The 121896-nt window shown below is 46.6% G+C and overlaps 1 protein-coding gene across 4 annotated transcripts; it reads right to left on the bottom strand.

Moving 5' to 3' along the window:
• Positions 1-1206: 1206 nt before the first annotated feature.
• On the bottom strand, positions 1207-92857 carry PAK5 (p21 (RAC1) activated kinase 5). 4 transcript variants are annotated; one of them, XM_065682340.1, is made up of 10 exons: positions 92754-92839; positions 49663-49739; positions 41346-41560; positions 20035-20832; positions 13880-14371; positions 12048-12181; positions 9343-9469; positions 6386-6511; positions 3911-4045; positions 1207-3330 (listed from the first exon to the last, which is right to left on the bottom strand). In XM_065682340.1, exons 3-10 carry the CDS (start codon positions 41547-41549, stop codon positions 3175-3177), a joined length of 2172 nt encoding a protein of 723 aa, XP_065538412.1. In that variant the 5' UTR covers positions 41550-41560; positions 49663-49739; positions 92754-92839; the 3' UTR covers positions 1207-3174. The 4 variants fall into 4 exon arrangements, with proteins under 4 accessions (XP_065538412.1, XP_065538415.1, XP_065538413.1 ...); XM_065682343.1 differs by lacking the exon at positions 49663-49739 and having other exon boundaries at positions 92754-92857; XM_065682341.1 differs by lacking the exons at positions 49663-49739; positions 92754-92839 and adding an exon at positions 69896-69988.
• Between the last annotated feature and the right edge of the window lie 29039 nt (positions 92858-121896).

The raw sequence follows: 121896 nt of genomic DNA, 5'->3' as shown, positions 1-121896 counted from the left end.
GAGCACATTGCTGGCTCATGGTCATCCTCCTATCCACCAGGACCCCCAGGTCCCTTTCCCCTTCACTACTTTCCAGCAGGTCAACCCCCAACCTGTACTGGTACATGGGGTTGTTCTTCCCCAGATGCAAGACTCTACACTTGCCCTTGTTAAATTTCATCAAGTTTCTCCCCGCCCAACTCTCCAGCCTGTCCAGGTCTCGCTGAATGAAGACAGGCTGAGGAAGTTGGGGCTGTTCAGCCTGGGGAAGAGAAGGCTGCGTGGGGACCTCATAGCAGCCTTCCAGTACCTGAAGGGGGCCTATAGGGATGCTGGGGAGGGACTCTTCGTCAGGGACTGTAGTGACAGGACAAGGGGTAACGGGTTAAAACTTAAACAGGGGAACTTTAGATTAGATATAAGGAGGAAGTTCTGTACTGTAAAGGTGGTGAGGCACTGGAATGGGTTGCCCAAGGAAGCTGTGAATGCTCCATCCCTGGCAGTGTTCAAGGCCAGGCTGGACAGAGCCTTGGGTGGCATGGTTTAGTGTGAGGTGTCCCTGCCCATGGCAGGGGGTTGGAACTGGATCATCTTAAGGTCCCTTCCAGCCCAAACCATTCCTTAATTCCATATGCAGTGAATGTGCCATCAGTTACTGACACTGAGATTTCTCTATTTAAGGTCTTATTCCTGCCTTCTTAATTTGGAATATTTTATCTGGATGGCATCATTTCACTCTCAAACATCTTCAGGTATACACACAAACAACAAGTACAAACCAACCCGTATTCTTGCACCCATACAGCTCCTGACTCCTGACCATCAGCCTTCCATGGCTGGCAGATGGGCACAGGTTCTGTTTCGGATCCAGTGGCTTTCCCAACCCCAAGCCCTAACGGTTCTGGAGCTCAGCCCCTGTGACCAACACTGAGGCTGGATTTTCCCAGCAACTCCCCACCCAGGAGTGAGGACGAGCACCAAGGGAGCAGGAGTGAACCTTTCAATGCAGACATGACCACTGCCACTTCAACATCCCTGAGGCAGCTCTATAAATCACTACATAGATACTTACATATATGTGTGTGTGTGTGTGTGTGTATCCCACATACAGACACAAACCCTCTGGGTTTCTTCTTACTTACGTGGTCCAGTACTGTGTGACTGAGTCAAATCGAGCGGCCAGCAGCAAGGCACGGGAGGGAAAAAACCCACACTGCAAACGAAGGCTTTATTCATTAATTTATTGAACTTGCGTGTGCATTTGTCTCACCAGTCACTGGTGTTCACAAAAACCCCTTTGAAATCGACAAAACTCCCAGTAAACTCCAGGGACACCGCTTAAAGTACCTCATGGTAAGAAAGTTGCAGAAAATTCTTCACTTGCACAGCCTAAAATGTGCTGAATATTGAAGAACCCCCCCCCCCACCAACCCCGCTGTATTCAAAGATGGTTAAAAAAGCTGACCTCAGTGGCTCTGCTTGAGCACGGCACTGCCCTGCCTGGTGCAGCCTCTTTTCCTGAGTTGTCAAGACTACGAAACAGAAGCACCCGGAGCGTGGTGGGCGCTGCTTTGTGGTGGGTGCCGGGCGCTGGGCAGCAGGAGCCAATTGTGGTTTCTTTAGTGTCTTCTTCCAATGTGCAAACAGGGCTAAGAAGAGGAAGCAGCGAGGAGTAAGACACAGATGTAAGAACATCGGTTCCGTTTCCAGCTCAGATTCATCCCCTCTTTTTAGTCTCAATCATTTCTCTCCCTTCAAATACTCTTTACCTTTTCAAGGGCAGTACTAAAGGAGCTTCTTTACTATTGGCAACTCTTTTGTCTTTAAGAACCAGCTCCTGCTGGGTTCGGCTGTTTGTTCGGTTATACTTTACTGCAATAAATAACAATTAATTTATTCCCTATGAAATTCCGTAACAGAAGAAACTAGCTTGTGTTCCCACAAAACTGGCTTCGTGGTTCTTAATGATACCGCAAAATGAGGTCAGTAAGGAGGAAAAAAACCCAAGACCCTTGCGAAACATGGCTTTCGTGTTATACGGAATTAAAAAGAACGAATCGTTAATAAATAAAACTCATTTCTCGTTGAAATAATTATGAAGCACTTCTAGAAATGTTAAAGGCAAAGCTATTCAGGCCTAACAGTTAACATGCAAAGTCATCCAACGAAGAACACAAACTGTACCGCAGTAGTCAACTGTTGCATCAACATTCAAAAAGGTCTAGACAGCAGCACGACTTCTATATGGCAAACGTCACGCATCACAAGGGGCTGTCGGGGCTCTGGAGGGATGGAGGGCGGGCTCCGGCCATCCCTTCCCCACTTCCAGAGCGGGACAGAAGCAATGGAGATGATGTGGTACCAAACCTGGTGGTGTGTAATGAAGGGACCGCCGCAGCGCCAGGACATCGCCCTGGAGCAAAGGTCCATCGGCTCCGTGGGCTCCCACCATGGAAAACAGGGAGGGAGACCCCAACGATGGCTGATGTGCAGGAGCAGCGCTGGCAGTGCCCAAAGCCACCCAACCAGTGCTCCCACAGGCATCAGTGAGCACCGGCTCCTCGACGGTGGGATGAGCGCTCACCTCACCCCAATGGAGACTCTGCAAAACCTTCCAACTACCTAAAGGTGGGGTTTGGGATTTCTTTGTTCCTGTTTTCAAAAGGGTTATAAAAGTAGGAAACTTCTCAAATCCTTGCTAAGTTACACTTATTACTTCAACTAACACAAGGGTACGTGACAAAGTACTGCAAGTTATCAAAACGCTCTGTACAGAAAGTTACAAATTCATTGCAAAATACATTGCGCTGCCATGACCGAGAGAAAAAGTGCTTTTTGTTTGTGTCAGAAAAGAGTTCTTCCCAAACAGAAGTGCCGTAGCCTGCAATGACACCCAGGTGTTCCGCTCTGGTTGTGCTATCCCCCACCAATCACCCTCCCAACCTCGTTTGGTGCCTTCTGCCTTCATGGATGGCCGCGAAGACAACAGCGCTGGGGAGCGACACGCGGCGGAGCGTGGCCACCCCGGTCCCTCGCAGCCCCAGGGAGCAGCTCCTGGGGTTTTACACCACGGTGGTTCTGTGGGGCAGGTTTTCCTCCACAAGGTTTCGCTGGTCCCTGCCTGCAGTTCCTGCCGGCTGGAATTCCTGCGCGGCCGATATCCAGACACCGAGCTCCTCCCGGAAAGTCGCCGCTTCAGCGATGCCGGTGCTGCCTCATGAGGGGCACGATGCAGGAAGGGGGCCCGGCCAGTTTGAGGAAGGGGTGTCTCAACAGTTCCTGGGCTGTGGCTCTTTGCGAGGGCTCCCGCACCAGCATCGAGTCCAAGAAGCCCCGGAGGACCGAGGAGACCTGCAACACCGCACTGGAGTTAGGGTGGGCAAAGACACCCGTGTCCGTGTCCAGCCTAAGCTGGGTCTTGTGGGAAGACAAGGGACACCCTGAATTGCCTATGGCAACAGACGGACCGAGCTGAAGGGCCGTGAGTCTTCTGTGTGCTGTTAATGTAGTATTTGGGCGTCAGTGAGGTGCAGAACAGCACACACTGCACAGCTTTGCACGAGGAAAGCACTAACACTCACTGAAGGGCTCAGGTCTGACTTCAGCAGCACATCCAAAATGGGAGGTACCCACAGGCTCTGGCACTGGGCATGGATGTACCAACCCATCTGCAGCAGGGCTGATGTCCTGACTTTCAGGCAGGGTGGGAAGTGCTGGGAGCACAAGGCTCTGCCCAGCTCCCTTCACTGTCCCTCACTGTCAAAGCAAAGCCAGGGCTGGGCACAGAAGGCCACGGTTTGTTGATGGCTTTTGCCTCGCACCTTCCCCATGAGTCCTATGTAGGACCCACTGCTCACAGTGGTACCTTACAGATGCAATGGGCATGCACTGTGTAGTTTCACTAAACCTCGTCGCCTACGGGAAGTCTGACCTTGTGCATGTCCTTCACCCGCGGAGGTAAGTTATCCCGGATCCGGCGCATGGCCTGCAGCGGCGGCTCGTTGAAGTAGGGGGGTTCACCATCTATCATCTCTATCACCATGATGCCCAGGGACCAGATATCCACCTGCAACACACCATCCATCCCTGAACACCACTGCTAGTGCAGAGAGGGGGCTACAGGCTCTGCACTTTGGGGTCATGCCACCCTCTGAGCTGGCTCGTACTGTCCTGCCTGCTGTGTCCAGTCTAAGCCAGCAGCCTGGTGAGCCATCACCATAAATCTTGCCTTTTTAAACCAGCTGACACCAGTTTCTCTCTTCTGAGCAGTAAATGAATCGAAGAAATAAGTTAGAAACCTGAATACGGAGTTGGTTCACGTGATGCCCACTGGAAGCACTGCTAAGGTATGCAGTGAGAGGCTGGCTGCAACCTGCTGCTCTGCATCCCAGCTGCACTGCTTTGCACCCACTGAGTAGGTACCCCAGGGTGGCTCTGCAGTGCTGCAGAAAGGTGCAGCCACTGGGTGAGCAGAGAATGGTTCAGCTGCTGTGAAATCAGTGCCCCTGTGTCCCCCGCATCCTGAAGACAACAGGATTTGAGATCCCAACAGAAGCACAAGTACTTCATACACCCAGGCCTGGTTCCAGGCAGCACAGGTAACTCCTTATGAAATCCCTTTGGAAAGGGATTCAGCTCTAGCTTAAAAAACCCCACACCTTTTCCTTTGTTTTCATCCTGCTCCAGAATCCTAATCCTCTGATGACTGCAATTCCTGCCATTTGCCAGCCCAAACAGTTCATGCAGCTTTTGCTCTTCTGCCAACACTATCCCCTTCACCTTAAATACTTTTATTATGTGCCTTTCCCTTCTGGTGGGGAATGCTATCACAGCCGTAAATTCAGCCACTTCCTAATCCCTTCAGTGTTATTAATGGGCTAATAATAGTTATTATCCCTGAGATGTCTCCTACAACACCACATGTCCTGGGTAAGCAGCAGTGCAGTGTCTCCTGTGTTAGGCCTTGGCTCACTTCCCCCTGTGTGTGTGTGTATGTATGTATGTATGTGTGTATATGTATATGTGTTGTGTATATGTATGTGTATATATGTATGTGTGTATATGTATATGTATATGTGTTGTGTATATGTATGTGTATATATGTATGTGTGTATATGTATATGTGTTGTGTATATGTATGTGTATATATGTATGTGTGTATATGTATATGTGTTGTGTATGTGTATATATGTATGTGTGTATATGTATGTGTACATGTGTGTATGTACGTGTATATGTGTGCGTATATGTATGTGTATATATGTGTGTATACGTACATGTATATGTGTGTATGTATGTACGTGTGCATATGTATGTGTGTATATGTATGTGTGTATATGTGTGTGTATATATGTGTGTGTGTATATGTGTGTGTATGTATGTACGTGTGCATATGTATGTGTGTATATGTATGTGTGTATATGTGTGTGTGTGTGTGTGCGCGTGTGCCTGTGTGTACATCTATGTCTGTATGTGCCTGGCAGGTTTGCTCTCTGCAGCTGCTACTACAGGCACTACGGAGCAGATGACTCCCCTCATCATGCAGAGGAGGCAAACGCAGCCGTGCCTCTGGCTGGGAGCCGTGAGTCACTGTCACGGCTGAGCACAGGATTGGGGATTGCTCTTCCCAGGCTGGCAGTGCACGAGTGCCGTGACTCAGAGCTTCCTAACGGATGGGGTACAGCACTGCAGTGCTGCCGGCTCCCTCCTTGCTGCTCTCACCTGCAGGGCTCCAATACTCTTGCCTTTGTCAGACCATTTGGCAGTGCTTAAAATAGCTCCCACAGATCAGCTTTTCCTCCCTTCTGTCTCTCAACTAATGAGAGCAATGACTGCAAGGAATGAGCCGAGGTAATGCCGCAACAGAGGGTGGCGATCCAACCCACCAGGCTGGATCCTGTCTTTGGGATCCTACAGGAAGCCTGTGCCTTTGCTAGCACGTCTTTGGAGGAAGGGGCTCTCAAGGCTGCAGCTGGGTGGAAGCAGAGAGGATCTCTGCCTGCAGGTCTGTGATGTGATCTGACTGTGTGGTACAGGCATGTGATTTGCCTATTGGTTTGGCACATGCAGGTGTAGACACCTGTAATTGCTCCAGCTTAATACTAAAGATCATCAAAGGGCCTTTGATGATGTGAAAATGATGCCAGTTTCCTTTAATACAGCACCCCAAGCTGAGATCTGTAAAGGCATTAAGTTGTTTGGTGCACTAAATGGAGTTGTTATTGAACAACCTGGTCTTGGAGAAATACTTTAAAACAAGGCTGATGTAGCACTTGGGGGCAAACGTAACTGCTGCTGTTGAGCACAGCTGTGTAAATGCACCTGAACTGCTCTGGCAGGCTCAGTGGGGTTGGCCAAGGCACCATAGGGAGGGAAAACAACTGCTCTGGGACCGTGCTGTGCTCACCTCAGTGCCGTAGGGCAGGCGGGATATCACCTCCGGCGCCATCCAGTACGGTGTCCCGACCAGTGACTTCCTCCTGGGGACCTCCTTTGACACTTGGGCACAGAACCCGAAGTCAGACAATTTTATCTGGGAAGTAAAGGAGAAAAAGCCCCTTGTGAATAACAAGGCAAATCCTCTGAGAGACATCTCCAGCTGCAGCTGCAGGGACAGGCATGGAGCTGCCATGTTCCCCTGGAACAGGAGAGCAGCGTGGCTCTGGAAGTGTGGCTGGAGATGGCAACAGAGTCCAGGAACATGCAGCTCATTCAAATGAAGGCCAGGGAAAAATGTAAGAGAGAGCAGCTTGTTGCTAAGATCGCCTGCCATAGCTCATTGCCTCTCCACCAGCAGATGTGGAGGTGATAAATGGCTTATAATGTTTGAAAAACAGAAGGAAAGCAAAAAATCCTGAAGTCACGGTGTTTCATAATGAATCTAGTATTGCAGTTATATATATGTAATTTGTGTAGTTTAGGTATGTATACTATATGCAATAATACACATATTTGAAGCAATACACCCCACTCCTATTATTTGCATCAAGTGCATGATCTATGACTAGGCCAGAAACCAGACTGAACAAGTGGTGTTCACCCCATTTTCCACAGACAGCAGGATCCACCACTCGCAGAAAGCAATGCCCCTGCCAACGTGTTTTCAGGACCAGGACCTCACACTGTGCGCTATCACTAAAGAAACTGTCTTCTGTAGGGAGCAAGGGAGCTAATTTGGGGAGGGAGGGCAGGGAAGTACAAGACTCTTCCGAAATGGTTGTTGGAGATAAAGGCACCTGCTCCCTTTGCTTGGGAACGTGGGAATTAAAGGCGGTTCTGTCCTTGAGTAGCTGTGGCAGTGACCTGAAATAGCAATAACGGGATACAGGAGCACTCCGGAGAGCAGCTCCTGCTGCATCATGTGCCTGCTCACGCTTCTATGCCAGCTTTTTTTTGCCTTACAACAAAAAGTATGGAAAATGCTCACCTCCCCCTCCCTGTCGCTGCACAACACCAAGGTGAAACCTCCTCCAGCCCCAGCCCAAACAAGCTGAGTGCCGGTGGCATCACCCCCTTCCAGAAACAGCTGGTTCCTGAAGGCTGAAGTATTGTGGGTTTTCACCCCAAGTATTTATTTGGAGGCCTAGAAGCTTTCATAAGGGTTTTTGTGGCCATGAGCCTAACCCCCAGCACCCTCAGCTATCCAACAGTGACCCTAAGCCATGTGTCTGATCATGTAATTGATGCCTGGGGATATGCTGTGAACCCAAACAGCCCCAGGACAAGTGGGAAGTTGCATAAATCCCTGTGTTGTGTGGACCAGCATTACATTATCACCACTGATTTGTTTTCTTTTAGATTCAGTGCAGACACTGCTTTTCATAAAGCAATGGGTATTATTTTGAACAGAACTGTGTTAAAATGATCGTTGGTATTTCTAAGACAAAGCCAATAATAGCCAAGCTCTCCGTGCTAAATGTATTTCTCAGTTTACAGGATGAAGAATGGCAAAAATGATGCATATTTTGGAAGCAGAGCCTAATCTGCTTTTGTAGGAGCACAAGAGGGTTTGCACATCTATTGCTCATTCGAGTACACAGAAGAAGAGGATTTTCTAAGAAAAGGTAATTGCACCACAGAGCCATGAAGAAATCTGCAATGCAGATAATCAGGACTGGAGTAATGAGGGTAATGAGGCACTTTATGCAGATCCTGAGAGCAGATCAGATGCTAATTCAGCAACACGGATTGAAACCGCAACTGAACAACTCCTACACACGTGGAGTTTTCTTCCCCCAGAAGGATTAGCAGGAAGAAAATCCCTCTCCCTTGGTGAAGTGGGAATCGAGTTACATAGACAAGGCTTTGATAGGGACTGTGACCAGGCCTGGAAGCCAAGAGCTTTACCTGCTGAAAGAGAAGGTCCAGCTTTGGTTCCAGACTGACTGTGAGCTCTTGGGCTCAGCTGAACCCACTAAGCCTTGCTTCACACAGGTGTGTAGGCCCAGTGGAGCAACCCTGACAGCCTGGCTTATGAGACTCACTGACCATGAGCGCACTTGCTTGTACTCAAATTATCCCACTGGGGCCACAAGGGGAGATGAAAAGCGGTGCCTGACTCCAGCAGAAATTAGGGTCTTCTATTTAAGAGTCATTTGACTCCCTCCACCTGAGCCTTTCGGTGGCCCATGTTTTAGGTGCCTTGGGTTTTACGTTTGTATACACCCAGCAACACCGCTGCTCAAACCCTCCTTTCTCTTTGTAAGGAAATAGTAATTTCCTTGGGACCACGCACTGCTGAAGCACTGAATCTTTTTTGTGTGCAAGCTTTATTGTGCTTACTGAGTAGGTCACAGGCAGCATTTTCTCTCCCTCTCTGCCCACTCATTAACAGCACAAAACAAAACCGATTCACTGACAGCAGCATCCCATCCAAGGAAACAGAAGTATGGGACAGGTATTACGAAGCATCTTGTAAGTATGGTATATGGTAAAAGCTAATCTCACCATCAGGGGAGTGTTTCAGCAGTAATGCAGCCTATTTTCTATTCATATAGATTGATGTTAGCCTCCTAACTAGCTTGGGAAAGCAGAGCAAATGTACAGAAGCTTGCTAACTAAAGGATAACTAAATGTAGTAAACAGAAAACGCTTTAGAGAGGAATCAGAGGAGGAGTGGTGCAGCATAAAAGATCTCCTGTCACCCAACCATCACCCATTTGGCATAGTTTCTTCTGCCACTGCCTTTTGATGGCTCTGATCCCCCACAGGCACCAGTGTGGATGTCCATCACCAGCCAGGCTGGTTTGGCTCTTTAACAAGTTACTTGCAGGTTGTATCCCTTGGTTTCACGGACCTGGCTGAACGTGCACAGCTGTTTCATGCCAGCCCCAAGAGACAGCAGGGGAAACTTTGGGCACTCACCCTCCCATCGCTTGTGAGGAGGATGGAGTCGCTTTTGATGTCGCGGTGGATGACGCCTTGGTTGTGCAGGTAGGACAGGGCTCTCAGGACAGACAGGCAGACCGTGGCTATCTGTTCCTCGTTCATCCTGGAATGGCAAGGTGGAAAAAGGAGCTGAGTGTTAAGGAAGACAGTGGGATGGTGGAGCTGGCAGGAACAGGCATAATGGCCCCTTCACAGCCAGCCAGGAGATCTTTTAGGCAATGGCTCTGCGGGGTGATCCTTTGGTCCTGTTTCTGTCCAGAAAAGGGAAATGAGAGGTTAGGAACAGCTCTGCAGCAAGGTGTGGGTAAGTCTCCTTGCAGCACTAGAAAAGCACAGAATATTGCATGCTGCAGCCTGTTGCAATGAGCCTGCTTCCTCTGGGAAATAATGGAATGCTTTATTTACAGTAAACTCACTGCTTGCCAAAGAGGGCAAATCACTGCTAGGATGGGGACAGGCATGGAGTAAATATGAGAAAAAACACTCTTAATTGTGCAGGCAAAACATCAAGCCTGGGGTGTAGCTCTTTGAGAGCACTTCTTTGCTTTTATGCCTTCTATAAAAGCATTCGGGGTATTTCAGCAGAAGAATAAACAGCAAGAGTCCTCATTTCTGTGCATGGGTGCAAAACCCCATCCTGGAAGAAGCCGTGTGCCACAGCACGATGGTGATGGCTGGGATGGGTTGTGCACCCCAGTACCACTGCCCCATCTCTGGATCATAGAATCATAGAATCAATGAGGTTGGAAAAGACCTTTAAGATCATCAAGTCCAACTGCTCCCCAGCACTGCCAAGGCCACCACATGGCACTGAGGGCCTCATCTACACGGTGTGTAAACACTTGCAAGGACGGTGACTCCAGCACTGCCCTGGGCAGCCTGTCCCAATGCCTGAGCACCGTCTGGGGAAGGAATTGTTCCTCAGCTCCATCTAAACCTCCCCTTGGAACAGCTGGATGTCTCCAGCAGAAAAACACCCATGGAGGAGAGTGTGTGCCGTTTGCAGTATTTCAGCAAAATCTTTGAGGGAAGGTCATGCAATGTGAAAAAAAAACCCAGAAGATTAAGGAAAGAGTGTATTTGAGTTAAAAAAGAGATGACAGCTCTTAAGAAGTGGTGTCCTGGGAACATCTGTTTGCGGTTAAACTCCTGTCACAAGTATCTAAGATAGAGCTCTGAATGTTTCAGGGAGCAGGAGTTAACAAATGACTTGCAATACTGTGATTTATTTCAGCACATCAGCTAAGGCAACACTAAAAAACAAACTTCCATGTTACAGCTCCGCTTTTGCTAGGATCTAAAGGTATCATTAAGCTATGAGAGAAGGCAGGTTTTCTAATGTACTATTCCTTGCTTTTCTCTCTCCCCACAATACTCTCCCACTGGTTTGGTATGGAAATCTTTTTTTATTCAAGAGGAAGAAATGAATCAAAGAATTCCTCTTTCCCATCTCATTTTATCCTACGTAGCAGGAAAAGATGAGTGAAGAGAAGATGTAAAGTAGGCTGTAGAATCTAATGTTTCCACTCAGAAGAGGAAGGACGGTTCCTGACAGTACAGCTTTTGTGCTGGCAAATCGCCTTCTTTAAAGGTATGCTATTAACTGAAATATGGGAATAAGCGCTACCATAAGCATAAATATTCAGACAGAAAAATACTTTTCCCATTATGTTTTAGGTTTGGTTTGCTGTTAACATTTCTGACGGTGTGGTTACATGGTACGGTGAGACATCACCCTTAGAAGTGACGTAGTTGTGACAGCAAAACCAACAATACAGATCTCCAAACAGGGTCAGGAAGACTTTTTTCACCATTTTAGGAAGCAATAATGGATGTGAGTTGTGTTTCTGCTAAATTACCTCCTGAAGAGCGAGCAAATCCCCATCTACCAGCAAGCCCTGTCAGATATTTTTCCTTTCTATTTAATAAATGCTGGTACTGACAGGAATTCATCTGCACTGGCTGATTTATGCTGGTAAAGTGAGCATAACACAGGATGTGTATAATATATATGTAAGAAGAAGGCTGCTCTAAGAAGGCAGCGGCTGTGTGAAGACTTCATAGCAGCCTTCCAGTATCTGAAGGGGGCCTACAAGGATGCTGAAGAGAGACTCTTCATCAGCGACTGTAGTGACAGGACAAGGGGTGATGGGTTCAGACTTAAACAGGGGAGACTTAGGTTGGATATAAGGCAGAAGTTCTTCCCTGTGAGGGTGCTGAGGCACTGGCACAGGGTGCCCAGGGAAGCTGTGGCTGCCCCATCCCTGGCAGTGCTCAAGGCCAGGTTGGACACAGGGGCTTGAACCAACCTGCTCTAGTGGAAGGAGGTGTGTTGGAACTAGATGCTCTTAAGGTCCTTTCCAACTCAAACCATTCTATGATTCCAAACACACACACATGCACATAGAGCTATATGCATATTTGCATATGTGTATTTATGTACATCTATTTTTCAAGCATGGGTATTGTATGAACTTTTATGTTTGTCTATATGCATTGTGTATGTATATACAAAAATAATATATACATGTATGAAACCACATATATAGAGCCAGGAGGTACCCAGCGTCCCTCACCAGGAGGTGAGCCTGGGGGGCACAGTCTGGAGGCATCCATGAAGGAAACCACAGGATCTCTCTCCTGCCTGGCTCCTGCTGTGGGCTTTACCCTACCCAACCCACCTCGTGTGAGTCACTATGTCTGTCAAAGCGCCGCCCTCCAGAAACTCCATGACAACCCACAGCTCATCGCCAACAAGGTAACTGTTGTACATGTCAACCACGTTCTCATGATGGTAATCTCTCATGATTACAACCTGTGAGGAAGAAAGAGAAGCTATGTGAGTCGCTACAAGCATGATCTGACACTTGTTCTGACCTTCTTTTTCACTGTGCTTTCCTCTTTGTGCTTAGTAAAGGTGCTGCTATGAACCACATCCTCCCTAATCCTTGTGCCAACGCGTAAACAAAATCAATATATTTACATAAAACTAACAGCCACCATGAATGCATTAGGAAGAAGAATCTTTAGTTGCTGCAGTGTGAGCACTAGGTAACTGGGTTGCTTTTTTCAGACTGTAGGGGCAGGACTGTTGATTTCGTTGGTTTTTATTGCCAGTTGCTTTCAGTACAACAGATATGTTTTACCTGATCAATTGTTCAACCCATCAAAGTCATCTTCATCATGAATCAAACAGTACATGGCACAGAGTATTAACAGAATGCTGGTAATACATCCATAAGATGCTCAAATCCCACATCTTAAAGGGACTGAACAAAATTAAGAGCCACAGTAATGGCAGCCCAACCAAGACGGTGACCATGACCGTGTTGTACTGAGGGGTGTCAGAAAGGTGATCAGCAGAGAAAACACCAGCCAGGGAAGGCTTCATTACAGGCAGAGGAATTTCAGATGACATGAGTGACTGGAGCGTGTCAGGGAAGCAGCCTGGTCCTGCACAGCATGTAGGACCTGCTTCAAGATGTTACCGTTCAAGAGATGCTTGGTTAGAGCTACCTCAAGGCAATCCAGAGCAGTCTTCCAGCAGATGCAAAGCCAAGCAAAAATACCCAGAACAGTCATGGACTGTGTGAAGAACAGCCTGAAGTTTGTTAAAAACCAGTATTTTTATTAGAAATTGCTAAATTTTTAAGGGTTTTAAAGAAAATTCTGTCCTGTGCTGAGGGAAAGAAGATTCTCTTATAGTTGAAATACAGGAAATACAGGAAACAAATGACAGAATCAAAAGGTCAGTTCTTACAAGAAGTTTCCCTGGGGCCCTGCAGTGGTTTTGGTTTTGATCAGCATATTCACAAGTGGTCTCAAAGAGGGGGCAGAGAGCACACACCATTAGCTTCTTTAAGGGAGTAAGCAGTGAAAAAAATAGAAGTTCTTTGAGTTGCAGAAGGACCTCTCAGCACCAAAAAACTGGATGAAAAAATGGCCACTGAAAACCAGTGTTTTAAGTTTAAAATTACATATATGGGGAAAACAATCTTCCATAAGCAGCTGCTGGCTGCAGCCACCCAGGAAAGGAGATGTGGGAATTAACACAGATGGTTCCATGAAAAAGGGGCTGTCAGCTCTTTGCTTAGGAACCATCAAGAAAGCAAAGGGACTACAAATGGTTGGGAGAGGAAGGAAACAAAAAGCATGCCTATGCCAGAATGCAGTGCACAGGCTTCTTGAATAGCCTGGTTAGTTCGGATCTTCCATCTTGGAAGACTGTATCAGCAAAAGATGAGGAAAGGGCAGCACCTGATAAGCTGTGTGGACCAGCTGACAGATTCCTTAGCGGTCTCCTGTGACCTCCCACTGCATTATGGTTTAAAGCCAGGAGGAGATGCAGCTCATTTAAAACTGATCTGGTTCTACAGTATTTACACAGCGCAGATGTGAGGCTCACCACCTCTGTTAGAAAGGTACTAATGTGGCTGTGGCTCTTGAGGTTGCCGTTTGGCCCACATCTCCTGTTGAACCTACAAAACCTACCCCAGCACCCAGAACAACGCACCTCATTGAAGAGCAGCTCCCTCCTCTGCTGTTTCCTGAGATCCATCTTCTTCACTGCAACCTGCTTCCCCGTGTGCTTCTCGGTGGCGATGCAGACGATGCCTGTGGAGCCTTCCCCGATCTTGATGAAGCTGTCCAGGTACTCCCGGGGGTCTCCGGGGCTGACCACGAGCTGCAGCGCAGCTCTGAACTGTTCATGGGACACCCTGGAGGGCTGCTGGTCTGAGGAGGATCCCCAGCTGGGTGGAGGATAAGCACTTGATGTGATACTTGGGGAGCTGGGGTAGGAGGCGGTGGAAATATAGGGAGAGCTGGGCTGGAGAGGCGGCTGGTGATAGTGGGATGCTTTGTGGTAGACCAGAGGGTACTGGTAGCTGCTGCTTGAATAGCTGACTTTGCTCTGACTTTGAGGTAGCTTTACTGGGACCCTGGGGTAGGTGTCTGATCCAGAGAGCGTTGGGCTAACGACAAGCTGTGCTCGATCATAATCCACCTGCAATGCAAAAGCAGACAAGTGAACATGGGTGAAACACACATCTGCTTGCTGTCCATCTCAGCTCACTTTTGGCATTTCCGGAGGTCCTCAGTGGTGTTGGCACATGTACCTGTTCTCAGCATGACACTGCTGCCCTGTATCTGAAAAGAGACTTTTAGGCCATTGGGCTGCTGTGTTTCCATCAGCACTAAAACGAGGCCAGGAAAAACCTCAAGATCTTTGGTGCATCTCAGTTCCATTCTTCTGCCCAGGTTCCTCTTTGTAGATATAATAATCTTTGTTTAATGAAAGAGTAAGCTCCAAAAAGTGTATTTGCTCCATATCTGCAGTGCCCTGCAGGCTCCCTGGGCCACTTCATCCAGGGATTCAACCCCTTCACAACCAGCAGCCTTCTGCCAAATTCCAGTCTTACAGAATCCTAGAATGGGTTGGGTTGGAAGGGACCTTAATATCATCCAATTCCAACCCCCTGCCATGGGCAGGGATGCTTCACCCTAGGACCATCTTGCCCAAGGGTCTGTCCAACCTGTCCATGAACACTGCCAGGGATGGGGCAGCCACAGCTTCCCTGGGCACCCTGTGCCAGTGCCTCAGCACCCTCACAGGGAAGAACTTCTGCCTAATGTCTAATCTAAATCTACCCTTTTGTTATGCCCAGAACCTGTATGACATGGGGCAGTCTTGTATGAACACGTACCTTCCTTGCAGTCTCCAAACAGCACCCAACAGAAGCAAGCATTAAAGGGACAGGGAGATCAATTTATGTCCTTCCTTTCAAATACCAATTCCTGCATTTTGAGTCTCAGCCCTGATCCTTTCTTTGTGCTTTTCTCCAGCAATTCAGGGATGACCCAACCTCTTCTTTCAGAGGCACTGGTACCCTGAAACCCTCCCGTCATCTCCTGCCTTGCCCAGCTACTGGCTGCTGCCTGAGTGACTGCATTCATGAGTATGACGAGGAGCCTAATTCAATTTACCATTCCTTAAATCACTTTCCACAGTGACACGCTACTTAACTGCAGAGTCACAAAACCCACTAATTTTCAGCCGAAATCAGAGACAATCGCAGAGGAAATTATCCCAATGGGAGGCCTTTTTCATTTGTAGGTTCCTTTCTTCCTTTTTATTTTCCAAGCTTTTCTAAGCCTCTTAGACCAAAAGAAAAATGAATACTTCACATTGACAGATGTATCAGTGTGCTTCTCTCCAAATTAAAAAATAAGAGAATAAAACAGGATGTAAGACCAAAAACCCCATCCAAAACCAAAACACATTTCTTTTCCCCCTGGAAAAGAGCATCTCCCCATTTATAATACAACACATGTGACTCCTGCCGACGAGTGGAGCATCTCAGGGCAGGGGGTGGTTTGACACAGGCTCATGATGTAGCACAATTACAAATAATTATGGCAACGAGTTCATTTAATCAATCAATTTCGGTGGTGGAGCACAGGGGTGGACAGAGCAGCAAACTCTACTCAGCTCACGGTTGCTACTATTGCTGCTGGCCGCCGGCCAGGAGTCCCTGATCCATGTTAGTTAAATGCACATTAATCTGAATTTGGCAGTGTAATCAAGGACCCAAGTGAACTGTGAAATTGAATTCTGCGGTGGAACATCGTTTGACCATTTTGTGCTAAGACTGCAGAAAAAAAGAGAACAAAAATCTGCCGCAGCATCAATTTATCACTGTAGGCTGCTGCACAGCGAGGAGGAGTTTCGAGCTGGAGTCGCCCCCGAGCACAGTATTATTCCTGCCTCATGCATGAGCCAGGCATGCCTGTCTCTTCATTCCACGTGAGGTTTAGCAGGGAAAAGGGAATGCCTCTCCAGAGGGGCTGCTCAGAGATTTCCCTTGGAGACGGGAAGCTGGAGCCTGCTTCCGTCTGAGACTCGCACACTGACAGCTACCAGCTATATGGAGCATCCAGCGAGCACGTACCAGTGTTGTACAGCCACTTCCTAGGATGCTGGCTTTGTTTAAGGAAAACATCCATGATTACAGCCATAATTCCACTTAGTCAGGCAGGGGTAGCCATAAAATAGAAGAGGGCCAGAGACATCATGAATTTCATGAAGGACATTACATCTGCCAAGCTAATTAACATGGAAAAGCGCTCAGATGGTTTGGTGGAGAGAGGAGAACTCAATCTAGCCCTGTCCTATATATCTGTGCACGTAGGGACACATAAATTATTGCTCTGGCTGTAAACACACCATTTTCCTTTAACTACTGAGATGGGGAAAGCCTTGTCCAGAAATTCAAGCTGGATTAATCCACACTAATGAATTATTTGAGTTTTTATCCACGCTTTATATTTCGGAGCCTAAGACATTGGCAAAAATGGATTCTGCAGTGAAATTTTAAAGTGGAAATTCAGGGGTTTGGTGTGCTTGCTAAGAATTGTTGGGGTTGGCATTGCTGTGCGATGTAAGCCCATTCGCATCCTTAACCCCCTGAAGTCCTACAAACAAATCAGGAGCTGTAATGAGTAAACCTCTCCTCTGAGGCTGTGTCCTGGCGCAGTGCTTCACATCACGGCAAAATCGAACACGCTTTATCCCACTGTTAATTCTATTTCTGCTACCGAATGCAGTTACCTACTGAAAGGGAATTCTTTAAATACTACAAAGGAAAGAAGAAACCAGCCCTGTGCTCATTCAAGATCAGAGCAAAGGAGCAGCTGAAGCTCTGACACGACATCCATCACGATGCTGTGGGTGCAAGGCAATACCTTGCTGCTGCTGGCTGCTGCATTGGCAGCCGGGTCTTTTTGTTGTTAAAAGGTGGATGTAACATCACATTTAAACTCATTTTGGTTTCCACTGCGATGACAGCGATGCCTGCTTTGTTCTGCATGTGGAGGAAACACAACTTATTGTTCTCAAGAGGTACCTTCTCCTCAAGGTAGCCTTACATCCACGCGTGTGTCCCCATGCACTCTGCAGTGGGACTGCGGCAGAAACGGCAGCCACAGCCCTGCAGACACAGATAATACCCCCCGAGGAGAGTGCAAGCCCCTTGGTGACATGGGCTCACCCTTCAGTAAACATAAAATGGATTTCCGTTTGATGAGGTTTCACTTTGCCCAATTAAAATACGTTGAAGGGATGGTCTGTAAATCACACGGAGGTTGCAAACAGAATGGCTACTCTCTGTTTCACTAGTGGAAATCTCCAAGACTCTCTGTTCCACGCATTCATGGAAATCTATTAGCATGTGAATGAGAAAACAGGGAAAACAGGAGAGGGTTTCTGATAGTAAGGGCCTGGCTCTGCCTTCACCAGGCTGGAACTGCCCTCCTGGCTCAAAGTGTCTGCAGAACACACAGAGTACCAGCTATGTTACAGCAGCACAAGGTAGTGAAGGAGAGACCAGTAATCACAGCCCCTTAGAGGAGGGATAGAACAGTGTCAAGGAATGCTGTTACTGAAAAATGTCAGGCAAAGGAGCTTTGAATTAATAGGAGTCCGTGCAAAAAGTTAAGAGGGCTGCCTGTGATAAAGAGGAAGGTAACAAGAAACATGAGGTACAAAGTGTCCAAAAATAAGCAGATCTGGTGGGATGAGGTTGATAAGGTGTGATGATGTTGAGTTCTCTCTCCGTCATGAGGGTAACACAGCAGATGCTGTGACCCCGTGCAAGCATTACTGAAGTTAGCCTGCAGGAATAGGAGTGCAGGTGGGTAACATGGGGTGGGATTGGAGGGAACCAAATCTGAGGCTCCAGCTTCCTGCCCTTCCATGGTACCACTGCACAGCAGTGGCCAAGCCCAGTACAGTGAAAGTCTTCTGATGTAAAGCCTCTGAAATCACCGACAATGAAACAGAGCATACATCTGATTTATCTGACATCTCTCACCTGCTAATACCACTGAAGTCTGCTCTTCACAGCTGCCAGCCAAACCGAACACCTTTGTTGAACGCGTTCTGAAGCCATGCACTTGTGCCCGCAGACTTTTTCACGGCTTACTCTTTTCCCCCTTTTAATTATACTTTAGAGCCAATCTCACCTGTAAAATATCTGATCTGAGACCTGATTCTCATTTAGCAAGCCCATTTGGTGAACCATTATCTTACTAATGCCTCCTTGTAAAGAAAATCCTTCAGCAATCATCCAAGACAAGAAACTGCTATTCACTTCCAGGAGCTGTGGATGGGTTTGGGAATTGAAACTGCTGCATTTAACAGCGAATCATCAAGTTTCAGTACACCAAGGCTGTGGGAGTATTTTTGATGCTCTCAGGAGAGGAGCAGCTCACAGTGAATCTTGCATGGAGGTATCTTCTTGTTTTTTATGGAAGTTGTTAGTGCCTTTTAATGGGATATTTTTCTAAGTGTCTGGAGTGCTTTGAGTCCTGTAAAATACACCTCTGTCTTCTGCCCTGCTGAATGCTGTAAAACTGGCAGGAGCAGGCACAAGAGAGTCCATGAATTACTGGATTTGTCCTCGTTCCTAAACTCTGACAAAATGATTGCTCTCAATGACGGAAATGGCAGATAGCCCATCCCAGGCTTTTTGCACAACTTCCAGAATCCATATTTAATGCCACACTCTGGCACACAATTAACTATACACATGCATCTTTCCCACCACTCCCTGAGCTCAGGAAAGGCACAAAGACACCCGGTAGTTTTCCTACTCCCCCCATGATTTACCCTCGACCTCCAAAGCCTAGCTCTGTTCTTTAATGTGATGTGCAATAAAAATGCATCGCTCTCCCTTTACCACAGGGCACTGATGATAACTGCACCCCAGGACCACGAAAGCAGCCAAAGCCTGACCAAGGCATATGGCTATAGTGGATTTGCAGAGACCTGGGACGTCTTCTGGGTCTGCAGCTGGACAGGACCACATTCTAATTGCACAGAGCCAATAAGAAAATGTACCTCTCACATCATCATCAAACAGCAAAGTGGATCTCATACCTAACAAGCTACCTCCTTTAGCCCCTTTGTAAGTCACAGCAACCCAACACTGTTTCAGCCCCGCAAAAATGAGCTATGATCTTGGTGCCCGTTGCTAGGGGAACTCAGTGATGTTCAATGCAATCTACACTGAAGAAAAACATCTCTTGCAGAGTATTAGATGTTTAAGCAGGTCATCATTGTAGCTATGCGACTAGATGTGTAAGAAAAGCGTTATTCTCTGAACAAATGGCTACAGCAAACTGTTGCAAGTAGGGCAGGGCAGCTTGTGTGGGTAATATGTGACTTAGAAAAGGCAGAGCAGGCCACAGATTTGTGCAGAGGAGCTGCTTGTAGGTATCATAGTTGAAATGTTTTTATGCACCTTAACCGTTTTTTTTTTAACTACATCTAAATGTCTTGAGTGAGAGAAGCTCCTTTGGTTTCATTTCACTGCTTAAAAACAAAGCAGAGAGGGGTAAACCCCTACTGTCATTAGCAGCAAAGGGTTAATAAACCATGTAATATAAATATAGCATAAAGACAATGTAAGCATTAAAACACAGAGGTTTTGGCCTTGCACAGTCACAACTGAAACATGAAAGTATCTGATATACAAACCAGACCAGCTTCTCAGCTCCCGATGAGATCTGCACAGGCGTCTGAACTCCTAATGCTATAAAAACTGCCAAAGTTGGGATTATTGGGAATCCTAAGTAGAACCTAAGTAGAAGCTGGGGATGTCACGTTACCTTGGGGATGCCTGCTGCAGTTTCGGACAAGCGGGGGTAGGTGTAGGAGCTGTAGGAATGTCCTTGCTGGTGTGCTTTAAAGGCGCTTGCTCCATAGGGCATGGCCGGCTCCTGCAGACCAGAGCCCGATCTGGACCTCTGCCTCATCGTTGGCTGAGGGCTCGCTGGATCCACATAGGATGACTTTGGTCTCTTGTCGTAGTCATCCTTGCCCAGGCCATGTCCCCAGTCGCTGTCACTGTACTCCAGCCTCTCCTTGGGGCACTCGCTCTGCACTGACGCTCGGGATGGGGTGTAAGGAAAGGGATCTCTATAGTCCAGGGAGGATCCGCTGGGGATCCGCTGATACTCCAGCTTTAGGCCACCATATTCCAGTGGTTTGGGCTTTGTCTCCAGGTGTGCATGGTAATCTGGGAGGAACCTAGAGAGGTCTGACTGCAGGGGTGTCACTTCTGAGTAATAGACATCCCGGGAAGTCACCTTCATCATGTGCCCGTTCTGCTTGGCGGCATAGCTCCCTTTGTAGTACCTGTCTAGCTCTTCCCCGTAAACAGTCTTGTCTCGATACCTTTCCACGACATAGTCTGTTGTAGTGTCTGACTCACTGGAGTACTGGGAATATGTGATATAACCATTTTCCTCCTGGTGCCTTGGCACATGGTTTGCGTTTCCTTGGTGGTGGGTGGGAGGACTTTCCTTCCGCAGGGAATTGGATCGTGTCACTGAGATATTGTCAAACTCTTCCAGCAGGCCGTTGATTGAAGTATCCTTTCGAGGCTTATTCCCTCGAACAATAGTCTGGGAATAAAAAATTGCTTTGATTAAATACTGATTTTCCATTAATATCTGACCAAGACAACCATCAAAAAGAAAGTCGGAGATTCCCCCCCAAATAACCATAGGGATGTGTTATGATCCTCAGTCCCATACCTTAGAATAATCCATTGCTAGAAAAGAGTATTTCAGTAAATACTTACAGCAGGACACGTAGAAAGGAAAAAACAGAGAGGGTTTAAATTCAGTGTACATCATAAGCTGAGATTTGGCATGCAACCCCAAGACACTCTAAAAAAAGCCCAGTTTAAGAGGTGGGTGTTCAGCAGCCAACAGCAGAGACGTTTAAAAACACTACTTCTTTATATTTGTTATCATTCAGTTGTCTACATCAAGCCAAACTGGTGGGCTGAATCTGTCAGGGTATGGATAAGCTAAAAGAAAATCATTCAGTGGTCACTTCTACATGTTATCTTTACAAACTGTTGGAATGAAAAGCAGCATGCAGGCAAGTAGGCACTGGGTTTGGTAGATTTTCACAAAAGAATATGTTCATGTAGCAGAATGACCACTGGGGATTGCTTCTTAGGTAACTTGGCATAAGACACTTGGGAAAGAGGGGAAAATACCTAACTACATCTCCTTCTTACAGTATACAGCTTCCAGCAAACCTCTGTGCACAACCATGGCGTTGGGATATCCCCATTACAGATGTAACACGTGGTTGCATCCATTTTTCAGCAGTTGACTGCCACTGAGCACATTTATAAACACCTCTGAAGAATAAGATGTACAGATTATGTACAGATTAAGGGCCAGTCATCAATCAGCGCAGCTCTACTGAAAACACATTTTCTGTAACATCTGTAACATCTACTGATTCACTTCAGCTAAATATCTACAGCTGTATCTTGATGAGTTTTTAAACAAAGTCACTGTGGTCAGCCCAAGGAGATGTCATTGAATCATAGACTGGTTTGAGTTAGAAAGGACCTTAAGATCACCTAGGTCAACCCCCCTGCCATGGGCAGGGATGCCTCACACTAGACCACGTTGCCTCTGTAAGCTGCAGCCTCCCTATGTTCCTTGCCAGCTGTGGTATATTAGATGCCAACCATGGTCTATCAGATGCTGACTGTGGCCTATCACACACCAACCATGGCATATTGAATGCTGTCTGTGGTGTCCAGCCTGGCCACTGGCCCTTCACTGTAACACTAACAAAGGAGTTGTTCTGCCCTCCTCTGCTGCTCAACTCTTGATTGAAAGCAGGGCTCAAGCATTGTCAAAATATGCATTTCATCACTAAGAAAACCAGTTTTTCACAAAATCAACACTAATTTACTTCCCTGTTATTTAACAAAAAGCAGCTGACAAAAACCAGGCTATAAGCAAAGCAGTCCTGACCTCACACTGATCCCTGCTCTGATTTATGTCCTTAATTGCTTGCCTAGTTTGCTATTTTGAAGCTACTGATACTGAAACAATTGGACAGCAAAAATAAGGGACAGCAAATAGATCACTCCTTTCGCCTCTGAAGCCATTCAGCGAGACAAGAGGAATTGGTTTCATTCGGCTGTAGCCTCCTTGGCAGCATGACTGCACGATCATTCATATTTAATTATCACATAAGAAACCAGCAACGTTTGACAATGAAATGCTTATAATTGAAAACAAGACTGAAATACCCAACTGCCACCCCACTTCCCCTGAGCAAATGCATGCAAAGGAGTAAAACACCAATTTAATACTCTCTGTGGGACTGGCCTTCACAAAGGAGAGGTTTCATGCAACAGCCTCCGTTGTGCCTGCACAAAAGGACTTCAGAGCCAGAGGGAGCCCATGGGAGCAGAGCAGCCCCTCTGGATACAGGAAAGAGTTTTCCCTCTGCTCCTCCAAGCAGATGCTCTCTGGAAGGAGGATTTTCAGGTATTAGAAGAATGGAGTTGAGGGTTTATGTGTCAGGGAATTCACTGATGACAAACCCCTGCAGTTTAAGGCCACTGATGACAAACCCCTGCAGTTTAAGGATTTTCTGCAGTCAGGTGCGTGCTTGGGATTAGGATGATTTAAAAAACCTATTAATAGTAAAATGCTGTTGTAAGAAACACTGATTTTCCAAAAAAAGCATTTGCCACCAAAGCCCCAGTCTGATGATGCAGCCTTGGTTAGTGCTGGGACCTCAGTGCTGTCTCACCCCCACCGGTGAAGTTAAGGGGATTAAGAACTAAAATCCTTCCCTTTTCTCCCAGCACTTTGAGGATGACCACTGACTTGCAAGACTGCCATTTCCATTTGCTTCAGACTCCTCTCTAAGAGTAAAATCATCAGTAAAACCTGATGTTAGCACCAAGGCCAGGAGGTTCAAAGGTGGAAGGAACGAATTGTCGATGCTGCGGTCTCAGTCTGGGAATGCAGACTTCGGTGACTGCACCACCAGGCTATGTGCTGCACTGGCGAGCAGAAGGAAAACCTCCTGGGACTGAAATACAACAGCAGGAATTGCAGAAGATGGGAAACTGTAGCTCCAACTTAAGCAAACAAAAACCTTAAGGGAAAATGCAACAGAAATAGGCTACATCACAAGTGACATAAACACAGTTACTCTGGTAGTTTGTTTCATAGGAGCCAGAGTAAGGTTTGCGATTTTAAAGGCTTTATAAAATGAAAAGAATAATGTCTTTTGGTATAAGGAGGGAATTCTATTTTTAGATATATATATACTCTATCTATTTATATAGATTTTTTTATTGATTTTTTGATGACTGACCAAATGCTTAAACTTAAGGAATTTTCATAGTTGCTGCAGGTGAAACAGCTAAAAGCAAAGCATTATTCACAAAGGCTGATGGGTTAAGCTTAATGAGGTTTTTGTTTCTGACTACTGAGACCAAGTAATGGAAACCTGCACCACACCCCAGCACACATGAACAACATGGTCCTACTGCTCCACCAGCTTTCACTGGGTTCACCACAGAGAGATGGGATTTGCCACAGTCGATACCCCATGTTTATTAAAGGATGTTTCTCAGTGCGTTGTGCAGTTTAGGAGGGATCAATGTTAGAACAGATGAAGGGGTGCAGGGAATTTTATGCTGCCATTACCATCATACATTAAAATCAACAGGGCACAATCTCTGTGCTTTAAAGAGCAGTACTCTGAAGCTGTAGCTCTCATTTCCATTGCTCTCCGGACACGTAAGGCGTTTGCTCTGGAGCCCGGTGACAGTAGACATCCTTCATGGCGTTTCTGCAGTGGTCTGTCCTCCGGTGATAAGCTATAATGGATCTGTCTGTAAGAAATGCTGTCTTGCCTTGTTTCCAAAAGGAGATGAAAAACAGCTTCTGCACTCAAATGCTGTATTAACCTTGACAATAATGAAGTGGGTAATTAACTGTTTTGCCCTAATATGACCTTGCATTTATTGTCTTTAGAACTACTATACTTCACACACTCGTTAAGAATATATCATCCTTTGTCCTCTTCGAGCTGTGCTTTCAGAAGTCAATGAGGATTTTAAATCTCAATGATGTGCACGGTGAAAAAAAAGGTTTTTATAGGAAATATCACCCTTATAAAGAGCCAATCTAAACTGATTTTGTTTCTAGCTCACTTCTTCCCTCATCTGCAGTATACATAAACTTAAAAGCATAGCCTATGCATACCCGAAAATAAATTTTTTCTCAAGAAAAGGTGGATAAAGCATAGCAGGTGAAAGTAATCTAAGTGTAAGTGATGGATGTGTCAGTAATTTATCTTCTTATGTTGCAAGACATTCAGAGTATTCGAAGCTGAGCTCATAACACCGCATTTTACTCCTCAGCGTAAGCAAATGTGAACAGAACTACCTTGGGGAGAAAAACTGATCCTTGTCATCATGTCAGAAGGAAAACTCCAGCTTCCCCTGTAAGTAACAGAGTCTTACAGCTGCTGCCAAGGGTGTAGGAGGTGTCAGGGGTCCACATTTGATCTGTTCTCACCTGACTAAGAGGCTGTGAGATCTCAGACCAAGCACAGTCCTTAGAGGACCTCAAAGTAGCTGGAGACCCTCAAAACCCCTGCAGATGGCCACACGTGCAGCAAAACCCTGCCTTTTCCAGCAGCCAAGGGCCAGCTTGAGGGCTGACACAAGGACCAGGCTGAAAGGGAAAGATGGAGATGAGAGATAAAGACCTGCCCATGGTCTCAAATGGATGACTTAGATGAAGGAGAAAAAGCACTGGCACCTGAAAGCCCATCAACTGGGAAGCTCAGCTGTGATGCAGGATGGCTGTTTCCAAGTATGCCCACTGTTTCATCTAAGGCTTTTCTTCACTGAATATTCACTTGAGGACAAGTTCTAACCTCTGAGCTGCCCTTCCAAATGATGGCGTCAGAGACATCCTTGTGATCCTACTGTGCTCCAGTGAATACTTCATTGCACACAAATGCGTGCAATTACTGAGAAAGGACTAACAAACATTTCTGTATCTCCATCCCCTCTTTCCTCCACCTGATGATGGCATCATAGCACGTTGTACTTCCCATGCTCATGGTAGACACACACAACCAGTGCTTCATTGCCATCTGTAGATGAGCTTGTGCATCAACCTTGGACATTAAGTAAAAGACCATGTTTAAAAGAAAATGCATGAGTCCTGTCTATATTTTTGGGACAAAAGGGTCTTGGAGACAGAATTAAGGATTGGGTCTGTGCTGAAGTCACATCCCTCTCCTTGAACACTGCCAGGGGTGGGGCAGCCACAGCTTCTCTGGGCACCCTGTGCCAGCACCTCAGCACCCTCACAGGGAAGAGCTTCTTCCTTACGTCTAACCTGCATTTCCGCTGTTTGAACCCATCACCCCTTGTCCTATCACTACAGTCCCTGATGAAGAGTCCCTCTCCAGCATCCTTTTAGGCTCCCTTCAGATACTGGAAGCTGCTATGAGGTCTCCACGCAGCCTTCTCTTCTCCAGGCTGAACAGCCCCAACTTTCTCAGACCATAATGATAATTCTGTAAATAATATAAAACATTAATCTAAGTGGGAAGTTCAGGGAGCTTGGGTCATCCAGCACTACCCTGGAAACATGCCTTCTGCAAGAGGAACTCATCAGATATGTGGTGAGAAAGGGTGCTGGATGGAAAGAGATGTCATTTATCACCCTGCACTCTCCAGAAGTGTCCTATGGGATCTGCTCCAGTTTTGATCCGGCTACAAAACGGCTATTACTCCGAGTTAGTCACAAGGAATATACAACAGACAGGAAAGTATGTCAGAACATTTCTTCCTGAAGCCTGTAATTTAGAGCTCGGTTTACACCTGGAAGTCTCAGAGTTTACGTAATTTCTGTTAGGAATTCCTTCCCAATGCTATACAGTCTCATTCTGCCATAGAAATAAAAATAATAAAACCATTAATTGTTTCTGGCATTGCACAGTTTCTTCCCCAGGAAAGGAGCTCTGCAAATCCCACCAGTGTTGGACACCTCAGCTGAGTGAGGAGTTGTGGGTCTCTGCTCCCTGGACCAAACATGCACTTTAACCATAGAGTCACCCAGCAAAACCAGGAACATGAAACCGTGTCACCTGCCCCCTTACCTTAAGTGTTTGAGCACATGAGCCATGATCCTATCTCATGAATTTCTCTAATCCCTCTCTAGGAGATGCAGAAATTCCTGTCTGGGACAGCTCTTAGAACCGTTCCCACTCACAGGAGAAAAGAAATACAAATGAAACCACCCAAAGTAAAACCCAGCCAAGTCCACCCCTGAGATCTGTCTACACGGGAGGACAGAAGCAACCAGACATGAGCCCAGGGGTGCTGCAGGATGTGCCACGACTGGGATGTGCTCATCACCAGAGCTGACTCAAACATCACTGGATACGAAAAACCAGGCTTTGCTCTGTCCACCCACTACCCTTTGACAAGTTTTTCACCTCCTGACAGATGCTAACAGCAGCAGAGCATAAGGTTTCTGTTTAGTGTTATGACAGAAGAGGCGACTGATACTCACACCAACACCTCACCACAGGTAACAAACACTGTGCTTTCCAAGGGGAGAAGGTCACTGCAGGTACCATCAGTTCAGAAATACCTCCCTCAGAGAGACTGTTTCACCTTTTCTGCATGAAGTCCCCCAACCATTTAGCTTTCCTTAGCATCAGACTAGAGATGCTGAGCCTGTGGAGCATAATGCTGGGCTATCTGATGGCTCTGTTATTCCAGGACTGTGCCCTTGTCTCTTTACTAAATTCAATAGAGTAAAAGAATAAATCATTCTCACAACTTCTCCTTTGGAGAAAGGATGGGTCCCAGAGGCTCCCTCCTATTAATCCTCCACCTGTACAAAAGTATCTCCCTCTTGCTTCTGCAAGTGGTACCTGACAAAGTGATGCAGCTGCCTCGGGTTGACTGTTTTCATGGGGCTTGTCCATAGGGGCTGGACTAACCAGGTCAGATGAGCTGCTGTTGTCAGGTTCCTGCTGATGCCAGCTAGCTACACTGAGACCTCTGAAATATGCCTGTCTACACTGCAGCCACATTTCTGAGTGCACTGCTGCACAGCAAAGTCACTGAAGAGCAGAGAGCTCAGCTTAGTAACCTGCAGCTTTCATCTAATGTACATCCAACACTGTCACGTTCATTAGCCCAGTCCTGCCAACAGCATAGGATGGGAATGAAGCTGGGAGAACATTGGCATGGCCACATGGTAACTATAGAAAGATGCAGCTGATGATCATAGAATGGTTTGGGTTGGAAAGGACCTTAAAGCTCACCCAGTTCCAAACCCCTGCCACAGGTAGGTACACCTTCCACTACACCAGGTTGCTCCAAGCCCTGTCAAACTTGGCCTTGAACACTGACAGGGATGGGGCAGCCACAGCTTCTCTGGGCACCCTGTTCCATGATAATGAGGATCTACATTGATGATGTAGAAATGAAAAACATATATTACTCTGTGGATCAAAATACAGGTTCAGCTAAAGGTTTACGAGAGGTGTAATATGCTTAACAGCAACACAGTGCCAGCTGTTTAAAGTTCTTCAAAAGCCAAATAATGGAAAACTATAAAAAAAGGCTAACTAAAACAGCACTGTGTAATTTGTCACCCTTGCAGCGGTTTTAAGTTAGTTGCCATACCAACAAGAGCAACATTTCATTATAATCACATTCACCAGCAATTCTTTTGTCATTTTAAAATGCAGTAACTTTAACAAAACATTTAATTTAAAAATTCCACTGAAATACCCATATTCTTGTAACTTCTCCTTCCTGTCTTCTTAAATACACGAACACGGTTGTTAGGTGTCATCTGAAATGCTATTAGAGAATATGAAATGTCAAAAATAATCATTCCGGGTCTGCTTAAAATGGGAGGTATGTGCAGTTTTGTGTGCAATATGTGTACACAGATCTCTCAGACACACAACAATGAGAGTGAAATGTGACACAAGTTTTAGTTTGAGTTAGCAAGTCAGTGTACGTACTATTGATGAGTTATACAAGCGCTTCACAGGGAGAGGAATGGAGAAGTCTCAAACCCACGGAATTCCTATTTCATAGGACTTAGGACACCTCAAATTCTCTTTTCTCTCAAGAGGGAATGAAAAAGCAGAATGTCCCACAAGATGAAATTCCTCAAAAACATTAACTGCAGGAATCTTAACTGCACTCTTAATGCTGCTGTGTTTTCTTAAGGCTGACGGCAATCGTTTCAGCATAACGATGCAGAAAGTAGACCTGCTAAGCCAAAAAGCTGTATCAAATCACACCAAAGATGGTATTTTTTTGGCCACATTCTGGATAAAATCTGTCCATCAATGTCAAACTTTCTTATTTTGTCAAATTCACATTTTGTGGCAGGAAAATAAGATCACTGCCTTGGAAAGCCTGTGGCCAGCCCTATTGATGAACACCAGCAGGACCAGGTATCTTATTCTCATTTCATCTGCCAGTGTCTCTGTGTTAGAGGGATTTTCTTTGTATTTTCCAAGGGAGCTAAGAAACACAACTCTGATTTTTAGTTCTGTAACATCAAGACAGGAGCCGATTGGAAACTCGTGACATGTCACAGCTCCAGGACCAATGTTTGCTGCAGGCAGGGCTGTGTGTCACTTGAACAGGTTTATTGTCCAAATAAAACTGACAGAATTAAGGGCAGTTAATGTAAAGCAATGAAGATCTAGTGTCTCTAACTGGTACCTCAGAAATCTGGGCTTGGGAAGTGGTTTATGCCTAGATTACTGCGCTACAGGCAAGATGTGGGAAAGTACTACATACAGCTCTTCATCCTCAGCCATGATGCAGATGCAGGGAACAGGAGATGAAGCAAGGGGTGGTGGCCATCCTGGTGCCTCTTGCAGTTCTGGCATCACCCCTTTCTAAGTGAAATACATTGCAAAAATGCACCTTAAACCAGGTGTGAACTGACTGCTCCCATCGCCTTGAACTCGCTCACATCAGCAGAGGAACAGCAGGGTGGTGAGATAACAGGGGACCCAAAGGAGCTTGAGACAAACCTAAGCGGTTGTAGAGTGTCCTGAAGTCCAAGACAATCGTCATCAACCTTAATCTTGTATCAGCCAGTTGTCCCTCAGCTAATCTTTGCAGCCTAAACTGCTATTTTCTCAGGTTTTTATGTGGGCGAGTGTGAGGAAAACAAAACCCACTTTTCTCTACAAAAGCCCAAGAAACTGCAAGAATTAAACAAACACTCAACCACCTCCTCCCCAAATACTTCAGCTCTGATAACCCACCTCTACAGTTCATGTGGGTCTCCCACACGGTGCTGAAGTTGAGGAGCCAGCCGACACTGCTTCTATGGCAGTCAGTATTATATACCTACATGTGATTAGCACCGGGAACTGGTGGCACTCAACATTGTGTGAGTCTTTCCAGGGCTGATATGCATTAAGAAGTCTTTATACTTGCAAATTTTATTCTAGGGGCCAGCAAGGTGTTGGTATGGGATTTTCACAGGGAGAGGAGCCCCAAAGTAGTGTGGGTGGTATAAAAGAGTGCCCCATCATTTCAGTCTTGCACACCATGCTCACCACCAAGCTCACTATCATTTACTGTAATGACCACAGCAGCACAAGGGTACTGTCACTGTGGAGAATGCAGTCTGCTCTCAACCAACACCACCAATTCAGGACAGTAATCCCTGAAGTCGCACCACAGCATAAATCGTCTTTGTAGCTCAGATGACATTTCCCCTAATGAGGTTTCCCCTGTGCCCCCAACATGCCCATTAACAAATGCAAGGTTGATGGAACATTAACTCAATTAATGATCCCAGTGCTTTTCCCTCAGTGAAAGATCTCTGGCTGAGGTTTGACCGAGCTTTCTGAAATACCTAAGTAAATTCCAATGTGATAAAATCTTACGCTAGGGAAGTAACTGCCTTCATCTGACAGCTCTGGCAGTGGGGCACCTGCTTAGGAGGGCAGGGGCTCTTGGGTCACTTCACTGTGGTCACAGTCATCTCCCTGCTTTTAATTAAAATGAGGATTTTGACAGTGTGATAATTTGAAGGAACCATTTAAACTGTATTAGCTTTTGCAGTGATTTACCACAGTGGAAAAGGCTTCCTATACAGCAGATGCTTAAAGATAAAGTCAACATTCCTGTTCCACTGTACAGAGGCCAGCTCCAGGATCCCCTCGTGCTCTGCCAGCCGTGGTGCTGGGTTGTGAATTACCTTCCCACTTCATAAATCATCAGGCGGAGGCAGCGAGCGGAAGGAGATGTTGATGAGTGCCTCAGTTCCAAACGCTGTGCTCTGCAGATCGATGGGGCTCATCCCTCACGAGCCCAGCCAAGTACCGCTCAGGTCAGACAGTCACTGAAATCACAGCCCTGTGTCTGGGATTAGCACACCAGGAAGGGTGGGATGATGTGCTGGCCATGCTGGCAGAATAGGAACCATCGAGGTACAGCAGCAGAAATCACCCTGCAGCCAGTGCCCTGCCAAAAATGCCTTAGAGCCATGGTCTTAAAAACAGTGAGGAAGTTTCAAGGTACTTCATCACTAAAACTGCGTGCCACACGTACATGCAAGGTGTGCTTTTTAACCTGACTTTAATCTGAGTATTATGGTCTCCTTCATCTTCTCCTGAAAGCTCATTCTTTGTATTAGCAAAATAAAAACACTACATAATTTCATATGCATCGTGAATTGCAGTATTCTTTCTTTCAAGGAAGTATATTAGTTTTCCTTTTCAAGGACAGCTATTAAATGGGAAGCGTGGCAACAGGAATGCCCTAAGTGGTACTAACTCCCACTGAGCAATTCTCACCTGCAAACATGGACATTGAGCAAAGAGTGCTCCTGAGCAGAAATCTAACCATTAGGTCAAATTTACAAGGCAGGTGACAGCCAAGACATGAGACGCTTACTGAGCTGATGGTTTAATTACTCACTCTTCAAACAAGAAGTGCAAATCAAACACCTCGATGGGGACAAACCAGAAGACTTCAGAGGGTGCTCTCTCCGCAGCAGAGCTCAGGGGAGAGACGCTCAGCACAGCACCACAATACCTCATTTAGGAGAACCATTGGAGGGTAATCTCGATTTGATTCGATTTGCTGGGCTGTGCCATCACCAAGTGCACTCTGTCCCCAGCGGCAGATTGGGCCTGACATGCTTAATAAATTAATCTGCCTGACAAAGTGCTGCTCCCTCCCCTTCCTCCAGCCCCCCAGACAGCACGGGAAGTCGTGAGGAAGAAGGGCCATCCTGATAACAGAGAAATGGGGCTGCTCCCCCTGACCCAGGGTGTGGGATGGGAGTCAGACCCAATTTCCTGCCCCACAGTGTTTTCCCAGGGTGCTGCATATAAGCCAGTGTGTTTAACCACTTTTTTATGCCTATATATATCCCAATGCTCCTGGAAAATACTACTTCATATGGAAGCTCAAGTCTTAGCAGTGAGGATCTTCTCTTGCACTGTGCTTGATGGGAATTACTAAATGCAAACCAGGACACAGATAGCAACTACTGCTTTGTTCTACAGAAATGTAAAATTCAGTAGCGTTCACAATCCCTTGCTTTTCTTTTAACTGTGTGATCCTGGTAACTAACTAAAGCTTGCTGGATCTGATCCTGGCAATTAAAAAGCAGAAATGCTCATCCTAAATACTTCTATTAACTTTTCTCTCTCCAAAGACCTGTATCTTCTTTTTCCTGGCCCACGCAGTTCATCCCCCAGACAACAGAAAAGGCATTTAAAAGTCTCTGCAGGCAAGGCAGTGTTGTTCCCCATAATACACTTGTCTCGTGTAATTGGATCCTGCGTGAAGGGGAAGACAAGAAAGGGTGAGCAGCAAAGCACTTTCAAATCCTAGAGAGCCACCAAAGCCCAGATCTAATCATGTCAGAGCAGGAGACAGAAGAAATACATTTACTCCTGGAGCTTTGGCTCCACAGGTAAGTGAGCTGCTCGGCAACGCTATTTCCCCTGATCCTACTACTCTTTTGAGCTAAACTCTGCTGGGATTGAATAAATTTGGTTGTTTGGTTGTAGTATGGAATGTAACTTAACGGGACTATAACCAGAATGGTTTCTGTTTTAGACTACAACTGACCACAACAAGTTCATTAGTAGACAAATATATCCCCTCCACAGACCTGTTCTGGAGTGGGCTAAAATCTCCGCCTTGAGCAAATGCCATTGGGATGCCCAAGCAGATTTCTCATTGCTTCTGCTGTCTGGGTCTGCTTTTGACACGCAGAGACATGAACTTCCAGAGCTTTCTTGCTGCCACCTAGTGTTACCCATCGACAGAGTGAGCAGAGAGATTCCTAACATCAACACAACTTGGTGCATCCGAGGGACTTCAGCAGCACTAGCGGAGGTTCAGAAGCCAGCCCAAGGGGTAAGAAACCTCCCATGCTCCATGGGTGTTTCACTGCAGCAGCATCACTTTGTTGTTTATTTAACCATTCATTTTCCATGCTGTGCTCAGGGGACAGACACCAGAAGGATCCTGCTGCTTCCGCAGCCACCCTGAAGCATCACCTCCACCTGCTTTGGTCCTTCATGTGTCCAAACACTACTTCTTGCCCCAGACAGCTTCTGGGTCAGTGTGGGGAAAGTTCTGGAGGCAAAAAGCTTGGCTAAACAAAGGAAAAGGAAACAACAGCCAAGTTAGCAGCAATGGGGCCAGAGCCACCTCACCTCCAGGCAGGAAGCTGGGAGCGCGGCTCATTTCTCAAGGCAGCCAAGCCAGTGAGAGGAGTTACTGGAACACCCTCCTATAGCTTTGTCTTCAGGGACCAACTTCCAAGTTAAAAAAGAACCTCATTATGAGTGTCCTTGCTCAGGATCTAATTCCTGGCTCATTTCAGGTTATAGAGTGCTACCTGGAGAGTATTCCCAGTCTGGTATTCCCAGAAGAGACCAGATTCAATTTCTGCAATGCTGATATTGAGTTTGCCCCTTTTATGTATAGACCTACAGGTTAAAGTGGTTTTTGAGCAGGCTTGTCTACCTCAGCAGATGTAGACTGTGAACTCTAAATTTACTGTTAATCTTTACTTGGAGTACTGCAAAGTTCTGTGCACCCACATAAGCCTTCATTAATTCTTGCACTTGCAAGATTCCTCCAACACTAATATTACTTAAAATCCCAATGTGCTCATGCAAACAGTGTTTAAAAACATTCTTTTCTAATCATATTGGAGAAAACTACTTTTACCCACTGAAATCTGTAATCTATGTTATTGTCTGCTATTGCTGCAGGCCCAGGCAAAGAAAGTCCTTTCTCATGTGAGCAGACAAATTCAAATCAATGCCAACTGTTACATGAACCCAGATAATGAAGGAATTCTGAACAACACCCTTAGATCTGCACTGTGCAGACAGCAAACTGACACTGCTCCAGGGATGAGCACAATGAGCTTAGGTGGACCGTAGGTACAAGCCTACCTCCAAGTGTCTGCAGGAGGAGGGTATCAGTAGCACAAACTCCTTCGAGGATGTCAACGACCTTTTAAAAGAGGGACATGATCAGCAAGTAACAGATTATCACCCCAACAAGGCAGTGGGGCAAAATGATGCACTTAAAGCCTTAGTTCAGTGCTGAACTTGTCTACACAGTCCAACATGGACCAGAGCATTGTTCTGTACCCAGAACTATCTGTCCTAGCAAGAAAGCCACATTTCTGCAGGCATTACCGCTGGGTCATCTGAGCACATTTAAAGGACAGAAATAAAATGGAATGTGAAAAACATCTTTTTTTGCCACTTACAGTATTTATTTGGTGTGCCAGGTGAGGTTTTTTACTGGCAACTTCAGTGTTTCCCTAGGATGGCCAGGTCCTGCTTGAATGCTGTGTCTACAGTTCAGCTGCAGACAGACCCTCCAAACAAGTATCCTGGTCAGAAACATTATGTGAACAGTTGATTTTCTCGTTCATTAGTTGAACTGAAAAACTGAGGATTATTCTGTGTTTTGAGTCAAGCTGAAATGGTAAGATCTTGTTTTTTTCTTCTCCAAAGGAGGATCTAGAAAAACAATTTCAAGTCAGGCTGGATCAAGTGCTTCAGTACTGTGAAACACAAAGGTATGAAAATGAAAGAGCTGCTGCTAGAAAGCTGATCAGGAACTTTGCTGTTCAGAAAGCCTGGAACTCAAAACTGTAAAGAAGAACTGAGAATGCATCAGTTAAAAGTGCTATGGGAAGAGGCGCTTCCTTAGAATAGAACAGAGTAGAATATTTCAGTTACGAGGCACCTACAGTGATCATTCAGACCAACTGCCTGAGCAATTCAGGGCTGACCAAGTTGAAGCATTTTATTAAGGGCATGGTTCAAATGCTTCTTAAACACACAGGCTTGGCTTCATTTTATGATGGCAATGTGACCCTGTAGTAAAGAACTCCATACACCACTTAATGTACTTTTGACGGAGATGAAGGTTTATTAATGTCGCTGCATGTACGTGACATGGGTAAGGAGGGTGCAAGGAAAGGATAAACTACTATTAGTGGAGCAATATCACTCCTGCCCCTTAACTTCTGTCCTCTGGCCCAGGGTCCATTGGTAGCACCTGCCATGGTGGTACCAAAAGAGAAGCTGCTGTAGAAGGGCTGCTTCCTGGGGCAGTGTTTTAATAGCAAAACCTGATACAAACAATTTCTCATCCCCAAAATGCATCTCTTCTAACTGACACTCCTTACAGTGAAACTGCATTTCCCATAAAACTAACTACTAATCTGAAAAATGTCTTCCTATTCTCTTATTCAGGCATTCTCTCTCTTGTTAAACTTGACAGGCAGCACCAATATTCTTCTGAAGGACTTCCTTAAAAACCTATAATTTTCTGTAATCAGTAAGAAATAACACCAAAAGTTCCCTCTGCACAATCTAGTACGCATGAGAACATCTTAACCTAGTGATATAAGTGATACAAAACTTCTAAGCTGTCTACTTCTGCCATTTATTTATACTGTGGCTGATTTTCTTACTTGTACAGTGATAGATGTCCTGCAAGATTATACAACATTGGCAGCTTGGCTCTTCTCACACAGTGAGTCACAGTAAGATGCATTCATGGACACTAGGTGGCATATTTGTATTGTATCTGTACAAGGGGGTACGGATATTAACTGAAGTAGTATTGCCACGTAAAAACCTAGTAAAACAAACAGCTCTCAAAAGTGAAGCATTATCGCTTTGGAAAAAAACCTACTTAAATAAGTTCTGGTAGCTTCTTGTGGCTCCATGTAGCAACAAATGCGTTCCTGTTTAGTGATCAAAATTAACTGGAAGTGGGGCTGCCTTACAGAATAGAATCACAGAACCACAGAATGGTTTGGGTTGGAAAAAACCTTAAGATGACTCAGCTCCAACCCCCTGCCATGGGCAGGGATGCCTCACTCTAGGACCATGTTGCCCAAGGCTCTGTCCAACCTGGCCATGAACACTTGGCCAGAAATGGAGCATTTACCACTTCTTTGGGCAGCCTGTTCCAGTGCCTCACCACCCTCACAGTAGAGAACTGCAAATATCCACAAATCTGACCATAATCACTCGCAGAGAAGATAATCACAGAAGAACTTAGGCTGGAAGGGACCTCTGGAGTCATCCAGTCCAACCTCCTGTTCAGAGCAGGGCTAGTCAAAGTCCAGTCAGGCTGCTAAGGGCACTGTTCAAGTTTTGCCCCCTCTCTACAACTACCTGAAAGGAGGATGGAGCCAGGGGGTGGCCAGTCTCTTCTCCCAAGGAACAAGGGATAGCACAAGAGGAAATGGCCTCAAGTTGCACCATGGGAGGTTTAGATGGATATTAGGAACAATTCCATCCCCAAAGGGTGCTCAGGCATTGGAACAGGCTGCCCAGGGCAGTGCTGGAGTCACCGTTCCTGCAAGTGTTCACGCACTGTGTTGACGAGGTCCTCAGTGCCATGGGTTAGTGGTGGCCTTGGCAGGGCTGGGGAATGGTTGGACTTGATCTTGAAGGCCTTATCCAACGTGGCTGATTCTATGATTCTATGAAAGCCTGAGATCCCTCCATTCCTACTGCTCAACCCTGCTCGCTGGCAAAACATCTTCCTTCCACCCAGGATTTCCTATGCTACAATGTGTTGTCTCTTGCTCTGTTTGTAGGCAGCCCCTCCACCTTCTCCCTGCTGAGCAAGCACCAGGCCCAATGTACGACTGCAAAGTGTGTAATTAGGAAACGTGAGATCTTAAGCATGAATTTTCATGATGTGGTTACAAGGAAGGCCCACGAGATGTCAGCAGTCTTCCAGGTACTGTCCCAGAAAGAGCAATGCTGTGGGATGGGAGCCAACCTTCATCAAGCAACAGCTTCAGACAGTCCCACCTACAGAATGGGACTGTACCATGAGAAGAATCAGTACCATGGAGGACAGAGTACCATGGAGGAATCAGTAAAAAGAAGAAGCTATCAAGAAGAAGAGGCAATAATTTGGGAGGGTGAGGAAGAGAGTTCAGGACAACCACCACTTGTCCATCTACACCAAGCAGCAGGCAAAGCCTTTGAGCAGCTCTTTATCTCTCAACCCTCCTTTCCCTGGTTAGGCATCTCCCCTGTGCAATTCCGCATGGGATGAGAGAGATGGGGGTTATCTAATGACAGCTGGACATCTCTGACTGCTCAATCCCAGACAAGGGATCTTCATCTCCTCTCTTTGAGGTCTCTGGCCACTTGTCACCACTGTACACGGCTCTGTGCAGACACTCAGTGTCCCCCATCTGAATAATAACCCCAGCATGGTGTATTTACAGAAGAAAACGGCATTTCTTCCTCCAGTAACTTGGCAGGAGTGAGGACACTCGGCTGCTCACTGCACTGGGAACATGAGAAGGGATTTTAACACATCTTCAGTGCAGTCCTACTCTCACTGGCAGCAGCAGATATTTAAGCATCTTAGCGGAGCATCTTTACAAAACCAATGCTAAGCTCTTTTGGCAAAAATCCCCAAAGTAAGGGTTCTGGTGTTTGCTTTCCTAACATTCTGAGCAGAGTGGAGAAACCATGAAGTTTTGCTGCCTGAGGACCAAGCATTTGATTAGTTATTGATTCTGAAGCTTTCAAAAAATCAAAGGGTGGCAACAAACTGAAGCCCCTGCATAGTGTCACAGTGATGACAGGCCAAGCATATTGTGTGCTGAGGGCAAACATACAAACCGTGAGTTCCGGGTACATGGGACAACTACAGCATATTAAAAGCAAGAGGACTGAAAGACCTGCTATCAGAAGTATAGGAAGGCACAGTTCACATTTTCCCCATAGTTATTTCAGTGAAAAATCAGCCTTTTTTCAAGCCTCCCTGCCTCCATAGCCCAAACCTATGAAGATCACTGCTGCTTTCCATTTCTCATGAAGTTTTCTGCTGTGTTTTACTGACTCGGGTTAGAATCTGAAATACACAATAGCCTGCTGGTATCTGGGTCATCCACACTGAGCAGGGGAATCCCATTATTGTCTCTGCTAGTATTTGAAATGAATGGATTTGTCCAGTCAGCTCAGGCTTGGATTCAAATGCTGGTATTACCATGACAAGCCACCACCTACCACATGCAAAAGCACTACAAGCCTTTCATCCCAGTGAATGCAGAGGCACAGCAATGACTTCCCCCAGGATATCAGGGAAGCCAGGGCACTGCCTCTTCATCGTAACTGCTGCTGCCTTCAAATACAGATGGAGCAGTGAGAATACTTATCATTTATTGGTTTTACCCAAAGGGATTCACTATGTACCATCAGCTCCTATCTGCTTTGCAGACTGAGAGACAGACAAACACCACTTACCACGAAAGATACAAAACCTATAGAAGAGAAGTCTTTCCCTTCCCCTGCTTCAGCTCTGGGTGAAGCCCAAAACAAGCAAATACCAGTTCTACCTCAAAACCAAGATTCGTGCTCTCAAAGTAAACCTCTATGATCCGTGCTATTCCTCAGTCACGGAGGAGCATCTATTAGCAGGAACACTGCTGCCTCACACCATACAGGTAGTCAATACTGAAGTAATTGAATAGAGGATAATTCAGGAGTGCAGAACAGGGGAGTTACAGAGCTGCTGTATGACTTGAAACCACAGCACGAACTAACTCTGGCCAAATGCCTCAGCCTGCCTTAATACTGTGACTCAGGATGCGATTACAAATCTTCTTCTGCTTCACCTCAGTGCATTCACAAGTGGGTTAATTAAACCATCAACTGCTGGGTGGAAAAGAGAAAAGCTGAAAACACACATAAAGAATTCCATCTAAATCGAACGATTGTGCTGAACTAGTTTTGCGACATTAGGTGTTTTAGTTTTGAAGGGGCTGCAACTGAGTTTCTCTCCATAAGCTATATCAAAACAAGGCATGTCAATTCTTATTAAATATACAGGAAAATGGTATCCTGCAATGGAGTTAAAAGCAAGTTCTCAGATGACATTCAATGCCTCTCAGTTGCTATTAAAACTAACCTGTCTTTTCTCACACTATTATGGAGGCGCATTTCAATAGGCTATAATTGAGACTCTGATAGGGAAAGTAACTGGAGGGTGAAAGCACATTTTCTTGAATCCCTCAGTCTTAACTCCATTTCCTTGCCTAACTATACCTTTGGAGCAGTGGCATGCAATTAACTGCAATTTGGGTGATCTGCTTCCAAATTCCCACCTTCCATCTATGCAGAACATCCTCCTTTTTGGTGCCTCTGCAGATGGGCTCATCTGTGCTCAGCCACATGGCCACTGCTGAGATGGGTACCAGGTTGCAGGATTCCTGTCCCCAGTACACGCATCCTGGGAAGATGTCATAGGATGCATGGCTGCATCAAGGACCACCATGGCTGAAGGCCACACTGGAAGAATAAGCTCAGTGTGCGAGATGCATTCTGGCTCCTGGCCCCAGCCCTGGCACACGATGTATTAGTTCAGAAGAGCATCCCTGGAATACGCACATATATAGACCCCTAATAAACAGACGTATGTAAACCTCTGATATACAGACAGAAAAGCAAGAATTGACAATTTCTTGGAAACAACTGACAGTGGTTTTCTCCACTTCAAAATGTGTCAATCACTCATTTAGGGCTTGATCCTTCATACCCTGCAGTGTGTAGTGCTTAAATGGGACTCTACATGTGATTTTGTAGAATCATAGAATCATAGAATAGTTAGGGTTGGAAAGGACCTCAAGATCGTCTAGTTCCAACCCCCCTGCCATGGGCAGGGACACCTCACACTAAACCATCCCACACAAGGCTTCATCCAACCTGGCCTTGAACACTGCCAGGGATGGAGCACTCACAACCTCCCTGGGCAACCCATTCCAGTGCCTCACCACCCTAACAGGAAAGAATTTCCTCCTTATATCCAATCTAAACTTCCCTTGTTTAAGTTTGAACCCGTTACCCCTTGTGCTGTCACTACAGTCCCTGACGAAGAGTCCCTCCTCAGCATCCCTATAGGCCCCCTTCAGGTACTGGAAGGCTGCTATGAGGTCTCCACGTAGCCTTCTCTTCCCCAGGCTGAACAGCCCCAACTTCCTCAGCCTGTCTTCATACGGGAGGTGCTCCAGTCCCCTGATCATCCTCATGGCCTCCTCTGGACTTGTTCCAACAGTTCCATGTCCTTTTTATGTTGAGGACACCAGAACTGCACACAATACTCCAGGGGAGGTCTCACGAGAGCAGAGTAGAGGGGCAGGATCACCTCCTTCGACCTGCTGGTCACGTTCCTTTTGATGCAGCCCAGGATACGGTTGGCTTTCTGGGCTGCGAGCGCACACTGAAGCCGGCTCATGTTCATTTTCTCATCGACCAGCACCCCCAAGTCCTTCTCTGCAGGGCCGCTCTGAATCTCTTCTTTGCCCAACCTGTAGCTGTGCCTGGGATTGCTCCGACCCAGAGTCATATTGCCTATATGGTGCTGAGAAAGTTTTAAAACCTTTTGAAACGTATTGATTTGTGTCTCTAGAGCTGCAGAAAAGACATCCAGGGATATTTCTGGTGCTAAGAAGGGCTGTGGAACTAAGTCACTCTCCTCCCCTAGCAGGAAAAGGTATGCCTACTTTCTTTTCCTCATTACTGTGGGCCTCTGTTATAGAGTAAGATATTTTATTATAGCGAAAAATCAAGACTTTGGTTTTATCCCTTTGTCCTGCAGCAACACCCAGCAGTCCTGATCAGGAAGTGACGTGTCCTTCAGGAGAGGCAGTAAACGTAAATTTAGCAAAGAGCACTACCAAACGTAAGTACAGGGTCTGCATTCTCAGGATTATGTGATTTTCCCTTGCTGCAGAAAAACCCACATGAAAATGAAATCCTAGATTTCTTTTGAAGCTCCATGACGGTGAAATGTAGACTACCACCATCATACAGGTGTGATTTAGTGCGATGTTAAGATGTGCAATCCCAGAAACACTGCTAAATTGGGACAAATCTGTCTACTGGAATCCTGAGCCTCTAAGGATGGGGATCCCAGAGCAACGCTGGTGCCCTCTCCAGTGCTGCTCTGTCCTTCAAGCCCAGTTCTCTTTCCCAGCTGTCCAGCCTGAACCTCCCAAGCCACAACCCAGGGCTGTTTCCACTCCTTTTACCGCCTGGTGAGAAGCTCAGCACCATCACTGCTCCAGGCAGCAGCGGGTGGCAACGAGATCCCTCCCTGAGCTCCTTGCCCGGCTGAATGAGCAATTTCATTTCTTCGGTGTACTTTTCCCTCTCTCCCTTGCTCCAAAACTGCCTTTGCCTAAAGCACCATTCCTAAATTAATTATCAAGGAGCTTTATGCTGTATCGTTTTGGGCCTCCACTAGGGCTTGTGGCTTTTCCTTCTGCAGCCCAGCAGCATGAAGCCCTGCAAGACCCGTGACTCACAGTCTTCTGGGACATTCATTCAAGTTCTATATATATATAACTCCTTTTCCTTGCAGCTCTACTATTAAATATTTGGATTTACAGCTCTTGCTGTACTTGCACACTCCCCAGCCGTGCCTGTCTCCCAGGACAGTCGCTACTTGTGTTGCTTCATTAAGGTTACATACAATTAAAGGGAGGTTAGGAAGTCCAAAAGTGACTTTGCACAATACCTTCATAGGAGCGAGCTGGATAGGAGTGATGCATGAGGGATCCACCATAGGCTTTGGCCTGTTGGCCGTGTCTGCCAGCAAGCTGTGCCACTGCTGAGGTAGTCCCGTGAACTTCTGCTCCCGGTGGTCGAAGCCAGTGTGAACCCGGTGCTCGAAGTTGGAGGGCCCGGAAATTTCCAGCCTTTTCTTCTTCTTCCCGAACATGGTGGAAAGATCTGGAGAAGTCACAGGGAAAGAGGAAAGGAAAATACATCTTTATGCTGTGTTGCAACCTGAAGCCACTCTCAGCTGCATAGAAAATTTTAGTAGATGTCATTAGGCAAATACCTGCATGAACTTTACACATACTGGCTTTGAGATCTATGCAAAGAAAGCACATACCTGACCTCCTCTCACAGGATCTGAGATTTTGAGATATTAATCCATTCTCTAAACATGCTCAAAATACCTTATGGAGTAAGGAAATTACTCTATTACAAGGAGAGAAAGCCTCAGGTCCTGCTTTCTACTCCTCTCTGCGCTATCTGCTCATGCTCGGAGTTGTGTTCTGTGAAAGCCCACAGCAATACTAGCAGCAATGCATGGCTTTCCTTAGAGGCCAGCACATGGTGTAAATGGTGAGTGTACTCTGACATGCCACACGAGCAAATGCACACCCAGCTTTCCATCTTAAATCTATACACCAGGTCCTGGAGAAAGGGCAACTCATACAGATGAAAGCCTGTCCCCGCTATGCTCGTATCTAGATCTCACCCAGCAGCAGTGAAAGGGGGATTATTCCTGTGCTATTTCAGAGATGCAGACAGACAGAGAGCTCAGATCTCATTCCAACCTGGTCAAATGGCCTTTATCTTCATTCATAAAGGGTCCTGCTTAAAAACAATACCATGTATCAGCTGCTATCATCATCACATTTACATGGCGTGACTTCTTCTTAGGGAGAGAAATGATTTGCTGTGAGAGCCTCATGCCTGAAGAGCCTGGGTTCATGCCTGAGTGGGTAGAGCTCACTGGGTCCCCACCAGCAGAATCAGGTAGGATTCATCACAGCAACAGCCTTAATCCTTGCAAGGTCCAGAAGGAAGGGTCAGCTCCTTTGGTCTTTGTGCAGGTAATGTGGAGGAGTCCCTCCAAAGCTGTACAAGCAAGGATTCCGAGGCTGTTGGAGGAAATGGGAGCAGCTTGTGCACTATTGGAGAGAGCTGGGTTGAACTGGCTGCCTGGTAAAGCTAATCATTACAGCACTTGCTCTACAGAAAGTAAGTGTTGTGGTCAGCTCTTTAGCTGTTATTTCCTGGCAAGAGTGGCTTTGTTTGCCTTCCTCCAGTCTGCTTTACCCCCTCCCAAGGAAGGCAGCAGGAGGGTTTGCAGGACACACAGGGAGCACAGGCTGATAGGCAAGGCAAGGGAGGTTTCAGAGGCAAACTGAAAAGGGATAAAGGTATTTGCTCACTCTGTTGGCACAGGACATAGCACTCACAATCTGAATTAATCCTTGGGTTTGGTGGTCCTGACCTTAACAAGTGAAGCCTAATGATTATATGAAGCCTAATGATTATATGAAGCCTAATGATTATATGAAGCCTAATGATTATATTAAAGCAAATTCAGAACTGACTTTCTGAAGGACTCCAGAAACCTGCTGCGTAACACAGAGAAATTCCTGGTGCCAGGGAACCACACAGAGGTCCTGTTGCTTTGCAAGAGAATACCATCCTGTCCTGGAAAAGTCCTCTGCCTGCTGCCTGCTGTCTCAGGACAGTTCTCCACCTTGATCTTGTGGCCATTTCGAGCAGGACTTCACAAGCCCTTGAGCAGCATCTGTCTGAAACAGCAGCTGAATGAAGAGGCAGCAGCTCTGTAAAACCTCTTGCATCACAGCAGAGACCCAGCTGTAAAAGTGCTGCCCTGACTTTATGATTCTGGAGGCGGAGAGGAGAAGCTCATGAGAGAAAATACAGTTGTGCTGCTGCTGCAGAAGGTGGGATGATAACTCAGGTGTTTATTCCACCCTCATTCCTTTTTACTGGTTTATTTAAAGATCAAGTCCATTATTTGAGAATTAACTGCTGGCTGTTTGAAAGTCCCCTTGTGCATACCATCTTTACATGGAGCAGACTTGCTCCCATTGGCCTTTCTTCTCGGGTCTCATCTTCTACACTTCCCTCTGCTTTATCCCCTTCTCCGAACTCCCTCCGAATTTCCTGCCCTTTTGACAGTCTCTATCTCTGTTAACTTGCGTATCTTCCTCACCTTCCCCTCCTGAAACCTCTTAGCATCACCTGGGTATTGCGGCCCTTTTTCCACTTCCAGCATCATGATCTTTTTATTTGCCTTGCTGGTGGCATGTCGGATACCCTGAGCCCAACCCAAAGCCACCGCAATTGGTCTCTGTCCAAAGACTATTTATTTTGAAGCTCAAACAGAAGCAGCCAGCAGTTCACTCAGTTCAGTCAGTACTTTGCTGAATTCACTGCTTACCCGTGGGGCTCCACAAATCACAGCCGGCTGCAGATCAGTGGCACTGGATTGATTTCATTCACCCTCTGGGATGTGAATCTATGAGAACTATCGGAGTCACATTTTAAACCATCAGCTCCAGACATGTACTTCTTCATCTGATCGATGCCAGTACTCACAGCGTTTCCCACTGGACTTGCATCCTAATGCAGGTGTTGGATGCTTGAAGTCCTCCAGAGCCCCAGACAACATCAGGTAAGTAAAAGCACATCAGTTGGCACACTGTGTATTGCCTTTTAAAAACATACAACAGTTCACTCAGTAAGATAGTACTCCTGTTTCTAAACTGCTTTGATGCATTGTACCCTCTTGTTCCAATACCAAATGTGAAATTTGGCCCAGCAGGATCTTCACTTTCAGGAGAACACTTCAGTCTAAAACCTGATGCCAAGGCCACATTTTTGCACTGGGATGGTGTCTGAGGTATGGGCAGTGGGACCTGCCCACCTCTGACTGCAGCTCATGCTTAGATCAGCTTAAATTGACCATGAAGCTGTAGCAGGAGAGACAGGGATACCGGCACCTCGCTCAGTCAGGGGGGCAAGTGCACACATGCTATGCATCTCAGTGGCTGGAGAGCATCTCCTGTGGGGCTGTGCCTATGGAAGGTGACCAGAAAACCTGGCAATAGCAGTGCCAGGCCCACAGGAGCAGAGCAGGAGCCCTCCTGGGCTGTGCTGTCTCTCCATCAGCTCTGCAAACAGCTGCTTGGTCCTACCAAAAGGAGCAGAGCCTTGACCAGCTCTGAAGGGTACCAGTATTAAATGATGAGCATTGTAGCCTTGCAACATCAGCCAGCGAGGTCTCTCCATTCCACTGCAAAGCAAAGCTGACCTCTCTTTACCGTGGTCCCTCTAAATAACCTCAATACACACAGCAATGACAAGGAAATTTCATTTTCTTTTTCCAAAGAATGGGAATGATGCTCCTTGTTTTCCTTAGCTGTGTGAGGATGTGGGTTTGGGGCAGCCAAGCCTGTGAAACCTCTTGCTCCTGGCTTGTAAGAACCCTGATTCAGTCCCCACTAGCATGCTTAGTCCTCAGGCCTCAAGAAAGAAGGAATTATTTCATTTTGCCATAGCTTTATTGCTGCAATACAAAAAATACAGCATTTACTCATTTAACCAGGTGTGGAAGCAGAAAACATCCTGGGCAAGCGAATAAACAAGAAGTTCTCTAAGGCTTATCAGTTACTTTCAGGAATAAGAGGTACCCAAGTGCTTTGACGAAAAATGATGAACCTTTCCAGGATGCCAGATAACGTGTGCAGCAGAAGTGTTACGAGATTACTATCAAGAGCACAAAATGTTATGAACTTAACGTTCAGGCACCTATCCGTTCACTCTCTGTCACAAACCAGCAATCCTCTCACAGTTGTTAAGAAACCCTAATTTCATAATGGGATTAGTTAGGAAAACACCCTACAGACAACAGGGCAACTGCCTGTATTGAGCAGAGGGAAACGGAAGCTCTGCAGTTGCCATGTGCCATCCTTACCCCATCCTCCCCACACCAGAGTACTCATCCTTAACTAATTCCTCCTGACAGCCTCCAATGTACTGCTGGTTGTGCCACACCTCTCAGCAAATGCCATCCCTCCGTCCAGCACCTCCTGTGCTCACCCCCACAGAAAGAGAGGAAATTAGAGGTATTCTACTCATGGCATGTTGCTATTTTTGTGGGGATGAGCTCAACCAGGATGTCTGTCCTGTGCAAGTGCTTTGCCAGTGAATGCTCTGGCCCACTTCAACACCACATATGTGGTACAAGGTGACAGTCAACACAAGGAGGCTGGGAGAGCCTGTTCTAACTACAGCGACTGTTGATGCCAGTGGGCTTGAGCTAACTTCAAGAGGAATCAAAACCAGGACTCATCATTACAAGGCTTCAATGGAGTTTTTCTATAGAAAGACTTTACCAACTCTTACACCGAAATGATGCAGCACAATCCTTCTGTTTGTAAACAGGGGTTTGAAGGGGGAAGACTTTCAGTTACAGCAAAGAGTTTAATAAATGCAACAGCATGAGACCAAAGCAAGTCTGTTGTTGAGTGGGAGAGCCAGGAGATAAGTCTGTTTTCAGCTCAGGGCTGTGATGTTGAGGGGCTCCTCCGACCCACAGTTCAACCGTGGCACAAGGGACTTGCTTTACCAAAGCCATTAGGGAGGAAAAATATGGAAGTTTACTGGAAGAAAATCCAATACTGGTGGGGAAAATCAGACTGTCTCACCACCTCTCCTGCTGCTCTTAGCTGCGCAACCCACAGCAGTGCTGGTCCCAGCTGCGCCGTTGGGGAACATGAAAGGAGTAGGGATAGCAGGAGAAATGTGTGAGCCATGCTCTGCAGATACAGCTACCCAAAACCTTTTTATAATGGTGATATTGGTGCTATTCCAGCTTCTGCCCAAGAAAGCAGCACTGCCAGCTCTGCTGGTGCCTGCTGAACAGTTCTAACACAGCTCCATCCAGCTGCTGCAGGAACCAGGCAATGCTGAAAGGGTGCTCTCAGGAGCAATCACTGCATTTTGCATTTAATGCTGTTTACTGTAGTGCCTAACAAACCGAATTACATGCTAATCAGCACATCTTGCCTGTTAGATCTATCCCAGACTTGGCTTCCTTTCATTTCTCTCCTTCCTACGCACAGAGCCATGGACTCCCACACTGGTCCAAATTTCATGCATGACTTTCAATGACAGATCAGGTCCCTACATGCAGAGATAATTCCCTGTGTCCAAGACGTTGCCTGTGCAAGGTGTGGGGCACGGACCAGCAAAGTAAATCCACTCTGCCAGCTACTGCATTACCATCATGCTGCCTCCCAGCCACAAACGAAGGTATCTTTCCAGCAAAAAGTATCCTACAGCCCTATCCTGGAGCAAGAGGGTGGCACCTGGAATAAAAGGAAAAAAGGATGTCTTCAATCCTAAGATTAATTGTATTCTGTATCTTTTATCATATCCTAAATAAGAGCAATCCAGTCAAGCCAGCAAATAGAAGAGAAGTCTATTCAACTCTGCCTTAGTGCCAGACTATGCTCCCAATGAGAAAGTCAGAGCCACTTTTTTCTTCCCCTCCCAGTAGCTATTTTAGGTTAAGGGGAATTTAGATTTCCAACCAGGAAAGTTGGAAAGGCTTATTTTGGCTGCAATCTTGAAACCTGCCAAAGTCCCAAATGCATCCACTCAGCACTGACAACACCACCACTTCAACTTGCCATCTCAGATGAACCCACAGACTAACACCGAGCAAAGCATGGTGATATCTAGCCATACACAAAACCATACAATTACGATATAAAGTTTGTAACTAGAATAACAGTGAGATGGGTGTTTTTAACTGAAAACCAACCTTTTACTGATTGTTTCGCATAGCTACGTAAGCCCTACATTTTTTAATTACAGAATTCCAGCAGCCATATGCTGTGTCTCAAGGAGATCATCTGCGTCCAGCAGCCGCATAATCCTGGGAAGCCTGCAAGTATTTCTTATGTACACCTTGCTGCTGCTCGAGCACGTAGCTGGGCTATGGATACTCCCTAGGGAGAACTCGGGAGTTCACTGTCTGCCTCAGCCCAGCAACATGTTTGCTTTTGAAACAACCAGCAATTAGTTCATTTTCAATTAGGAGGCGCACAGTGTGTTAAGTCCACCAGCCTGTATTTTTTCTGCAGGGATTCCCTGTGGTTTCTCTGCTGAGCAAACCAGCAGCAGAGCCCTTTTCCCGCGGGGATGGCATGCTATTAGCATCTAAAAACTGCCTTCATGCGCACTGAGTATCATCTGCAAACCCCCAATCCCACCACCCAGCCAAAACAACCGCTTACAGCCGGGAGTGCCAATAAAATCCTTCATTTTTAAGAACTTTAAAGAAAACTCAGAGTGCAGAATGGGAGATGGGTGCAGGGTGCTTTCCTTTGATAATTTTTACTTACTAATAACAGGTTTTTTAAGCACAAGGACCTCAATTACTCCCCTCCAGAGCCAGCAAAGCACAGCAATACATCATTAGCTTCACCAGCTTCTGTTCCCGTGCTCTGATTAATTGTAACCTTTCCTGATATTTGATCGTAAATGAAAGAGTATGAATTGAGAAGCACAAATTGAATTAACGTGTCGAGCCAGCCTGCGCAGCCAGTGCTCCAGATAAATGGGAGCTGGGCTGATATTCCATCTCGAGGAGAAAGCAAACGTCTGGTAGGGACTGACAGCAGCATAAATTGCAAAGAAACAGGGTGTGAGACGTAAAAATGACGCTGGTTCTTCTTCAGCTCACACTGGTGTAAGTCCCTGCTAGTGAGCCAAATGGAGGGAGACCAACATATATCTGTGTATCTCCATAGCTGTAAAAAGGAGGAAAATGCTTATTTATCTATTTATGGGATAGCAACAATAATAGTTTAGTTTTGTATTTCCTTTTTGTTCACTTTAAGGATGGTTCTAAGCTTCTCAGTGGGGACCATTTGCTGCCGGCTGCAATCAGAGCATGAGTTTCCTTTGCAAAGACAAAACCCCCCATGTCTTGATTGCAGGCACACATTTTTAAAAGAACTTACCTCTATTTTTCTATTTTTAACTGAAAATACAGAGAACACTACTCTGTTTTCCAGGAAATGAATCAAGAAGCAACACCTGGAAAAGCAGAGCGGACTAAATGAAAAGCCATTTCCATAAAGTTAATGGAAAGGCTCTTAAAAACCTCACTGGTTTCAGGTGAGAAACTTTGACACGCCAAAGTGATTCTGGAACAGAGGAGATATCCTATTTGACTTCCCAGATAAGATACTCCTAAATACTTCCCTAATTCCCAGAGGATCTTTCTGGATGTACAGGATGGAGATGAATGGAACTAGGGGCAGCTGCCTACAGAGCACACTCAAACCACAAGTAGGTGGGTCCTGTGGTCATGCCTTGTATTCATTAATTCATTTACTGGTCTTATATAGAGAGACATCTCATTATTACTTCAGATACAAGGTAGTTTCAGACCTTGTAGAAGGATACTGTTTCATCATGTGAATGGACAAACACCTCGTGCAAGGGGAATACCAGGCTGATTCATCTAACTGGAGACCCCATTTCCCATGATCCCTACTTAGCCCTCTGCCTTTACCCATTGCGACTGGAGCATTTCAACTTGGCAAACCCTTAGATAACGTTCTGGCATACCTTACTAATGAATCAAGATGATGACTTTAAACATTGACTCTCTAGCAGCAACAAAAAGGATCTACAAATCCGGAATGAACTAAGTCAGCCCACACAGCCCAAATATTGAGAGTCTTCTACCACCCTGCTAAGCTCTTCCAGACATAAATAGCGTCACTGATGATGAACTAATCCCCTGTGGCCAAACAGTTTTTCCAGACAAATTCTGTACCATTTTTAATTCAAAGAAAGTACAGAAATACCATTTTCAATGCATGCCCACATGAGTTTTAGGAATAAAAAAGCTTGATGGTCAACAGGATTCAACTCATCCCCACGGATTTTCTAGGTGCCTTCTATTTTTGAGACGGGATAGACTTGTAAGTCATTTAAACACTACAAAAATACACGCTTTAATCATGGAAAAATACATACCGATGGATTGGACAACACCTGACACATACAAAAGTGCCATCATTCCCAAAGTCCCTCATTTACCCAAAAGCATTCTGCTCATTTCAACCTTAGGTCAGATCAGCCCATTTTTCAGCGTTCCTGTGTCACTGCACAGTCTAATAAAAATACAGTTAAACAATTACAAGCTGTCCAGGACTTGTCATTGTCCGTGTTTCTTTTCAATCCCACAGTACCTTGTTTATGGTTGAAAATGCCTTCATTCGTCACAGCACAGCAGGGTGTCTCTTGATAGCTGGCCCGTGAGACATATCTAATAGAAATGCACAGTGGAACAAAAGACAGGGAAAAAATAATAGCAAAAGGCAATGCATGCTTCCAGAGAAATAGTAAAAGCTGGTACCGAGTGGCCAAACTAGGACTGATGTACTCCAGGGAACAATACTCATTCTTCCTATTGAAAGCTACTCTTGTACGAGGACTCATTTCCACACACTGACTGACATGTGCTTTCCTAATTTAGAAGTCTTGTGATTCCCAGTGGATTTTAATGCTCAGTAATTTTCAGCTGAGTAGCTTAAATGCATGCATTGTAGTCAGTCACTCTCTATTATTTTACACACAAGCACATATATATAGCAATGTACAGACAGAGGAATCAGTCTGCAACAGCTCTGGGCAGATGAAAGAGGAAAAAAAGCCAACCCAAACCCCACCAGCCCCTGGAGGTAACACAAACAATTTCTATCCTTAGCGACTGAAAGGATTCCAGATTTGCAGAAGCAAACAGTCCTCTGGGATAATTAAAGGCATTAACTCTGCAGGAAATGCTGGACGCCTACAGGGAGGGGGTATTAAATAAGTCACCCATTAAATGAGACACCGCAAATCTGAAGCTTCAAAGCAGTTATAGTATTCTTCTGAATTGATGTTATTATTATTTTAAAACAGAGTTCAATGTTATAAAGGATGCAGATACCCTGTATCTATGCTTTGAGTTAGAAAAAAATAAGCAATGAAAGGAAATACTATCAAGAATGAAAGTGATGATGTATCGGTAGAGAAGACAGGAAAGCCTGCAGGAAATACCAAACCCAGCATTATGACACAATATTCCTTAATTCTGAGTATTATTCCTATAGGTTGGGGTGGCTGTAGGATAAGGAGTGCAAGGATATGAAATCCCACACCTATCAAGAGAAAGGACTGAGCAAAGCGCTTGAAAAGCACCAGGTTATATACACCTTGTTGCATTTTGGGCTGCGTCCTCAGTGCTCTGCTGGCAAACCCTAAGAAAGTTGGATTGGCACCAACTTCTAGCACAGCGAAGAGGACATGAAATGTCTTGTTTCAGTTTGGCATGTAAAGCTTTAGTTTTAACCCTCTGAAATGGAGTTTCCTCCCCAGTGCTTGATGGTAGTCGTAAAGACAGCATTACAAACATACCAAAGACCAAAGTGTCTTAGGCTTTTCAGACTAATCACAAGACCACACTGTTCATCACAAGTGCCCTGCATTTACTACTGATGTATCATTATAATTTGTAGAAAAAACAGCTTTTACTTTAAAAAAAAAAAGGATGCAAAATGCTTTCTAGGTCTCAGAACCAGTTTCTCCTGTGTTGGTTGCATCCATGAACACACCAAAATGGCATCGAGGAGGTGCCTGCCCCAGCACAGGTTGTTTTACAGCATCCAGTGAGTGCCACGAGCAGGCAGTGATGAGCAGGAACAGAACCAGATGGGGACATGTGCCTGTGACAGCATCACGTGCTGCTGAGACACATGAATGAGGAGGGGGCTTTAGAGCCAACCTCCGGCCATAAATCCTCACTGCTATGGTTGCATTCTAGATACTGATTTTTTTCTTCTACAATAATATTAACTAGGTTTATTTTACTTCTAAACTAGCACGGGCTGCACTGGCTCTCAGGAATTGCTCTATTACCATAACATTTGTAATAAAGATTGCTTTCCAGCGAATGATCAACAGAAACAAATGCTTCTTAATGCATTATGAATGGCAAGCCTCTGATCAGAATATTCTTTAGGATGAAACACATCTTCTGACCTGTGCTTACCAAAAATGGAACCAAATCTGATTATTTGATATGTCAAAAAAACTTTAAAATACAAACATGCCCATAGATTAATGTATCCACAGCAAATGCCTGGAAGATGAACATCCCGCCTGTTGTTATCACTGTGGGTTTCTTACCTTAGTATCAGGTTTTGCTCTCTATCACTAACATGTAACTGGAGGGAAAACATTTCCATAGTCTGCAATAAACCACAAATGCATAGATTCTACTTGAAATTTTTACTTACATATTTCCTGGTCTTTTCCCTCACTCTGCATTGCACTGGAAAGCTGGTTTGAAAGTCAATTCTTATCCTATTGAGTTGCTGTCATGTCATTCTCTGTTTCCATATTAAAAATGAGAACTGATCCCTTGAAGGGGTTGCTGGAGCTTACTATTTATTACTGCCTTCAAAAAGTTTACCGTAAGCTCTTTATACAGAACATTGAATGTGTATAAAGTGATGTCTGCCCCATCCTCCTCCCTTTGGATCATCCCTAATGACCAATAATTCCTCAACACAGACTTTTTCAGAGCTGAGCGACCTTGCCATGCAGACTGCATTTTGCCACCTCCAAACACCAGTTTGGAAGAGATGGGTTTCACCTGATCTCTACTTAGATAAGATATAAGGTATCTTATATAAAAGTTATAGGTGAAAAATGGAGGCCCTTTATGCTGCATATGTGAAACTCATGAAAGACTTGAAAGCAGCCACAGAATAGCAAACCAAAACTGTAATATAATATAAACTGAATGAAAAAACCCACACAGTTTAATGTCTGTGCAATCAGTGCAAATCCAGAAGGATGAATGTTACTGTGATTTTTATATTGTTTTCCATCTTTTTAATGACAAAAATAGAGACAGGTTTTGACTGCAGGAAGGTTTTGAGCAACAAGAGGAATTACTGCATCTTGGATGGCCACCACCGCCACCTCCCAAGAATTGCTGCTGCAATAGAAAGAGGCTCCAATTCCTTCCTTTGGATGCACAAATGTGAGTTGCTGCACTGTGCAGGGCTCATTCACATGCTGTTTTGTCTCTCCAGGATGAGGTGGTTCATCTGAAATGGCCCAAAAGGACAAGGGAAGGAGATTGCCAAGTGACCAAGTGACCAGCTAAGATGACTCCCAGAACTACTGGTCTGGAAACACCAAGAGAAGCTGCCCCATGACCCTGTCTATGAGCTGGTTCAGTTTCCAAACTCTTAGACAATTATGCCAATATATATGTCTTCTCTCACAATTATGCCAATATATATGTCTTCTCCTACACAAACAACACGGCACCATCCCTCTCCAGTCCACAGCCCAGACCAACTGATTCTGCAAGCAGCTCTGAAGGAGGCTGTTTCATCAAGGAAACACCATCGTAACAGGGAGTCTGTGATAGAAGACAAGATCCTCTCCATGTATGTTATGAGAAACCTTATTTACTGCAGAGGGGGAGATGCTGAGCCTACGCAGAGGTGAAGAACTTGGCTCCCATCCTGGTTAGTGAAATGGTGCCAGGGGCCCAGCAGGCTGTGAGTCCTCTGTTTATGTCCCAGGAAAACACACATTTAGCATATTTGCATCTGGGATGAAAGGATTTGCAGGTCCGTCTTGGAGCCTCTGCAGCAAAAATGCACCATCAGTTAGAAGATCGTAACTACAAAGAACATCTCTGCTGACTCTGGTTGCATCCACCACTGTTTCCAGAGGCAGAGAGATTCGTTTCTCTTTGATTACCCACTTTGTTCCAGAATGAGTCCAGCAAAGCTGCTGGATACAACTGGGAAATCAAAGATGAGCTGGGAAAGTGACTGCAAAAAAATGCATTAAGGAAACACATGTGGGTAATGCCACGTGGTGGGAGCCGGAGTTAGCACTTAGGATTGCAAAGCTTGCTGGCTGAGATAAGAATTAAGTGAGCAGAAGGAGTTCAGATCCTAATGGAAACAGTTTCTAACCAGAACAAAGTTATTGTTTCTGGTCAAATGAAATACCTTGTCCTGCAAAATCTTTTACTTTCACCATTTTCCTTTTGTTCTTAAATATGGAATCACATAAACCTCAAAAGCTATTTAAGATAAAAGTCCCCCAAATGGTAACTTAGGTTTTTCCTCAAATTTTCGGGCATACCATTCAACAAATTCACTGATATTTTTTATGCTCTGGCTGGGCATCAGAGATCACTTGCTGAGTGCTCCATGGGCCAATAGAAAGGTTTTAGAAAGATGTTTTTAAGGCAGCCAGTATACTCAAATTACGGGAGACATCACAAACAAATGACAGGAGCATCTTCACAACACATCCCTGTAAGTTAGTCTCTGCACTCCACACATGCTACTGCCTCAGCCTGTGGCTGCACCCTGGGCACCCACCCGTGTGTGTAATCGCGTGCAGTGCCCAGTCTTGAGTTCAGCAGTCCTGACAACCCTGGCTTTCCACATGATTTCCAGCTTCTTCTGGATAAAGGCAGGAAGATAACTTGAACGGCTCTTAAAATGATTATGCAAAGCACAGTGGGCTGTATAATACCTTTTCCAATACACCTCCCTTTTAGTACTCTGACAGTAATCAACCGTGTTATTAGAACTATTCTCTCTTCTTATTACATATAGGCTGATGTTTTAAATGGAAATAACATCATCTTGCCCCCCTGTGTTTCTTACTTGTGGCGTGTCCTTGAAAGTACCCAACGCTCAGGACGCCAAAAGCTGAAGGCTCAGCTCGCCCACATGGAGATGTGATATGAATAAATCAGTGCCAAGTCCATGTGAGTTGCTTCTCTCCGCTAGCGGGGGCTCAGGCTGGAAAAGCTGTATCTGCAGAGGAGCTGCCATGCAGCCCTTAACTACCCTTGGTGCCGTTTAGCAACGCCAGTTCATTCAGTATATCCTGATTCAATTGTTTAAGTGACAAATATGCATTTGGGTTTTACAGAGAAATGAAAAACATATATAGTTACCAGGGTGTGGACTGTTTTTTTAACAGAGTTTGACTTACTGGAAAGGAGTTTCAAAACTTACAGGAAACTCTAAAATGCAGACTTCAGACTTCATCCTAAGGGCCACTATCAGATCTGTTAGGGCTAATCTTGCTCCTCTGTACATGATGAGAGCAAAGCTGTGTACCCACTGCAGCATGTTTGGTACCTCACTAAAAGTCATCTTCAAATGCCATTTATCTTTTGCCTGGTGCACAGCTGTATCATCACAGTCTTGGGCTTTCTGGAGCATCATCTGGGTCCCCATTCAACTGTTGTCAGCTTCAGTGGGAGGTCTCTGACCCTAGAAATAGCCACTTTCTTCTCTATTTCCCTCTGCTGATAACAGGATGAGAAAAATAACCGTACATGGTGGTACATGGTGACAGAGGGGGAGCATGGTTGACATTCATTTGAGAAAGCTTATCTTCTATTCCCTATTCTTTCTAACACAGGCTACAGGAGATGATGTTTCCTTCCCTCCCTTTTGCTGCCACTATCTCTAATGGAAACCAAAGCTCAGTAACTTACACTGTGCCCCTTCATCAATGTTTTCTGTCCTAACGCTGGACATGAGCTGCCCTGCATGCTATCTTCTCTGAATCCAGCAAAGTTTATGTTCATCAGGAAAGGAAAGGCAGAAATTTCCAACCTGGAAAATCTCCAAGCCAACATTTATAAATAAAGTCTAATTTCATTACCAATATATGTCTTTTTTGGTCCCACTGGGATGAAGCAATCCCGCTATTTAACATGCAACTACTCGCCTATCACATTTTTAATAGGCACTTTTCTAACCCAGAGGAAAAGGCAAAGCAGAAGAGCAATAATGTGAATGTGAGCATCTGAAATGCTCCACTGAACTCTGCTCCAGGAAACAGAAGAGAAGACTTTTCTCTTCTTTCCCCGCTGCTGACAGCTTTCCAGTGCCGCTGGCATCCATCACATGTGCAGAGGCAAATGCTTCCACACTTGGTAATAATCAGAGCAAGGGAATTATGGATCGGGGGGAGGAGGAACTATGTTTTTTCTCTCTCTTGGCTACAGGCATACTTAAATCTGAAGAGTGCACAAAAGGGACTCAGTAGTAGCTTCCTCCATTTCCACTTCCCAAGCAGAGCCAGGACTCCCTGCAGTTCTTCCATGCCACCCGTTTCTCCTGGGCTCTCAGTTTTGCCGTGCTCCTGCTCTCTGTGCCAAGCCAAAGGACCATCTCCACCAGCTCCTATCTGTCCTTCCCTGCACCAGTCCTCTGTTACCTTTTTATGCACAATAATCTTCCAAACTTCCATCTCAAACCCAAATTCATCACCAACCATTCCTCCATCCCTACCCTTACTGTCACCTCGGGTTATTGAGAGCAAAGTTACTTCACTCTCTCTTTTCAGCTCTTGCTGTTTACTGCAAAATAACATGAGACCGAAGAACTGCCTTTGGCAGAACAGCCTCTCACCATGGCAGATAAAAAGGGTTTTCCTTAAAATCACCATTCACTGAAATTAATAAACACACAACAAGGCAAAACAGAAGCAAACTTGGGCACTGCAAGGACCAGATAGGAAATACATCCAAATTACGGTTACAAGGACACAGAGTAAAAGCAAAAACAAATGTAAAAGACACAACCAGACACCTAAAACCAGGACAGAACATTGATAAATGATTAAGAAAGCAGGTTTCAGGAGCGGTGTTACACATTCTGTATCACTACAAAATCAGCTTTTGAAAGTCTAAGACTTCAATAAATCAGAGTAGGTTGTTTCACAGATGACATACCACCAGTCAGTTAAATTGCAGGAATAGAAGTGGGGGTTTAATTCAAGCTTCTCCAGAGAAGAGATTTGTTTGAAAGAGGTCAATCAAGCCTTCCACTCACACTAATCTCTTCTGTTTATCTAAAAAAGTCTGGAATGAGAGAAAGATGACGCTAGGCCAGCAAAGCAAAATTCTCCTATGGATGCACCAGAGCAGAAACCCGCAGGTCAGCTTGCTTTCAGCTGGGAGAGGCACAGGCAGAAACTGCAATCAGTCTGCAATTCATATGGATGAATCACGTGGAGATGATTCAGACCCAATTATTCCCCAAATTATCCCAAAGAAACACTCTCCTCTGAGGAAGGTAGCAGTGCTTTTGGTAGAAGTTAATACTTTAACTTACAAGTCCCATTTGGAAGGAGTCCCTGTGGTCAGGGCAGAATTGTATGGACCCTCAAAGAACCTATTTCAATTTTCCTCCAGGAGTCAGCAGCTGCCCATCTCTGCCCTCACAGCCCCTTTTCCCTTTTTCCTAATGGCACCATCACCATTTACATTTATTGCCCTCAAGCTTTTGAGTCACCAGTGGTCATTTAGGTCAATATATTTGTTTCTTCTGCTCTTCTGAATGTTGATGGGTTTCAATGTTTTCCTCTCTCTTTTGTCCCACTGTAACTCATCTCTGAGCTTCCTATAGCAAAGGAGCAAATGCCAGGCAAACCACATACAGTGCTGCCCATCTGCTTCCCACTGACACCTTCCTCCTCGCCCCGTGTTGCATCCGCTCGGCGGTGTATGTGATATTCGTGGCAAGGTTTTCTGTCTGTTAAAGGCTTATCCTGCTGAATCAGAGAACAGGGAGCGCAGCATTATCCATTGCCAGAGCCATCCCTGTAGTTTTCTTAAGTGCCTACTGGCACCAAGGTCTTTTCCCCAACACAAAACACTAGAAGAAGATGCAGAAAGTTTTCAGCATGCTCATAGGGAAGGTGGGGAGCCACCACCACACTGTGACTAGCCCCAGCCAGCAAAAGCATCACTTCACATGTATTTTCCATGACACTGATTGCATTAAAGGATGCTCCCAGCATGTAAGAGAAAGCCCTTGTGCCTGTACCAAGCACACAAGGACAATCCCTATAGGGAAACCATGCATGTGGCAACAGGTTGACAGGGAAAAGAGGGGTCTGGAATAGGAAATGCAGGAGTGATGAGGGCATGAATGTTGAAATCCCATTGGGTTTCTCTGGGAAGATGGGATCAGCACAGAGGTATCAATGTGAGTGGCTGGTAGAGAGGGAGGCTGCGCTGGAGGGGGCAGATGCAACAGGAAATAGAGTAAGGGAGGAGAAGTGAGGTGAGAAGGAGCTGAGTCAATCGGGTGGCTTTGACTTGATCCAGAATGGAAGGGGAAAGCCAGTTGAGTGGCTTGTACAGGATAGGGAGGAAGACTGGACCAGCCATGCTTTACACAGGATACAGTGATGATAGCACCATCAGCTTGGTGTTACATGGCTGCAAGTCCCCTCTGCTGGGTCTGCCTTATGTACTTCTCCCAGCACCCTGATCACTCAGCACTCAGTTAATCAGAGACAGATCCAGCCTCGACAGCTCCATTCTACCAATAGGAGGGCTTCCTAAATCCACAAAACTCCTTTGGGCTTGGCTCTTTGCAAGCAGGACTTTCAGAGACCAGTAACACCCCATCTCCATCCATGGCCCGAGGAACATCAGAAATCGCTCAGCACACGTGAGTAACCCTTTGCTCTCTGCAAAAACATGCTTGCTACTGGCTTTTAGATTATTAACTCACATAGGAGCAGCTAAAGGGGACTTGTTTCTGCACAGATTTATCAGTACCAGTGCGTTTCTGCAGGGTTTGGGGAAGAACTTCCACCCGTTTGGAGTACATGCGGTTTGTCCCATGCTCTGCCTTTCTTTAAAAGGAACAATCTGCTTGCACAGCTGCCTCCATGGAAACAGCAACTCTGTGGTGCTGGCGAAGCTCCAGGCTCACTGGGCTCAGATCAAACATGGAACTCTGTGTTTCTTGATTCTGAACACTGAAACCTCAGGCTGGGACCCCAGAGCCCAGCCAGGTCTCCTCTGGTTTGCTGGGCACCACCAGGGAAGCTTCACTGAGTCAGATCCCACATCTGGCCACATCCGTGCAAGCCAACTGCTGAGGAATGAGCCGAGCGAGGCCTCAGGGATGCTTGAGGAAGTGAAGGGACCAGACAAAGCTTTTAACTTGCGCACTTGGTTAACTCTGGCTGTGTTAATGCAGTTCCCGGGCTACCAGAGCAGGAAATGGAGATGACGGTAAGTGTTCAGTTTCCCTCCTGTAATGAGCTCTGAGACCAAGCATCCAGTAAATATAAATGAAATTTTTAAAACTCCCTGCAATTTTCACTTTGAAAAGCTTGTTTCCACTTGTGCTCTGCTGCCTCTGCCCCCCTGTACCCTGCTGCATCCCTCAGCAAGGTCACAGCGGTAAGGCACTGGGACAGGCTGCCTGGGAAGTGGTAGAGTCACCACCTCTGGAAGCGTTCAAAACCCATGTAGATGAGTGCTGGGGTAATGGCTGGACTTGATGATCTAAAGGTCTTTTCCAACCGAGTTGGTTCTATGATTCTAAGGGTGGTAGCAAACTGCAGCAACACCTACTCCATTCCTGGGCCCAGCTTCCAAATGAGGATGAATTACTCCTTTGAGCCTCTGAATCCCATAATCTGCAGCTTTCAAGGAGGATGCACAGCAGCTGCACAACCAGAGCACAGGTAGAGACGGGGGATTTGCCCTCTGGCTTGGGAAAATTGCTCCAAGTGTAATAAACCACATAGATCTTCTATCATCATTTGTTCAGCTCCATAAATCCCAGAGCATAAATCAGGCTGCTGGGGAGAGCAGCTGTGTAGGAATCTCTGCAGGAGGAGGAGGAGTGCTGTGACCTCCTACAGCATCACGGTGCCAGTCCCAGTGCTCCTCTGGTTACACATGGATTTACTGCCATAGATAGCAAAGGAGCTGCTTGGTTGTAGTACTATAAATACCAGCAGAATGGGGCTTGGTGAATGCTTGTGGTTGAATATTACGGAAATGCAAAATTCAACAATCCCTAATTGTCCTTCAGTCAACAGCACCTGGTTAAATTACTGTTATTATGGCAAAGATGCTGAAATTGCTAACATAAACACAACCAGGGACTGCAGATGCTGTAGCCTTCCCCACCAGCAAGCGTTCTGCTGGCTGCTAAATATTTTCCCTTTCAATACAGGAACACCACCTACAGCAGCAGATACCCAGCAATCAGAGGCTGCTCTGGCATCTCCAGGGTGCCTTCAAGCAAGGACAGAGCTGGTGAAGGAGGAGAAACACAACGCAAAGGCCCTGGGGAGCTCATGAAGGAAAGGCTGAGCAGGGACCCACCTCAGGGCTGAGCTGAATAGGTCTCATCCCATGATACTGAGACTCATGGGACCCACATGTGCTGGGGCTCATGACATCTTCTGAGGGCAATCACTCGATCCAGCTGGGAAGGGAAAGCATCCTGCTCCTAATGATTAAAACAGGTATGGAAAAGATGTTGAGACCAACAGAAACATCAGCCATGTGTCACATGAAAACTGAAAGAACTACTTTTAATGGACATGGCCTATTTGTCAATAAATACTGTTTTGGAGGATCTGAAGTTACTTATGGACTTGGGCTGAATTCAGTGCACTGATTCATCTCTCGTCTTCGCCAGAAATGCAGGGATTGCTCATGAAACAGCTGCTAAGGAAGAAAACCAGACAACACTGCTCCTATGCCAAAAGGCTATGCAGCTACACAGCTCAGCTGGGGTGGGAGAAGCTGGTCCAGAGCTCTTCAAGTTTTTATTCAAAGCAGGGATTTAACAGAGGATCTTCAGAAGGAGTTTCCTTATCATCATCTATAAACTCTCTGGTACTGGTGACTCTGAGTGTCTCCTCAAAACACTGAGACTGGGCCCTGGGTCAGCCACCCGCCAGCAGTACAGCTCAGGTTTTCCTTTCCTTCTCTGCCAAGGAAGCTTCCATCCTTCCCAGATTTGCTGCTCACAATCTCAAACTCAGGAACAGTGAAGCAAACTTCGCAGCTCCCAAAGCCAACAGGAAGACTAAGTACCTCTGGCAGGATCAAACCCAACAGGTCTTATGCCATTCACCAATATGAGGCTCAAGACCCACCCGCCAGCACCAGCCACTGCTGTGCTGGGTACCAGGAGCCCTCTGCACACCACAGGATGAGGCCCCATTGATTACACCTTAGCATCCTGCCTTAGGGAGCTGCACAGATGACTCAATCCCTCAACAGCAACAGTACATTCAGTGAGCAATGGTATTTCCACACAAAGGTTAAAAAACGGGAACGCTTGTTAAAAACACCACCAGTGCAGACAGGGAAGAGATCTTGAGCTGACATGAGGCTTTGCACATCACTGAAGCTCAAGTAACTGCAAAATCCGGCCCAGAAAACCTCTTACTTGGTTATGTGCTTGCAAAATACAATTCTGAACTAGACAGCACCAACATCCCCACCTCTGCCAAGGGATTACATTGATTTAACTCTTCGGAGGGGCTCTGGCTGAACGTGATGTCAAAGAGCCAAACTGATCCCTGTTACTATAACGACTGCAGGTACCAGGTGAGAGCTGCATCTGCTGCACATACAATGCAGGGAGGGCTTGCTGACTACATGGAAAGGGCAGATCAGAGAAAAACCTAGTGGGACAAGCCCCATTTGACCACATGGCGATTTGTCTACGTTATGCCTGGAGGCTGGGTTTGATTTCAAACCTTTGAGTCCACCTCTCCTTATGTGAGTGCTTCCCTGAGAAACCACAAGCTTCAGGTCTGAAGCTGAGGAGGGTTTAAGCCTTCATCCTACACACACTTTATTCCTGCTGTTTGGTCCTACAAGGGTTAATGAGACTCTTCCTGCGCTCAAAGCAAAACAAGTATCAAAGCTCACAGGACCTAAGTCTGATTTTCTCCTCTGAGGCACGAAGTAGCTTCATTTGCCACTGGTTTTCTCAGGGAGGTAATCACCTTCTCGGAGCTGCTCTTTGCTGTAGGTTCTATTTAGAATCTTCTCAAAATGCCACTGCTGGAGCCACTTTAAAAAGCACCAATAAAATGAATATTAAAAATAACTCAGTACATAATCCATGGCCTCCAGAAACTATTTCTTATTCGACTGGCAAACCAACTGGTCATACATTTTACATCGCTTCCTCATTATCTTATAAGCGATGGGCTACTTTAAGAACAACGTATGTATGCTGCAAGTCAGACAAAGCATAGCTCTCTAGCAGACACCCCAAGGCTAACATAAATCCAGTGTGATCACCTAGCCATGGGATGCATTCATTTGTGAATCTGCTGTAAATCTCCAATTCCCCTCCTATGTGAGGTAGGGATCAGGGTGAGTCAGAACAGGGGAGGATCTCTGTAGCATCTATCCAGGTACAAAATGCTCTACTTAATCTTTGTATTTGTTTCCTTGGGATACATGAGCCTGAGAATATGTGGCAGCAGTGTCTGAAAAGCAGTGAATTTCCTGCAAGTATTAGAGAAGACACCTGGGAAACACTCAGAATAAGCTCAAGAACTGGTACCAGAAACAGAACTGAGAAAGCTCGAGCTGTACATAGCTATGGGTAAACCTGCTTCAGAGCATCCCAGAAATCCAGTCAGCTGGTGCCTAGCTTTTTCTCTGGATAAGCTGTATTTTGCAGCACTGCAGGTGGGAGGATGCCTGATCCTGCTGGCTGGGAATGGAAGAGGTGCAAAAAACCCCACCAGCGTAACAGAAAGCTTTCCCAGACCAGGTCTAGGGGCTGCAGGTCTATGTGGCTCTATTTTCTGGATCTGGACCTACTTTCCTCTTTGAACAAACACCAAATGGCTCCAAATGCCCAAGCCCTGTAGCTTTATTCACTGATTAATTCTTTCATCAAGGTAGATTAATTGCTGCACGTTCTGCACAATAAAGATGGATCATTCACTTAAAGTAATTAAATCAAAGTAGTAAAGAATTGAAGTATCTCATAAGAACTGTCTACAATACGCCACATAGGAAGGCACATAAACAGAAAATAGATGAAAATCTAAGTATCATAACTGCTCAACCCTTCCCAAATCAATCTAGGACAACATTATATTTTATACTTAATTAAATATATCTTAAGGTCCTTTCCAACCCTAGCTGTTTTATAACTGTTTTTTTTTATAACTGATTCTATATCTGGGTTGGTATTTATTAACAGTCAGCTCTGAGGCCCCTGGTTAAAATAAGACGGGCTGTAAGTTTAAATTAGGCAGCCCATACTACCTCATTTGTGATTTATACCACACTTGTGGAACAGGTCTCACACACTTGGTGTGAGATGAGCTATAAGCAGACTTATATCTCTTGGATGAGAGATAAGCAGACTCTTCGATTCATAACCAGGAAGGCTGTTCTTAAAAAGAAGAGGAAAATCCCTAAGAAATAAAGTCCTATTTACAAGCTTTCATTATGGCAAAGAACTGCCTAGTATTTAAGATGGGGAATATCGCCACCACATCAAACTCGACCATCAGGCTTTAATCACGTTCACCTCAAGAAACCAACAAGATCTACCTCTCTCCTTCAGTATTAACTGATGCTCCTATTGTAGGTTATACTGGAAAGGGAATATTGTAATTCTTTCTCAAGAGATTCAAAGAATGGAGACCCAGAGTGGTTTAATTAACATTAAATAATCAAGGTCAACTGCATATAATTAAATTTAACCACCTATCAGAGTTAATAGGCCACAAGTAATAAACCACAAGAGATGAATGAGAAAGCCAGTCCAAAGGTCCCAGAGTCAGTAATATGGTTATTAAAGTACTGACATCTGGCATATGTGCTGGTAGGAAAACAGGGTACTTGAAGACCCACGTCCACCCAAGCAAAAGGCTACCAGGTAAACAGCAGGAAAATGAAGGCTGCAGAAACTTAAGCTTCAAAGACAGAAAACCAGCTAACTTTGGAGATTTGTAATTGGTTTCATGAAGGCTGAGGAGTAAAGGTCGAAAATGAGATTCATGCAGCAAGGAAGAAAATGCTTTGGAAGCCAAGGATACAAGATGATGTGGCAATAACTAAAGGCAAAAAAAAGAGATGATACAGACTTTGCTGGAGAACCTTTCCTGCAGTCTTCCTCCTAAATGACATTTGGACGAGTCATGCAACACATCCCTGATGAATACTGCAATGAGAGCTTGGTCAAAATGTATCCGAGAAGCACATGGAAGGAACTCAGCTTTAAGATCCCAGAAGATACAAAGAGGCTAAAAATAAGAGGAGATTAAGAAGAACAGAGGCACTTGAGAGTTTTGCTCGCTGCCTTTTTGCTGATGTTACATGCCATTTCTTTTAGGGTGTTTTAATTATTCCTGAGGAAAGCAGTGATTCAAATGGCCAGAAAATACTGTTTACAGCGGGCTCAGAGCCATGTCCTAGAAATTAGGAACAAGAAGTTACAGCCCTGCTTACTAAAGGTTAATTGGCATTCTTTTCCTGTGCTAACTTCACAATCACACACTGGTATCAGACAATCTTTGTCATGACAAACACTGATTTGAAACAGAAACAGAGCTTATTCTCATCAAAACCACAAGACACGACTTTAAGATTAAAAGTTAAAGAAAAGAAAAAAGCTATTACAGATTAGTGGATAACCACTTTCAATTCCACCTTCCAGCCCCAAATGCAATCATTTTTTGAGTAGAAATGGATTAGCATCCTCAGCAGCCCACAGCACAAAAATACAAACAACTGTGCGTGCCTCAAACCTCTGTGCAGGAGGGCTGGATGTGGCCCCAGGACTGAATCAAAGCAGCTGCAGTGGGGGGTACCTCCCCATACCTGCAGACAGAGCCATCAGCACAGCATTCCCAATTCCCCTCTTGCTGTCACAGATGTAATCCCGCACCCATCTGGTCCCATCTCTCCCCATGGGCAACAGCAGCTTTCCACCAGCTCTGCAGGCATTGACTGACAGATGCATAGCGGGGGGGGGGGGGGGAAATGAGCCTCTTTGTATGATTATCTTTTGCTCCCCGAGAAGGATTTAGTTCATTGAGGTTGTTGCTGAGAGACTTCAGTACATGCAGGCTTTCTGCTTGTGAGGTACAACCCAGTGGGTGTGCACTTCATAGAATCATGGAATGGCTTCAGTTGGAAAGGACATTAAGATCATCTATTTCTAACTCCTCTGCCATGGGCAGGGACACCTTCCACTAGACCAGGTTGCTCCAAGCCCCGTCCAACCTAGCCTTGAACATTGCCAGGGATGGAGCATTTATCACTTCTGCCTGGGCAACCCGTGCCAGTGCCTCAGCACCCTCACAGTAAAGAACTTCTTCCTTATATCCAATCTAAACTTCCCCTGTTTAAGTTTGAACTCGTTACCCCTTGTCCTGTCACTACAGTCCCTGACAAAGAGTCCCTCCCCAGCATCCCTATAGGCCCCCTTCTGATACTGGAAGGCTGCTATGAGGTCTCCACGCAGCCTTCTCTTCTCTAGGCTGAACAGCCCCAACTTCCTCAGCCTGTCTTCATACAGGAGGTGCTCCAGTCCCTGATCATCTTCATGGCCTCCTCTGTACTTGCTCCAACAGCTCCATGTCCTTCTTATTTTGGGGACACCAGAACTGCCCAGAGCACTGCAAACAGGGTTTGTTTTACTCAGGTCAGGTGAGACCACAGGGAATCATTCCTATGCCCACAGGAAAAAGGTGCAAAGCCTGATCGAGCTGATGGGTTTGGGGGGCACAGTAAGGTCTAGTTCAGCTGTCAGGGTACCCTGAACTCACCTGGACTGCCCCCCAGCATGAGACCCCACTGGATTTTTCTCTTAGCACTGTATTTTCAAGCTTGAGATTAAACACACTCAATCTCAGTCTGCCATCAGAATGGCTCAAAATACACAGCGCTACGTAACATGTGCCTATGTATAGAGATATATACACAGATATACATATATATAGACACAACACAGCTATACATATATATAGACACACATATATATACACAGATAAATATAGACACAGATATATACACACACAGATATATATAGACACAGATATATATATATACACGCACACATGTCCATATAAATGCACACACATGCATGTGTACACACACGTGCATGACCAGACGCAGCTTTCATCAGTTTCCCTGTCCCCGAACCTGTGGATTTGGCTTCACTCTACATCTTCTCAGGCATCAGAAGTGCAGGAAAATCATGGTGAAAATCCAAACCCTGAGATCCCCATCGCTTTGTCTCAAGACATGAAGCTTTGGAAAACCTCAACGCTTCCAATGCAAAATCTGAACTCAGGTTTTCCTCTGTTTGTCCCAAATGTTGCCATGTTTGGTAACACTGAAGAAAACCTGTTTATTGGATACAGCCCAACTGCCTCTTGCATGGCCAAGCCCCTACTCTGCTCTCGTGAGACCTCACCTGGAGCATTGTGTGCAGTTCTGGTGTCCTCAACATAAAAAGGACATGGAACTGCTGGAACAAGTCCAGAGGAGGCCACGAGGATGATCAGGGGACTGGAGCACCTCCCGTATGAAGACAGGCTGAGGAAGTTGGGGCTGTTCAGCCTGGAGAAGAGAAGGCTGCGTGGAGACCTCAGAGCAGCCTTCCAGTACCTGAAGGGGGCCTATAGGGATGCTGGGGGTGGTCTCTTCATTAGGGACTATAGTGACAGGACAAGGGGTAACGGGTTAAAACTTAAACAGGGGAAGTTTAGATTGGATATAAGGAGGAAATTCTTTCCTGTTAGGGTGGTGAGGCACTAGAATGGGTTGCCCAGGGAGGTTGTGAGTGCTCCATCCCTGGCAGCGTTCAAGGCCAGGTTGGATGAAGCCTTGTGTGGGATGGTTTAGTGTGAGGTGTCCCTGCCCATGGCAGGGGGGTTGGAACTGGATGATCTTAAGGTCCTTTCCAACCCTAACTATTCTATGATTCTATTCCATGATTCTATGGGAGCAGCAATGGGGCAGCCCTGTGAGCCCCAGTGCTGCCGAGGCTCCTCTGCCGCAGGACACACAGTGGTGCTCAGCAAAAACACAATTCCCGTGTCTGGGTGCCTGTGAGCCTCTCCCATGGACTTCATGCTTGAATGAGCTGACACAGAAGCACTTTCCTTCAGTGTCACCACTCTATCTCGCTCCAACCCCTCCTGTGGCCCTACTACCATCAACACCTTCAGCTGGTAAATGTGGCTGATCTGGGCCCACAGGGTCAAAAGTTCTCGATGGAGGGATGAAGATATAAACAGCATGAGCACATAATCCTCCTTAGGAAGCTGGGCTAAAAGGAGATTTGACTTTCTAACGTGCCATGATACAGTGCATTAAGATGGTTTCAAGCACGGGCACAGGGTGGTAAGGGGATCACTGGCTCTGTTTCGGCAGCAATGAATGAACTCTACTACGTATCTCGCCACCCCCATAGTGAAGAATTCCTTCCTAATATATAATTTAAATCTCCCCTCTGTCAGGTTAAAGCCATTCCCCTCTGTCCCATCACTACAGGCCCTTGTAAAATGTCCCTCTGCAGATTTCCTGTAGGACCCTTTAGGCACTGGAAGCTGCTCTAAGGTCTCCCTTTAGCCTTCTCCAGGATGAACAAGTCCAACTCTCTCAGCCTGCTGCACCCCTGCAGCATTGTAGGGATAGTGATTTAGTGGCACCAGAACACAGAATACTATAGACAAGCTCCGGCAAACCAGTACCCTGGTGTGCACTGCTTACTGCAGTCCATGTGGACATGGGCAGCAAAGTCTTTCCATCAGGCTCAGTATCAGGTGCACTGTGAGGGGTCACTCCCTCTCCAACAGGGCTGGGTCTTCTCAGATTCAGCAGAGGGCTGTGATAAGGCTCTCTACCATCAGCATGGTGGGAAGGAAATGGGAGCAATGGAATTAAATGAAGGTAAATGGAGGATCTTTCTGGGCAGGAAGGCTGCTCCTGCTGCAACCAATGCTGCAGTCTGGGTGATGTGTCCCAGAGGTAGTGGTGGGTGTTGCTCGAAGCCTTCAATGAATTCCCAGCCACTTTGAACAGGTAATAAACCTCAGATTCCCACTGGGAGGATGGCGAATGCTCGACTATGCTTGGAAATGCCAACACCCAGTCCGCACCTCTACTCAATATAAGCCACAATAACCATCCACACCAGCCCTGGGATGCAGCAGCATTGGCATCCCATCTCCATCCCTTCCTTTAAGTTGTCTGTAAAACCAAGTTTGCACTCCCTGGTGCTATTTTGATGCCATGTTACAACTCCTTCCCACTGGTTTATTCACATAATTACAGCCACCCCAAGATCATGTTAATGCTTCAAGTACCATGTTTAAATAGAGAGATAACAAACTTGCACGGAAACCGGGTGCCGAGCGTTGTCTGAACAATTCTCTGCAATTACAATGTCCCAATCCCTGCTGTAATTACTGCAGTGCAGTCAAAACCAATTAATAAGAATGGTGTTAAAAGGTCTAATTTGTCTAAATAGGACAGTCTATTAGTGAACAAATTATATATTGCCACGAGGAAACAAGACAACACAACCCCGAGTAATAGAGAAAGTTGATATAAGAGCATTTACTGAAGACTTCAGTTGTTACTGGGTTCAGCCCCAAGTATTGGCTCCCGCATGGAGAGCTGGAGCTTAGGTAAAAACAGCATCTTCATAAGTTTCCAGTTTTGAGGAAAGCTGGACACAGGACAAGTCCCTTTTCCTTGTAGGTGGCTTCTTAAAATGGGAATAATGCTTCCCACACCTCCCATTAAGGAAAGCATAAGATCATCCCAATGGAATTGACACATTATTAGCCAAGTTAGTGAAGCCATAATTATTATAGCCCTCCTGGGCTGACAGTTACCAGTTTATGTGCCTGCAGGGAGATAAATATGGCATTTACACGTACATATAATAATTTTATTTCTCTATTAAATATTTATTTCCAAAGGGTTTCCCAGCAGGCACAGGATTACAGAATCCCTGTGCAGCCCAGTGCCTGCTTGCTGCTGGCCTGGGTGCTCCTGGTTGTTGCAATGGCTGCTGTTGCCTGTCCATGACCTCTCAGGACCAGTGACAGATCACAGAATGGTTTGGGTTGGAAGGGACCTTAATATCACCCAGTTCCAACCCCCTGCCACAGGCAGGGACCCCTTCCACTAGAGCAGCTTGCTCCAAGCCCCTGTGTCCAACCTGGCCTTGAACACTGCCAGGGATGGGGCAGCCACAGCTTCTCTGGGCACCCTGTGCCAGTGCTTCAGCACCCTCACAGGGAAGAGCTTCTGCCTAAGAGCTCATCTCAGTCTCCCCTCTGTCAGGTTAAGGCCATTCCCCCTTGTTCTGTCCCTACAGGCCCTTGTCCAAAACCCCTCTTCCAGATTTCTTGTCAGCCCCTTTAGGTACTGGAGTCTATTATAAGGTCTCCCTGGAGCTCCCTCTTCTCCAAGGCTGAACCAGCCCAGCTCTCCCAGCCAGTCTTCACAGGAGTGGTGCTCCAAGGACTAATGCCTAAAGGACTATTGCCACTAACTCTAATGACTACATTCATGCCTTTATGGGGAACCCAGGGTACGGCACCACATCCACACCAATGGGGAACACCTTTAATTCCTGGAATGCCAGTGGATGCCACCAGATATCCTCTGGTGAGATGTCATCACCCTCAAATTGCTCTGATCCTTTTGTCTTCTTCAGAGGAACAAATACGACCTTCCAGTATCTCACCCAATTAATGTGGCCTAAACAAACATATTGGGAATTACACACAACTTCCAGAACAAACACCAATTTGGAGAACACTGCTAAGCCAAACAGAGGGGCATTAATATCATCAAAACAAGCTCTCCAAAGCACAGGAGTCCACAGAACCCTCGCCCCAGCCTTCTGCAGCAGCTGGTTTTGCAGGGATAAACACGGATTCGTGGGCAGTTCCATCTGCTGGGCCACCTGAAATGGCAACGCTGGAAAAAACCCAACCATGAACACTCCCCAGATCTATGTTTTACTCCAGGAATGACACATTCATCCTCCCAGCTGGCTCCTAAGTCATTCAGCCTCCCAGATCTATGTGCAATGGTACTTAAAAATACTTCTCACCATTAGCTGGAGGGGAAGAGAGGATGAAGATGGCAAGTGAGAAAGAGCATCTGCTCTCAGACTAGTGAAGAGCTCAAAGTTTACCGCAAAGGGCTGTAAGGAAACCTAAGCAGGTTATACAGCAGAAAATCCTGACAGCCTGAGAACAGTGTGTTATGCAGGAGTTCTCCTTCTGTGAAGCCAGGTACAGGGCACAAGTGCTCAAGTCTCTGGTTAGGAAGTGGCTTTGGATCAATTCAAGCAACATTTGTTACTTGGTTTTGTATCAGTGACTGACAAAGCCCCTGACTACACCTGTACTTTCATGGGACCCCTGGAACTAAAGCACCCCATAACCTTTACGTACGATATGCTTTGATGTATGAATGCACAACAAGCCTCTTTTTCCCCATCTAACAGAAGGAAAAACAACCACAAATGAGATTCTGAAGAAGTGTTGTTTCTGGGATGTAGTGAAATTAAAACAAACAAAACCAACCTCAAAACCTCACATATGTTTTTGGGCTCCCTGGAAACGTCCCTTTTGCTTTCAATGGCTTTGGGGCAAGGCACAGTCTGTGCAAACTGGCTAAAATCAGGTTTCCAGCACTGCTGTGGTGGATGCTGCCGAGCTCTGTCTTTGGGCTGCAAAGCACAAACACAGACACATGTAACTCTCCAGATGTTAAGATAAAGCAAATTACCTATTTGCAGCTACTGCTAAAACCTCTGAAGATGCACTGAAAACATCACTCATCAGATCCTGAACAGCCCAGGTCCTTGCATCTTCTATAGCTGCTGCCCTTTCCCAATGGAAGTATAAGCTCACCCTTAACGGAATTGACAATTGAAAAGTAAAGAGATTTAAAACAACAAATGGTTCCCCAGCCTTCCCTGCAGCAAGGCTGGAGACATTTAATTGATCTTTAGCTTAGCTGCCAAACCAGAAAACAAGGAAGCATTGGGAATACCTGCTTTATGAAGAGAGCAACTCATCTTTCTCCAGCAACAGCTCTGCACTAACTGTTTTCTTCTTTTAACCACTGAAAAAGCAATGAGAAGAGAAAACTACTGGGACCACAGTACAGAACAAAACACCTCTGTGACAATACTCAGGGGACCTGAGCACAACCTCCCCATGTTACAGGGGATATACCACTTAAGCCATGCCCATGTCAAATGGGAATGCAATGCACACAAACCAGGAGGCAATGTAACCCCTCGCCTCCTACATTGCAGCTGACGAGCTGGATCCTGGAACGGCTTTGGGGTTAACCTTGGAAGATAATGTTGAAACGCTGGAAAGGATACGGGAGACAGCCGTAAAAATCACTAGATGGGAGAAAAACATCTTATAATGAGAAATGTGGAGCTTGATCTGTTCAGGTTGTCTAAAGCAGACTGAGAGGCAACTTGATTATAGCATAAAACCCCCTTCACAAAGGAAAACACAGTGCAAAAGAAGGGCTTTGTATCTCTGCAATAAGGAATAAAAGGAATCACTGGCTGGAAGCTGAAGGCAAGAAAGAGCCAACAAGGAAAGTATTTTTATCCTATGAATCATTAATCTCTCCAACAGGCTATCAAATAGAGCAGCAAACATGTTAATTTCTTGGAGATGCCACGTGAAGGTTGGACAAGTTCCTGCACAGGAAAAGAGTGGTCAGACACAGCGTGCCCTGTGCTGAGATGAGCAGGTGGAAACACAGCAGCTCCCAAAATGCTGGAGCAAGGACAAAGATGACTCAACAGTCCCTTCTGGATTGACCTTCTGAGGCTTCGTGATGAAGCCAGCTCAGCATCTCACGCTGACAGGGAGCAGCACGGTACGCACTGTAACATGCTCAGCCATATGAAAATGGAATAAATCTTCCTTTCGAAAGTCAGTTTCTAAGAAATTTGGCAATATGGGCAGCATCATTATGTTCTGATTCTGGGGCTTTCAACATAGTTGAAATTGTAACAGGTATGTAATAAGGAACCGTAATAAGTATCCTGGGCTGCATCAAGAGAAGTGTGACCAGCAGGTTGAAGGAGGTGAGCCTGTCCCTCTACTCTGCTCTTGTGAGACCTCACCTGGAGCATTGTGTGCAGTTCTGGTGTCCTCAACATAGACAGGCCATGGAACTGCTGGAACAAGTCCAGAGAAGGCCACGAGGATGATCAGGGGACTGGAGCACCTCCCGTATGAAGACAGGCTGAGGAAGTTGGGGCTGTTCAGCCTGGAGAGGAGAAGGCTGCGTGGAGACCTCAGAGCAGACTTCCAGTACCTGAAGGGGGCCTATAGGGATGCTGGGGAGGGACTCTTCATTAGTGACTGCAGTGATAGGAGAAGGGGTGATGGGTTCAAACTGAAACAGGGGAAGTTCAGGTTAGATATAAGGAAGAAGTTCTCTACTGCGAGGGTGCTGAGGCGCTGGCACAGGGTGCCCAGAGAAGCTGTGGTTGCCCCATCCCTGGCAGTGTTCAAGGCCAGGTTGAACACAGGGGCTTGGAGCAACCTGCTCTAGTGGAAGGTGTCCCTGCCCATGGCAGGGGGTTGGAACTGGATGATCTTAAGGTCCTTTCCAACCCAAACCATTCTGTGATACTGTATCCTCTTAAATTGCCTTAACACAGGGCTGACCACCACTGGAGAGGCCCAGGGCACTGCTTTCAGTGTCACCAGACTCCCAACAGCCTTCCAAGTACCTTTGGACAGACACAAGACAGACCCAAGTTCACCCTCACAAACCTCTTTGCTGCTGCTGGGAACCAGCTTGTGCATCGTTGGCTCAGTTGGGCTTGTCTCAAGGCACTATTATGGGCAGCTGATTGCAGCAATTTCCCTTGTTTGTTTTACCACTTGCAAAGTAATTACTGAGGGACATTAAAACACACCAGGTAAAACGCATCCATGCTACCTTTCCTCTCCTCTATGTACCAGCTGATGTTTTCCCACACGGCATCAAAAAGAGCATCTCTCATGCTACTTATTAATGTTTAAACATGTTTATTTTGAGCGATAGCAGCCCTCTTTGATGCTGGGTAATGATCCAGGTAAAATAAAGATAGCTAAAAAAGGAAAACAAGACTGTTTGGCTGCTCTTCTGTCAAGCCGTTCTCAGAAATCCAACAATTAAGTAGGAACATATCCATGCTGGAAAAGCTCAGTGAAGCAGGAAACATAAGTTACGAGTTAAGAAACCCTTGGAGCTACATCCTGTCCTTGACACGGGTACACGTGTTGCTTGGTCATTTGGCCAGCAGGTTTGCCACCAACACAGGCTGAGGCTGAACACTAATGTGTGAGCTTTTCATAGGGCTGCACCTTGCACTCAATATAAGCAGTGCAGCACCAGGATCAGTGTTTAGAGATTCATTTTAAGAGCTCATTTGGCAAAATACTTGCTCATTATCACTAACTAACTGGTGATTAAATTATCATATACTTTAATCTCAGACACTAGACAGCTTCCTCTGCCTGCTCGCCGAATTAAAGGGAGAGATTTCCCCATGCTGGGCAGCAGCTTTATGAGGACCAAGAAATCCCATCACCCTTCTGGTAAGCTCTCACAGTGCACTGAAATGCATTGCTATCTTTCCCCTGTAAATCTCCACTTTAAAAGGTAGGTGGCTATCGGGTAACAGTAAAAACAGTTTATCCAGTGTAGCTTATCCAAATTTCATGACAGAGACACAGAGCACTTTGTGGAGGTGGTTTAAAGCTATGGATGTTTGCGCTGAACCCCTGCAATGTTTGCAATGATTCAAAATGATTTAATGACACATCTGCTTTGGGTTTGTCTTTTTCCAAGCAGCAGGGCGCTGGAGAAGTGAGTATATCAGCTTCCTCTTCTACTGCAAGCATCACTTCACCATTTCTATGCCAAGGAGACGCTCTACCCTAGAGAGACAGGGATGGATGGATGGATGGATGACGCACTCCAACCCACTCTACACTCAGCACAATGAGTTTAGCGGAACTCTAGCAATGCAAACACCACAGACTGCTGGTGACAACCAGTAAGGAGGCATAAAAGTAATATATTAAGGTGGGGATTTCCAGAAAGCCCAACAGGAACCAGATCAACCTGACCTGAATTCCATTAGGAGCTCAAAGTCCCAGCCTAAAGATCCTGCTGTTTCTGCCAGCACCGCATCAGTTCCCTTAGTTCTGCGAAGCAGAGGCCTGATCCCTCTCCCAGCAAAGACAGGGATTCCAGCAGTGAGGCAATGGTTTAGGAACAGGATCACAGGAAAATGTTGTCCACAGCTACTAACTTCAGTAGCAGGTGACACAAGAAGTCTTTGTGGAGCACCTTGTCTTCTGCCCTGGCTATAAAGGGAACCCACATCCTAGTACAGCTCCTCTGACATATGCTTTAGCTCAGTGCCCAAAGTAAGCAGCTAGTCCCACACTACTGCAGTGGTCTGTGCTTTGCCTAAGGCTTGCCTAAACCCCACTAAAGCCCTCAAACAAGGCTTGAAATACTGATGCTGCAATGCATAGGATTAACACTGGTCCTTCTGCAGAGGGGTGAATGTCATTCGCAGAACTGTGCTAATTCCTGATTTGAATTTAGATGATGTTTTTAACTAAGAAGCAAGCTCGGAACATCCACTGGGAATCTGTGACTTGGATAAACCTTAATAAGTCACTGAATATGAGTTACTATTGGAAAAGAGCTCAGACTGCAGCGCATGTATAAAAATAATAGTAATTAAAAAAGGAAGATCACTTCTAGAGAATAGAGAATAATGGCTTCAGACTGCATATTATGGGCACAGCTGATGTATTCAGAATGGTATGACAGCATTAATGAGCCTGAGATCAGCAAGCTCCATCTCCAAAATACACTCTCAGGAAGACAGAGCAGAGGAATAGGAAAGGAGGAAGCTCTGCCCAGGGCTTTCCTCAAATAGGTATCTTTCCCAAAGGAAAGCAGCAAGAACTGGGAGAAGGAAGTCTCTGGGGCAGATCGGATCAGGACAGCAGGGGCAAGGAGACAGCAAAATCCTGCCGCTATTCCAGCCAAACTCCCTCAGTACTGATTTTTGGTGTCTCATGCTATCAGAAATCGGTCAAATGGGTGGCAACAAAGCTCAGGAAACTCCAGCCTCCACAGCATTTTGGCATACCTGATTTACCAGCATCTTCAGATTAACCCCTACTGCAGGATGATTTTCCAGCCCCAAATAAGTGGTAGCTGCAGCGGTAACTCCGACAAATATGTACCCATGAAGAGCAGCTAACAGGAGCATCCTGCCACAGCTCCTGGCTGCCCATCAACACCACCCAGGGTTCACCAGCAGCACCTTCAGTGCCATGAGCCTCTTTCACAGGTCCTGATTTGTTTCGGCTTATTCTTTTAAATGCAGACACTACTAGATACTTACACAGAAGGAGAAAACCCCAAACCAGCTGATTCCACACCATCTTACATTGGTGTATCGACTCCAAAATAACATGAAACCTTCACTTTTCCCTCCACAAGTAACTCTTAGACAACGAATCTTCAACAGATCTCCCCAAACCAGTGGTGGGTTACAGTAAAAGACAGTCCTACATTTATCTCAAAGGTGGTGGTGGTGCTAAAATCTCCCATGAGTGGCAAGGAAGTTTGCCATCTTAAACTGGATTAGCACCCAGCCCACATCTCTGCATCGCTCAAAGCATGAAAAAGGCTTTCCAGAGAGAAAGCAGCAGCTGCACAGAAGAATTAGATTTAAAGTACATTTACTTTCAAAGTGGGCAAAAAACGTCTCTTAACTGCTCATCGCTCATATTGTGGACTTCAGTGAAATGGATGTTCCTTCCCTTTTAAAAGTCATGCAATTTAATGGGATGCTTCCCAGCAGGCTGCATCTGTTTTAAATGTTTGCATTCAAAATGTGGAACCACTCCCTCCTCCCCCCTTGATTTCAGCTGGAATTATGAATACTCCATTTGCCTCAACATATCCTGAGCAGATGAGCCTCTGAATACCACAACCTTAATCTAGGACAATCTCCTGCATCCTTTGGGATACATGGCATTTGGGCAATGCCATGGAGGGACTTTGTAGCTGCGGTCCATGCAGGTATCAGCAGTATAAAGGGGAAGAGGACTCTGCAGGCAGAATTTAGGGCTGCTGTACAATTTGGGCTGTTTCCTATGTTTCTGGCTGAAGCACCCCAGTAAAATCCTCTGAAGCACTCAAAGCATGGATGAACAAACAGCTCTGGAAGCCATGGGGACTTGAGCAGACTCTTGGAGCAGGTCAAGCCTTGCTGAGGAAGGTCAGCATCCCCTAAGCAAACTGGTGCCAAGCTTCTGGCTTGGAAAACTGAAACAATTACAGGGAATTGTTAAGAGCAGGAATGAAAAGCACATCTCAGGGTAACACCTCTTCCAGGAGTGGATGCCATAGAATCATAGAGCGGTTAGGGCTGGAAAAGGACCTTAAGATCGTAAAATTCCCTAGAAATCAAAGAAGGTCAGAACTTGGTAATATCTGCAAAAGAAGAGACAAACAGTGCTTAGCAAATCCCACTGCAGAGGGGTATGTACATAAAAGCAGTAAAGCAGCCAAGGGTTGAATAGATGCTTATTTTTAGACAAATGGTAGACCACCCAAAACCCAAGTGATGATCAGGAATGTCTGCAAGCAGCTTATTGCTACAAGCTATGGATAGAGAGGTACTGCACAACATTTTAGGGAAAAGATTAACAATACAGTGCAGATTACACAGGAATGACAGAGCAGGGACAGTGCTGAATGTCCAAGAAAGCACAAAGCTCCAGAAGAATGTGAGCTAATGGTATAAGCACATCCCCAGTCAGCTGCAATGCCATGCCCAGTACCCAGCAGCATGGCAGAGATGTGTCTGTCAGTAGGGCTGTGATCTGAACCTCTGGCTCTTCTGCTCTTCCTTCCCAGGCAACAAGAATGGAACCATAGACTGGGTTGTGTTGGAAGGGACCTTAAAGCTCATCCAGTTCCAACCCCCTGCCATGGGCAGGGGCACCTTCCACTAGAGCAGGTTGCTCCAAGCCCCTGTGTCCAACCTGGCCTTGAACACTGCCAGGGATGGGGCAGCCACAGCTTCTCTGGGCACCCTGTGCCAGCGCCTCAGCACCCTCACAGGGAAGCAGAAAATCCCAGTGACTTCAGCGTTGACCGAGCACTCACAGTGATGGCTGGTGGCTGTAGAGACTGAACCTCCTGACATCAGAAGCGACTGCTTCTCAGTCAAAAATACTTCTAAAATGTCAAGTTCAATTCAACACTGGGAAACACAAAGCAAGTCACAGGGCAGGGGCAGCGACCTTCACTTTGCAGGCACAGCAACAGCCTCTCAACTTTAAGATCAGGAAAGAGACCTTCAAAGCTTTACAAATAATCCCCTATAGACATCAGCCTAATGTTCTGCAATAATTAAAATGAAAATATCAAGTTAAGAGCTGCTACGTGGCAGAGGGAAGGAATAAAACCAGCAAATAACCTGACGGATCAGTATGTGTTGAGGCACTGACTCTGTGGAGGGTCAGGCTCTGGCTGCGTCTGCCTGGGGCTTTGTTGCAGCTTGTTCAGCTGTACCAGCAATTCTTCTACTGACCAGGGGCTTACCCTTGTACATAACCATAATACTGAGCTGTAACAGGCAGGTATTCTGTGGAGCATGAAACATTGATGATCCCAGCACCATCAGGTGGTGCAGAGGAAGAGCAGCACAGTATGAAATAGCTAGGGACTGCCAAGCAAGGGCACAGGATGCCATGCAGATGGGTGCAGGCATGGGAAGATTGAAGAGGGGGCACAGGATACTATTGGACCCACCACAGGCAGTGTTGCATGAGCCCCATAAATATTTCACCAACAGCCAAAAAATGCAGATCTCAATAAAATGAGTTTTATGGGTAGCAGAAAGAATAAGGAACAAGGATTTGATGTGTTTGAGACACTCTGCATACAGTAAATATGGATAAAACATGAGGATGCAGACTAAGAAAGATGCATGTAAAAGCATGCAGAAAAACATAAATACATTTATTATCCCAAGTGGATCCTAGAGACCAGAGGAAGAAACCACCAACCTCCACTTCCTGCTTCTCCCAGCAAGGAAGAACAAATGCCACCATCAGCATCATGCTCCTCCTGGAAGCAGCGTGGGCCACTGAGGACTTGCTGCCTTTTTGTCATTGCTGCTTTTGAAATGAAGAGCAGTCAGGGCTAGAAGCAGAAATGCTCTACTGGAGAAGAGGCATTCTGAATGTACACAAGGGTTGGTAAGGCTAAAGGGGGATAAAAAACCTCTACAAGACAGCAATTTCCACCTGCAAAAACGGTCTGTTTGGTCGAATTAGAATTGAACTTCTGCTGGTTCTGGGTAGGCTTTGATGCACCATACAAGAAGGCAGACGTGCCTGCAGGGGAGCCAAGGAAGAGGAGAACCAAAAACTTAACCCTGTGGCACCCTACTTTTTTCCCCAGGGGCAGCAGAAGGGTGAGCAGAGAAAGGCACAGATGGCGTTTAGTAACATTTAACTTACTATTGGGACTACTTCTGTAGCTGGATTTCTTATTTTCCTTTTCTTTTCCTGTAATAAGTAGAGTTGGACTCACAATAACCGCTTCCTTACAGGGTTAAGATTTCAATTACACTAACAATACATTCTTGGCTTTGCAAATAAGATACACTTCCTATTGCTCATAACAAGATTTCAAGTGCAACGCTGCACTGATTACAGCAACTGGCAAGCTTAAAATGAACATTTAAACCCTGAGAATCGGGTTTGGTGTTAGGGTTTGGGGGTTTGATCATATGTTTTTAAAGTTCCTGTATTTTGGCAGATCCCCTCCTTCTGGACCAGGACACATCAAACACCTCCATGCCAAGAAACAAGGACACCTTCAAGTGGACACCCCACTCTGGCAACAAAGCCCACTGACATTTAGGTCCCCCCAGAACCTCAGACTTGATGAACTCAAGGATGATGGTCAGAGTAGCAGAACAGCAGTAAGTCTGAAGTTGCCCTTATTCTCCTGAGCAGGACACAAACCCCATTACTTTCACTGGTCACAGAAGAAGAGGGTAAAACCAGCACTGACTGCAAGAAGAGCTACAGAGACAAAAGAGAAAATCATTTCTTAACCCCCAAACTATCACTGTGACAACAGAGAGAGCAATCAGGGATGAGAAGCAGGCTGCCAACATATAGAGAATGAAGTTATCTCACAGGAGGATATTTGCACTAGCACTCAAGGACTGAGGCTGGGAGATTAGTTAGCTATTTTATGTAAGAAAGACTGCTTGAATAATCAGTTTTTCTGATGTTGCCATGTCTTTTCATTTGTTAGCACAGAGTATAATTGCTGCTTGTAAAGCTGAATGACTTTAAATTAGATGGGAAGATGGTCGTTGCAATGATAAATTTGAATGTCCCCATTCAAAGTTGTAGGTTTAAAAATACGAGTTGAAACACGATGGAATAATTAATTTGGCAGCAGTCACTTAATTTGTCCTCTTCCTTTTGTTTCTTCCTTCTTATGTGCTTTTAAGCTACACCAGTATGTACATCCACAAGAAATGAAAAACAGGAAAATAATACATTTATCTAGATCAACCCCCTTGTTGGACCTGGAAGTCTTCAATACAGTCAACACCAGTGATTAAGCGCAGATTACATCAAAACAAACTTGCCATGTCACTCCTAATACTTCTATTGGGCATTGACCCAAATACTTTGCTTGGGTTTATCCTCTCTCCAAACATTGACCAGTGTCTTACCCTGCCTGGAGGAGCCCCCGTGCCCCTTAAGGAAGGGAGCTTAAAGCTCATCCAGTTCCAACCCCCTGCCACAGGCAGGGACACCTTTCACTGGAGCAGCTTGCTCCAAGCCCCTGTGTCCAACCTGGCCTTGAGCACTGCCAGGGATGGGGCAGCCACAGCTTCTCTGGGCACCCTGTGCCAGCACCTCAGCACCCTCACAGTAAAGAACTTCTGCCTAAGAGCTCATCTCTGTCTCTCCTCTGTCAGGTTAAAGCCATTCCTCTTGCCCTGTCCCTACAGGCCCTTGTCCAAAGCCCCTCTTCACATTTCTTGTGTGCTCCCTTTAGATACTGGAAGTCTCTATTATTAAGGTCTCCCTGAAGCCTTCTCTTCGCCAGGCTGAACCAGCCCAGCTCTCTCAGCCTGTCTCCAGAGCAGAGCTGCTCCAGCCCTCAGAGCACCTTCATGGCCTCCTCTGGAATCCCTCAATCACGACTCGATTACTGCAGCAATCAAGATAACCATTTCCCACCAGCCGACTCAGCTGAGCCTTGTCATTTTGCATTTCCCCTCTCTGTTTTACCCATCTTCCCAAAATTCCTCTCTCTCCTGTTTCTTTTCTCCTTACCAAAGCGCTTCCCACATTCCTGAAGGCACCAACCACCCTGACTGCAGGAATTCTGCAGTCTGTATTTATACACCGGTGTGCTTGGCAGTGCCTCTTATCTGGAAAGGCAAAGCCGGGAGTGAGGAGAAAGCACAGCCAGATAAAGGATGGAGGAAGCAAAGAGCAGGAGAGGCTCCCGCACACAGCCTTTGATCAAACAACTTTCAACCACTTGAAAACTTAAGGGGGGTTCAGGGTCATTCCTTCTCCCTCGAGCGTGCTCTGCTTTCAGCCTGCAGATGATGAGAGAGCTGCGACGAAGATGATGCATCGGGGAGAGGAGATTTTAGTAACTGGGGCGGGGGAGAAGAGGCAGCGTGTGGTGAGAGGGGGAGGAAAAGGAGCCTATATAAAGCAGCAGGATTCAGAAGCAGTCAGTGTTTTCTTAGGAAAGAAAAGAGGCAGAGAGCAAAGTCGGGGGGATTTTGAAGCTGACAGATACAATATAAAAGGGAGGTGAGACCCAGCTCGTCCCACTGACCGAACTCAAACCCAAGGTACACCCGTCCCGCCACCCTTCCAAATGTACAAGGAAATTTTCAGGTCCAGATCCCACAAAGGGCAGGACTCTTATAGGCTCCTGAGGTCTGGAATCCAAGTAGAGTGTTTGCAGAATCACTGCACCAAGATCAAAGCTTTACTGGGCACAGGCACCATGGTCAAAGCAAGGTAACATCCCCAAGCAAAGCCACACGTCCCACTATGGCTTCTGCTTTTCAAACTGCACCAAATGAACTAAAACATCACCAGATCTTCCAGTACAGACTTTCCAGCCTCCAGAAATGTGGCATTAGGGAAAGACTGAACTGTGGGAGCTGATGGACCCTGTCTGTGTCTCATCCTTTCAGAACCCGTGCTGCCCTGTGGGTCGGGGCACTTGTGCCTCGCTCAGCCAAGACACTGGAAGTTTCCACCAGCGGGTACTGAGAGACAATAAATGAAGAAACAACTGCTGCACCGTGCTCAGTCTTGTGTATGAAACAGCACACGTAATTAGAGCTGCCTGCATATGCAAAGGCTCAAAATAAAGTCAGCAACTTCTACTGCTGCTTCTTGATTTTGGCAGGTCTCACTTCCCCACCTGGCATCCTTATGATGTCTTTGGTAAAGACTAAGATAATAGTTGTGATCATCCTGCAACTGTTTCTTGTAAACACACATGGGTGTACTTCACATAATCCAGTACCTGCTGTACACTTCATCTCCCTGTGACCCTGCAAAGAACTCACCCAAGTCCTGCACACACTCAACCCCTGCACATGGACCTGCATCCCACCCACCTGTGATCCTGATACCCGCTGGCTCAGTGCTCGTGCTGGCGGCTTGTTTTCTCATCCATTCACACAATGTTCTCCCAAGGCTGGGTTTTATTGGCACGGACCCCCAAAGTGTCTTCCCGAGCACATACAGTACTACTAGGAAAGCCACCATGGCATAATACAGCACTCGCATGCCAAGCACAAATCATCTCTAACTTACTTTAAGGGTTTTCCTGCAATTTGGAACTATACCTAATCACAGGTCCCCAGTGTCTGTCTTTAAGAGTTGGGGGAGTGAAGGGAATCTCTCCTTGATTCATTAAGACACCAATGCACGCACCTCTGTTTAACAGCGTAACTCCAATTTAATTCAAGTATTTATGCTAAAATAACTCAAGGGACTGATCCTTGGACTGAAATCTGTGACCATACAATTGGAAACCTCTATATTCCCCTGCTGATCAAGCCATAGACCTCTCTTGGCCAGCATTAGCTGCGGGTAGCATGGATCACCACAGGCTGTCATGGTCAGGGGAGGGATCTGCATTGTCCCGCCATGGCATGTCACCCAAATCATGGCAACAGCCAAACACATAAGGTTTCCTACAAAGGGTTACCTTCTTACTTGTCCCAGAGTCAACTCTACAGGAGATTTCTGTCTTTATTGTCAGCATTTAGCAGTAAAGTCTCACGGAAGCTATGCCCCCATCCCAAACTTCAGTCCAACTCAAATATCCTCAGTCCAGGCACAACTGACTTTGTACGTAACTTCCTGAGGCTCCCCTTCTTTGAAGCAGTACAGTACAAACGGGATACGCTACATACTCTAATACTCTACAACTCTTACAAAAGCTACTTTGAACTGCTAAGTAACCCAACAGATGGTCCAAATCCCTTCCCGTGCACACACCAGATCTGTTGCTCACTCAGAGCCATCAACTTTTACAGGACTCTTCGCCAAAATCTTGCTTAAGAGATGAAGAGCAATTCTAAACCCCACGTGATTACAACCACCAGTAAACAGCGAATTCCCACTTTACACAGAATAACGGAGGGGGGAAAAAAGAGGTATGGCCTTTACATGGCCTTGCTCTGGATGGCACCGAAGATTTACTACAAATGGGCAGCAGTGCAGGCTCCTACGTGTAGAACTCTATTCCTGTTACATAATATACTATCATGTATTTACCAGCTCACCGTGAAGTGCTGTAATAAATATTTAAACTGTGATGACAAAGTAAGGGAGTTGGTTTTGCTTCCCTGTTCCTGGTTTTTTGCTCCTTGCTCCCTTGGGCCCATGGTGAAGAAAGTCTTGCTGTGCGGAAGACAAAGTGCTACACGCGAACCAAACTGGACACACATACCTGATTTACAGTAAAGCAAATGGGCTTAATGTTGGTATTAAAAGGTCTTTCTAAAGCGGGGCCTCTTACGGTCATCATGGGCAAGCTTGTCATCAGGGAGGCTCCCTCCCTGAACTCCTGCCTGACTGCATTAGTTATTACATTTGATAGCTTTATAGTATTATTTGAAGCTTGCTATTTACCCAGTTACACAAGAGCCAGCGGCTTAGAGCCCACTCTCTGCCTGGACTGCAAATCTCTGCAACTACCACCAAAATAGCCCAGATTTTATGACCCGTTAAGCTTAATGATAAACCCTTGGATTTATGTTCCAGGCTAGTGAGCAATGGGAGATCAAGGGCTAAAGCTTTGATTTATCTGCAGGCCAAGGGAGATGTTATTTCTACATTCTTATTTTTCCTCATCATTTGCCATGACGATTGCAATGCTCTGCTGTGACATCATGGCAATTCTTAGTGTTATTGATGACAAAATGAATATCACACTCAGTCCTTGCACAGAGCTGGCACTCTCTCCTCTCCCTACAGGATGGGAACATTGCTGGAGTGGGCTTCCATCCTCTGCCCGGCCTGAGCAGCGGATCCTGTTACAGACATGCTAACTCCACACCTTTTTGGTGGGAAGCAATGGTTTTAAACACGCAAATCCTGTTGGAGGTGGAGGAATGGCTGGGGAAGGAAGACCGCTCTGCTTTGCACCGGCTCTGTACATTCATGATGCTTTTTATGCAATGCCAGCAGTGCCTGGAGTTGAGATAAATTCTGTTTCATGCTGCTTTATATCCAGACCCATGAAAAGAGTAGGCAGTACTGTGGAGAAACGCTACTCAGCATGGCCCAGGATCTGCTTTTATTATAAATCTCCCTCTTTTAACAGTTTCTCTGAAAACCCCATGCCTCTGGAATCGGGGGATTGCAAGAAATTCTCCAATTTGCTCTCCAAATTTGCTCTAAAAGGACAGAAAGAGAAAATTAAATGCCCTGTGTTCTAAGCAAAGTCCACAAGAACCACAAACTCAAAGCATCACACTGGCTTTAATACACCATAAAACCAGACTCTGCCATCTTAAAGCCCAACCTAAGGCTGGTCACTGGCTTCAGCAAGCGCTAGTGGAAGCATCACAGAGTGACAAGGAAAGAGAATGGAAAAACATTCAAGACCACCATGATATTATGAAGTTACTCAAACCTTCAAGTTATTTTCTTCTTAGATTATTACAGCTATTTGACTATGCTGCACAGCTATACCAAAACTGCTTAAGTAATACTGAGAAAGGATGGGGAAAGTAAACATTAAAGGGCAAATTTTGAGCAGCTCAGGTTTACAGAGCGAAGGAGATGCTTAATATAATAAAGGAAACTTGTCAGGGGAATGGAGCATTATCCAATCTTTGCCTTGATTGATAGCTTGACAGTCTTTCACCCATTTGGAAAAAAAATGTCTTTTAAAAGCACTAGTTGGCAATTATCACCAATTTTCCCATTAAGCCCATGGAAGAAAAAACCAGTTGCAGTTTAATTTCTAGCTAAATCAGAAGAGTTGACTGTTTTCCTTTCTTTTACACAATTGGAAACTGAAGAGCAATAGCAAGATGCTGTTACATCAGTACAAGAGAGACACCAAAGAGCAGAGTAAACAGGAAGATAAATTGTATTAGAATAAAAATGGTAAGAGTAATAGAACAAAACCACCCAAAACCCCTTTAGCCCTCAGTTAAAGGTCCCTCACAAACAGCAGCATCAGGTTGCTGCACAAAAAAAAGCAACAACAAAACATTATGGACCAATAACACCAAGCTGTGTGGTCCCGTTGATATGCTGGAGGGAAGGGATGCCATCCACAGGGACCCTGACACGCTTGTGAGGTGGGCTGATGCAAACCTTACGAAGTTCAACCATGACAAGTGCAAGGTCCTACACCTGGGTCGGAGCAATCCCAGGCACAGCTACAGGTTGGGCAAAGAAGAGATTCAGAGCGGCCCTGCAGAGAAGGACTTGGGGGTGCTGGTCGATGAGAAAATGAACATGAGCCGGCTTCAGTGTGTGCTCGCAGCCCAGAAAGCCAACCGTATCCTGGGCTGCATCAAAAGGAGCGTGACCAGCAGGTCGAAGGAGGTGATCCTGCCCCTCTACTCTGCTCTTGTGAGACCTCACCTGGAGCATTGTGTGCAGTTCTGGTGTCCTCAACATAAAAAGGACATGGAACTGCTGGAACAAGTCCAGAGGAGGCCATGAGGATGATCAGGGGACTGGAGCACCTCCCGTATGAAGACAGGCTGAGGAAGTTGGGGCTGTTCAGCCTGGAGAAGAGAAGGCTGCGTGGGGACCTAATAGCAGCCTTCCAGTACCTGAAGGGGGCCTATAGGGATGCTGGGGAGGGACTCTTCATCAGGGACTGTAGTGACAGGACAAGGGGTAACGGGTTAAAACTTAAACAGGGGAAGTTTAGATTGGATATAAGGAGGAAATTCTTTCCTGTTAGGGTGGTGAGACACTGGAATGGGTTGCCCAGGGAGGTTGTGAGTGCTCCATCCCTGGCAGTGTTCAGTGCTAGGTTGGATGAAGCCTTGTGTGGGATGGTTTAGTGTGAGGTGTCCCTGCCCATGGCAGGGGGGTTGGAACTAGATGATCTTGAGGTCCTTTCCAACCCTAACTATTCTATGATTCTATGAAGTCCTACCAGATACTGAGGAAGCAGCCAAAATGCTTCTTCAAACAGGAGTTTATAAGAAACATGAGCCACAGGGGTATTGGTTTTCCACCTTACAACAATCCCAGGGAGCTGTTGCACTGGTGATGCCCAAATTCAGACTGGACTGCCCAAGAAGAAGCCCTTTAAAGGCTTTAACTTAAGCTTGTTAGAGCAAACCTTTCTTTTGTAAGGAAGCAGCCCTGCTGATGGGTGGCACATTCCATGCTCCCTTTCCCCAAAAGAGGAAAAAAACTCTTATTGTCAGCCTGCTAAGAGATCAGAAGTCACTTTTCAGCTGGCAATGCTCTACATCAGCGTTTAAATTATTTACCTCATGCCTTGTACTTCTAAGTACTTGGAAAGTCCTACTTACTCTCTCTGTGAATCCTGACAGTGCTAAGAGCTGGTCCTCAAAGAGACCGGGTAGGGAAAGCACAGATGTGGGATGAATGCTCCATTTCTGGCAATTTTGGTACTTTAGAATGAGAACTGAGAACACACTTGTGCCCTTAATGAGAGCCTTCCCTCAAAAGAGCATTTCTCTTGCTTCCCAGCACCAGGTGCCCACTCTCACCTCCATTCAAGTGAAGGTTCCTCCTGTCTCACCCCTAGGAGTAAACCCTCCATGGCACGCAAGGCACGTGGGTTTGCACATGTTTCCCCAAAACAGTTTTCAGGGTATGCATTACACCACCTGCTTTAAGCTGAGCCCTATCATCAGAACTCAGTCTTGGCACGAGAGCTACTGCCAATAACTACTTGCATTCACTGCCAATCCCTCCCTAACTTCCAGTAGGATGGGGCTCTCTCCATCGAGCCACACAGATGCAATTACAGACATCTAGACACGGGATTTTTCCAATTTGTTTGCTTTTCTACTTCCCATCCTTCATTGACTGCCCTAAAAACGTCAGAACAGAGAGCAAGAACTTAAAAGGCAATCACCACCTGCAACCACCATAGCAACACTGAACTATTTTGGCAGCCAGGCCTCTCAACACATGCTTACAGAGCCCATATCCCTCGTGCTGGGAAGATGCAATAGACTCCTTGGCTTTAGGATGCATCATTTTGAGCTCCTGCATAAAACATGGGAGCACCCAGAGGTTTCCTACAGCAGGCAATGGCTTAGATTACAGCCACTGCCTTGGCACTGGAGCACTTCCCAGTAGCACACTAAACTTTATGTTTCAACGAAAAATGCCTGGTAATAATGCAGCTTCCACATATCCTGCCAGCACATCCCATGGTGTGGATGGTGCCTCCCCACTAACAGCACTGTGCTCCACAAACAAGCCTTTCCATCCATGCGCTGGTTTCAGCTGCACTTCAGCAATGGGGTTTTCTGCCCTTTCATTATTTTTACCCTGTGACACAAAGCATAAATAGGAAGAAGTTTTGCTATTTGGAAGAGAGGAGTTGAGTGTGTGCAACAGAGATAAAGTCATGGACCATTATTCCTTCCTGCAAGCTTCAAAGTCTGGGATAGAGGCACAGCTCGGGGAGCATTTACTTTGTGCTCACCTTGCTTTCAGGAAAACCTTCCTCCTTCTTCAGCCTAGGCAATCATGGAATGGTTTGGGTTGGAAAGGACCTTGAGATCACCCAGTTCCAAACCCCTGCCATGGGCAGGGACACCTCACACCCCTTTCTGCAAAGCACAAACCCAAATACCCTCCAAAGCCTATGAGAAAAGCAGCATATCTGCTGCTTTTGGGGTCTTTACATTGAAGGAAGGGACAAGTTCAACAGATGCAAACCCAGGTTTCTGTGGCAAAGGTATGAGTTGGTTAAGAATGAAATCATTTAAGCATTGTTACATTTTACTTACATGTTATGAAGAGGTCAGTAACAATGGTCAGAACCACGTGTCATTTCTATGTCTTTCAGGTGTATCTTAAGAGCCCTGCTGTGAGTAGTGGCTGGGAGAGTCATGATAAATCTTTTAAATGTATTTATGTGGCCCAAACAACCCAACAAGGCATTAACCATTGTTGTTATAATCCTGTAAAGTACCGAAAGCCTCCTGGGATGGATATCCTGGACCAGATAGTTCTGCATCTATGGAAAAAGGACTAAAACAAAACATCTGAAAGTGTTTTCCAAAGGCAATTGCCACAATCCCTCCTGTTCCCCAGAGGAAAGCTGCAGCACACAGAGGTTAAATAACCTCTTGAGGTGCTCAGCCAGCAGCACAGCCCAGATTAGAGCCACGGTGCCTCCTGACTCCATGCTCAGCCCAGCGCCTGAAATAGCTGTAGTGCAAGGAATTAGCTCTGTCCTCTCTGCATGCATCCAACTCAGGGAATGGGGAAGCTGGAGTTTAACTTAATGGTACGAAAATGCCTGTGGAGAATGGCAGGAAATAAATCTTTATAAGTACTGCCCAAACAGCCTGGCTGAAGGCAGAGGGGAAAGCCACTGTGCAGTTTTTCCTGCCTCCAGTTTGGGAAGAGTCAGTCATTTGGAGGCAGCAGAGCGTGTCACAATAAAAGGTTTACAGGGGCTATCACCAGGATCATTCCTGTGCCATTTATTTGTTCCAGTTTCTGTTTGTTGGCATTTCTTTTGTCCTCTCCTTTGTCACCAGGGATCTCTCCATCATTCCCTTTCTGGGGTACCTTTGCTGCTAGGCAAACAGCAGAACTTTTGCTGACGGAGGGGTTTAGTGACATTGCGTGTATTTATCAGCCTTGTAGAAACACACAGTAATGCAAAGTAACAGTGATATCCAACACGTGGGGTTTTCCTCCATCAGAGGTGACCATGCATTATTCCCTATAGCTGCAGTACCTCTGTTACTCTTCCAGCTGCCTCCAGCAGGGAACAATAAATCTAACACACACTTGGAGAAAGGAAAATCTCTATCGCTATTTTTGGCACCCACGTTCCTTGGCTTAACCTATTTCTGGACAAGCATCTTTGTTCAGCAAAATCAAACCCCTCACCCCTGTGACACCGGAGCGGTGTGTCCTGCTGCAGGCAGAGCCGTGTGACACTGGCAAGCTTCATAGCAGAGCCAGAACAGAGCAAAGACAGGACAGCCCACAAGGAAAACGATGGGAACTGGGGTCTCACTTGTGCTCGCCATCACTGCGTGCCCCTGAGTGAGTCACGCCACTCTTCTCCATGCTTTGGCTATCCTAATACCAGCACATTGCAATGCACAGAGTGCACCTTATGGCCCACAGGGCTCACTACATGTTCTTATGGCCCACAGGGACCACAGGTTAGGTGGTCTGCAAGACATAAACATTAACTTGCATATACAGCTCATGTTTTAATAAAAGCTTTGCTTAGAAAGGTCAGAAATAGGAAGCTGCAGCCCAGCCTGCAGAAGTTAACTTGATTCACACAGTTTTGTTTCACTGGCTTGATTTTAAGACATCCAAGCTCTGTCTGCAATGAAACCTTTGTATGTCCACCAGATGCACCTTCCACAAGTGGCAGCACTTGTACATGGCCCAGGAAAAGGAAAAAATAGTTGGGAAAGAGGCAAACCAGCAGACTCAGTACATCATGGCTGGCTCTGTAGGATGCAACGGGAGCACATGCCTCTCACATCACTGCACTCACAGGCACTGCTAGGAAAGGGATACTCCTTGAACCGTTAAGGCACAAGACTTGGCTCAACGCTGACTTTTGTGCTGGGGCTGCATGGCTGAACCACGCAAGAACCACACTCTGCAGCAGGTCTCAGCCCTGAAGCCTCAACCACAGTCCTGCCCTTGGAGATGCTTCTCCCCAGGAAAAGAAAGGAAAAAGCAGCTAAACATTCATTTAGATAGAAAATACTCTGTTGTGTTGGTTACAGGGCCAGCCCTCCAAGCACAACACTGAGCACTGCTGCGCTTGGTACAGGCGGCTGGCACACCAGCACTAACAGCACGTCTCCAGTGAATCTCTGTGGCCTAATGGATTAAAGGCTTAATTAGAGTTACCTGAACATTAAATATCATTAGAGAGCGTTGAAACTTGCTCTGCAGGGGGGCGGGGAGTTGCCTGTTAAATGGCCTTGTAACTAACTGGGGTTTCTGCACTGTTGTTCATGTTTTTGAGACATTCCAGTTTTCAGCTCTTTTCCCCTGCTAATGAAGCCAGCACAGCTGTGCATCAGGCAGCACCCTGGTGCAGCTCAGCGCTAACCAAAGCTGGATTTAATGGGGGAAACAATCTCAAAATATCAACCTTTGTATTTATAGAGAAGGCAGGTACCTTACGAAGCTCCTACGGAGGAAGAGACCAACCTGTATCAGACACTGGAGAAGGTGCAAGGTTGGACGGAAGCTCTGTTGGTCATGACATCTGCTTTTCGAGCATACAGGTGTGTAAAAACACCTTTCATGCTTCAAATCGCTATTGAGAATAGCAAGATTTTATGGAAATATTCAATAGATTAGAATTGATGGAAAAACATAAGAGCCTAATTGGAAAATGGTAAAAGCGTATGCCCTCCAGGTGTGAGGGATGGAAAGACGTGTAGCAATAAGACAAGGGGGAATGGCTTTAAATTGACATGAGATTAGATATGAGGAAGTTCCTTCCTGTGAGGGTGCTGAGGTTCTAGCACAGGGTGCCCAGAGAAGCTGTGGCTGCCCCATCCCTGGCAGTGTTCAAGGCCAGGCTGGACACAGGGCTTGGAGCGACCTGGTCTAGTGGGAGGTGTCCCTGCCCGTGGCAGGGGTTGGAACTGGATGAGCTTTAAGGTCCCTTCCAACACAAACCAGCCTGGGATCCCATGATAAACCACATGCAGTTTCCATCTCCGTGCTTCTGGGTTTACCTGGCTGCAGTCACCGCCCCTCCCACCCCACCATGACGAGAGAAGATTCCCTTGGTTTCACCTTGGGAAAGCTGGCCAACCCCGCAGCAGACTCCACTGAAATCAGTGAGAAGCAAAGCAGACACAGCCCCAGAAACACCTCCAGCACCACTCCAGTGGTGCCAAAGAGCACCAGGAGCCACAGACACTAACGCCAGGAGCAGGGATCCCGAGGAGGTGTTTTACCAGGAGGTTGTTGTTTGAGCTTTATGCATATTTGATGCACAGCTCAGCTGCTTTACCCACAGACACCTGTTAGCAGCTCCAACGCGTGCCATGCGGCACACTTCTGTTTGCAGCTTCTGCAGAGCAAACCGGTAGAACCGGAGCGAGTTTATGTACTGGAACAAGAGGATGCCAAACACTTCAGATCCTTAACTGGAGCAGCTTCAAAGCAACAACTGGATTTAAGTGTCGAGTGTGATCAGACAGGAGGAGCAGAGATGCAGGCGTTCTTCCGCTCCTGTTCCTCTTCTGTTTTCCATGCCTCCCCGACAGAGCGCAGCACCCTGACAGATCTGTGCCAGCATCACCTCCTGGGCTTCAGCCACGTGAGCTGGAGTCTCCTTCAACTCAGTTTTAAACCCAAACTCCATGCTCCAACTAATGTCAAAGAGAACAGTTTGCCCCCTTTATTTCAGCAGCAAATCTGGGGCCATTTTATTTCTTAATTCTTAGTTTTCCAAGTAATAGTTGCCCAAATAACTGTTACTTTGGCAAATAACAGCTGGCAAATAAAACGCCTTCCAAGAACCTTGCTCATTATGCAATTCCGTTTTAGAATCAGCCATTGGGGTGCTCAGACTTCACTGAAAGTCAGATATTCACCTACTGTGAGTATCTGTGATTGATGAAGATGTCCAGGAAAGAGGGAAAATAAAGCCCATGAGAAGCAAACAGGAGTGGCCAAAGTAACAAGGGCATGGAATGAGCCATGGGATTTACTGGGTCTGGCTCTGTGAGATTGCTGCCAAGGGGATTCGCTGATGACTTGTAAGGGGGTTCTTCACATCACTTCTCTTTGCAGAAATGACCACTCTGAGCCCCTCTGTTAAGAGGATCAACAGCTGCCTCAGCTGAGCAACACACAGTCACTGGTAACCCCTCATTTCCACAGAATTAGGTTAAAAGCCTGAAAAAGTGAGCACTCGGAGCTTCTGCACCAAGGGAAGGCAGGACTAGGGCAGACTGGTCTAACACCTCCTGATGAAATTAATCTCTGCTTGAAGGAGCAGTTTCACCTGGATCAAAACCATTTGTGAAAGTGTTTGAAGCAGCAGAAAGTCCAGCTTCAGCACGCTCAACACGAAAGTGAGTCTTCCCCTTGATTCAAGCCATGTTTTCACTCAGTTCATCCCAAATCCATGCATTTGACAGCACAAAACCATAATCCCACACTGAACAAAGACCTTTCATCAACCTGAGAGGAACTACAAACAAAACCCTGACTAACCCACAGCCAATAAGGCAAACCACAGTAACTGCAGCAGCAGCACCTCTGACACCAGTGCTCTGCCCCACAGGTCCCTCTATCCACACCTACAAGCAGGCAAGCTGCTGCTCACCATGGGGGGATCGACGAGTCAGCAACTGCCGTGCAGCAACACTTCAGCAGGAAGAAAGCATCAATGCAAAGGGCCATTTTGTGAACCTCAAATGGAAACAGAAAAGCTTCTACATCTTCTGCTCAAGCCGGCTATGGGGTGCAGACAGCCAGGGAGCCCCACAAGTGACACTGAACCCGCTCTCTGTGTCAGAAGCATCACCCTCAGTAGACATCCAGAGCGGTTCCCCAGAGCTCCAACGCATTCTGCACACAACAAGAGGTGTACAATGCTCACAGCACTGTACCAACGCCTTCAGCACAGGGCAGAGGAGCGTGGCTCCTACTCCAGTCCTCAGCAGTGGTATTTAAAGTTTCCCGGCACAATAAAGGCAATAAATCCGGAGCGATGATTCCCTAAGTGCTGTCTAGGCAGCAAGGACCACACAGCTCTATCTCACCACCGGTACCGACTCTCTGCCTTCATTTTGCAGATGCTAAAGTGTATGAAAGCGAATCCTACAATGAAGGGAAACGCTGCCAGCGGGGTGGTCTCGCTGCTGGCCCCTCTCGAGTTGGTGGGAATTGTATCCTGACGGCAATGACAGCACATTGGGTCTGACACCGACTATTTGGGAAGAAATAAAATGCCCATTGTTTCTTTACGCTAACAGGGGGCTGGTGTGTAACAAAGGGGAAGGCGGGCAGCCTGCGTGCGGTAAGAAATCCGCTAGGTCTGATCGATACCCAGACCTGGGCTGGTGCTGGAGCAGTATTCCAGCACGGCAGCCCCTCCGCAGCTCGGTTTAGCCAGCTACGACGCTTAATGCACACAGACACACGAACGGAGCCGACCGCAGGCGCTGCTAACCCTCTATATGCAAACCCACCAGCGGTCAGAGGCACAGGGCTGCACGGGGAGCGCTCGGGTGAGACCCAGCGGCACACGGCATGCACGGAAAGTTGGGAGCAACTTCTGGCGATACACGGGCGCAGACCAAAACGCCTCTTGCAACAAAAGCCATTGTTGCGGCCAGCAGCCCCGCCGAGGCGCTCAACGCGCTCAACGCGCACTCAGCGCCGCCGACCCCCGGGCAGCCCCGCTCGCCCGGCGCCAGCCCCCAGCGCCTCGGCCCGCCCCGCTCAGGTGGGCCAGGGGATGCCCGGGACGCGCCTTTGTCTCCCGGCACCGGCCGCCAGCAGCGCGGCCCCCCCGCGCCCCGGCCCCGCAAGGTCGAGCCTCCCCGTGCGCCGATCCCGGCCCCGCCGCCCCTACCTCGGCCGCCGCCGTCACGCCGCCCCCAGCGCCATGTTCCGCGCCGGCTACATCCGGGCCGCGGCCGCCGCTCGGCTCCGCTCGGCTCCGCGCGGCGCGGCTCGGCGCGGCCCGCAGGTGCCGCCGTCGCCCGCCCCCCGCACCGCGCGCTGAGCCCGGGGCGGGGCGAGGCTCCGCCCCCTGCGCGGGAACAGTGCCCCGCCCAGCGCGTGCCTGCGCGCGCGGGGCGAGAGCTCCCCCCAACATCTGCCCTAACATCTGGGGGGGGGGGGGGGGGCGGGCTACGACCGGGCAGCGGTGACACACACACACCGCTGCCCCGTGCACCAGCACACCCATCCATGCATGCACCAACCAGCACGCCCATCCACCCATCCATCCATGCACCAACCAGCACACCCATCCATGCGTCTGTGCACCAGCCAGCACACCCATCCATCCATGCGTCTGTGCACCAACCAGCACACCCATCCATCCGTGCACCAACCAGCACACCCATCCATCCATGCGTCTGTGCACCAACCAGCACACCCATCCATCCGTGCACCAACCAGCACACCCATCCATCCATGCGTCTGTGCACCAACCAGCACACCCATCCATCCATCCATCCATGCACCAACCAGCACACCCATCCATCCATGTGTCTGTGCACCAACCAGCACACCCATCCATCCATCCATGCACCACCCAGCACACCCATCCATCCATGCGTCTGTGCACCACCCAGCACACCCATCCATCCATGCGTCTGTGCACCAACCAGCACACCCATCCATCCATGCGTCTGTGCACCAACCAGCACACCCATCCATCCATGCGTCTGTGCACCAACCAGCACACCCATCCATCCATCCATCCGTGCACCAACCAACACACCCAACCCTGCGTGCACCAACCCGTCCGTCCATCCATCCATCCATCTGCACATCAAACCATCTATCCATCCATGCACCAGCCAATCCATCCATCCATGTACCAACCAACACACCCAACCCTGCGTGCACCAGCCCATCCATCCATCCATGCGCCAGCCCATCCATCCATCCATGCACCAACCAACACACATAACCCTGTGTGCACCAACCCATCCATCCATCCATGCACCAACCAACACACCCAACCCTGCGTGCAGCAACCCATCCATCCACCCATGCACCCACTCACAAATGCACCAACTTGTGCACTCACCCATGCTTGCATCAATCCATCCATCCATTCATACAACAACCAATGCACACACCCCCGAACTTGCGCACTCACCTATGCAGGCGCAAATCCTACCCATCCATGCACACACCAATCCATCTATCCACGCATGCACCAACCCACCCACCCACAAATGCATGCATTAACCCATCCACCCATGCATGCACCAACTTGTGCACCAACCCTGCACTCCTGCACCCACATATTGCCCACCCATGCTTGCACCAACCCATCTCCCATACATCCAGCCACAAGCACCTCAATTTATGCACCCATTTCCCAACATATCCACCCACCCATGCACTAATCCACTCTCTTGTCCACGTCCCAACTCAGCAACCAGCCCCCCCCATATACTAACCCATATATACACCCATCCATCCACCCATACATCCACCCACTTCCTTCTGCACTTGGACCACAGTCATTATATATGTATCTTATACAGACAACTGCATGATAAAGGTACCTATTGGCCCTTCCACAGTGAAGTCAGGAGGGAGGTGGCAGTGTGTGCTGATGGATGACCATAAACCACCCCCACCAGGAAACAGGGAGCATGAACAGCAAAGAGCTGTTTGGGGGCACCGGCGGGTGAAGATCCCCAGGAAGAAAAAACTTGAAGCTGGATTGGTTGATACAGCTCTAAGTCCATTACATACAGACCCATTTCTCCTTGGGATGCACATGAAGATGTTCTTCCCTTCAGTTCACTCAAATCTGAGAAACCCATCAGGGACTGAAAACAAAGAGAGAACGGGCAATTGCTTTTCCCCTGTATGGGTATTTATGAGGATTTGGTGAAAGGAGACTACAAGACATCTGGAGAGGGGCTTTTTACAAGGGCATTTAGAGATAGGACAACAGGGAATGGCTTTAAGTTGAAAGAGGATAGACTCAGGTTAGATACAAAGAAGAAATCATTCACTATGAGGGTGCTGAGGCGCTGGCACAGGGTGCCCAGAACAGCTGTGGCTGCCCCATCCCTGGCAGTGTTCAAGGCCAGGTTGGACACAGGGGCTTGGAGCAACCTGCTCTAGCAGAAGGTGTCCCTGCCCATGGCAGGGGTTGGAACTGGATGAGCTTTAAGGCTCCTTCCAAGCCAAACCATTCTGTGATTCTATGAAATGTACTTTCCCATTACTCATAATGTTTGCTTATACCTTCTTCATTTTCCCCTTAATCCTTGCTCTACCTAACACTGGGAGATGAGATCACCCCCCTTTGGTCGGACAGCACCCAGTGTTTAGTGTTGGCTGGGACAGCAAAGTGCCTGCTTCAGTTTCCAAACCCAGACATGGTGGTGGTGGGCAGCACCAGCATGAGGAGCTGAGCACTCTGCTTGCTGGAAGGGAGCTGAGCAGGGACAGACACAGTCAAAAATACAGCATAAAGCTGTTCAGAACCTCTGGACCATAATTCCAACCCCTCAATGTGGAATTCAGATGCAGACTGATAGGGCCACCCAAAGTGGGTGCCAGGCCTGAAGTCGCTCTGTTGTTACTGGTTTGCAGTGGGGTCTGCAGCAAGAAGCAGCATTTGAAGTCCGTGGCCACTGAAAGATGTTCACGCTTCTGGAAACAAACAAGCAAACCAGCTCCCCAAATCCCCAGTCTAGGCTGAAACTTTAACTTGAGCAAAAAGACCTTACCACAGAGCTGAAGCTTTTCCCTGGTGCCTCAAATGAGAAATAACGTGGGACGAGGTGGTGCAGGTTTCCCTGCTCTGAGTCAGCACGAATGAATGACATGTGTCTGTAACATGAGGTGTTGCACATCACATCTTGGCATGGCACATATGGGTTAAAAAAAGAAATCAAGCCTTTGCTGTTCTGTCTTTAGTCTCAAGAGTGATTTGGAGGAAGCCGTCCCAGTGAATTGGCAAAACGGACTGAGGAGAGACAAGAGGCACTGCACCACTGAGAGGGTCGAGGGAGGGAGGCAGCAATGACCTGTGGCTTCTCCCCCTCAGATAAAATGAAAGGAGGTGGCAGAGCAGCTCAGTAACATGACCTTGCCGAGACTCACACTGAAGGCACGTGGACGCATCCATCAGCACTGGAAAATCCCATCCTGTGCATTCCCAGAGAGCTCCGCACTCTGCCATGACATTGAAGCCAACAAGAAATCAGATCTCTAACTTGGATAGGAGCTTCTCCAGTTAAATCAACTGAACTACCTGAAGCATGAACTTGATTGTGTAATCCCTTCAATGTGAAAAATGGATGTGTGTATCCATACATATACCCCAAAGCTTTACGAAAAAGGTTCATTTTGCTTTTGCCTTATTCTTGCACACAACAGGATGAATCAGAAACTCAGTCCCTCAGCTCATTGCAGCTGTACTGAGCTAGCATTGCTGCAAATGAAAGGAGGGTAGAAATGCAAAATGTCCTTTTCCCAGAAAAAGCAGAGCACTGAATTATTATTTTTAAACTTATCTACATTAATTACTTAAAATGCAATGATTTTTAATAAAACTGAATCGGTGGCACTGAACATGGTGGTCTCAGTTTCACTGTAATATTGTAAGAAATAGAAAACAAAACCCTGCAAATTTTAGGTGAAGTCAGGCCACTGCAGTGACTGAAGTATTTGCTGAACCAACTGGATCAGGAGGTTCTTGAGACACCGAGCCCATTACATACAGACCCATTTCTCCTTGGGATGCACATGAAGATGTTCTTCCCTTCACTCAAATCTGAGAAACCCATCAGGGTTGAAATCAAAGGGAGAACAGGAGATTGCCTTTCCCCTGTGTGGGTATTTATGAGGTTTTGGTGAAAGGAGACTACAGGACATCTGGAGAGGGTCTTTTTAATTTATCTTTTTGTCCTGTCTTTTAGAGATAGGACAACAAGGAATGCCTTTGAGCTGAAAGAGATTCAGATTAGACAAGAAGAAGAAATCCTTCACTATGAAGGTGCTGAAGTACTGGCACAGGGTGCCCAGAGAAGCTGCGGCTGCCCCATCCCTGGCAGTGTTCAAGACCAGGTTGGACACAGGGGCTTGGAGCAACCTGCTCTAGTGGAAGGTGTCCCTGCCCGTTGCCGGAGGTTGGAACTGGATGAGATTTAAGGTTCCTTCCAACCCAGACCATTCTGTGATTCTATGATTACAAACAGCCCAGCCTGCTGTTGAGAGGTAACATTTCCCATGCTCAAAATGTCCTTTCCAAATGCAGACTGAGTTTTGACAACTGTATTCTTCCCTTTGCCCCACCTGTCCATCATTTTTAAGATTACCATGTGACTTAAATTAGAGCACAGTAACGAATGTATATTCCTTACTCTGCTCTGCAGTGCACCTTGACACAAATTAACCTTAAAATTAGCCATGTAGCAGAGGTACCAGTCATCAGCTTGGCACATGAAATGAAAAACGTTAAGTAACTTTCATCTTGGCATGCAAATTCTTACATAGCTATGGCAATGGCATATCCTGCTCACAAGTGAAAAAGAGCAGTAGGCTCCAGCGAGGAGTCATCAGCTGTTCCTAAGGAAAATAATTCAAAACTACAAATGAAGAACAAGGTTCATTTCAATGATCAGTTTTGTGTTTCTTGCTAGCTGATTCAAATCATGATGAGAGTTGTTTATTAAAGCCCCGCATTTGAATCAGTGCTCCTTAATGTGAGTGCAACCCTATGAATGTAAGCCTATAATAGCAATAAGACTTCACAGAATGAATAGCTTTCACATGAATACTTCCAGGGCTGGAAGAACATCATCCTTGCTTTGGAAAAGGAAAACATCTTGCCAAACTAAGCAATTTTCCTCCTCTAAGCTCTTAACCCTGTAAAACTATCAGGAATAGGGCAGTAAGACATAAAATATTCACAGCTGCATTATAAGCGTACAACTGAACTTGTGATCCTTTCCACTCACTGTTGGAGAGGAAGATGAAATATTGCTGGACTAATTTAAAAGATGGGCTTGAATTCCTTAAATATTGCAGATGAATGTTTTATCCTGCCATGCATCTCCCTTTTGAGGGCTGCGAGCTGTTGGAGGTCGAGGATGGCTGAAGGATGCTGCATGCCACCCCAAGCACCACGGTGTTCCTTTGCAGACCCTGGATTCTTTCCAAAATGCTGTTTAAGGGCAACATCTCCGGTACCAGAGCAGTTACTCTCATAACTGCACCTCAGATCTCTAAACTGAAGACGTCTTTGTCTTCCCTATCAGTCAAAATCCAAGCACAAAAGCACTCTTAATGAATTTATAACAAATGCAGAAAACTGTATTTCACGGAGAGTTGTACATGTATTCAGGTATTTAAACGGCCAGCATCCACTGAAACAAGTTCTACAGACCAGAAAGTGAAGGCTGATAAATACAAACACATAAGCAATGCATGTGGTCATATAATCCACTTGGCTTTCTAGTCTGACTTCAGGGAATTTGGGATTGCTCCTGGCAGAGTGCATCAGTACAACCTCATGGCCTCTCCCTCTATTTGCACACGTGGCACTAACCTGTATTTCCATGCTGCCTGGTGCTCCTGCTGCAGTCCCAGCTCCTGGGCTCAAGTTGTGTGTCTCCCAGATAGATTTCTGCCCTTTCTGGAAGCTTAACATGGGACGAAAGCTTGAAGGATGACCTTCACTGCACTAAGATCGATCACCCCAAAACAGACAGAGGGAACAGGTACTAAACCATATAAAGGCAGTTTTAAAGTTACTGTATGTTTTTGAGGCATGATTTCTGTTATGCCTGGTATTGTTTCTGCCAATATCCTTATTGTTCAATGATCAAAAGATAAATCTATAGATCTATAATTTTATAGATCTATAACTAGTGACATTTCTTGTAGATCTACACACACTTATCCTCACACACCCATAACTGCTTCCCTTCGAGGGCAGCAGCGGGCCCTAACCCTGCAACGCAGAGCATGAGATGCCCTGTGGTCGCATCCTCCCAGGATGGTGGTTGCAGGGTATCACTGGGACAAGCCCTGGTACGTTCAGGGGTTTCAGTACTGCAACATGTCCTGAGTATGGTCCTGTCCTGACTGAAATGGTGGTGGTTCTGGGGCTATATCAGGCTCCAATCCCCGTTACCACCCACTGGGGCACAGAACCCTCAAGTGCCAGCATCTGCACGCAGGAGCCCCGCTGTGTCTTGTCACTGGGTGCTGAGCAGAGACTGTTTCAGGAACTTCTTGGACCCCGTGATAAAGCTACAGATCATCAGGTCTGAAGTCCCAAGAACACTTTTCTTTGCCCCTTTTCTTCCCCCAACAATTTGCAAGAGCCATATCACACCTTTGTGTCACGCTGCCCTGCAAATCTGCTTCCAAAAGACTGCCTTCTTTCTTCAAAGAGCATTTCCAGAGCTTAGCAAGATCTCCCATAGCCCTTGACTTTGCAGCTGGCAAAGTTTACAACATGTTTACAATACCCTGCATAATTTGGCTATGAGATAATGTATAGTACAGTCCTTCAGTGGGGCACAGTGGGAGAAGAGCAAGTGAAAAAATAAAAGAAGGTGATACAAAGCCAAGAAAAACAGATGGTAGCGAGCTCTCCAAGGGGCAAGAATGAATAAATAACTGCAGATACTCCTTTTTGTGAGGAAAAATATATTGTCAAATCAATAACACAGAGTTTAGGAAATGCAAACGAGATGAAATGTGCATTTTTTCAGTATTAAACCATGGCACTTCATCAGGATAGTCTGTACTGCACGTGTTTGCTTAAAAGAAAGAGAGAGAAGCAGAAACAGCATTGATCTGAAAAGTTCTTGTTTGACCTCAAGGTGAAATTTCATATTTGCTGGGAAGTTCTGCTATAGATAAGAAGCCAAATTGGTCAGGAGTCAGTCAGAGTGCCCCAGCAGTTTCCATGCTGTTTCGCAGTGTTATCCCTTTGACAATATAAGTCAGGCCTTAGATCTCAGAGAGCAGAACTTCTCAATTCTTACAAAAACTTTGCTGTTCCTGCTATTAGGGCTGCAGGAAACTATTTACTTTACACTGTGCACACTTCTAAAATGATTCATTGAGACCCTTTCTCTTTTTTGACTACATCAGGTTAAGCTCGAGGGGGAACAAAAAGATGCTTGAAAACAGCCAACTATACAAATAGTGTATTCCAGCAGAAGATTCTTTCGCCTCCTTTTAAGTCAGCCAGAGGAAGCCAAGCAACATATGGGATGCATGAAAGTTGCTCTCTGCAAATCTGTCAATCTGCTTCAGCGACGCCGTGCATCAACCCCAGCTCTGCTATTAGCGCAGGCCTCCCAGCGCAGGGGCTGCCAACTGGCCTGCGCTCAGCTCCTCACCATGAGACAAACCATCTCCTGCTGATCCATGGGCCCAGAGAGCAAAAACCTGCAAGGCACCAAAGCCCATGTGCTCTCACTCTGTAGCCACGGTGCAAAAACAACTCCTGAAGCATAGAATAATGGAATAGTTTGGGTTGGAAAGGATCTTAAGATCATCCAGTTCCAACCCCCCTGCCATGGGCAGGGACACCTCACACTAAACCATGTCACTCAAGGCTCTGTCCAACCTGGCCTTGAACACTGCCAGGGATGGAGCACTCACAACTTCCCTGGGCAACCCATTTCAGTGCCTCAGCACCCTCACAGTAAAGAATTTCTTCCTTATATCCAATCTAAACTTCCCCTGTTTAAGTGTGAACCCATCACCCCTTGTCGTATCACTACAGTCCCTAATGAAGAGTCCCTCCCCAGCATCCCTATAGGCCCCCTTCAGGTACTGGAAGGCTGCTATGAGGTCCCCACGCAGCCTTCTCTTCTCCAGGCTGAACAGCCCCAACTTCCTCAGCCTATCTTCATACGGGAGGTGCTCCAGTCCCCTGATCATCCTCGTGGCCTCCTCAAACAAGCATCAGCAATGCTTGTTTGGTCACCCACTGGCAGTGCTGCTGCAGCCTCTGGTAGCATGCAATTGCCTCCACACAATGGCTGCGGATGAGCGATGAGGGATCAAGCCGTCCAAGCTGGGTTCTCTGGGCTAGGCCTGAGGATGGTGGGTTTGGCGACTAACATGGACTGAATCCTGTGATTGTGGAGATCTCCAGGTGAAGCCCCCTGAGGAGTTACATATGGTTCAGCCCTTTGGGTAGAGGCAGTCACAACCCCAAAGCAGAGAATAAGCAACTGTCAGATCCCAAGTCCCAGAGCACCATCATACAACAGCGCTTTGAAAATACTGGTCCTTCCCCACATACATGAGATGAGGAGGCTCCATTTTCATTCCTGTTTCAGAAGATCAGGGTTGGTTGCCTGTAAAACTTTACTGCCTTTTCTCAGCATGCCAATAAATCAAAGTGCTGGGGGTATTTCTTGGAAGCCAGAAGCCAACCGAGGTGATGGGAAGGAAGAGTCACCTCTTTATCTTACTGCTTTTCCGGAGGTAGTGAATGCTCAGTTATCATGCCCACAATGCTGATGATAACGTTTCCATCCAAGCTCCATTTTCTGTTCTGCCCCTGCATATTTGAAGAGCAAAGTCACTGTTATGGCCTTGGTTTTATCTCTTTCTGCTGAAAGCAGAACCTGAGCTGCTCAAAACCATATACGTAACTCCTAAGTTCTGGCACTGACTGCTTTTACTATGTAAAGGGAACTTTCTCTCTCAATACCATAGAATCGCAGAATCAGAGAATGGTTTGGGTTGGAAAGGACCTTAAGATCATCCAGTTCCAACTCCCCTGACATTGGCAGGGATACCTCCCACTAGACCATGTCACCTGAGGCTCTGTCCAACCTGGCCTTGGACACTGCCAGGAATGGAGCATTTATCACTTCTTTGGGCAGCCTGTTCCAGTGCCTCAGCACCCTCACAGTAAACAACTTCTTCCTTATATCTAACCTGAACTTCCCCTGTTTAAGTTTAAACCCGTTCCCCCTTGTCTTATCCCTACAGTCCTTAATGAAGAGTCCCTCTCCAGCATCCTTGTAGCCCCCTTCAGACACTGGAAGCTGCTCTGAGGTCTCCACACAGCTTCTCCTCTCCAGGCTGAACAGTATTCCTTTACACAGCCACGGTGATCCTCCCAGTTGCCAGAAGCCCCTGCTCACCACCCAGCAGGTACCAAGTACTCCCCTCCAACAGCAGCTCCAAAAGATCCCCAGGGATGTCCAGAGAGTGACCCAGAACATACAGCAGCACAGTCGGGCTCATACATCTGTGGGAGCTGCTGCAGAGTGGTCAGGGTCAGACACTGGGCATTACAAAGGGACATGAGCTGTCAGAAAAGGCCATCGCCAGGAACGCCTCCAGCTCCAGCCCCAAACTGCAAACTAAAGGACTTGCTTTTGTTAGAGCATATGGCCAAATCCTGAGTCCTACGTGTGTTTTAATGCCAAGAGTGACTATTAGTTTGGCATCCTACGCAGCAAAGCAGCCAGCAGGAGTTCTGCCCAATGAAGAGGGGTGAAAGCAGGCTGTTTTCTCCACTGCCTTTTGGCTTGTCTGCCTTTCCTGGCCACCATGGTGCCCCTGGATTAGTCCACTTCTTGCCATTCTTTGCTCTCACCAGTCCCTTTATCTGAGAGAACATTTCTGTATCTGACCCTTATACTGCAGGCTACCAGAGACTGCATTAGAAGTACTTTGTAACCCAAAGCATTTGTCAACTACAAACAATTCTTTGCATCAGATTCTAGGTAGGCTGATATTGGAATGTAATGCAATCACCTACTTAGAGTATTTTTTCTATAGCTCCTTTACAAGTATTAGTACCTGGCCTATATTCTCTCCCCCATACTTAAGCTTCCAAAATTACACCGATCAAAGCAACCTGCATTTATATACTGATGTGCTCCTGCATTCCAGAGATTTGCCAAGTGCTAAATATAAGGTTCCTCACAACAGTAAAAAAATCAAATTCAAATTCCAGCTGCCTCTCTGCTAATATGCAGCAGAGGTTTAGCAGTACAAAGCTGTGTTTGTAGAATCACAGAAGGTGATTAAATTAAACCAAAGGGGAATTGGTACAAGCCTGAAATGGCTTTGCTGAAGACACCAGCGTTCATTTCCCTCCTGTCAGACAGAGCCACCTCGTGACCTTTAGCGATCAGAGCGAACAGGATGGCAGCTTTGCCAGCACTGCCCTTCCCTCCTTCCCCCATAGCTAAAACTCAGCTTCAGCCTATGCTGAGTGGGGCAGGGGGACTGCAGGATGCTCAAACCAGTATAGCAGGTTCAAACAGACCCCCCGCCCCTCCCCGTGCGGGCTGTGATCCATCTCCTCCCCTTAAATGGGATGCTCTCCAGTAGGCCAGGCACCCATTGGGATGTGAAGAACTACTCTTAGGCTTGTCTTGGTGGTCTGTTTTCAAAACAAAGGATTGTCCACTCTCTGGGAAGAGCACTGATTTGACCAAGATGGAAAAGCCAGGAAGACGCCTGCAGTCGGCACGGTGCACTGGTGAGATCAGGAGTGCAGGAACACATCCCAGAGACAGGCAGGCAGTTACTTCCTTGGCAATGCTAACCTGGCTCTTCTAAAGCAGCCCTGAAATTCCCCATGTAAAAAAATTCCTCAGTACGACTATAGCAGGAGAGATGAAGGGATTTAAAGCATACGGCAGCATTCAAAGTTGTTCATCTCCTCTCTACCACTCTTCCCCATTAGCTGTTATTCTTGGGGATTATCTCCTCTGGACACCCTATGCTACAATGACCACATGCAAGAGATAGCAAACAACCTGCTGCAAACAGGGCTTTCTCTTGGCTATTTTCTACACAGGCACAGGTTTGCCAAGACACCTTGTACTCTCCCTGCAGCCCTTCTGCTGGTACCATCCTGGGTCTCCTCTGAGCACAGATGGAGCACAGCACCAGGATGTGGGCTGTTCTTGTCTTGCTAACGTCAGCCGACCTGATTTAGAAACCAGACTGAGACCACTGCTCGTATCTGGTATGTGGTACAAACCAGTGCTCATCCTTGGAGTCTTCCATACAGTCAGTTTTCAACAACAGAAAGGATTTTCACCCTTCAAGAGGCTTGGGTTAATATGGCTCCTTGGCAGCATTTAAAATGAAAGGATAAATTGTACGAGCAGGCAGCCCAGCCACTATCCAAACCTCATTCAATCAACACGGACCAGGAGGGAGGGGAAACAGGCCAACAACCCCTCAGCCCTCCAGGTCTGTCCACTTGGAGCATGGGGCACCTTGGTCCAGCATCCAAGCATAGGAGTGGGTGTCCTGCTGATGACGCATCTTCTGCCAGAGGGTGCCTGGGATGCTCCTTGGCCATGCTCCATGGGTAGATGGATCCACACTGTTTAGGAGTCCCTGAGACTGGGCATTGATGGCACACTAACAGAAATCACACTCTGCATCAGGGTGGCTGAGCAGGTGCAATGGAGGGAGATGAGAAAACATCAAGCCCCAGCTCAGCATGGAATGGCAAAGGGAGAACTCAAGGACCAGATCTTGAGAAAAATTTGTGTAATTCCTTTTGGAATCAGGCAGTGAATGCCTTTAAGGATCCGGGATGAAACACTGCCCAGTGCAAAGTCACACTGGAAATTACTAGAAAAATCAGGATAACTTCCTACCTCCTGCAGGCTCTTTTAGTGGCATAAGCAAAAGGGCAGCATGCTCTTGGCAGTGCTGATATTCCATAGCTTTCCTTTCCACTGTGCTGTTTATATGTACTTCATCAGTGACCTCTCTCTCAGAGGATGGATTCATACAGAAGCAGGAGAGGGCTTTAAACTGAACCATCCCCAGTCAGGAGACAGCATCACGAGGAGGGCAAAGACCTGCAAGAGGAGGATGCAGAGGGTCTGAAAACTGAAAGCAAAGGCTGAAAGAGGTCAGATTTGACTGCAGGAGATGATCACATAGGACTTGAAAGCCAAGGTGACTGATTAGCTGCACTTGCAAGGCTGGGGTAGAGCAGCGCCAGCCCTGTCACAGGGCAGCATGCAGAGAGGTGGTTCAATACTGCCCAAAGGGAACTTATAAAGAATGCAGCCAAGAAGGCAATGTGCAGCACGGTCCTGCTCCGTAACAGCACGCATCACAGTAAGTAAAAGTGAGGGTCACACTGCCAAAGCCTCTGATTGCAAGGTGTTGTAGAATCAGAGTCAACTTGGTTGGAAAAGAGCTTTAAGATCATCAAGTCCAACTGTTCCACAGCACTGCCAAGGCACTGAGGGCCTCATCTCCACGGTGTGTGAACACCTGCAGGGACGGTGCCTGGGCAGCCTGTTCCAATGCCTGAGCACCCTTTGGGGAAGGAATTGTTCCTCGGCTCCATCTAAACCTGCCCTGGTACAGCTTGAGGCTGTTACCTCTTGTCCTATCAATTGTTAATTGGGAGAAGAGACTGGTCACCTCCCCATCTGGAAACTAAGCACAGCCCAGACGCTCGTGCTGCAAGATGGGGGAGAGAATCAGAAAAGTGAGAAAACTCATGGGTTGAGATAAAGCCAGTTTAACGGGACACAAAAGGAAGAAGACGACAACGACAACAGAATATACAAACCAAGTGATGCACAATGCAATTGCTCACCACCCACCAACTGACACTCAGCCAGTTCCCAAGGAGCCCCTTGGCCCCAATTTACATACTGAGCCTGACATCCTATGGTCTGGAATATCCCTTGGGTCAGTTGGGGTCAGCTGGCCCAGCCGTGTCCCCTCCCAACTCCTTGTGAACCCCCAAACTACTCACAGTGGGGTGCGAGAAGCTGCAAAGTCCTTGATTTAGTATAAACACCGAGCAACAGCTAAACCCAAAGTTGTTATCAACACCATTCTCATATTAAATACAAAACACAGCACTATACCAGCCACCAGGAAGAAAATCAACTCTATCCCAGCCCAAACCAGGACACAAGGCTTCCCACACAACCGAGGCAGTATCCATGGGTTTCCTCGCATGGCTGAAGGCCAACACACATTTGGGCAGTATGGGCATGGCGCTATGCCAACCAGTTCCTGTCAACTGATGAGCACCTCCTACTTCAAGCTGAAGGATGGCTCAGTTTGTTATGGCAGGAGCAATATTAAAGGCACTTTAAAAACCAAACAACCCTCTCCCATTATCTGTCACCTGCCCCAGCCATGTTTGACACATTCCTCACTGGGAACCACCCATGACTCCAGTGTGGAAATGCTCTTTTTAACGTTGTTCTTTGTGTGGATTTTGTGTTTTCAAGTGCCTGAGTACATCTAAGACACAGGCCTGCAAGAGAAAAGGAGCTGCAAACAAGGGTGAGGACCAAGCTCTGGCTCCCCAGCTGATGCTAATCCATTTGGCTGTGATTACTCTCTCCAGGATCTTTAAATCCAGTCTTTGGGGATTAAGGAGTCCCCCCCTTCCCAAACGAGGGAATCCTTCCTTAATCCACTCCTGCTGGCACAACATCAACAGGGAAAACCCAGCGTTTTCATGGGAGCATGGTCCTCGCTCTTTGTGTTTCAAGGCCTTTTGCAACACCTCATCCAACTGTCCATGGCTTGAGAGTCCTTCAGCACCACATCAGACTTTGGTTACACATCACACTTATAGCCAAACCCCTTTCACCCTTCACCCAGTGCTGTCACAGGGTTATTTTTGGTCTCCACCCCAGGTACAAGCACTATACACCTTCTTAGCCTCACTGCCCTGGTGCTCTGGGGACATCCCCTCCACAAAGGATGGAACCTTTCGTGCTAATCATCATCACTCAGCACTCAATGGTTGAAGCAAATAGAGAAAATGGAGGAAAAGTGCCAAAACACAGTTAATCTGTAACCAGCACATGAAAAATATGGTCTTAGTTGTCCTTATTCCATGTCCATGTCCACCTCTCGGAAGTTTTCACCACATGAACCCACATCTCAATGGCTGCTAAATCCTGCCCCAAACAAGGGTGTTTGTTTCTGTATTTGTAACCCTCCCTTATCAGTCATCCAGTGCCCCACTGCCTTTCCATGCCTGCTTGCAAGAACCTCCTTCTTACTGTGGATCCTTTTGTGGGTGACCTGTGTGCTCTGACACTAGCCACACTGAGCACCACCCACATGAGCAGCACATCGTGGTCCCCAGTCCCCACCTTGGCTCATCCACAGGCCCTTCCTCATTCATCCCAGCTTTTCACTCTATTTTTGGTTTGTTGGACAGCTGATGGGGGAAAGGATAATCAAGAGTTCATCATCCTTAAACTGGGAATTCTCGCCCCCCCCCAGCTCCCAGGGCCACTTGGCTCCGAGAGAGTGAGATTCTGTACATAGGAAGTTAACAAAGTTCAAGACTGTTTACAACCTAACAAAGACTTATGTACACAGGGGAAAACCCCTAACACTTCATAGATCTAAAACCTGAAGAGAAAGAACCTTTCTTCCAACATCAGCTTTAAAAGCATCCTGAAATATAACCCTATTTCATCATTTTGGGGTCAGACTCGTGCAGGCTGGACACGACACAGCACTTTTGCTGTCTCAGGAGCTCCCTCCAGCGTAGCAAGAGGCGGCACCGGCTCATCCAGCTCTCCTGGACTCACACCCGCAGCAGGGTTGACCACTGCCCTTCTCAACCCAATGGTGTTCCAGGTGCAGAGGGCAGGGGAGGGCTCAGTGGATACCCCGGGTCCCCCTGCTCACAGTGATTTAGGCCCCTGGCTAGCAGTGTGAGCACAGCCCCGGGGCACAGAACCCTCCATCTCTCTGATTTATACTCTCTTCATCTGCTGCCACAAGGATGATTTTTCTTTCTAATCCGTTTTCGCCCTGGGTGCTCCAGCTTAGCACGAGCTTTGCTGGGGGAAGGGAGCTTTGATTTGATTTGTGCTGCAGCCAGGAACAAAGAGGCAGAAAGCAATCGCTCCTTCCCACTGCTCAAAGCCCAAGTGGGGAAGGGTCCACAGCTCCAGATGACTTTTCCCTCCCCTTTCCCCTTTATTTTCCAGAGGCTTTGCCCAGCTCTGTTTGCACGTGGCACTAATCAGCATTGGTAGGCAGCAGCATTGCTTTAAGCTTTGGATTGCTGTTCACAAAAGGAAATGTTCATCCCAACAGGCTCATTGTCATGGCAACGAGTGATCCCCTTCTTATAAGGGCACCACTGCTGGAGAGGTGATGCACAACGTGGCTTATCCCAAGGGATTCAGCCCCGCTGAGGGCAGGTATGCGGCAGCCTGTGGTGCCAGGCAGATGGGAGTAACAGGACAGGCACCTTTCGCAAGGAGCATCTCTAGGGCAGGATGTCTCCAGTGTACTCAGAGAGATGGGGATGGCTAAAGCTTTGCTAGCTCTCATATCAGTACCTAGCAAAGCGGTAGGATGATGGCAGTTACACCTTTGGATAACCCCAGGTAATACCTGCTACCTTCAAAGAATTACTTGGAATGATAACATTTATCTCTGAATTACATTTTTGTCTAGCTCATGCTGTTCAAGCACACTGCTGCTGCATCACTTGTAAACCCTTTGCTAGGATGTGTTAGCAGTGCCAGAAAACTGTCACATTTCCTCTTCCAGTCAACAGTGGAGAACCAAGGCAGGGTCACTATATAGAATCACAGAATGGTTTGGGTTGGAATGGACCTCAAAGCTCATCCAGTTCCAACCCCCTGCCATGGGCAGGGACACCTTCCACTAGAGCAGGCTTCTCCAAGCCCCGTCCAAGCTGGCCTTGAACACTGCCAGGGATGGGGCAGCCACAGCTTCCTTGAGCAGCCTGTTGCAGTGCCCTGGTTTGTCTGTAAAGGAGGTCTCTGTCAGGGCTGCAGGCTACAAAGATTCAGTTCTACAATGGTAAAATTCCGGAAAGCTCAAACACTTCCGACCACTAAGACCAAGAGGCCATTTGCTAGGACGTTCTTCCACCTGCTGTGATGGCAATAAGCAAGCAAACATGATTATCACCTTCTGCAGCAAGTGCTTCTCCCCTCTGCCACATGCAGCATTCATCAGAGAAACCTGGACCTTGATAGTCATGAGACGGAAGTGTGAAAAGCTTTACAGAGGAGTTTGAGTCACCAGCTGTCCCCAGGCAATGCTCAAGAGAACCCTGAAGTGCATCTCTTAAGGATGCTGCTGGAATTACCTATTAGTGCTTCCAGTACCTGGAAGACTTGTCTCTTCAAAGCACAGGGCGACAGGGGTGCAGTTCTGCTGATTTACAGTGGTAGGAGTCCTTGAGGAGCTCGTGCAGAAGAAAGTGATCATAAAGAGAAAGCACAGACAGAAATCCTTGCTCTTGGGAGTTTCCAGCTCAGAATTTGGGTCATTTTCATGAGGAAGCCAGACAAGGACCTAGAAGCAAGTTGGGAGCAAATGCTACACCAATGTTCAGCCTGGAAAATACTATTAGTGCTTGAAAACACAAAAATACCCCTGGCAATACCAAACGTTACATGGAGTCAGTCACAATTTAAAGTCTACCATGGCCAGCTCCAAATAAGCCCCATGGAGAACACAAAGGAAGAGGAATCTTCTTCCTCTATGCAGTCTTCTTAGCGATGATAGCCAATTTTTCCTGGCCACCAGCTTTCAGCTGTAGCAGGATCCCCATCCCCAGCACTGCTGAAGCCCAGCAGTCAGCAGGTAAGAGCCAAGGTAACAAATGCTGCATGAAAAGCTATCATTTGCCATAGGTGCTGCATTGATTTTGGATGGCAACAGCTCACATGCCCCAGTAGAGACCCCCAAAGTCCTCAAAAGGCCACTCAAAAATAACCTGTCCTCTTCTTTAGCAGGCAGGCTGCTGTGTCTGCCTTTCATTGCGGAGATACTTGCAATGCCACTTCTATGCCAATAGTGGGGAAGGATGAGCCACATGTTCTGCTCTTGGCTTGTTTTCTATCACGACCTGTAGCATCAAACACCTGCTGAAATGCTGCCCATTTCACACAGAATTACTGACTGCAATAAGAGCTCAGTAAGTGCAAATGAGAGCCCCACACAGCAGAAGTAATAGAGGGTCCCTACTATTAAAAATTAAGTGCATGCCCACTGATTTACTCACAGTATTGTAAAATAATTAGGCTGGTGCAACAAGGCTTAGTCTCTATGTATTTAATATCCCAGAAATCATTTAAAGTCTTCCTGGTTTTATCTGCTTTGGGAAATGGCATGTTCCTCCTGTGTTTCAGTGCTAATTCAGTAAATCGAGTGAGGTGTGTACTGCATGCTAAATACAAGGGGGGGTTCTGTTTCCCAGGTGAACAGTTCCCAGTTCTCAGTTTTAGACCCGTTCTTTTTCCATCCGGCTCCTCAGATTTACTTTCCTAAAGAACTGTAATTCACCTGTTGATAAGCCATTCAGATGCTGTAAGCAAGAGTGGGAGCTCTCAGGAAGACCAAAGAAGTTTTCAAGAACACTTAGTTGAAGATGCATATGTACCAGTTGTCAAATTTGAGTTTGATAGAATTGAGGTAAGAATTTCGTGTGCATTGTGGCATTTAAGTGAGAATTCATTTTCTTGCTTTGGAATAGGGTAACTTTTTCAGCGATCTGTGACTGCTATTTTACACAATTATTTTGGTACCTTACAGTGTTTTTAGGAAAACACTCCTGTGAGATCTCACCTGGAGCATTGTGTGCAGTTCTGGTGTCCTGAACACAAAAAGGACATGGAACTGCTGGAACAAGTCCAGAGGAGGCCACGAGGATGATCAGGGGACTGGAGCACCTCCCGTATGAAGACAGGCTGAGGAAGTTGGGGCTGTTCAGCCTGGAGAAGAGAAGGCTACGTGGGGACCTCAGAGCAGCCTTCCAGTACCTGAAGGGGGCCTATAGGGATGCTGGGGAGGGACTCTTCATCAGGGACTGTAGTGACAGGACAAGGGGTAACGGGTTAAAATTTAAACAGAGGAAGTTTAGATTGGATATAAGGAGGAAATTCTTTCCTGTGAGGGTGCTGAGGCACTGGAATGGGTTGCCCAGGGAAGCTGTGAATGCTCCATCCCCGGTGGTGTTCAGGGCCGGACTGGACAGAGCCTTGGGTGAGATGGTTTAGTGTGAGGTGTCCCTGCCCATGGCGGGGGGGGGGGGGGGGGGTGGTGGAACTGGATGATCTTAAGGTGCTTTCCAACCCAAACCACTCTATGATTCTATGAAACTTAAAGCACCACAGAAAGTTGACAGGAATTTCGCTGGCCCCCATTCCAAGGCTATTAGATACAGTGCACTGTGAATGGTTAACCTTTACTGGATATATCTGATTTCTGCCTTTATAAAGCCAGCCTTTAAGAACCCTGCCTCAAGGAGGAAAACATAAAGGGGCATCTGATAAGCCTCTAGTACCAGAGCTTGCTGATGCACATGGAGCTTGCAGCAGACACAACTTCTTCTTGCTTTGCTGGTTTAGCTTTGAATGAACAAGTGAATCTGGAGCTGGAAAAACAGGGCACTTACTTCCAATAAATAAGATGAAAGACGAGGCAGAGAGCTGCTGGTTATAAAACCAGAAGAACATGGAGACGATAAAACAGCTCATTTTGCTACCTTCAGGTAACATTTCCTTTACTTGATGAACCAGCACTGAGTGTAAGACATGCTCTGATAAGCCTGGGTTTTGCTTATGTATCAAACACTTAATATTATTTCATTCAACTAAGTTTCTTTGCATGTTCAACTGCATTCTTGTTTCTACCCAAGAGCTATTTGATTCAAGTTGCCAGGAAAACAAAATAAAGTTTTTTTTACCCAAAGCAAGTAAATCCTACAGCATCATACAATGAAAGTCAATATGAATAAATACATATTCAGCTCTAATTGCTTGCAAGTATCAGGTATGTCCTAATATTTAGAGGCTATATTTGGTTACAGATGGACACATGAGTTGAGATCAAGACAGTTTAACAGGTAAAGCAAAAGCTGCACACACCAGCAAAGCAAAGCGAGGAATTCATTCACCACTTCCCATGGGCAGGCAGGTGTTCACCCATCCCCAGGACAGCAGGGCTCCATCACGAGTAACGGTGACTTGGGAAGACAAACACCATCACTACCAATGTCCTCCCTCTTCCTTTTTCTTCCCCAGCTCTATATGCTGAGCATTATGCTGTATAGTCTGGGATATCCCTTGGGTCAGTTGGGATCAGCTGTCCCAGCTGTGTTCCCCCCCAGCTCCTTGTGCACCCCCAGCCTTCTCATTGGTGGGGTGGGTGAGAGGCAGAAAAGGCCTTGGCTCTGTAAGCGCTGCTCAGCAGTAACTAAAACATCCCTGTGTCACCAACACTGCTTGCAGCACAAATCCAAAACACAGCCCCGTACCAAGTACTGCAGAGAAAATTAGCTCTATTCCAGCCCAAACCAGCACACTGAGGTACATAGGAAAGACACAAATTAACAGCTCAGTACTCACTAAAACAAGGGCTTTGAGGTGTGTCTCCAGAAGAGTGACCAAGAATTAACTGGGGACAGCATCTGGATTCACTTTGCCTTTCCATGCTATGACTTAAGGCCACAAAGGACCAAGATACATTGGCTCACAGAACAGCTTACCTTACTTCACCTCTGTAGCATTACAAAGCACACACAAGGCCTGCTCCAGGCCATTCCACATTGCTAAAGCAGAGCCTTGCTGCCAGGTGGGATAAATAGGAGGGTGAGAGAAAGACTCAGATTCTTCTGGCTCTGTCATGCCATCGGCTGTGGATGCCTTGGTGTCCATCCCTACCCTGACACAGCTGCTGCAGATTATGCTACCATAACCCCACAGCACCAAGCCAGCTAGGTTACTCCAGAGCCCCTCTGCTGGAGCTGAAGTTGATGGTGCTTCCTCTGGAACCCATGATGTCAGGTCTAATAGCTTTTGATACCAACAGGAGCCTATCGCTGACTTCTACATCCTTCACATTAAGTGCTGCATACATAGATTTTACACTCAGGGCAACTAAGGGCTTCAGTATTCTGTGCTCATTAACACAGATGGGATTTGGGCATCCAGCTTTGGAAATGTCAGCCATAAAGCATAATACACTCATGCACAGTTATGTGTCCTTTTCTCTGCTGGGATGTAGCAGGAGCTATTTCTGATTATAAAACCCAGTTATTGGTACAAACAGCCCACACCCCAAAGCAATGATGAGACAGTGGAACTTACTCCATTGCACAGACCTGTTGATTAAAACCATCACTCATATCACTGAGAAATGAACTGCCACAGAGACAAACTACCCCGGAGCTTGCTCTTTCATTCTGTAGTAATCATTTCACACAACATAATTATCCTGAAAAGTTGCTGATGACAAGGCTAAAATACAAAGATATTGAAGAGTCTCTCCATGAACAGTTTATTGATGTGTGAGCTGAATTTTCAGCACATACATGGGTTGGGAGAGGTCTTTGTCTGCTTGTCTGCATTAGCATTTGCATTTGCTGTTCACAAGAAAATATGGGCTTGATCATGTTAATTGCAGCTCTTTCATCTTCCTGCTTCACGCTGTATTATAACTGACCTTGCTTTAATATGCAGTGCTAAAGGGATCCAGAAACAGAAATACACATGATATAATCCTGTCTACTATCTTACATGATGTTCCACAACATGCCCTCCAATTTGGGCTGCAAGGCAGATAAAGATATCAATGCCCCAGCTCCCCTATCTAAAGGCAGTGCTGCGTTAGCACTTGTAATCTGGGAAGGGACACAGGGACATATTTTAGTATCATTCTGCTGTGAATGGCACGCTTTCCTATGAAAAGCAAAGCTCATGGTAGATTCTGGAGGCATGGAAAATGCCCACCTACACTGTAGCACAGCCGCATGTCTGCAGCACTGAAGGTCTGAATCACGAAGCACTGACACAGCTACTGTGGTTTGAAGTTAACAGCGTAAGATTGTGGCATAATATCATGCACCATCTGAATAGGCAGAGAAGGTTTAGATTCATGAAATCACAGAATGGTTTGGGCTCAAAGGGACCTTAAAGCTCATTCAGTTCTAGGGACACCTTCCACTAGAGCAGGTTGCTCCAAGCCCCTGTGTTCAACCTGGCCTTGAACACTGCCAGGGATGGGGCAGCCACAGCTTCTCTGGGCACCCTCTGCCAGCGCCTCAGCACCCTCACAGGGAAGGGCTTCTTCTAATGTCTCATCTCAATCTCCCCTCTGTTTAAAGTCATTCCTCCCTGTCCTGTCTCTACACGCCTTTCTAAAAAGTCCCTCTCCAGATCTCTTATAGGCCCCGTTTAGGTATTGGACAGCTGTTACGAGGTCTCCCCTGAGCTTTCTCTTCCCCTATTTGAAGGAAAGACAGCAAGAAGTCAATTTGAAGGTAAAAGAGAGAAAAGTCAATTTCATTTTAGCTGTAGAGTAACAAAAGATGTTCTGAGAACTACTCAGGTCAGTCTCTCTTGGGCATAAAGTACAAAAGTCCAACCCTGCTGCCCTGCAACTCAACATGCTACAGAGCCTCACAGCACAGATGGAAGGACTCTTCTGCGCCTGTCTCTCCTTTGAAGAGAATATTTTCCATTCCTACTGCTACCAAGACTGCTATTTATTGAAAACACTATCATCCCTCTCACACTGTGTGCTAGAGGGGTTAAGAAAGCGAAGCAGCACGGGTGATAACCAGGCTGGGTGGAGGTGCTTGGGGTGCTGCAGAGCCCCTGACAGCCCCAGCCTGAAGCCAGCTACAGCATTAGGCAGAGCTGAACAAAGCCCCTTGGCCATACACCATGGGGAGCCTGGGAGTGTGCTGAATGCTGCACCTTCCCAAGCAGTGATGTGAACTCTGAAAACACTTCCAGAGGAGGAATGGAGCAGATAAAAGGCTGAAGAGAGCTGTATCCTTACACAAGCATGAAGGACAGATAGAGACAGCTTCAGCAGGGAGCAGACCCACAGAGGAGCAAAGGATGGTGGCGTCAGTGCGATTAAAGGCTTTTCAGCGTGTTCTGCTTTGCACTTCACCCCCTCTCTCAAATGGATACAGAGGAAGGCAGATAAAGAACCCTTATTCCTGACGAAGGCTCCTGAGAGCTTGGCTTTGCAGCAGCTCAGGAGATGCATGCCAGGCAGGAGTGGGATTTGTGCTCCCTGCAAGAAGGAGGCAATGGAGCAGTATGTTTTTAGACAGAAAGTATGAAAACAGAATTAAAATACAGCAGTGTTTGTAACTTATCTGAGGCTATGGGCTGTATCTTACAGATTCAGGAAGGCAGCTTGGCTGATTCCCTCCAAAGGCACCAAAGCCTGGCTGGGAGCTGGGCCAGAAAACTCAGTGCTTAGGAAAACACTGCTGGAAGATCACAATTCATCCATACAGGAGCAATTAGGATTTTCCAAGTGAAATAATTAAGTCCAGACAAGTATATATGGAAAACACACAGTGCTCTGATACCTTCTGGAGGAGGAAGGCCATTGACAGGCTGGAGTGACACCAGCAGAAGCCACCAGGATGGGGCACCAACATGCTACACTGATGCAATAGCCCACAGAGATGGGGGAATCTCCATCCTTGGGGTACTGAGGAAGAGGATTTAAACTACAACCAAGCCTTCAAAACCATCATCTTCACCAACCCCTGACCTGGTACTGCCCAACTGGTCACCAAAAATGACACCTTCGGTGCTGTTCAGTAACTTGCCTGCAACACTTCAAAAGGAGAGACAAGACCTGAAATTAATTCAGGTAAAACACTGGATCATTGTAGGTGAAAATGACACTGCACGCACACACACACACACACACACACACATACGCTTGGCTGTTATTATTACAAAGGGATTTTGTATGGAAGAATCCTCTGCAACAGCTTGCCCAAAGCAGAGTGTTTATTTTACCTGCTCAGCTCACTGCAGGGTGCTTCCTTTGTTCTCCTGCACAGACAAGCCTCTGGAAGAGACCACTAAATATCTCTGATGTACCTATAACGAGAGGATGTGTTGACAGGCAAAAGCAATTTCATTTCACTCAGGTTTCATTTCTAAATCCGCATCCCCTGACCTTCGAGTGAAGCTTGGCTGTGGTGAGCACAGAGCACATCTGTCATTGTGCTGGAAAAAAGGATGGGAAGCCAAAACCCAGAGCGTGGCCCTTTTCAAAATGAGCTGTTTGCATTTTTTGCTCTGCATTTAATGAGCTTCTGATTAAAGAAGATTTTCAGGGTTTCCCAAATAAGGTTTTTCCTCCAGCTTAAGTCAATTTGGTGCCTGCACCCTCAAGAAAAGCCCATGTGTTTAAGTCAGAAAATCTGCATTAATATTAATGCTGAACAGGAAAGGAATTTGGGAGCTGGACTATTTGACATTGTTAAGAAATGCATGTAAAGGTGTACTTAGCCCAAGAGATAACCCGTTACTCTGATCATCCGGCAGTTTCAAAGGACAAAAAAGAAGTGATGCTACTGGCTTTGTCCAGTGTGGGAAGGATGCAACAAACATTGGGACCTGACGGATTATTCCAGGGCTCCTCCACCCTAATTGTCACAGAGTTCCCTGGTGGCCTCCATCGAGTCATTTCTCCTGTCTGACCTAATTTTCTCAGCAGCAGAAGTGGGATAATCCTGACTCATGTGGGATTTATAATGAGAAAAGGATTTGTTTTATCTTATGAAACATGACTTCGAGATGCTGGTTGTAGTTAAAGGCCCAGTGTGCGTGGCAGCAGAGAAACATAGGATCATAGACTCACAGACTTGGGTTGGAAAAGACCTTAAAGCTCATCCAGTTCCAATCCCCTGACATGGGCAGTGATACCTTCCACTAGACCAGGTTGCTCCAAGCCCCATCCAACCTGGATCTCTTGCATTAGGAGCTTGCATTTTCCCAAGAGAGGGAAAACAGTGCTTGCCTTTCAAAGGTGAATAGCTGTTCTGATGAATTATTCTGTACTTTGAATTATACTTTATCTGTATGTTCTGGTTTTCTAGAGAGCATCATTAATGTTTTCATGTCAAGTGAAACTCCATAGAACTCCACTGGGGGTCTCTGTTCTTCAGAGTTTTCAGTTTGTAACACCCGCTCAATGCCCTGAGACTGACTTGAGGTTCTTCAGTAGGAGGGAGCCCTGGTGGCCTCCACGAAGCACATGAGGGCTGTAGATGAACCTGAGCTGACTGCTCCAAGGGAGGTCCTGACCGGCCATCCCAGTCAGATGCTTTACAGAGAGCACTGGAGAGCCTATTTTCCAGCACTGTTTAATTTTCCCAAATAATCTCCCATTGGATTATTTCCAGTAATCAAAACCAAGCTCTTTCACTCACATGTGGAAAATACTTGATAGCCATGAACATGATTCTTAAAGAATCAAAGGATAGCCGGGGTTGGAAAGGACTTACTGAGATTATCTAGTTCAACCCACCTGGTCAAGCACGGTCAGCCAGAGCAGGTTGTCCAGGTCTCTGTCCAGTTGAGTTTTGAATGTCTCTACAGATGGAGGGCTTCTGAGACCCACAGCATTGCCACTGTAGTATGTTCATTGCAAAACTCCTGCTAACTGGACCAGTTCTGAGCAGGTGATGGGACTAGATGCCCACCAAAGGTTCCTTCCGACCCAAATAATTTTACAAGACCAAGACAGATGGGATCACAATTCTGGCAAGATGTCTTCTGCTTCAAAAGGGCATTCACAGGTATAAGGAAACACTTGAAACACTGGATCAATTGTGCTTCAGTAGCTGACCTGTTAAAGGATGTGAGATCCGATTCAGAGAAACCTTTAAGGAAAGGCACCACTGCACAAGATCTCCCATTAAAACATGACTACAGGTCATCAGTGGCTCAGAAACCCAGTGCCAAAATCTGAGAGAAGACAAAGTTTCTCTGTTGCTGGCAATCTATTAGTCAAGTGAAGTAACACATGGCTTTGGTTTAACTTGAGGACCCCAAACTGCAAAGGTCAATGCTTACAAGTTACAAGTCAGTAATTTAATATTGTTTGTGGAATATAAGTGTGACCCTGTGATATGTGTGCCCTATAATTACATGCTCACACACTGGTTTCCAGACACTGAGGGCTATGTGTCCTGAAACTTCTCTTAGAGCAGCTGTGTGTGACACAGACATGCTGTCCATGCATTACAGCTTCCTACTGCACCACTCATTACTAGCTGCCTTTTCCATTTTCCCCTCTCTGCTTCTTCCTAGCTCAGTTAGGACTGAACAACATTTAACAGCGAGCAAGAAGCCTCAAGTAAAAGACAGGAAATTTGTCTTTTAGAAGAGAAAAATTGGAAAAATATTAGAGCATCTAACGAAGTATAGAAATAAATAGGTCAGTATTGTACTGAATCGCAATGGAGCATCTAGGACATTGGTATCTGCCCAAGCTGATAGTCTTCTTTAGATTCATGACCAGGATAACAAAGTGAGGTCAAACATCACAGGACGTTTGGATGCCTCCATTAATAAGCATCTGGGGCCTTTTTGAGGAGTCAGGTAAGCCTGATCTGCCACATAACTTACGGAATTATGTCACTACCATCAACTATTGCTACTGGCAGTAAACTGCAAAGGAAAATGCATTCGGTAGTCACTGCTTTCACTTTAGTAAGTCTGAAGGATGGGGTAAAAAACACATCAGAGCACTGCAAGAGATACAAATATCAGTGTTTAAGTTCATAACTTAACATACAAGTTCTGGGATCAAACCAGAACGGAACTGGAAGAAACAGGAACTTTAATTCTTTCCCTCTGCCCTCATACTTCCCATCATTTTCCTCTTTTTATATCTAATTTTTCCTCTTTTCATATTGCTACTGGGAAAGAGAGAAAAAAGGAAAACACGACAGGAATAAGGCAAAACTTAAACTCTGTTCCTCTCTTCTATAAAACACTTGGGAACAAAACAACGCTTTGTGGCTTTAAACATCAATTTTCACTCAGCGAGGAACTGAATTCAATTTTCATCTGTTGAAAACTGAACTTCCTGGTTCTCTTTCAAGCAGGTACAATGCTGTGCAGTGAGGATTTCAATCAGACGGGAGGCAAAAAAGACAAGCAGCAGCTTCAACAAGAGATGTCCCCTGACAGCTCCCAAAGGCTGCTGGAGTGCCTGCAAAGAGCTGCTGACCACCAAAGGGCCTCTGACGGCTCTCACCACACTTGGCTGTTAGCTCTCACATCTCTGGAACTCTCCTGAGTACAGTCCAGATCACAATAACTGAATTAATACCTCCACTTCCTCAACAGAATAAGCCCCAAATGTAGGGGAACCATTGGAAAGCTGATATAAGATGCAATGGTATTGAAATGATTTAATTTATACAATTAAAATGTGCCCCTGTAAAGCTTCTGAGCCTCCTGGAGATCTGACTTCAGGATACAGTTTTCAGGAAAAACATCACTTTTCATTGCATGGTTGGTAGCATCATGAATGCAGTGGCGGTACTGATCAGAAAACAAGCAGAGCTTTAGGATCTGCATCAAAGAGGTTTAAGGTAAGTCTCAGAGTTTAACCATGCTCTCAAGAGTTTTAAAGACATACAGCTCCCTATGACAGGCATTCTGAACCACATGGCCAAATCAAGCAACAGCTGACAGACACTGAACCTCCACAAAGCTGGTGTCTCCTTTTCTGGTGGCCAGTTCCCCAAACAGCTGCTCTAAGGTCTCCCCTTAAGGAGCCTTCTCTTTTCCAGGCTGAACCAGCCCAGCTCTCTCAGCCTGGCTTCAGACCAGAGCTGCTTGAGCCCTCAGAGCATCTTCATGACCTCCACTTGTGCTGAGGGACCCAGAGCTGAACACAATACTGCAGGTGAGTTCTCATGAGAGCAGAGTACAGGCGCAGAATCTCCTCCTTTGACCTGCTGGTCACACTTCATTTGATGCAGCCCAGCATACGATTGGCATGGCTGTAGCATCCCAAGGGTTAATGCCATTTAGGAAGGGATGCAGTGGAAACCCTTGGAGGACTTAGCTTAATAATTATAGTGTAAAACCCAGGCTGGGTGACAGCCAGCAGTGCAGCTAGCGGACATGTGACTGCTGCCCCACGGGTCATCTACAGGCAAAATGTCTTTCTGCTTATGAATATGGTAAGATAAAACCTAGGGCAGGCCTGAGGTCCTGACTGTTCCCTGAAATTATAGCAGTGGAAAACAAAAAATAATAATAAATCATTACTTCTGAAGTGTTTTCTTGACCCCACTAAAGCCTCTGCTTTTAATGTTTATTCATTGACTGAGAAGAAGCACTGAACAAAGAAATCCTGCCTTAAAGAAAAGAGATTTTTGCAGTGGTTCTGGGTAGCTGGTGGTTTGCCTCTTTGAAACTTCACTTCTGGGGAACATAGGGTGGACTAACCTAGAAGAAGGACAGAAATACTGTGACACCCATCTCAAGAGCTGCTGGTGCTGATCTGGAGGTGGGAGCAGCCTTTGAGCTGCCTCTGCATCCACCACTGGGTCCAGTGGGAGCCCCAGGTCTGTGAGTACCCCCAAACCAGTGCTGGGGGGCACTGCCGGAAGGGTCATAGAATCATAGCATCAACTCGGTTGGAAAAGACCTTTAAGATCATCAAGTCCAACCATTACCCCAGCACTGTCAAGGCCATCACTAACCCATGGCTCTGAGGGCCTCATCTGCATGGTTTGTGAACACTTGCAGGGATGGTGACTCCAGCACTGCCCTGGGCAGCCTGTTCCAATGCCTGAGCACCCTCTTGGTGAAAAAATGGTTTCTAATCTCCAGTCTTAACCACCCCTGAAGTAGCTTGATGCTGTTTCCTCTTGTCTCATCCCTTGTTACTTGGTGGAAGGGACCAGCCCCCTCCTGGCTCCATCCTCCTGTCAGGCAGCTGTAGGGAGTGATCAGGTCCCCCCTGAGCCTTCTCTTCTCCAGACTGAACCCCCCAGGTCCCTCAGCCGCTCCCCACCAAACTTGTGCTCCAGGTACTTTACCAGCTCCGTTGCGCTTCTCTGGCCCCGCTCCAGCCCCTCAATGTCTCTCTTGTAGTGAGGGGCCCAGAACTGAGCACAGGATTCGAGGTGCAGCCTCACCAGCGCCCAGTGCAGGGACACAATCACTGCCCTGGCCCTGCTGCCACACTGGTGCTGATACAGGCCAGGATGCTGATGGCTTCTTGGCTGCCTGGGCGCACGCTGCTCATGTTCAGCTGCCGCCAGCCAGCACTCCCAGGTCCTTTCCCAACGACCATCTTTCCAGCCACAATTCCCAACCCTGGAGAGCGGCTCCAGCGGGTGCTCGAGCTGCTGAGCAGCGCCGTGCGCGGCCGACAGGTGGCGCCATTGTGCCGCGGGCGGTGCGGCGCGGGGAGCGCCAGAGACACCCCTCTCCCAACCCCGCTACAAGGTAACGGGCAGGGGCCGGCACTGGACCCGCATCCCCCTGGATGCAGTGGGGCTTTCCTCTTCCCTCTTCCGAGAAGCGCTCAGAATCAAGATCCTGTGAGGCGCAGCACGGTTTGGTCAGCTCTAAAGCTGATCCTCGCCGCCTGTGACAGCTCTGCTTTGAGACCATCAACCCAGACCTGCACTTCCCCAAGTCCATCACTCTTGAGGTGCGGTGAGGAACCCCCAAACGGGCACCACAGACCGAACCTTAGAATACCGAAGAGCCACCAAAGAACGACTAAAGCCCGACCCCCAGCAGTGCAGAGCTCCCCATCCTGCCTTTCAGGCTGACCTTAAGGCTCCAGTACTGAGAGGAGTGTGGAGGCTGCTCCCCTCAGTCAGTGCACCCAGCACAAAGGGGCTTTGAGCACATTTTTTGCAGAAGCAACATTTGGGGTTTTTCTCTTTACTGCAGCACTAAGGACCATAAACCTTTTCTGGCCAGGACCATGTGGAATACAGGAGGCTCAGGTGCCAGCTCAAGGCAGAGGTGGGGGGTACTGCCCCACCACACTGCAGACAGGAGCATGCCATGCTCATCCCTCAAGCTGGCGAGGTGCACACCAGCTTGGCCAGGGCCACCCGTGCCTCCTGTTCCCCAGCACTGCCACTGCTAAACCATGTCACTAAGGGCCTCGTCTACACAGTGTGTGAACACTTGCAGGGACGGTGACTCCAGCACTGCCCTGGGCAGCCTGTTCCAATGCCT

Source organism: Lathamus discolor, chromosome 5 (genome assembly GCF_037157495.1).
Source record: "Lathamus discolor isolate bLatDis1 chromosome 5, bLatDis1.hap1, whole genome shotgun sequence".
Classification (NCBI taxonomy): Eukaryota; Metazoa; Chordata; class Aves; order Psittaciformes; family Psittacidae; genus Lathamus; species Lathamus discolor.
The sequence above is the reverse complement of the archived record's forward strand: the minus strand, read 5'-3'. Positions and strand labels throughout refer to the sequence as shown.

Excerpts from the sequence above, each read along its gene's own strand:
- PAK5 (XM_065682343.1), bottom strand. The coding sequence starts at position 41,549 with ATGTTCGGGAAGAAGAAGAAAAGGCTGGAAATTTCCGGGCCCTCCAAC. Across the intron at positions 9,470-12,047 it reads GACATAGTGACTCACACGAG|GATGAACGAGGAACAGATAG; the intron begins GTGGGTTGGGTA and ends TTGCCATTCCAG. Across the intron at positions 6,512-9,342 it reads TCCTCACAAGCGATGGGAGG|ATAAAATTGTCTGACTTCGG; the intron begins GTGAGTGCCCAA and ends TTTACTTCCCAG.